This window comes from Enhydra lutris, unplaced genomic scaffold (assembly GCF_002288905.1).
Source record: "Enhydra lutris kenyoni isolate GAN:26980312 unplaced genomic scaffold, ASM228890v2 scaffoldscaffold21, whole genome shotgun sequence".
Classification (NCBI taxonomy): Eukaryota; Metazoa; Chordata; class Mammalia; order Carnivora; family Mustelidae; genus Enhydra; species Enhydra lutris.
This window is the reverse complement of record NW_019154105.1, coordinates 6653153-6790502: the sequence shown is the minus strand read 5'-3', so window position 1 is coordinate 6790502 and position 137350 is coordinate 6653153. Positions and strand designations below refer to the sequence as shown.

The following is a 137350-nucleotide window of genomic DNA, read 5'->3' as shown; positions in this document are numbered from 1 at the left end:
AACTTTGACTTCAAATACTATCATCCAACAATCTCATCATCTTTCGTTGATATATAAACACTTTGTATTTCTGTAAACATGATTGTTTACCAAGTTTTTCACATATGGTCCCTGACTTAAATCTCATATTAATTGACAAAAATAGACAGTAGTGAAGGAATGTATATGCTAAGTAAGCAAGGAAAAAATGAGATTATACACTATATTACTCTTTTCCCCAGGGTATTGTGGTAGTTGAATAGTGACTGGTTTAGGCATGGGCTTTGGTAACTGGCACTTGTTTAAATTTTGCAGTGTTTCAAAAAGGATTTAAGTCTGGGGCGCCTGGGGGGCTCAGTCATTAGGCATCTGCCTTTGGCTCAGGTCATGATCCCAGTGTCCTGGGATTGAGCCCTGCATTGGGCTCTCTGCTGGGCAGGAAGCCTGCTTCTCCCTCTCCCACTCCCCCTGCTTGTGTTCCCTCTCTCGCTGTGCATCTCTCTGTCAAATAAATAAATAAAATCTTTAAAAAAATTTTTTAAAAAGAGGATTTAAGTCTACCTTGAAAGATAAGAGAAAAACTACTTAAAATCTAGACTTAGGTGTTACGGACTCAATGTGCTTTTTAAAAAACGTTGTCTGCACACTCCCCCCCTCCACCAATCTGGCTTATTTATATTTGTTTATTTATTTATTTATTTGGAAGGTTTTATTTATTTGTCAGAGAGAGAGGGAGAGAGATCACAAGCAGGGGGAGTGGGAGAGGGAGAAGCAGGCTCCCTGCTAAGCAAGGAGCCCAATGTGGGACTCAGTCGCGGGGTCCTGGCACCATGACCTGAGCTGAAGGTGGACGCTTAACTGACTGAGCCGCCCGGGAATTCCTACTTATATTTATTTTAAAATTTTTTAATTGAATATAGTTTACACGCAATATAATATTGGTTTCCGATATACAAAGTGACTTAAGAATTCTGTATGTTATGAAATGTTGACCACAGTAAGTGCAGTTACCAGCTGTCATTATACAAAGTTATTACAGTAGAATTGATGATATTGCCTATGCTTTATTTTTCATCCCTGTGGCTTACTGTTTTATAACTGTTCGCACCTCTTAATCCCCTTCATCCATTTGCCCATCCCTGTACCTCTCTGGCAAGCTCCAATTCTCTATATTTATGGGTCTGTTTCTGTGTTTTGTTTGTTCATTATTTCTTTAAGATAGGACCTATAAATGAAATCATATGGTATTTGTCTTTCCCTGTCTGAATTAATTAGCAAAATACCCTCTAGTTAATGTCATCACAGAGGACAAGATTTCCTTCTCCTTATGGCTGAGTGATATTCCACTGGATATATACCACAAATTCTTTGTCCATTCGTTTTTAGTGGACACTGGGTTGCTCCATATCTTGGCTATTATAAATTATTCTTCAGTGAACTTGGGATACATATGTTTTTTTGAGTTAGTGTTTTGGTTTTCTTTGGCTAAATATCTAGTAGTGGAAATACTGGATTATGTAATATTTCTATTTTTAATTTTTTGAGGAACCTCCATTCCATTTTCTGTATGGGCTTCACCAATTTACATTCCCATCAGCAATGCCCCAGTGTTCCCTTTTCTCTGCATTCTCACCAACACTTGTTAGTTCTTGTCTCTCTGGTACTAGACATTCTGACTGGTGTGAGGTGATACCTCACTGTTGTTCTGGTTTGCATTTCCCTAATGATTAGTAATGGTGAGCAGCTCTTCATGTGTCTGTTGGTATTCTGTAGGTCTTCTTTGTAAAAATTCATATTTGGATCTTCTGCCCATGTTTATTTTTTTGATTAGTTGTGTGAATTCTTTATATTTTTTAGATATCATCCCTTTATGAGATACATAATTTGCAAATATGTTCTCCTATTTCCATAGGGTTGCCTTTTTGTTTTGTTGATGGTCCTCTGCTGTGCAAAAAGCCTTTCATTTAATATATTCCCAGGTATTTATTTTTGCTTTTTTTCCCTGTCTGAGGGGACAGATCCAGGAAAATATTTCTGGGGCCAATATCCGTAAGTTTATTACCTCTATGTTTTCTTTTAGGAGTTTTATGGTTTCAGGTCTCACATTTAGTTCTTTAATTCATTTTGAGTTTATTTTTTTGTGTGTGGTATAAGAAAGTGATCAAATTTCATTCTTTTGCATGTAGCTATCCAGTTTTCCCGGCACCATTTATCAAAGAGACTGTCTTTTCCATGTTGTATATTCTTCCTTCTTTATCATAGATTAATTCACCATATAAATATGGGTTTATTTCTGGCCTCTCCAGTCTGTTCAGTTGATCCGTGTGTCTTTTTCTGTGTTGGTACCATACTGTTTAGAACACGACAGGTTTATAGTATAGTTTGAATAAAGCAGCATGATACCTCCAGCTTTGTTCTTTCTCAAGACTGCTGTCAATTTGGTGTCTTTTGTGGTTCCATACAAATTATAGCATTATTCATTCTAGTTCTATGAAAAATACTATTGGCATTTTATAGGGATTGTACTGGCTCTGTGGATTGCTTTGGTTGGCTGGACATTTTAACATTCTTCTTCCAGTTCATTAGCACAGAATGTCTTTCCGTTCATCTGTGTCATCTTTAGGTTCTTTCATCGGTAATCTTAATCATTCCAGAATACAGGTCTTCTGCCTCCTTTTACATTTATTCCTAGATATTTTGTTCTTTGTGAGGTCATTGTACATGGGATTGTTAATTTCTCTTTCTGGTAGTTACTAGTATATAGAAACACAACAGATTCTATATACTAATTTTTTATCCTGCATCTTTACTAAGTCATTTATTAGTTCTGGTAGTTTTTTGGTGGAGTCTTTAGGGTTTTCTATATAATAGTGTAATGTCACCTGCAAATAGTGACAGTTTCATTTCTTCTTTACCAATTTGAATGCCTTTTATTTCCTTTTCTTGTCTGATTGCCAAGGCTAGGATGTCCAGTACTATGTTGAGTAAACGTGGTGAGGGTGGACATCCTTGTTTTGTTCCTGATCTTAGAAGAAAAGCTTTCAGCTTTTCACCACTGAGTATGTTAGCTGTAGGCTTGTCATATATGGCCTGTTATTACATTGAGGTACGGTTCCTCTCTACCAACCCTGTTGAGAATTTTTATCATAAATGGATATTGAATTCTGTCATGTGTTTTTTCCTACATCTATTGAAATGATCATATAATTTTTATGCTTAATTTTGTTAATGTGATACATCATGTTGATTTATTTGTAGACATTGAACTGTCCTTGCATCCCTGAAATAAATTCCACTGGGTAGTGGTGAATGATCCTTTTATTAATGTATTGTTGAATTTAGTTTGTGAATATTTTTTGGAGAATTTTTGCATCTATGTTCATCGGGATATTGATCTGTAATTTTTTTTTTTTTGTAGTTCCTCTCTCTGGGTTTGGTATCAGAACGGTGCTGTTCTTGGCAGAATGAATTTGGAAGCATTCTTTCCTATTCTACTTTTTGAAATAGCTTGAGAAGGATAGGTATTAGCTCTTCTTTAAATGTTGGCTAGAGGACACCCAGGTGGCTCAGACAGTGCAGGTGTCTTCAGCTCGGGTCATGGTCCCCAGGGTCCTGAGATCGAGTCCTGCATCGGACTCCTTGCTAAGCGGGGAGCTTGCTTCTCCCTCTGCCTACTGTTCCCTCTGCTGTGAGCTTTCTCTCACTCTGACAAATGAATGGATAAAATCTTTTAAAAAAATAAATATTGGGTAGAAATTATCTGTGAAGCTATCTGGTCCTAGACTTTTGATGTTAGGAGTTTTTTGATTACTGATTCAATTTTGTTACCAGTAATTGGTCTGTTCAGTTTTTCTCTTTCTTCCTGATGCAATCTTGGAAGATTGTATGTTTCTGGAAATGTATATATTTCTTCTACATTGTCTAATTTGTTGACATGCATTTTTCATAGTCGTCTCTTGTCTTTTATAATCCTTTGGTGTCTGCTGTAACTTTTCTTTTATTTCTGATTTGTTTGGGTCCTCTTTTTTCTTGATGAGTTTGGTTTAAGATTTACCAGTTTTGTTTATCTTTTCAAGAAACAGCATAGTTTCATTAATCACTTTTATATATATTTTTTAGTCTGTATGTTATTTATTTCTGCTCTGATCTTTTTTTTTTAAGATTTTATTTATTTATTTGACAGAGAAAGAGATCACAAGTAGGCAGAGAGGCAGGCAGAGAGGGGGAAGCAGGCTTCACGCTGAGCAGAGAGCCCGACGCAGGGCTCAATCCCAGGACCCTGAGACCATGACCTGAGCCGAAAGCAGAGGCTTAACTCACTGAGCCCCCCAGGCGCCCCATCTGCTCTGATCTTTATTATAATTTTCCTTCCTCCTACTAACCTTGAGCTTTGTTGTTTTTCCGGTTCCTTTAGGTATAAGATTAGATTGTGTAAAGTTTTTGTTTCTTGATAAATAGGTTTAGTGCTACTGACATTCCTCTTAGGACTTCTTTTGCTACACCCCAAAGATTTTGAACCATTGTGTTGCCATTTTCATTTGTCTTGAGGTATTTTTTTCATTTTTCTTTTTGATTTCTTTCTTGACCCATTGTTTATTGAATAGGATGTTGTTTAGTCTTCATGTGGTTGTGTTTTTTCAAGTTTTTTCTTGTAAGAGAGCTCTGGTTTCATAATGTTATGGTTGGAAAAGATCCTTAATATGATTTCACTTTAAATTTATTGAGATTTGTTTTGTGACCTAACATGATATTTTATGGAAAATGTTCCTTGTGCACTTGAAAAGAATGTATATTCTGTTGTGGGATGGAATATTCTGTATATATCTGTTAAAACCATCTGGTCACAATGTCCTTACTCATTTTCTGTCTAGATTACCTGTTGATGTAAGTGGGGTCTACTATTAATTGTATCAGGGCTAGTTTCTCCCTTTAGGTCAGTTAATATTTACTTCATATATTAGGTGCTCGTATGTTGGGTAATTATTTGTAATCGTTATATCCTCTTGTTGGATTGATCCCTTTATCATTTTTTAATACCCTTATCCCTTGTTATAGTCTTCATTTTATCTACTTACTTATTTTTAATCATTTTTTTTTCATTATGATAAGTGCACTCTTTAATCCCAATCCCTTATTTGTCCCTCCCCTCACCCACCTCCTCTCTGGTACCCTCAGTTTGTTCTCTGTAGTTGAGTCTGTTTCTTGGTTTGTCTCTCTCTCTCTCTCTTTTTAAGATTTTATTTATTTATGACAGAGAAAGAGCATGAGCAGAGAGGAATCAGGCAGAGGGAGAAGCGGACTCCTCGCTGAACAGGGAGCCCAGTGCAGGACTTGATCTCAGGATGCTGGGATCATGACCTGAGCTGAAGAAGGCACATGCTTAACCAACCGAGCCACCCAAGTGCTCTCTCTCTCTCTCTTTTTTTTTAATTTCCTTTGCTCGTTTGTTTTGTTTCTTAAATTCCACATGTGAGTGAGGTCATAAAGCATTTGTCTTTCTCTGAGTGACTTATTTTCCTTAGCATTATACTCTCTAGATGCATCCATGTTGTTGCAAATGACAAGATTTAGTTCTTACGGCTGAATAATACTCCACTGTTCTGTACACCACCTCATCTTTATCTGGTCATGTATAGATGGGCGTTTAGGCTGTTCCATAATTTGGCCATTGTAAATAATGCTGCAATAAACATAGGGGTGGACATATCCCTTTGAATTAGTGTTTTTGTATTCTTTAGGTAGATACCCAGTAGTGCAATTCCTAGGTCATAGGGTAGTTCTATTTTTAATTTTTTGAGAACTCTCCATACTATTACAGTGGCTGTGCCAATTTGCATTTCCACCAACAGTACAAGAGGGTTCCTTTTTCTCCACATCTTAACTGACTCTTGTTTCTTGTGCTTTTTATTTTAGCCCTTCTGAGGAGTGAGGCGATACCACATTGTGGTTTTGGTTTGCATGTCTCTGATGTTGAGTGATGTTGAATATCCTTTCCTGTGTCTGTTGATGATCTGGATGTTCTTTGGAGAAATGTCTGTTCATATTCTTCTGCCCGTTTTTAAATCAGATTATTTGTTTTTTGGGTATTGAGTTGGATCAGTTGTTTATATGTTTTGGATACCATTTATCGGTTATGTCATTTGCAAATATCTTCTCCCATTCAGTAAGTTCGCTTTCAGTTTTGATCGTTTCCTTTGCTGTGTGGAAGTTTTTTATTTTGATGAATTTCCAGTAATTTATATTTGCTTTTATTTCCCTTGCCTCAGGAGACATGCCTAGAGGAATGTTGCTACGGCTGATACTAGAGAAATTATTGTCTGTGCTCCCTTCAGGGGGTTTTATTTCAGGTCTCACATTTAGGTCTTTAATCCATTTTGAGTTTATTTTGTGTGTGGGGAAAGAAAGTGGTCTAGTTTCATTGTTTTGCTTGTTGCTGTCCAGTCTTCTCAGCACCATTTGCTGAGGAGACTGTCTCTTTCCCGTATTCATTCCTCCTTTGATGACGATTGACTACATAATTGTGGATTTCTGGAGTTTCTGTTCTTTTCCATTGATCTGTGTGTCTGTTTTTATGCCATACCGTTTTAGTTACTACTGCTTTGTAACATAACTTGAAATCGGGGAAATATGATACTTCCAGGTTTGTTTTTCTTTTTCAGGATTTCTTTGGCTGTTCAGGATCTTTTGTAGTTCCATGCAAATTTTAGGATTGTTCTAGCTCTGTGAAAAATGCTGTTGGTATTTTGACAGGAATTACATTAAATCTGTAGATTGCTTTGGGTAGTTATAGGCATTTTAGCAGTATTTGTTTTTTTCCAACCCATGAGCATGGAATGTTTTTCATTTCTTTGCATCATCTTGAATTTCTTTCATCAGTGTTTTACAGTTTTTAGAGTACAGATCTCTTATCTCTTTGTTTTTTTCCTAGATATTTTGTTTTTGGTGCAAATGCAAATGGGATTGTTTTCTTTTACTTTTAAAAGATTTATTTATTTGAGAGAGAGACAGCACAAGCAGGAGGAGGAGCAGAAGGGGAGGGACAGCAGACTCCCCACCAAATGTGGAGCCCAATTCGGGGCTTAATCCCAGGACCCTGGGATCATGACCTGAGCAGAAGGCAGATGCTTAACTGACTGACCCACCCAGGCTCAGTTTTCTTAATTTCACTTTCTGATGCTTCATTATTAGTGTATAAGAAGGCAACAACAGACTTCTGTATATTGATTTTGTATCCTGCAACTTTACTTAATTCATTTATCAGTTCTAGTAGTTTTTTGATGGAATCTTTAGGGTTTTCTGTCTATAGTATCATGTCATTTGCAAATAGAGTTTGGCTTCTTCTTGCCGGTTTGGATGCCTTTTATTTCTTTTTTGTTGTGTGATTGTTGCCACTAGGACTTCCAGTACTACGTTGAATAAAATTGGGGAGAGTATATGTCCTTGTTTTGTTCCTAACCATAGGGGGAAAGCTCTCCTATTTTCACTGTTGGATATGATGTTGGGTTTTTCATATCAGGCCTTCATTATGTTGAGACATGTTGCCTTTAGACCATTACCTCTAGACCTACTCTGTTGAGGGTTTTTATTGTGAGTGGATGTTGTACTTTGTCACTTGCTGTTTCTGCAGCTATTGGAGTGATTGTACATTTTTTATCCTTTCTCCTTTTGATACGATGTGTCATATTGATTGTTTCGTGAACACTGAACCACCCTTACATCTAGGGCTAAATCTGATCTGATTGTGCTGTATGACTTTTTAATGTATCGTTGGATTCAGCTTGCTAATGTTTTGTTGAGGATTTTTGCATCTGTATTTATGAAAGGTATTGCTCTGTAGTTCTCTTTTTTTGTAGTGTCTCTATCTGGTTTTGCTATCAGGGTGCTACCAGCCTCATAGGATGAATTTGGAAGTTTTCCTCCTTCTTCTGTTTTTTTTGGAATAGTTTGAGAAGAATGGGTACTAACTCTTCTTTAAATGTTTGCTAGGCTTCACCTGTGAAGCCATCTGTCCTGGACTTTTATTCTGGGGGAGTTTTTTGATGACTGATTCAGTTTCACTGTGGTAATTGGTCTGTTCAAATTCTCTATTTCTTTCTGCTTTAGTTTTGATAGGTTATATATTTCTAGGAATTTATCCATTTCTTCTGAGTTATCCAATCTCTTGGGATGTATGTTTTCATAATATTCTCTTATAAATGTTTGTATTTCTATAGTCCTGGTTATTATTTCTCCTTTTTCATTAGTGAATTCGTTTCTTTGGATTCTCTCTCTCTTTTTTTCTTTTCTTTTCTTTTTTTTTTTTTTTTTTTTGAGTCTTGTTAGAGGTTTATCCATTTTGTTGATCCTTTCAAAGAATAAGCTTCCTGTTTTCATTGATCTGGTGTTTTTTTGTTTTTGTTTTGTGTTTTTAGTTTTTGTGTAATTCATTTCTGCCCTTTATTATTTACTTCCTTTTGCTGAGTCGGGGTTTTGTTTATTGTTGTTTTTCTAGCTCCTTTAGGTATAAGATGAGGTTGTTTACTTTAGATTTTTCTGGTTTCTCGGTGTAGGTTTCTGTTGCTATGAACTTCTCTCTGAGAACCACTTTTGTTGCATCCCAAAGATTTTTGGACTGTTGTGTTCTCATATCTGTTTGTTTTCATGTAATTTTTAACTTCTGCTTTGTATTCTTAGTTGACTCATTCATTGTTTAATAGCATGTTATTTAACCTCCATGTATTTGTGGTCCCAGATTTTTTTCTTGCAGTTAATTTCTAGTTTCATAGTGGTATGGTCAGAGAAGATGTATGGTGTGGCTTTTTTTTTTTTTTTTAAGTGGTTGAAGCTTGCTTTGTGGCCTAAAATGTAATCTTTTCTGGAGAATATTCCATGTGCACTTGCAAAGAATGTGTATTCTCCTGTTTTAAGATGGAATGCTCTGAATATGGATGTTAAGTCCATCTGGTCCAGTGTGTCATTCAAAGCGATTGTTTCCTTGATGATTTTCTGTTTGGATGATCTGTCCACCCATGTAAGTGGGGTGTGTTGGTGTCCCCTACTATTACTATACTACTACTAAGTATTTCTTTTATGTTACTGTTTTATATATTGGGGTGCTCCCATGTTGGTTGCATAAATATTTAATTATTATATCCTTTTACTGGGTTGTCCCTTCTATTATTATATAGTATACTTGTCTTCTGTTACAGTCTTTGTTTTAAAGTCTATTTTGTCCAGTGTAAGTATTGTTACTCTGGCTTTCTCGCAGTGTCCCTTTGCATGATGTTTCTCTATCTCTTCACTTTCTATTTTTAAAAAAGATTTTATTTAATTATTTGAGACAGAGCGAGCATGAGTGGGGTGAGGGGTAGAGAGAGAAGCAGAGTCCCTACTGAGCAGGGAGCCCAATGCAGGGCTCGATCCCAGGACCCTGAGATCATGACCTGAGCTAAGCCCAAGGCAGATGCTTAACCAACTGAGCCACCCAGGTGCCTCCTCACTTTATTTTTTTGAAATTTATTTTTATTTGAGAGAGAGAGAGAGAACATGAGTGGGGGGAAGGGTGGAGGAAGATGCACTCCCCGCTGAGCAGAGAGCCTGACTTGGGGCTCAATCCCAGGATCCTGGGATCGTGACATGAGCCAAAAGGCAGAGGCTTAACTGCACCACCCAGAGGCCCCCCCATCCTCTCACTTTCAGTCTGTGGGTGTCTTTTGGTCTGAAATGAGTCTCTTGTAGGCAGCGTATAGGTGGGTCTTTTTTTTATCTACTCTGTCACCTTGTGTCCTCTTTTTTTTAAAGATTTATTTACCCATTTTAGACAGCACGTGCATGCACGGGGAGGGGCAGAAGGAGAGGGAGAGGAGACTCCCCACTGAGTGTGGAGCCCAACGAGGGGCTCAGTCCTATGACCCTGAGATCATGACCCAAGTTGAAACCAAAACAGACACCCAACAGAGCCACCCAGGTGCCCTACACCCTGTGTCTTTCGATGGAAATGTTTAGTCCATTTACATTCACAATAATTACTGATAGATATGTATTTATTGCCATTTTGTTACTTGCTTTGTGGTGGTTTCTATAAATTTCCTCTAATTATTTTCTAGCTTTTATGGTTTTTGGTTTTCTTTAGTGATATACTTGGATTCCTTTCTCTTTATTCTTTGCATATCTTTATTCTCTTTATTCTTCGCATACTGGTTTTTAATGTGTGGTTTCTATTAGGTTTGTATATAATTTTTTTTGCACAGAGCAGTCTATATTAAGTTGATGGTCACTAAAGTTTAAACCCATTCTCTACTCCTCCCCTCCCCGTGTTTACCTCCTTTTACCTTACAAATCCCTTGACTAATTTTTACAGAAATATTTATTTTTATTGCTTTTGTGTTTTTTATTTTTCATACTCTGACTTAATGGTTTTTCTACTCAGAATTCCCCTTTAGTATTTCTTGTAGGGCTGGTTAAGTGATTGTGAACTCCTTAGTTTTTGTTGAGGAAACTGTTTATCTCTCCTTCTAGTTTGAATGACAGTCCTGCTGGATAGAGTATTCTTGGTTGCAGATTTTTCCCTTTTCGGCACTTTGAATGTATCATTTCACTCTCTTCTGTCCTGCAAAGTTTCTGCTGAAAAGCCTCTGATAGTCTTAGGGGGTTTCCCCTTGCATATAACTGTCTTTTCTCTTGCTTTTAAAATTTTGTCTTTATCACTACTTTTTGACATTTTAATTCCTATGTCTTGGTTTGGACCTCCTTTGATTAAATTTGGGGTGGGGGGGGGGAATCTCTGTGCCTCCTGGATCTGGGTATCTCTTTCCTTCCCCAGATTAGGAAAGTTTGGAGCTATTATTTCTTCTAAATAAATTTTCTTCCCCTTTCTCTCTCTCTTCTTCTGAGATCCCTGTAGTGTGGATGTTATTACACTTGATGGAGTCACTGAGTTCCTAAGACTATCCTCAGCTTGCCTAATTTTGTCTTTTTCTCAGCTTAGTTTACTCTTCATTACTGCGCTTTCCAGGTGATTAATTTGTTCCTCCACTTTACCTAGCCTGCTGTTTATTCTGTCAGGTGTATTCTAGTGTCATTGATTGTGTTCCTGTCTGATTGGTTTTTTTATCTCTGTGTTAAGGGTCTCACTGATGTCCTCCACTCTTTTCTCCAGACCAGTGAGTATCTTATGATCATTAGTTTAATTCTCTTCTGGGCATGTTATTTATATCCTTTTCACTTGGTCTCTTGCTGGGGTTTGGTCCTTGTTCTTTCATTTGGGAGATGTTTCTCTGTCTCATTTTGTCTGACTTTCTGTACCTGTTTTAGGTTAGGAAAGTCAGCTACTTCTTTTGCTCTTAACAATAATAACGTTGTGAAGGAGCGGTCCTGTAGTGCCCTGCAGTGCAGCGACCCCTGGTCCCCAGTGCCTAGTGTGTCTCCTGTGTGTGTCACGTGTGCTCTGCTGTTGAGTCTTTGTCTCTTTTTTTCCTTCGGTCCAGTTTCTGCAGAGGCTCTTTGTTGTAGGCAGCACGGTGTGCAGTGGTCTGCCTGCAAAATGAGACCTACCCCCCCGCCAGAGGAACTGAGGTCCTGTAAAATGGCTGGGTCAGGGGAGGTGGTGCGCGCAGGGTTTGCAGAGGTCTTCTCGGGGAGGGGCCCACGGAGCCAGGACTCAGGCCGGTCTGACTGGGAAGGGCGGATCCGCTGAGGCAAGGACTTGGTGCCGGCCAGGTCGGGAAGGAGTTTGAGCACCACATTACTTTTCATAGGTGGCCGTGGTTTATGCTGGGGCTTGGAGGAGGAAAATGGTGCCTACCAGCTCCTTTGTTCCTGGAGGGTTTCCCTGTGATGCCCGTCCGTGGGCTGCGTTCTGAGCCGAGGAAATCATTATCCCTCCCATCTGCCCCTGGGGGGGTTCAAACTGCTCGCTCTAAGCTGTATTTGTGGGTTGTTTGTTGTGCTTTCTCTTCATGGCGGAGACTCCACTTCAAATGCTGTCCAGGCTGAGCCGAACCCGCTAATTTTTAAAATTCTGGGCTTTAAGTCCTGCTGGTTTTAAGAACTTAAAGTAATCAGCGCCTCTCACTTTCAAAGGCAAGTATTACGGAGATTTGTCTTTGCCATCTGTGGACTGACTCCCTCCTGTGAAAGTCCGTTTTCTGCCCTTCTCTGCACAGCAGCCCCTCCCCACCGTGGACGCCGTGCTCTGATTGGCCCTTCCTGCCTTCTTCCCTGTGGCCTCTTCTAGCCTTTAGCTGTGAAGTGTGTCCTGCCAGTCTTCGCGTTGTTTTCCAGGCTATTTACACTGACGTGGGTGTTGTCTAGTTGTAGCCATGGGACTGGGTGAGCTTAGGGCCCTCTTACTCCCCCATCCTCCCAGCCAGCCGGTTTCCGTTTAGAAGTCTGCTGCGCCTGACATCTGTATCACTGCCTTGGCTTTTTTTTTTTTTTTTTTTTCCTGGCCTCATTTTGCATGGAGTATCTTTTTCCTTTCACTTTCAGTCTGTGTTGTCTTTAGGTTTGAAGGGAGTATCTGGTAGGCAACATACAGATGGGTCGTGGTTTTTTTTTTAATCCATTCAGTCACCTTTTGTCTTTTGATTGGAACATTTAGTCTCTTTACATTTAAAGTAATTGTTGATAGGCATGTCCTTATGCCATTTTATTGTTTCCTGGTTGTTTAATGTAGTTTCCTGGTTTGGTTTTGTTGTTTTCTGTACTCCACTAGGTGTGGAGCCTGATGTGGGGCTCAGTCTCACAACCTGAGATAATGACCTAAGCCAAAATTAAGAGTCGTATGCTCAAGTGACTGAGCCACCCATCCTTTTTTCTTATCTTGCTTTCTTTCCTTGTGATTTGATGACATCCTTTAGTGTTAGGCTTGAATTCTTCTTTATTGTTTGTGTATCACTTACAGGTTTTTGGTTTGTGGTTACCATGATGTTCCTATATAACATCCTGTGTGTGTGTGTGTGTAATGTGTAGATGATATGTTAGTCTGTAGTAAGATGATGGTCATTTAAGTTCAAACACATTCTAAAACCACATTTTCTATGTGCCTTGTCCATATTTTATGTATATGATGTCATATTTTACATGGTTGTGTATCCTTTAGTTATTGTAGATATAATTGATTTTACTACTTTTGTGTCTGAACCTACATACTAGCTTTATAAGTGATCTTGTACTTTTACTATATTTTGCTTTCACCAGTGAAATTTTTCTTTCATGGTTTTATTCGTTACGGCCTTTTCTGCTTAAAGAAGTCTCTTTAACATTTCTTATAAGGCTGATTTAGTAGTGGAACTTTTTAAAATTTTGCTGGGAAACTCTGTATCTCTCTTTCAATTCTGAATAACTTTGCTGGGTAGAATATTCTTGGTTTTAGTTTTTTTTTCCTTTCAGCACTTTCACCACTCGCATCTGGCCTGCAGTTTCTGGTGAGCGGTTAGCTCATAGTCTTATGGGGTTCCCCTTGTATGGAACTAGTTGCTTTTCTCTTGAAGCTTTTAAGATTTTATCTTTGATTTGACATTTTAATTAGTATGTGTCTCGGTGTAGACCTTCTTGGATTCAATTGTTTGGGGGTTCCCAGACCTGGATGCCCATTTCCTTCCGCAGAGTTTTCTGCCTCTCTCTTCTCTTGGGATCCCTCTAAAACAAATGTTGGTACAGTTGATACTGCAGAGTTCCCTAGCCTTCTTTTTAAAATTTTTTTTTGCTCCACTTCAGAGGTTTCCACTACCCCGTCTTCTGGTTTGGTGAGCTGTTCTTCTGCGCCATCTGACATGCTCTTGGTTCTCTAGCGTAACTTTCATTTCGGTTATTTTTCCGCTCTCACTGGCTCTTGTCCGCTAGAGTTCTCAGTGTATCCACTCTGGTCGCAAGTCTGAGCATCTTTATGACCATTGCTTGGAAATTTTATCAAGTAAATTGCTTGTCTTTCGCTTAGCCCTTTTCCTGAGGTTTGTCTTCTTTCGTTGTCTCATTTTGTCTGTTTCTATGTATTGGGTAGGTCGGTTACATCTCCTAGTCTTGAAAGTAGTGGCCTTATGTAGAAGTCATCCTGTGGGGCCCAGTAGCGTAGTCCCTTTCGTCACCAAGACCCAGCACTCCAGGGGGTCACGTGTGGGCTGCACACACCCTCCTGTTGTGACTGGGCCATGACTGCTAAGGATGCACTGGTGGGTAGAGCCGGCCCCCGGCACAGGAGAGAGACTTGGCTGCCGCGGCTGCGCGCACACTGGTGGGCAGGGCTGGCTGCAGTGACTGGTCACGACCGCTGCGGACGACCGCTGCGGGCGCCCGGTGTGCGGGGCTTGTTCCCTGCACGGCCGGCTGCCAGGCATGGCTGCACTGCTCTGGGTGTGCTGACCGGGGGCGCGGTTAGTGCCTCTGCAGGTGCTGGGAGGCCTCGCTGCAACTGTTGTGTGTGTGCAGGAGGGCAGGGCGTGGTCCCTCTCCCCCGCTCCCTGGGGCAGGATTTGTTTTGGGAGGGGTGGGGGGTGCTAGGAAGAGGTTGCCTGCTGGGCCTAGCGTGGCGGGAGCTGCTCTGGAGGGGAGCCTGCTGGGACAGGTCCACAGGGGAACACCAGGGCTGGATGAGGGGTGATAGCAAGGTAGACAGAGTGTCAGTGGTTTCCTGCCAGCTCTGGCCAGTGAAGCTCGAGGAGGGAGGTCAAGAACAACTGTGTACACCAGCATGTCTTTCCGTGGAGCATCGACAGATCATACTCCTCCAGCACTTACCCTTATAATTAGTCAATAAATCTTCCCATCTAAGCCAGACACTGAACTGCTGCCTTCGTGCTGGTTCTTGAACCCAGTTATATAGGGTTCTGGCCCTTTAAGAGTGGAGTCTCTGTTTCCTGTTGCCCTCCAAGTCTCCCAGTGAGAAGTCCTGTTGATTTGCAAGCCAGAGGTTATTGTGGCTCATCTCCTCTGTGACCTCCAGGGTCGGGAGTGCCCTATTTGGGATCTGACCCCCTCCTTCGGGAAGCCCTCCATGCCTGTGTATCCCTCTTCCTCCGGGGTGACCACCACGCTAGCTAATTCTCAGCTGCATCTTTGCGGCCCCTGCCCTTCTCAGTGTGTTTCTGTCTGTAGCTGTGGGAGAGCTGGGCTGTTAGCGCTGAGGTCATTTTCAGAGTTGGCTGCATCTTCAGTGTCTCTGTGGCGGGAGGAGAGCCCAGCACCCTCCCATGCCACCATCTTCCCTGCAGTCTCGGTGCGCTGCAGTGCTGCTCTTCTCTCCTCGCGTTCAGAATCTTGAGAGGACTTGTCTATTAGAACTTCTAGAAACTGTGCTGGAGAACACAACTTAGTCCTCAGGCCAAAATGGGTCCTTGCCCCTCCTACCCCGCACACAAGAATCTGTCCTGTACTTGCTCTGACCGCACCTCTACTGAGTCCCGTTCTCCGAAAGGCCACAGGAACAGAGGATAGACCCGCCTGCACACATGCGGTCCGTGGGCTTGAAACTTACGAGGCCGGCTGGGCCGGTCTTTAAAAGGCAGATCCTGGGGACGCCTGGGTGGCTCAGTTGGTTGGGCAGCTGCCTTCGGCTCAGGTCATGATCCCAGCGTCCTAGGATCGAGTCCCACATCGGGCTCCTTGCTCTGCGGGGAGCCTGCTTCTCCCTCTGCCTCTGCCTGCCATTCTGTCTGCCTGTGCTCGCTCTCTCTCCCTCTCTCTCTGACAAATAAATAAATAAAATCTTTAAAAAAAAAAAAAAAAAAAGGCAGATCCTGGGCCCTGCCTAGGAGTATTTATCTTGTGAAAATATCAGCCCAAGAACATCAGAGCACGAAAAATGAAAGGCTAGAGAAGTGAACATGGCATGCGTGATTAGCAGTCTGTGCACTAGCATTTACGGCTCAATGAGTAAAACTGCTCGTTGGTTAGATCAAGTCCTAATACGAGGGTGTCTAGGACAAATTCCTCCTATACTCTGCTACATGGAAGAGAAGAGTGAGATTGGCTGTTTTCTGGGCCAAGGAGAAAACACAAAGGAAGAGAAATTCCTCTTCCAGCACAATTGAAATGGCAACGAATTGATCAGGAAGGTGTGACGGAAGAGGGTATGACAAACTTTTAGCAGCGAACTTAGAATCAGAATCATATTTAAAAATTACCAGTCTCCTGGTTTGCAACTGGACAAATTTGTTCAGTGGGATCTGAAAGGATGACCTCTGGATATTTACCACTCCTCACCTTCCCTGTCAACACAGCGCCAAGATTCATGGGCCCGCTTCTCAAAACACTTCTCGTTACAAGCCAGTGCGAAGTTAGAGCATTGCAAGAGCATTACAACAAAAGGTAGAGCATTACAACCTGGTCAACAGGCCAGGCTGAAGTCTGTAATCAGAAATTGTTCAAAATTATCAGACTTAAAAAATCACTTTCACATGATGTCTAATTCAGATTTTCCAATGTTTTCAAATACTAACGATAGGGAATTCTTTACCATAGATGACACCTGAAATAAGTTTTATCTGCCATAACCTTGTCAAAATATCTCAGCATTGATACATTTTCTTTAGGTGGGAAAAATCAGACTCAAGGAAAGACTGAAATTCTTGAATTGTGAGGATGATTTAATACTTGTGAAGACATGGTTACTCTCCCATAGCCAAATAAAGCATCAGACTGAATTACATAAAAGTAATGACAATCAAGAATTTATTTCCGTTTTCATCTTTAGAAATAAAAAGGCCTAAAAAGAAAATGTTGCAAAAACGATAAAATGTAATTTTGCTATATCCTAATCACTTAAATGTGTTCTGTAAATTTCAAATAAGTAAAATAATATAAAAATATATTTTCAAATCTTTATAGAATGAAAAGAAAACCACATTAATCATTAAATACTCTTCGATTTCCTTTACTCCTCCCACAGATGAATTCACAAATATAAAAGCAGATGTACACTGACATTCTGAAGTACGAAGCTCCAACAGCCAAGTGGCCATGTAGTTTATGTTGTTATGTGCGAAGCAGGTGTTTCGTATCTACTTGCTATGGAAAGCAGAGTAAAGGCTCAATGGAAAATACTTAAACACTGATTAGTTTTAAGAACAATGCTGTTGTCAAAATGTACAATAGTACATATTTTTAGTAATCACGTACTTCTCTTCTATAGTGGAGAACAGCTTTCAGGCGTAAATCTGCCAGAGGCTCCCTCTGAAGGGCTGTGAAGCGGATGTCCTTTCAGATCTGGTGAAAAGTAAATCGTCAGTAACCTCCTCAAAAGCCCGGAGAGGACTGTTTCCCTTTTTTCCCCTCCGTGTGGTCAGTCTCCTTCCTAAGGGAGGTCTGATGTACAGAGGACAGTCTGACAAGCCGCCAGCGGAGGTCGGTGCGGTGTCAGCTGAAGCCCCCGCCTCTGACGTGGATGGTTTCGTTCAGTCCGTGTTCTACCAACTTGATGTCTTCCAAGTCATCCTTTATGATGCTGATCAGGTGGCTGAGGCCCTCCTGTTGTTGTTTCAAATGCTAGAAGAAATTTAAAAATAGATTATAGTCATCTATCAAGCTGCAAATTGCCCACAGGAATAAGGACTTTTTTTCACTCTTTTACTGGCAATACAGCCCTAAAACCGCCGCTCTCCAGGGCACGTGCGCACCACACAGCCGCACTCCGTCTTTTGCGACCACACTTCTATGACCCAGAATAACGCGCCGTGAAAAACAAGCTCACATGACTCTCTGCAACAGAAATTTTACAGAAGACGCAGATTTTATATTAAAATAGAATGCAAGAAGGTACCCGAATACTGATGACCAGCACAATCCTCGCTCTGTAAACGGAGTTTTCCGGTTTTGAGTACAAGTATGCGACGGTAGTGGTGGTAACCACAGCTGCTGACCATTTCAAGTATCCAGGTGTTAAGGCAGTTTTTAGAGCCTCAAGGTTACTAAATAAGTTACTTAACATTCTTTTAGGCACCCTGTGGTGCTGCAGCGAAAACAACTGAGATGCAGGTACGAAACCTGGTCAACTTCCTACACTAGGTGAGGAGATGTGATTCGATCCCAAAACAAACACCGCGTTTTGCTGGTGTGGTAGGTGCTTCTGTTACTCCAGATTACTGCATCAACTCTAATCCAGCTCTTTACCTCAACAGCCTGAAGTCATTCTCAGCTCATTTTACTGTAGGTACTTACCATGGGATATAATCAAGTGTCTATGTACCCAAGTTCCCAAGAACCCAGGACTGCGATGCTGGCCTTTAGCTGTGTAAAATGACAATATTCATTCCAAAGCACATAATAAAACTGGATTTGTGGCTGACAATTTTAACCATCTAAAATCCTCAGGGCCCTGCCAACAGTCCCACCCACAATGTTCTATAAAATTTACCATTTTTCTATCTTTAGGTATAATTTGATTTAATGAAAAATAACCACAGACTGTATTTATACTGGAGAAAATAAAGCTAGAGCAGTACTTCCCCAAAATTTTCAAACCAGATGAGCCTAAAAATGGAGCGGCTGTGGCTACCCCAGCCTCCACCTAGGTCCCCTGAGGGCTGAGGGGATCCGTAACTGGACCTAGTCACAATTTCTGTGGCGTACAAGCTGGGAATACAGGACACAGAGCACTTACTTGTCAGACTTTAATGTACATCCAGATCACCAACCGTAAATGAAGTGTGGATGAGGCAGGTACAGAGTAAGGACTGACATGATGCAGCTCTAATGTCTTCTCAAGTGCTGGGGCCGCCGCCACTACCGCCTATCGCTGAAATACCAGGGACTAGGGACTTTCTGCCTCTACTAACTGAGTTCATCTTTTATTATAAAATATAAAAAACATGGAAATATCCATTTTAACCATTCTTCAAAGTGTACAGTTCAGCAGCATTAAGTATATGCACATTATATAAAACTCTACCTTTACAACTTTCATCTTCCCAAGTAAATCTGTACCTCATAAATGTATGTTCCTCACTCCCCTCCCCTCCGGCCCCTGGCGACTGCCTTCTACTGTGAGCTGCACTCGGTATCCTGCAATGTGTCCTTTGAAACTGGCTTATTTCACTTGCCCTAACATTTTCAGGATTCATCCATGTTGCAGGGGTGTGAGAATTTCCTTTGCTTTTAAGGCTGAATGATAATCCTACAAGGTACATACGCCGTATCTGGTTTATTCATCGGTCTGTGGACACCTGGTCCCTTCCACATTGTGGCTACTGGGAGTACTGCCAGGAACACAGGAGCGCAGCATCGCAGTCCCGGCTCTCGGTTCCTCCAGGGGCACATCCAGAAGCAGAACTGCAGGATCATATGGTCCGCAGAGGCTTAATTTTTGAAAAACTTCCACAGCAGCCACACCATTTTACATCACCACCAGCGATGCGCAAGGATTGTATTTTAATCACATCTTTGTCAACACTTCTGTTTCTCTTTTGGGCAGCAGCAAGCCTAATGGATGTGAAGTGACTTCCCTTTCTAAAAGGCGCTGGTGCACTTACCTGCTTGATTTCTCGTAACAGATCTGCATCTATGTAGTATCTCTCCTCAGATTTGACTGCTCCAAAATGATTCTGCATCCTGATTTGGGACATCAGTTCATTTAGTCGGCCCTAAACATAAGACCACGTCAAATTACAACTGCTAACAACAGGTTTTGTTGTTGGTTTTAAGATCTCTTTATTTGAGAGTGTGTGTGTGCCCATGTGTTGGGGGGAGGTTGCAGAAGGAGAGGAGAGAATGTCAAGGAGACTCCCCGCACCCCCCCCCAGCAGGGAGCCTGCCCTGGAGCTCAATCTCACGACCCTGAGATCATGAGCGGAAAATCCAGAGGTGGACATTTGACTGACTGAGTCACCCAGGCAGCCCAAGAGAATCTTCTTTTCTGAAAAGGATGGTACTACTCTGGTAAGTTGTCTCTTTCTCCCTCTGTTACTAACACGATTACGTTAACACTAACACAGGCCAAAACCAACATTAAGAATCTACTTTAGTAAGGAAGTTTTGACTAAAGATGACAAAATATTTTAATAATTACCAGTATATAAAATTCCTCTTTTTGAAGACTAAGTTCTAGCTTTATGGGCTCACAAATGCCTACCTTAAACTGGGTAGGTGCGTTCAGTTCACACTGAATTGTGTCCAGCTGAACTCGCAACTGCTCCTCGTCCGCCTGGATGGCGTACCCACTCTTCCTCTGGATTTCCTGTTTGATCAGGACCTGGGTGAAGAAAAGCCACCAGCAATACCAACAGTTCTCTTTAGGCACGCAAGTAATTTTACTGCAGTCAGTTGCTGAAAGAAACCAGCTCAACGATACACTCAAAATATAGCGGGAATCTTAACAGCAAGATTTGAATCAGGTTTGCGCGTTTTTACTTGGCGGTCTGCAGTACTATACTGATACGTGCCTCTAATTTGTTGTTAATGCCTGCATAATTTTTCATGCATTAGTGACCAATAATTTATTTAGTTATTCCTCTTATTGAGAGGTATATATGTTGTCTCTAGTTTTCATATTATAAATACTGTAATACATATTTTTCTATCTCTAGATTCGCTTATATAGAGGTCCCCCCCACCCCCAAGAATGAAACTGCTGGGTTTAAAAGCATGTTTTAAAATCGATTGTGGCAATGTTGCACAGACTAAATATACTAAAACCCACTAAACTGTATACTTTAAAAGGGTGTATTGTATGGCTGGTGAATTTTATCTCAAAGTTATTTTAAAAAATGAGGAGATGGTCTATATATTTTTCCTACAACTTTGGAATTAGCGCTTTAGTGGTTAGAGTTCAGCAATCTATCTGGCCTTGGTATTTTTCCATGGTTGATATTTAGTAAGTTTCTCAATTGTTTCTACAGGCTATTTAAGATGTTTGCGTCTCTGTTGATGAGTTTTTAGCAAAATTGCAATCAGCAAAATTTAGCGATTTTCTCTAGCTCCCAAATTTGTTGCCATGAATTACATGTAGTATCTTCTCATTCTGTTCTGTGTTATCTATAGTAATGTTTCTTTTCTCACTGCTAATTCTTCTTTTCCTTCTTCAGACTCATAAAATATTTAGCTATTTTAAAAGATCTTTTCAAAGATAAAGCTTTCAATTTATTTTATGTACTATGATTAATTTTCTGGTTTCACTCATTTCACATCTTTGTTTCTCTCTTACTGACCTCTCTTGATGGACTAACTTTGTGAGTACTAGGTTCCTTATTTTTGCGTTTGAATTTTAAAACGAAGGCTTAAAGGCTATAAATTTTATTCTGCCTACAGTTCTTCCTGTATTCCATTGATTCTGGTAGGTAATGTTTCTCTCTTCATGATAGTTTACAATTCCAATTTTTGTTGTTGTTCATGCTTTTATTCCCTTTTGTTAATTTTGAAGTTCTATTGTTTTCATCCTGTTTTTTCATTAATGGTTATACTCCCCTTTCTAGCACTGAAAATCAAGTGTTTTTTTTTCCTACTACTTTTATGAAAACATTAATGATCTGATACAGGCTTTCTTTGCACCAAGATGATTTATTTCTTCACTGGTTCTACCCTCTCAATAAAATGTGAATTTTAGAATATATTTACTTTCTTCACCCACTCCTGTGAGACCTCTCCTCCATTGCCTAAGTTTTACTGAGAAAAGATCAGTACTTTCATTTTCAAATTACTATTACTTCCTTTCACTATGTTTTATTCTCTATTCCAAAAAAATTCTCTATTAAGCACGGTCTCACATACAGTCTTAAAAATGTTCAAAAAAAATTTGCGAAGTACTACCTGTAAGGTTCTGTGGGAAAGGTCCATGAGTTTCCTCTTATATTGTGCAATTTTGGCCATAGTTGTAGTTTGATTCTTCTGTAATTCACTGATATCTTCAGATATGATCTATTTTTTAAAAAAGTTTTGAAGGTAAGTAGAGACATCACAAATATCAGGGTTATCTATATGCAAAACCTAATTCTAAAATGAGACAGTCATCTCTCAAAATATAAACTCTTTAAATCTGCTTTATATTTCTTCCCCTTTGTGCATCTGAAAATTAAAAAGTACCATTCAAAGGTTTCTTAAGAGCTCTAGGAAAGTTAGTGATGAGACAAAGCCTACAGAAAAATAAAACATATACTTCAGAAATAAGGAATTTGTAATAATATTAACAACCAGCCCATGAATGGAAAAAGTTAACAGCTATAAAGTGACATCCAGGAGTGGCCTTAATAGACCATTAAATTTCCACTAACTCTGGAAGGTATAGTATAGTCCAGTCTTAGCTGTTACAAAATACTTAAGAGGGAGTGATCAAGCGTAAGGGAAAAGGAAAGATCTTAATCACACAACCAAATACACTTTTAGGCCTCTGTGTCTTGGATTTGCTCTTTGCCTGGCTTGAAATCATACTGTTCTGCCTTATGAAGTCTTAACCTTACAGATGGGAGCTAAATCTGATTTCATTAAAGCTACCCAACCTGAATTAATCCATAACTGTTCCTATCATAATCAATCATTCTATGTCATTGGCTTATATTAAGAGGTTTTAAGAAAGAGGTAAGAAGATTGTGCAAGACATATTTTAGTACGTACACCTGGACAGGTCACCTTTTAAGGAAACTTTCCAGTGATAGGTCATGCTGAAGGAACAAAAGTAGGTAGCCACGTTTTATACTATGTATTTTAGGCACTTCCCCCACCCCAGTTTTGAAAAGGTGGCGGCTTCCAGACACAAAAGAATATAGTGGTTTTCTCAACCAGCAATAACTAAGAAAAAATAGAAATGTTACCATTCAGTATTTATTCACAAACACTAAAACAATCTAGGAATTAATCCTAGAAAGAATGTACAAGGTTTTTAAAGAAAGTACTTAAAACTGTTTCAATGGACGGTACCTCAGTGAGTAAAGAAACGTAACATGTTCATGATGGAATAATTTATTAAGATTCAATTCTCTACAAACAACATGTTTAATGCAATTCCAACCAAAACGCTAGCATTTCGACAAACTGATTCCAAGACTATTATAGAACAGTAAAGATCCATAAAGATGCAACAACTCTGAAACAAAGAAAAAATCAGAGGTTCACTCTACAACACAATGAAATACACTACTAAAGCCAGAGTAAAAAAAAAAAAAAAAAAAAAAAAGTGAAACTAATTAAAGAACAGAATACATCACACACACACACTTACATATTTACATATGGTGACCTGACTGGTTAAATGCTTTGATAAATCACTGGGGGAAAATAACACTGGATGTTCTTTACGGAGGACACTGGAACATCTGACCCATTTGAGAAAAATAAACTTGGGTTCATACTACTTATTGTGTAAACTTGAAACCCATGACAAAAGACCCAAATGTGGAAGGTTAAGCTCTAAAATATTACGAAAAAAAAAATGTAGGAGACTCTTAGCTCTTGGGGTAAAGAATGATTCCTTGAGCAGATTCCCAAGAAAACAGGGCAAGATACTAGTGAGTATTATTGCACTAAAGTTTCCTGTTCAACTCAGGACACTGCAGAGTTGGAAGAGTTGAGAAAGTAGGAGATACCTCAATAGAATCAGACTAAAGATTAAAATCCAGAGTAATGGTGAACTCCTGAAATTCAGTAAAGAAAAGTTAAATGCAACAGAGAAACTAGCAAAAGATAGGAATTAATTTTGATTTTGGACAAGATGGACTCAAGTATATGGCACTCTGTCTCTCCTATGGAACATGGTTTTAAAACTTGAACAGAATGCACAGGCGACGATTAGAGGACTCTGAGAAGAAAGAGTGGCAAGAGGCCTGGGGAAGAAGACATGGATCTGAGGTACCACTGACCTGGTAGTGAGTTACCACGGGCCCCCACCTCTGGCATACCCCACTCTGGTTACAACAAAGCCCAAAACTGAGAAGCGAGCATCATGCTGACAGCTCCAAGAAAAGCCTATATTAGCACTGATGCGGGCGATACACTGTATTACCTGAGAAGGTTTCCTCAACTCCAGTACTGTGGCAGCCCTTCCTCGTCCCTGAGGGTTATGTTTTTACAACCCCCCAATGGATGCCTGAAACCATGGAGAGTACCAAGCCCTATATATTTACTATGTTTTTTCCTACACGTACAGACATACATATGATAGAACATCATTTATAAATCAGGCACATTAAGAAATTAATAAACTAGGACAATTATACTGTAGTAAAAGTTACACGAATGTGGTCTCTCAAAATACTTATTGTGCTGTACTCACTGCTGTTCTTATGAGGATGTGAGGTGATAAAATGCCTACCCGGTAAGATGAAGTGAGTGACAGAGACATTGTGACACAGCATTAGGCTACTGTCAGAAGGGCCATCTGCTTCCAGAGCGTGGTTGACCGCAAGTAACTGAAACCACGGAGAGTGAAACCGTGCATCAGGGGGAACTACTGCATTAATCTGGGCCAGACAACTGTTGCAGAGGCACAGTTCCGTACACACCAGGATGTGTATCAGCATCCTTGCCTCTACTCAACAGACACCTGTAGCACTCTCCCAGCTCTAACAACCAAACAAGTCCCTAGACGGTGCCAAATGTGCCCTGGGGACGAAACACCACCCCGACACCTGCTGAGAGATGCCCTCCGGCCATCAAAACGAAACTGTTGAAAGGACAGTAAATTAAAACAGATGCTAAAAAGTGTCCAAAAAACCCAAATGAAGGCAGAAAAGAGGAAACAGCATATTGTCAGAATACATGAAGCAAAAACTGACAGAATTGAAAGAAGAAAAACAGAAATCCACAACGGTAGCTGGAGACTCGCAATTCTCTCAAAATAGAACTAGTAAACAGAAAAACCAACAAAAATCAAGACCTGGAACAATCTACCAACCAGTTCTCACTAATAGAAAACTCCAGCCAAGAACATCATTATCTACATTCTTTTCAAAGGGATGTGGGTTAAAAACCTTAAAACAACTGAAATCATACAAAGTTCTCTGACCATAAAAGAACTAGACTAGAAATCAACAAAAGTAAAAGGAAAATCTCCAAACATGTGGAAATGAAACAATCTATTAGTCAAAAAAACTAACATAGCACTCTCAAGTGAAATTAGGAAATATTTTTAATGTATCAGAGATGAAAATATGACATTATCAGATTTTGTGGGATTTAAAGCAGTGCTGAGAAGGAAATTATTAGCATTAAATGCTACACTAGGAAAAAAGTCTCAAATTAATAACCTAAACTGCTATCTAAAGGAACCAGAAAAAGAGAAAAATAAACCCAAAGCAAGCAGAAGAAAATGGTTAAAAAGAGAAATGAAATAATAAAAGAGAATACTAGAGAAAAATTAATGAAACCAAAAACTTGGTTCTCTGATGAGATCAACAAAATTGACAAACCTCTACTAAGACGAAAAACCAGAGGGACCAGCTTCTTTGGTCTTCCTTTGAAGGACTGTGGTCATGCCAATTTATAGTACCGTGGCAACTCATTTAAAAAATGATGCTGATAAACCCAATGTGTCCAGCCCAAAGATAATGAAGGCTCTGGAAATCATGTCACATAAAAAGCCATGCTTAAGTTTATAGCCAGAGAAGAGAATAATAAAAAGGAAGAAATGATCACAACGTTCAAATACGTGTAGGGCTACCACAGGAAGCACAGTGACTACCTACAAATCAGTGCCAGAGAGAACGGGTGTAAATTATACCAAAGCAGACACTGGGTCCATGTAAGCAAGAGAACTTTTTTTTTTTTTTTTTAAGATTTTATTTATTTGACACAGAGAAAGATCACAAGTAGGCAGAGAAGCAGGCAGAGGCGGAGAGGGAAGCGGGCTCCCTGCTGAGCAGAGAGCCCAATGCAGGGCTCAATCCCAGGACCCTGAGATCATGACCTGAGCTGAAGGCAGAGGCTGAACCTGCTGTGCCCCAGGCGCCCCCGCAAGAGAACCTCTATCAGCTGACCGTGAAATGCGCTGCTTCGTAAAGCGGTGTGCTTTTCACTCTTCTGTCTGAATGAGTATGTTATCAGGAACTCCACATAAGAGAGTTGGAGGTAACCGCTAAGAACCTGTAAGTATTTGATTAGAAAGTCTACTTAGTAAGATATTAGCTAGATTTCAGCACTCAGTAATTCAAGTGCTTCATTAATCTACCATTCTCTGCCAACCAAAAGAATCACAACTGGGAGGAGAGGCCAGATGGCATAGGAGCAGGAGACCCTATTTCAACCGGTTCCCCGAACGGAGCTAGGTACCTACCAGCGCACTCGGAACACCTTGACATCAGCCTGACACGAAGATCACACACTTCCGGATCTCTACAGGCCAGAGGACTATCGGCGAGAGCAACAGAGCAGCTGGAAGTGCGCAGACAGCTACCGGAGGGTACACAGAAGCGGGAGGGAGCCGCCAGAGAAGCGAGCCACTGGGAAGTAAGACCCCAGTGTGGAAATGCCCGCGCTTGGGGACCAGCAATAACTTGGGAGACTGGTGGCCGCAAGTGGGAAGGGCCTGATAACAACGCTCACACAGAATGTCAGGGATTTCAGGGACAACTGTTGAGACGGGGCAGCCGCACACACAGACAGAAGCCCAAGGTCACAGGACAGCCGCAGCCGCGTCTGCCCGCACTGGAGCCAGCTGGCCCAGGCTCCAGTCGATGGTCCCTGGGGTTGGCGGCTGCCACGACCATCACAGCCACCTCCGCTGCCTCCACCATTGCCAGGGCTGAGTGCATTTGGCATGGGCTTGAGTCAGCGGTCCTGGGAACTGGCAGCCACCGGGACTGGCTCACCCGGACCAGTACCGCTCGCGGTTTTGGTGGCATGTGAGTACAGAGACAAGGGGGTCCTCGGGCGACCGATGAGACGGTGGCTGGGGGTGTGCGCCGCCTGTGGGAGGCTGCGGTGTTGAATGGAGTTTGCAGAGAGGGGGCATCTGTGTTCTGGACCATTCAGAGAGGAGCACACTGTGGCTTCTCTCTGAGGTGGAGGTCTGGGTGCAGACAGTTTTTACTTTGCTCTCACCCTCTGAAAAGGCAGAAAAACTGCCAGAGAACAAAAACCCCCAGAGAGCAAAAGCCTGAAAAACCGGTTTCCACAGAGCCCGGCCCCTTGATGGGCAGGGCAACTCCGCCCAAGCAAGACTGACTGAAAAACAACACACCAGGCGTTGCTCCTGGCCTAGAGGCAGAGAAGACACCCCCAAGATCAACAGGACAGAAAGACCTCCAGACATGTGATCATGAAGTTCGTGAATCATAAATTTAGAGAAATTGTCTAAGGGCAGCTAGGGGAAGAGATTCTTTATGTACAGTGGAAGGAACATCAGAATTACATCAGACCTGTCCACAGAGACCTGGCAAGTCAGAAAGGGCCGGCAAGACATACTCAGTACACTACATGAGAAGAACATGCAGCCTAGAATACTTTATCCGGCAAGGCTGACGTTCAGGATGGAAGGAGAGAGAAAGAGCTTCCAAGACCAGCAAAGACCAAAAGATTATGTGACCACCAAGCCGGCACTACCAGAAATACTAAGGCGGGGGGGTCTATAAAAGAACAAAGACCCCAAGAGTGATATAGAACAGAAATTCACAGAGACAATCTATAGAAACAAGATCCAGGATGACAATAAAACATATCTTTCAATAATCATTCCCAACATGAATGGCCTAAATGGGCCCATAAAACGGCACAGGTTGCGGATAATGAAACAGGACCCGTCCATATGCTGTCTACAAGAGAAGCATTCTGGACCTAAGCATACATCCAGACTAAAGTGAAGGGGTGGAGAAGCATCTTTCATGCCAACGGGCCTGAAAAGAAAGCTGGGGTAGCAATCCTCATATCAGACAAGTTAGATTTTAAGCTAAAGACTGTAAACAAAGATACAGAAGGACACATCATTCTTAAATCCACCAAGATCCACCAAGATCTAACAACTGTAATTATTTATGCCCCAACATGGGAGCGGCCAATTACATAAGCCAACTGTTAAGTAAAAAGACATACTGATAAGAAGACGTTAAATGTAGGGGATCTTAACACGCTACTCTCAGCAATAGACAGACCATGTAAGCAGAAAAATCAACAAAGAAACGAGCTTTGAAGGACACATTGGATCAGATGGACCTCATATATATAGAGAATATTAATATTCCACCCTAAAACAACAGAATACTCATTTTTCTCGAGCACACATAGAACTTTCTCCAGAATAGACCACATACTGGGTCACAAATCAGGTCTCAACCGACACCAAAAGACTGAGATTATTCCCTGCATATTCTCAGACCACAATGCTTTGAAACTGGAACTTAATCTCAAGAAAAAGTTTGCAAGAAATTCAAAAACTTAGAAGCTAAAGACTATCCTGCTCAAGAATGTGTGGCTTAACCAGGAAATCAAAGAAGAACTTAAACAATGCATGGAAACCAATGGGAATGAGGACACATTGGTCCAAAACCTATGGGATGTGGCAAAGGTGGTCCTAAGGGGGGAAATACATAGCCATCCAAGGCTCACTCAAAAAAAAAAAAAAAAGAAAGAAAGAAAAAGAAAAAAGAAAAATCCCGAATACACAAACTCTCTTTACACCTTAAAGAACTGGAGAATCAACAACAAATTAAGCCTACCCCACGCACAAGAAGGGAAATAATAAAGATTAAAGCAGAGATCAATGAATTAGAAACCATAGATATAGTAGAACACATCAACACAACTAGAATCTGGTTTTCTGAAAGAATAAGATTGATAAACCACTGGCCAGACTAATCCAAAAGAAGAGAGAAAGGACCCAAACCAATAAAATTATGAATGAAAGGGGAGAGATCATGACTAACACCAAGGAAATAGAAACAATCATCAGCAATTATCAACAGTTATATGCTAATAAGTTAAGCAACCTAGAAGAAATGGATACATTCCTGGAAACCTATAAACTTCCAAAACTGAAACAGAAGAAACGGACAACCTGAATAGACCAATATCTAGTAATGAGACTGAAGCAGTGATCAAAAACCTCCCAAAAAACAAGAACCCAGGACCTGATGGATTGCCTGGGGAATTCTACCGAACATTGAAAGGAGAGTACCTATTCTCCTGTAGCGGTTTCAAAAAATAGAAAGAGAAGGAAAACTTCCAAACTCTTTCTATGAAGCCAGCATTACCTTGATCTCCAAACCAGGCAGAGACCTCATCAAAAAGAATTTCAGACCAAGATCCCTGAGGAATACGGATGGCAAGATTCTCAACAAGATCCTAGCTAATAGGATCCAACAGTACATTAAAATGATTATCCACCATGACCAGGTAGGATTTATCCCTGGGATGCAAGGTTAGTTCAACATTCGCAAATCAATCAAGGTGACAGAACAAATCACTAAGAGAAGAGAGAAGAACCACATGGTCCTCTCAACTGATGCAGAAAAGGCATGTGACAAAGTACAGCATCTTTTCCTGATTAAAACTCTTCAGGGTATAGGGAACATTCTTCAACTTCACCAAATTCATTTATGAAAAACCGACAGTGAATGTCATTATCAATGGGGAAAAGCTGACAGTCTTTCCAGTGAGATCAGGAACACGACAAGGATACCCACTCTCGCCACTCTTGTTCAACACAGTACTGGAAGTCCTAGCAACAGCAATCAGACAACAAAAAGAAACAAAAGGTAAGTCAAACTCTCTCTCTTTGCAGATGACATGACACTTTATGTGGAAAACCCATAAGTCTCCACCCCCAAATTACTAGAACTCACACAGCAATTCAGTAACGTGGCAGGGTATAAAAATCAAGGGACAGAAATCAGCTGCTTATACACTAACAATGAAACTGTAGAAAGGGAAATTAGAGAATTGATTCTGGTTACAACAGCACCAAAAACCTAACTGAAGAGGTAAAGGATCTATACTCGAGGAACTGCAGAACATTCATGAAAGAAACTGAAGAAGACAAAAAGAGATGGGAAGACAGTCCATGCTCATGGAAGAATAAACATTGTTAAATGTCTGCACTGCCCAGAGCCACCTATACGTGCAATGCCATCCCAGCCCAAATACCACTGGCATTTTTCAAAGTGCCAGAACAAACAATCCTAAATTTGTATGGAGCCAGAAAACACCGCGAATAGCCAAGGAAATGCTGAAAAAGAAAAACAAAGTTAGGACTTAGCCTGATTTCAACCTTTATTACAAAGTTATGATCACCAAGACAGCATGGTACTGGCACAAAAACAGACACATAGACCAGTGGAACTGAGTAGAGTCCAGATATGGACCCGCAACCCTACGGTCAAATAATCTTTGACAAAGCAGGTAAAAATATCCAGTGGAAAAAAGTTTCTTCAATAACTGATACTGGGAAAACTGGACAGCTATGTGTAGAAGAATGAAACTCAACTATTCTCTTACACCACACACAAAGATAAACTCAAAATGGATGAAAGACCTCAATATGAGATAGGAATCCATCAAAATTCTAGAGGGGAACATAGGCAGTAACCTCTTTGACATCGGCCACAGCAACTTCTTACAAAGACACATCTCCAAAGACAAAGGAAACAAGCGAAAATGAACTTTTGGGACTTCATCAAGATAAAAAGCTTCTGCACAGCAAAGGAAACAGTCAATAAAACAAAGAGGAGGCGCGCCTGGGTGGCTCAGTGGGTTAAGCCTCTGCCTTCAGCTCAGGTCATGATCCCAGGGTCCTGGGATCGAGCCCCACATTGGGCTCTCCGCTCCGCGGGGAGCCTGCTTCCTCCTCTCTCTCTGCCTACTTGTGATCTCTGCCTGTCAAATAAATAAAATCTTTAAAAAACAAACAAACAAACAAAGAGAAAACCCACGGAATGGGAGAAGATATTCACAAATGACATTACAGACAAAGGGCTGATACCCAAGAACTTCTCAAACTCAACACCCAAAAAACAGATAATCAAGTCAAAAAATGGGCAGAAGACATGAACAGACACTTCTCCAATGAAGACATACAGATGGCTTGCAGACACATGAAAAAATGTTCTTCATCATTAGCCATCAGGGAAATACAATTAAAAACCATATTGAGATACCACCTTACACCAGTTAGAACGGCAAAAATTAACAAGGCAAGAAACAATAAATGTTGGAGAGGATGTGGAGAAAAGGGAACCCTCTTACACTGTTGGTGGGAATCAAGCTGGTGCAGCCACTTTGGAAAACAGTGTAGAGTGTCCACAAAAAATTAAATATAGAGCTACTCTATGACCCAGCAATTGCACTACTGGATATTTACCCCAAATATACAGATGTAGTGAAAAGAAGGGCTATATGTACCCCAATGTTCATAGCAGCAATGTCCACAATCACCAAATTGTGGAAAGCCAAGATGCCCTTCAACAGACGAATGGATAAAGAAGATATGGTCCATATATACAATGGAATATTACTCAGCAGTCATCAACACGGATAGGACTGGAGGAGATTATGCTGAATGAAGTAAGTCAAGCAGAGAGAGTCAATTATCATATGGTTTCACTTGTGGAACATAAGGAATAACATGGAAGACATTAGAAGGAAAGGAAAAGTGAAGGGGGGAAATTGGAGGGGGAGATGAACCACAAGAGAGAATGGACTCCGAGAAACAAACTGAGGGTTTTAGAGGGGAGGGGGGTGGGGGGATGGGTGAGTGTGGTAGCAGGTAATAAGGAGGGCACGCATTCCATCGAGCACTGGGTGTTATGCTTAAACAATGAATCTTGAACACTGTATCAAAAACTAATGATGTATTGTATGGTGACTAACACAATTAAAAAAAAAAAGATCACAACTTTAGTCTTTGTTTTGGTAAGACCTTATAAATAAGTGTTTAATTAAGAAAATAATATGCAAGAGGCTGCTGGGAAGATGGCAGAGTAGGAGGACCCAGGGCTCACCCCTAGAGAACACCCACATCGGCATAAATAACCCAGAAAGCAACCTGAAAACTGGCAGGACAGACTCCACAGCCCAACACAGACAAAAGGCCAGGCGAAGGAGATCCACCACACAGTGTCACAAGCCTGGCAGTGTGCACGTGCCCAGACAAGGGCTGGCATCACTCCAGAGTGAGTCCTGCTCCAGGGAGAGGGGAAGATAACCACATACCAGTCTGGCTATGAGTCCAGCAGTGGGCTAGGGCAGACAGCTGGTCTGACTGCAGGCCCCAGCCACCAACAAAAGCTTCTCAGGGGACAACACAGGGAAAGTGTCTGCAGTTTGGTGCTACTTCATCTCTGGCAAACACCTGCTCTGACTCAACTCAAGCCCAAGGCAACCCTGGACTGGCCCACCAACACCACAGGCACCAGACTCTGCCCACAACAGGCACAGAGCCATTGCAAGCTGTACCAAAGGCAAACACAGCTTGTCATGTTAGGACACCCCTGTAGCAAAACACGTAGGAGACACACTTGATGCACCATTTTCTGGTGGAGACACTGCACTGCAGGACCCCTTCATAAAGTCACTACCTTCAAGTGCAGGAGACATAGCTGACTTTCCTAACATAGAAACAGACACAATAATAGACAAAATGAGGAGACAGAGGAATATGTCTCAAATCAAAGAGTAGAACAAAATCAGAGCAAGAGACCTAAACGAAATGCAGATAAGTAATCTGATAGCAAGTTTAAATGTTATTTATTTATTTGACAGAGAGAGATCACAAGTAGACGGAGAGGCAGGCAGAGAGAGAGAGGGAAGCAGGCTTCCTGCCGAGCAGAGAGCCCGATGTGGGACTCGATCCCAGGACCCCAAGATCACGACCTGAGCCAAAGGCAGCAGCTTAACCCACTGAGCCACCCAGGCGCCCCTGATAGCAAGTTTAAAGTAATGCTCATAAAGACATGTGCTAAAATTGAGAAAAGAGTGCACGACTTCCCTGAGACCTTCCACCAAGAGATGAGACATAAAAAAGAACCAATTACTGATAATGAACTCACTAGATGAAGTTAAAAACAGACAACCTGGAATAAACATCAAGAGGAAGCAGAAGAACACATCAGCCACCTGGAAGACAGAGTAATGAAAAGTAATCAAGCTGAGCAGATGAGAGGGGGGAAAAAAAAAACCCAAAATGGGAATAGACCCAGGGAACTCAGCAACACTATCAAGCATGGCAGTTGCATGATAGGGATCCCAGAAGGAGAAGAGCAAGAAAAGGGGGCAGATTTGTCTGAAGGAATAAGAGCTGAAAAAAATCCTGAATCTAGGGAAGGAAAGAGAAATCCAGATCCAGGAGGCACAGAGAGCCCCCCACAAAACCAACACAAAGAGGTCTGCACCCAGACACAAAGTAAATAAGATGGCCAAACGTAGTAATAGAGAATTTTAAAAGCAGCAAGAGAAAGGAAAGCAGTTACATACAAGGGAAACCCCATATGGCTATCAGTGGGTTTTTCAGCAGAAACTTTGCAGGCCATAAGAGAGCAGCATGATAAATTCCAAGTGCTAAAAGGAAAAAATCTGGAGCCAAGAACTCTCTATCCAGCAAGGCTTTCATACAGAATAGAAAGAGAGACAGAGTTTCCCAGAAAAACAAAAGTTAACGGCAAACCATCCACATCTCCATCACACATGGATGCCATTGGCCTGTGAGCCCCAAATCCATAGTCCAGCTGCCCTCCTGCCTAAGTCAGCATGCACAGCCTGCCGCCTGCTCAATGCCAAGTTAACATGCCTTCACCTCAGACTGCCAGGGACTCAAACTGACACTGTTCTCCTCAAATTCCAGCCCCTGTGCTCAAGTCTGTGCACGAAAGTGGGCAAAATTTTAGCAACAGAATGAAGCAACCCAAATAGTGACACTAAGTCTGTTGAATATATACGGGATAAAAGGAGTGTCATAGGCTAAGAACATCTCCAACAAGCACATCAAAGGACAATATATACAGCATGATTCTGGTTAGTGAAAGAAACAAACCCAGGAAAAATAAAGTAAGATGAAAACAGAGAGGGAGACAAACCATAAGAGACTCTTAACTACAGGGAACAAACTGTTTCTGGAGGGGTGGTGCATGGGGGGATGGGGTAACTGGGTGATGAGCATTAAGAAGGGCACGTGATGTTACACGCAACTGATGAATCGCTGAACTCTACCTCTGAAACTAATAATATATGTTAACTAATTGAATTTAAATTTAAAAAGTCCCCTCCCACCCAAAAATAATAATAATATGCATTCCCTGGCTGCAAAAGGATATAACAGCCTAATAGCAATGGTAAGCCAACAATTCTAAATTCTTTGTTAAAATATACCAAATCAGATTTACATGATTTTGGAGGCTCTCTACTAAGCAACTGCACAAAATTATAATTGTTAATTTTACAGCATACTCCATATTATTTAACTCTAAGACATAATAGTAATCCACACAGTAAAAAGTGTCTATAATCTCTTTTACTATTGCCAGAGGCAGAGAATGAAGCTAAATGCTTACATCTAATCTGGTCTGATGCTGCTTAGTCATCTGGTCTTGAACCTTCAGTCTTCGAAGAAGTTCTTTGAAACCCACCATGGGTACAGGAATTAACCTGAAGAAATCCAAGTGGTCAATTATCAGATCTTAAGCCTTTTACTATTATTACAAAGTACCAGAAATTAGAGTTTTTGTAATAACATTCATGTAATTTCACAATAAATTTCTAGGGTTCAAAGACAGATCAATGACTATGAAATCAACAATGTTAAATCACAGATTTTTTTCAACCTTCTTATTTTACGAATAAAGAAATAAAGTTCAGTCAAAATTTATACTTTTAAAGGCAAAATTAGGGGAATGATACTCAGATTTCAAGGTTTTCACCATACTGTACAGCTTTGTCAGTCAACAAGTAGGCTCCCAGCCCAACGTGGGACTTGAATTTACAATCCCGAGACCACGAGTTCCTTGCTCTACCAACTGAACCAGCCAGGCGTCAACATTCTTCAGCAAATATTAGTCCTTATATGGAAATATGATGAAGGTGTACTCACTTTTCTGAATCAGGGTTGTCCACCTTGGCTTGTTCCCAGATAATAGGATCAACACCTACAAAAAGGAGAAATACTTTTTCTGAAAGAAACTATTCTCTGTTTTTATAGTATTTGTATGGGAAAGGCCTTCCTAAAATAAGATTTTTTAAAAATCCAGAAGCTGTAATGAAAAATGATTATTCAATGACAATTACAAAAATGAAAATTTTTGTTAGGATACAGCTTTGAAAGAAATTGTAGACTGAAAGGAAGTATCTACAACCTATAGGATAATAGATTAACCTTCAGAAAAACAGAAAAAGCTCCTATAAATCAGAAAGGAAAACAAAAATATCTAATAGAAAATGGGCAAAGGACATGAAATGTTAATTCACAAAAGATAGAACCACAGGTAATAAACATATTTAAAGATGCTCAAATGATTAGAAATCAGGAAATGCTAATGAAAGTAAGTGATTTTTGCAATCAGAATGGCAAAATTAAAAAAGAGTGATAATCTCATTGCTGGCAAAAATAGAGCAAAATGAGAAAATATTTAAAAAGAAAAATACAAGAAAAAGAACACATTCCTGTCACAGTGTGTATACGACTTTCTTTGGAGAGCAACCTGGCAGTATCTAACAATACATAAAATATACATAATCTCGACTCAAATTTCATTACCAGAGAGCTATTCTAAAAGAATTTACAAGGCTGTTTAATTGTTGCATAGTTTATAATGATGAAAAGGTGGAAATGACATAGAAATGAAGTGATGTAAGGTACATCCATGGTATTCCATGTAGATTTTCAAAAAGAATATTTACCAGTGTGTACTGGTATGGGATCGGAAGGGCTACGAAATACTACAACTGAAAAGGCAAGTCGCAGTAGATGTACAGTGCAGAATCCTTTTTTTTTTTTTTAAAGGATTTACATGTACATATGCTATATTAAAATCACAGGTAAAGGACTAATAAATTATTAGTAGTAGCTATTTCTGTGGGAAGGAGATTAACTGAATCTGTAATTCAGTCAATCTAGTTATGCCGTCTACATCATATTTTTTGGTGAGAACACTTACTTAGGTTTTACTCGAATTCTCAGCACAAGTTAGAAGAAAATAAAAATATTAAAAGTAAATTACCTAGGGGTAGCTGGATTATGGATTTTTTCTCTTTAGTTTGTCATTTCCCAACATTTCTAACAAGCATATTAACTATAAAATATAAAAGCTAAATGAATTAATACAATGAAAACATTTAAAACTTTGTCCCGAATTAGAAGACATGATAGACACTGGTTTTATTAATAACCAACTAATACCTACCAAAATAGAGGAAGCATTTTTATCTCTAAATCTTTCATTTCCTCAAATCTGTGACTACAAACGTACCAGCAGGAGGATTCTGTAAGAGTTGTTTGATTTGCGCAGGAGAAAGTTCAGTTCTAGTCATAGAAAGGGTTACTCCAAGTTGCTGCAACTGTGTTTTTATATTCGTTTGTTCAAAATGGGCATACAGTGTTGTAGCTGGAACTCTTCTTGAAGTACCATTCGGAGAACGTTCAACAACATAAATGACAACTTCTGTCCTGGGAGACAAATAACCAAGTTACGAAACAGCACAAAACTCATAGCTACAACTCAGTATCAATGTAGCTTGTGATTTTCAAAAGGTGCTAGCTGAATTCAGAAAACGTTTTAGAAGAGAAAATAGTATTTTCTTAAATCTTGGAAAATAAGGAACCCTTACTTAATGTTATGTTCACTTGTATATCAACTTAAATGATAGTTAAAATGAGACATAGGATACTTATAAAAGGTTTGCTTCACTGCAAAGTCCTATGTAAATGTTACTATCTTTTCCAGAATTGGGAAGTACTTTGGAGATTATGTTGAAGTTATCTGATCTCAGGTATTATATATTTCACTAATTCTTCTAGGGGCGCCTGGGTGGCCCAGTGGGTTAAGCCTCTGCCTTAAGCTCAGGTCATGATCTCAGGGTTCTGGGATCAAGCCCCGCATTGAGCTCTCTGCTCAGCAGGGAGCCTGCGTCCCCCTCTCTCTCTGCCTGCCTGCCTACTTGTGATTTTTGTCAAATAAATAAATAAAATCTTTTTTAAAAAATAATAATTCTTCTAACCCAACATATCCCAAAGTAAATGTTTTTACCACTAAGTATGAAAATTATACAGAAGACATAAGAAGTAAATGAGTCATATTTCTCCATGAATGAGTATGCACAGTTATCAGTTAAAACTTTCTAATAAGGGGTGCCTGGGTGGCTCAGTGGGTTAAGCCGCTGCCTTCGGCTCAGGTCATGATCCCAGGTCCTGGGTTCGAGCCCCACATCGGGCTTTCTGCTCAGTGGGGAGCCTGCTTCCTCCTCTCTCTCTGCATGCCTCTCTGCCTACTTGTGATTTCTCTCTGTCAAATAAATAAAAAAAATCTTAAAAAAAAAAAAAAAAAAAAAACTTTCTAATAACATCTTTGTGGCCTTTGATTTGCACACACAGCCATGATTAACGTTTCTTCCTGTTTCTGAACGAAAAATCTAAGGAATCATTAGTATCCGGTAAGTTAAGAACTCCAAGATTAAGGGACACCTGGGTGGCTCAGTTGGTTTAAATGTCCAACTCCTGATTTCAGTTCAGGTCATGATCTCAGGGTTGTGAGATCACTTGGCCTCTGCACTGGGTGTAAAGCCTACAAGATTCTCCCCACCCACCCCACCCTGCTCCTCCCACCTCTGATAGACAGATAGATACATAAATATATATAAAATAAAAGTAACTCCCGGGGCACCTGGGTGGCTCAGTTGGTTAAGCGGCTGCCTTCGGCTCAGGTCATGGTCCCAGAGTCTTGGGATCGAGCCCCACATCAGGCTACCTCCTGCTTCTCCCTCTTCCTCTGCCTGCTGCTCTGCCTACTTGTGGTCTCTATCTCTCTAATAAGTAAATAAAATCTTAAAATAAAAAAGTAACTCCCAAGATTAAGCAAAAAAGCTTTTAAACAAATGTTGTTATAAATACTGAATAATAACTAGCTGAGTAATAATATTCTGCTCAAAGATTTAATTTGTGCTTTATCAACAAAAACGCTGTTGGCTCACTCTCTTTGGACCAAGGCGCACAGAAATAAGTAGTACATTTAATGTATACTTACTGATCATCTGGCAATGTTTTAATACCCTCTACATTTACAGTAAGGGTCTGGTTTCCTCCCAAAACTTTATGCAATGATTCTACCAACTGCTGTTGTTGGCTTCGAATATCTGTTTCTTTTTTGTTGAAAACTAAAACCACCAGCCCATCTTCATCTTTATTATTGGGCATACAACTATATCCTACTGCCTGTAGAATGACAAAACAAACAATATCAAAACTACGAACAGATTTTACATCAGATGTTTAATATTAATACATTAAGTATCTGCTAAAAAAGGGAAAATGGTTTAATGCCTGCTAATGAAGGAAATAATTATTCTTGCCACCACTCTGTGCCCTAGGTCATCACACAAGGATAAAGAGAAACTATTTTACCCAAGAATAATATAAACTTAGAGTGAAATTAGAATTTCCTCTTCAATAGAGTAACCAAATAGCCTTCCCTTCCAAAAAAGTTTGATAGTCATTACTGTTGGGTGTTTCTGAACTCTGAGGAAACAATTCTGCATGTCATTATAAAAAGGACCACAAAATGGGGCGCCTGGGTGGCTCAGTGGGTTAAGCCTCTGCCTTCAGCTCAGGTCATGATCTCAGGGTCCTAGGATCGAGTCCCGCATTGGGCTCTCTGCTCAGCGGAGACCCTGCTTCCTCCTCTATCTCTCTCTCTCTGCCTACTTGTGATCTCTCTCTGTGAAATAAATAAATAAAATCTTAAAAAAAAAAAAAAAAAAAAAAAAGGACCACAAAAGTCATGGACCCAAGACCTAATTTATTTTACTATATTGACTTACGGAATCCTAAACTAAGTTTTAGAGATAGCGAAGATATGATTACTGTAGTTTTTTCTAAATATAAATACTTTTAAAGTAGAATAACACCGTCAAACATAAAACACTATAAAGAATATCTACGTCGTTTTATGGGTTCATGTAATACAAAACTATATTATGGGGTACATTTCTAGCATTACTTTTTAACATACAAAATATGATAAATTTTTACTTTTTAACATACAAAATATGATAAATTATACCTAAGGAATTACCCTTTTAGATAGCAGCCTTTTCTTTTGTCACCACTTATAATGCAACTTTTTAAAAAAGATTTGTGGGGGAGGGGTAAGGAGAGAGGGACAGAGAGACTCTCCAGCAGACTCCCTGCTGCGTGAAGAGCCCTCTGCAGGGCTATATCCCGTGACTCTAAGACCATGAACTGAGCCAAAATCAAGAGGCAGATACTTAACTAACTGAGCTACCCAAGACCCGCATAATCCAACTTCTAAAAAAAGAATTTAAATTCATTCTAGGCTAGTTCTCATTTTACCATATGTACGTTATATATCAACTTAAAAAAAAGTTATATCCAATCTATGTCCACTATATAGCTCTTAGTCACTACACAAAAGTATTAAAATTCCAACTATATACACTTAAAAATTCCTTTTGTTAGAGTGATAACAGATGTTTTAGTAAGAGAAGCTGGTCACTTTCTGTCGTTCAACCACGTTGAGAAGGGTCCGACCCTCAGCCTCCCAGCCCCACACATAGGCTTACATATGTACTGATTAGAGACAGACACAGGCAATAAAAACTGGTTTGGTTTTGTTTTCTTTTTGTGCCACTGAAAAGTGGCTGGGGTGCCCAGGTGGCTTAGTCGATTAAGCGCCTGACTCTTGGTTTAGGCTCAGGTCAGGATCTTAGGGTCATGGGATCAAGCCCCAGTCAGGCTCCACAGTCCTCTGAATCTGCTTGGGATTCTCTTGAAGAATTCAAGATTCAGATTCTCTTGAAATCTCCTTGGGATTCTCTCTCTCTCTGTCTACCCCTTACCCCACACACACGCGCGCTCTCTACAAAAACCTGTAAACGCGTCTTTCTAAAAAACTGGCTGGAGTACAAACTGGATTGCAATACATTATTTATGAAAAAGATGCCATCAAGTTGACCTAAATACTCTCACTGGCTGACGAAACAATCTCTGAGAAGTCGAATTCAAAGGAGAAGGTTGTCGGGTAGGCATGGAATCAGAAGGAAAAGATTATACTGTTTTAATGGCTTTAGCATCCAGCTATAATTGTGACAACAGAATGATCCCTGCCAAATAGAACATACAACCTGTCTAGCCAGTACTCTGCTGGTTAGAGTACACATTCCTGGAGAATGTTAGATGATTCTCACTAAATTCTAGTTTTGGGTCTCTACTTCACGATGCCAAGCAGACCACCCTGCTTCTAACATGTTTTCCTCAATTTTAAATTACATTCTGATCATCCCTTCCCCTTCATTCATACTCTGGTCACCTTCAATCCCATGTACGTAAGAAAGCACTTCACCTTAATAACTTCTGTATCCTTAAAACAAAAGTGTAATTGTACCGTATTCAAAAAGTACTAAAGACAAAGCAACTGTTTTCTTCATATTATTTTAATCCAAATATCACATTCTCTCTTACACACACTCTTCAAGTGAGGATCAAAAGAAATACTAATACCTTAAATCGGCAAAAGGGATTTTCTTGTGTGAACTCCACTGGTGGAATGTTATTGTTGAAATATCCTTTTCCTGTTCCCCAAAAGGCCTGCAGTTGATTCCATTTTGCTAAAATAGCATCCCTCTCATCTCCTAATAGCGTTGGAGCAGAAAGAGCACTTGCAGTATTTATCAGTTGGTTGGACTGTGTAGGAGCTTGTGTGGGCTGACTGAAGAGACCACCTAATGCTAGAAATGTACCCCATAATTAGTATTTAAAAAAAAAAACAACAAAAAAACCAATCAATCAATTCAGACCCTAGGTATAGTAGGCAGAATAATGCCCCTTCCCCCCAATGTCCACATCCTAAACCCCGGAACCTGTAAATATGTTACTTTACACAGCAGAAGAAACTCTGTAGATATGATGAAATTAGGAGACTGAGTTCAGACTATCCTGGATTAGCACTTAGTGGGCTCAACACGATCATAAAGGTCCTGAAGAGGGAAGAGGGAGGTCAAAGTGAAACGTGACGATGAAGGAAGGGGCTACAAGCCAGAAAATGCGAAGAGAGCCTAAAAGCTGGGTAAGGCCAGGGAACGGATTCTCCCTTAGAGCCTCAAGAAGTAACAGCCCTGCCAACATCCTGATGTCAACCCAGGGAAACCCATTTCGGAATTTCTGATCTCCAGAACTGTAAGATAATAAATCTGTATTGTCTTAATACATACACTAAGTCTGTGATACTTGGTTATGGCAACACTAGAAAACTAATATACTAGGACAATCCTTATAATGATTATCTTCTTAATACAAGCAATTCCACTACCAGTACATCAGCTGGGTTCATATCAGACCCACATCAAAAAAAGCACATACGGATATGTGTAAAGTGTGTGAAGCTGCAGAATGGGTTTTTAAGCCTTTATTGCTAATGCACATGCCCAACAGTTCTCTTTTCATGATCTGATGATGAATTTTAGAAGTCTCAGCTTGGCGCTAGTCCACCCTTAACGACTCGCACCTGTCTTATTCCACATTTTACCAAGGGAAAGAACAAGGCTCAGAGCTTGAGGCAAAAGTATTAGCTGGAATCTACCAGCACTATGACATTTTCTGTGTACTCGGATTTCAGTTATCCTGTCTTTATGGCAAATGATACTGGTTTTCCATTTATAGCAGGAGTACAAATCTTCCTTTTAAAATAAATATGTAAAGTTAAAAAGTAAAGTGACTTAAAGTTCTTAGTAATACAAATGGTACAGAGAGAACAGAAAAACCATGAATACCAAAATGCTCTGAGTTAAGGGCCGCTATATGAGCCGCTATTTAAGTATTCTTTCAGGTTGACAGGTTCTAAGTACCACAGGGTCACTGGGGCTGCTACAGGGCTAGAGAGGGTCTCTTGTCACCCTCCAGAGAGATAATATTAATTTCCAAATGGGCACATGTAAAAATTGTAAAGAACTGGACTAGAAGCCAGAAGATGTGAATCCTGCTTACTGTAAGCTCTATAAGCTATTTACTGCAGGGGCGCCTGGGTGGCTCAGTGGGTTAAGCCTCTGCCTTCGCGGCTTAGGTCATGATCTCAGGGTCCTCGAATCAAGCCCCACAGGAAGCCTGCTTCCCCCTCTCTCTCTCTGCCTGCCTCTCTGCCTACTTGTGATTTCTCTCTCTGTCAAATAAATAAATAAAATCTTAAAAAAAAAATACTTCAGCAATCAAAAAAAAAGGGGGGCGAAGAGAGAAGGAGATGATTAGTGTGGCAAATTCTGACTTTTGCTAAATCTATTCAGTAGACTCGGGGTCATTTTACTCTTATTTTTGTGTTAAATTTCTCATTTAAGTAAAGAACAGTACATATTCATTGGGTCTGAGAGGACTAATGATCTTAACTATGTGAATACAGAAAACAGAATCCGGATCAGTGCGGGAGAGGTAGGAGAAGACAACAGATAGAGATCTCCCTTTTCCTATTTCACGTTTATGAAGAGAAGAGAAGAGCAACTGAAATGTGACTGTGAGATTAAAGTTGTTTTGTTTTGTGGCCACTGTTTTAAGAAAAAAAGAAACTTCAGGTTGTTTAAATATGGGTAAGAAGGATCCTTGGGGAAAGAAGCTGAAGACCGCGTTGGGGAGAGGAGTGTTGCTAGAAGAATCCATAGTCCGAGTGCCCCTGGGAAGAAAGAGATCCACAGCACAAGGGAAGGTTAAAGGAGGAGTATGGAGGGAGGCAGATGAGCAGATCTGGCAGTGGGAGACTGAGGAACTGCAGTGCAATAAGGGATTTTATCTTCTCTTTGAAGTGGAGGTCAAGGCCATCTGCTGAAAGAAAGAGCAGAGAAATCTGAGATCTGAAGAGAATAAAGGTCTGTCACAGAAGGTGGGAGAATAAATTAAATAAACTTCCAAGGATTACCAGGCAATGCTGAGGCCCCGACTTACGTCAGTGATTAAGAATTTAGAGGTACTATTCAATCTTTTGTACTGTGTGATTTTCTCAAGCTGCACCTAGAGAGACAATTGGGCTTCACCGAGCTTGGGATTTTTTTAAACCCTCAGGCACAGGATACAATGACAAGAAGTTTAGGGTATGGGCAACCAGTGACTAATTAGCTAATTAGGAAGGGCAGTGAAGATAAGGAGGAGCTGATGGAAGAACAGAAAATGGTCTAAATGGTCTAATGGTCTAACGGTCTAAATGAAAATGTCACCGGTTAAAGACCTAATGAGGTCTAGGAACAGCTATATTTGAAGTATTTAAAAAGGCAGGCTAAAAAAAACAATAGATTATGGGATGTTCACATTAGTGATTTTGAAATTAGAACATTTTCAGATGTTGCCAAGGTCCGGAGTAAGAATGGTTTAAGAGAAATGGAAGAGGTCTCTGGAGTAACAGGTAGATGGCAGGGCTGTTTGAATATACAGCCATGTGATGTTTAACCCAGAAAGAGAGAAGCTGAAAAGAAAAGGAGGACTAACAGCCAGTTGCCAAAGTTTTCAACGGATAAGAGGTACCATCCAGAAGTCAGCAGCTAACTGAGATCAGGCAACGCACAGAAGGCACAGCAAGAGAACGTGCATCTCGTTCAAGCAGGGGTTTTAAGAGTAATGCAACAGCTCTGTCGTCTTTGCAGATTAAAGTCGAAACTCCTTACAGCAGCAGCTCCCAAACTCGTCATGCTATGCCGTGCAAGGGTGCGTCTGTCAGTTCTTCCCTCCACTTGGAATTCCCCTTTCTGACTCTATCCAACTAATTCAAGATTCAACTCTTCGTATTCCACAGCACCTTCTAGGGACGCATTTTAGTGCGTTCACATTATGTATGTATTTTGTATAAGTGGATGTTTATTATTCTAATTAGACATTCGTTATTGTCTCCTTGTAGGCTATACGCAGAACTGTGGCTTTTCAACCTTAATACCTAATCCCTGACGTACGATATACAGTCAGAAGTGGCTACTATGTAACTGAGTAAGTCCCTTTATTCTGCAAACGAATAAAACCAAATTCAAAGTCCCATTTTTCCTAATGAAAGTGTAATTATAGTAACAGAGTTGGGGAGACTTTCAGGAAACAAAGAAAAAAATTCACTTTCTCCTTCTCCTAAAGTACTCAGATTTCCAACAAATTCTGTATTTTTGCAGGATAACAGAAAAAAGAAATGACTAAAATACTAGAAAGAAGAACTGAGACTACTATTCTATTTTCTTTGTCCTACTGGCTAGATAGTTCTTGAAATTCATGTTTAATAAACTAATAATCTTCAATAATTGAGTAGGATGAATTTTAGCCAATCAATCAAGTTACCTAAGAACAATGAAATGGAAGTGATTTAAGAGGTAGCAGACTGGAATAGTGAAAACAGCTTTACACTGGAAGTCAAAGAACTTGAATTTATGTTTCTATTCTACATCTTGGGAGGTCTATGGAAGAGTCACAATCTCTGTTTTCTCTCTTCACCTATGAAATGGAGATAACAAGAGTACTCTTTCACAGGATTCTTGTGAGAATTACATGAATTAATCCATAAAGATAGCCCTGGAACATATGCCGTACCAGCTGGGAAGGGAAGCTATCAAAGACTAATTCTAAGCTTGTACCAAAGGACTCGAGGCCAACCTGAAGAGGCTTGTATCTCAGGCCAAAGATGGAACAATTTAAGTATCAATAACTGCAACAGATTAAAAAATACCAAAGAGTTGAAATACTTAAGTTGCTAATATTAAGTAAAAATTAACTGGTCTCCTTTGGAGAATCATAGGGAACCAACTCTTTATTTTTGAAAACTAATTATAAATATGGAAAGAATCAACCAAATAGTAAATTAAAAAATATTAAAAAGTATTGCAGTACACGGAGAAAAGAAGTCACGAGGTTGGAGTACCACTTTGCAACCCCTGAGAAATTGATGGATCTAAGTAATCATCGCCCACGGCTGCTGCCAGCGCAACCGAAAACAGACACAACCGACCTCACATATACCTCCTGATAAAGGATGCGGTACCACCTGCAGTCTTGCAACCCCACAAAAACTGAACTATCCACGTAAGTAAGTGCCTAGATCCAGCCCAATTCACAAGAAACACAGAAGACAACAAAGTATGTTAAACTACACCGCAGGAATGCAATACAGTAAGTCCTGACTTGAAAAATCCTACAGGATAAGGATCGCATTTCTTTAACAAACTGGACAAACAAAAAAGGAGGGCTAACAGGGGAGCTTACAAAGGTTTAAGACACATAAAACTCAACAATAATGCTTACAAACTTAATGACAAAACTATACAGTAAAGAACAGGTGACCACGACAGACAGGACTACAGTTCCTCTGACAGGGAGGGGACTGCACGGGCAATGTGGGGGCTGCTCAAGTGGCTGGCCAGAGGCCGCCTGCTGACACAGGCAGTGGTTACAAGGGTGTTCACCTTATACACAACTCATTAAGCTGTACTCCTGTGCAGTTCTCTTTTTTGGGTTACTTTTAGCAACAACGTAAACGGAACGCTATCTGTCACACACACAGGCTTCATAATCCCGACCATACCAGTCTGTCTCCGCAACTGCTATCATCACATAGAAACATGAGAAGTCGCTTTCGGAGTCTTGTGGAACATAATACTGATAAATCTTCACAAAAAGATATCTGTTAAAGTGTTCTCAACAGTGCACTCAATGTTGGCTATATGTTACAGTTTTATATTTGAAGAAAGATGAAGACCTCTCATACTTACTGGTCTGCTGTGGCTGCTGCTGTGTATTAAATCCTCCAAATCCCAGTCCAGTTCCCAAACCAGTACCTAAACCAGTACTACTTCCAGTTGCTGTGCCAAAACCAGTACCAAAGCCAAAACCTTTGTTCTGAGTACCACCAAAGAGTCCTTTGAAGGAAAAATTTAAATTGCATAAGTTAAAAAAAAAAAATCTGATCTCTAGCTCATTTACATCTACAAATGCCTTCAGATATCCTCTTACCAGTAGTGCCTGTGTTAGCTGGAGCAGAAAAGCTGAATGCAGAGCCTGCTGTTGTAGTTGTTGTCCCAAATCCTCCAAACCCACCTAATTTAAAAAGGATAAATGAAACAGAGAGGAAAAATCTTTTGCATACGTAGTAATTTTTTCCAAATTATTTTACATCATTGCCACGTAAAAAGAAAATATTTTGATCTAATTTTTCCTTTCTCTACTTTCAACTTCAATTTTTTAAAAACTGTACTACTAATCAAGTCAGAATGTTGCAAGAAATAAGTAAATATTTCAAACAGACATACCACAATGCAATACATACCCTTCGACAAAAGGGCTGATTTAACACTTACAGCTGAGAAAACATGTTAGGCCTATTACCATGCTTAACAAACTCGAAAATGACTATGCATGTACTTTCAGGGCACGTGTTGCAAATTCAAATGCCTACAAGATTTAGGCTGAGAATAGTAATGAGTGAGAAGGACTGGGTGTTTACTGACTGGTAGAACTGTTCCATGTGAACAATTTTTTTAAAGTGGCAGCAGTTTCTAAATTCCAGCAGATTACTGCTGTGGGAGAATGGTAGTTTAGTAGTGTTGTATACTCCCATTTTTCCCAAGAGAAACACAAGATCTAGATTTTCTATGTGAAATTTACAGAATTTTAAACCCTAATTTAGTTTTTTTTCTGGCAAGAAATTCAAATATTTTTAAAATAGTGTGTCCAACACATCATACTGGCAGACGGTGGTGCCAGTTTGCAACTTTGGCTTTGGTGAATGAACTCCTATGCTCACTTAGCTTATGTTTCCACTTAGTCTTCATGAAAACTTAGGAACTTCCCAAAGGAAACATACTCACCTCCTTACAAGAACATGTTTCTTGAAGGAAGAGATAAGGGGGAAAAACCTCTGCAAGTGGAAGGCAGTGGGAAGGAAAGAGCAGAACTAGCACAGCTCTCTGCCCCAGACTGGCAACTGACAGATACACAAATTTCGTTCTTAGGTAAGTTTAGAAATGAAACTCATCTTAACCATATGTAACTTGACATATGAATGGGATGGAATACAAACAATCTAATATTGTTTTGTTTTTTTCTTATTGTCAGTTTTTACCCGATTACCAATATGGTGCCAAAAAATCTTAAGAGAAAGGTTTGAACCATTAGTGCGGAGTTATGCCACAGTTTTTTGCAATTCTAACTTTTAATCTCATATATCGTTAGTATAAGAGACAGATTCATGTTACATAAAACGTATAAGGAGGGAAAAAACCCCAACCCTCTGATATTCATCATATAATTTTGATTTAGAAAATTACTTAAAAATACAGTGTATGTTGTAGTCATAACCTAATACTCTTATTTTCTTGTAGGTTTTTTTTGCAGTATTGGAAACCATAAACATTTTGATTTAAAAAATATCACCTAGAAGTATAGAACAGTGTTCTCAATCTTTTTCATTATTCCTCCCTTCTATAGAAAAACTATTCTATATTCTGAATTGACTACACAATATTAGTATCTTATCATGCTTCCTAATACTAAAAATGTTTATTAGTAATAGTGGATCTGCAAAGACACAAAATAAACCAGAATTTCTATCATCCCTTTGCTGAAGGCTCAGTTAATGAACATCTATAAAAGTGGTTAAAATACAGTTATTATTATCACAACTCAATAATTAACAGTGATAACTCCAAATGAACATGAAATCGAGCAAATACCGTAAGTTTATTTATTGTTGCTGAATTACAAGCTGGGTGGCTTTGTTCGGAAACACAAATTTCAAAATAATGTCGTTTCACCCAGTGCCAATTTTAAGCAAACGGGGAAAAATAAAGATACCAATGACAGTGATACATGATCACTTTAAATATACCTTAACATTAATGGACAGTTTTATCCTTGGAATCCAAGGTTTCAAGTATTCTTCAAAACGTTTCAAATCAGATGCCAAGGTGATATTCGCACTGCAGTAACAAACACTGCACAAACACCCAAATAAATCTTAGGGAATACTGTTTACAAAATGCATATAATTGGCATGGGCGTAAGTGGCATAATGTAAGAGAATACGGACAATAAATTCATATACGAGCAGCAGAGGAACAAGACTTTTCCATAGGATACTGTATGTAAAGTACACAGACGTATTTTAAATTTATATACACATATATACACATTACAGTTTGTTTTGCAAATTTCCAATGAGCTTCAATCCATACAGATACTACAATCTTCATTATTATTTTTTTTATGCAAAGTGTCTAGCCTACCTACTAGAACTCAACGCTCTGTGACAATAAATTAAATCGCTCTGCTCATTTCTCAAAAAATCCAGTGAAAACCTGGGGGCTCTTTCTATAATTATGTATCTTATAGAAACGTATCCTAATCCGCTGAGTGAATCAAGGAACACATTACGGTTGCTACACACCTTAAAACAACAAGATGGGGTACTGCTGTTCGTATAAGACTTGTTTCTCTCGGGAAACACAAGGACAATCAAATGAAATTCCAATGAAAGATGCAAGAAAAATGGAAAAAAGTGAAAAAAGTGACTGCAGGAGTCCAAGAATCCCAGAGAAGTGGGCCTGACTGCCGGGCTTCTGTTTTGGAAGAGATCGTAACAATTTGGAAAAGACTTTCTACTCAGAATCACCCATTCCAAATCCTTATCACTTGGAAGGTACATTCTGTTCCATTGAATGGAAGTTTAACAAAGGAACATTATACCTTGAGAGACTTCTCAAACCCAAATCTTTTAAGACCGTCAAAACTGGATACAAATGCTTTGGATTCGACCCCAGGACACGAATTTCCCTCCCTCGTCAGACAGGTCGTGTTCCTTCCCAACCCAGGAATCGCAGAATATTCTTGGACTCCGGCGCCCGACGCTCGTCACACAGACGACCCGCAGTATCTACCTGCGCTTGCCAGGCTGTTACCAAAATTGAACGGAGTCGCCGAGGTCGTCGGAACACCGAAGTTCCCAATATTAAAGTTCACTGCGGGATTAGCAGTTAATCCGAAACCCCCAAAATTAAACCCACTGGCGGTGGAGTTGGCAGTCTCAAGCCCACCAAATCCTGACAGGCGCGGAGGCAGAGAAACGAACAGAAATGTAGAACGGGGGAGGGAGAAGGAAGAGAAAGAAGAGAAAGCGAGATCAGGGTTAGCGGAGGCAGCAGGCGCTCCGGGGGGACGAAGACAAACCCGGCCCGGGCTCTAGGCGGGTGAGGAAGGCGGAGGCGGGGACCGGACAGAGGAGCGCGAGCGCGACGTCCCGCCGCAGGGACCCCAGCGCCGCACGCAGCGCGCGGCCCCCCGGCCCGCATCTCCCCGAGCCCGGCAGCGAGGGCCGAGCGGGGGCCCCGCGGCTGAGGGGCGGAGGACAGGGCGGGTCTCCCGCGGCGGGAAAGAGGAGCCGCCCCCAGTGTCTCCCAGGAGGGCTCCCCGGCGGCCGGAAGCGAGCCGTGGGAGGACAGAGCCCTGCGGGGACCCACGCGCAACGCCAGAGCCCCAGGCTGCGCCTCGAAGCCCCCCGCGGCCCCCTCAGGAGTCGCCTGGGCCCGCTCTGCCGCCGCCTGCCCTTTCCCGAAGCACGAAACCCCCCGAGCGGCCGAAGACTCCCCCTCCCCCTCGATCCGCCACCCGGAGAATCTCGGACCGAGAGGGTGGACCGGAGGCCTCTCCTCCTCTCCCGGAGAAGGTCCGAGAGGATCACTCACCCGCGGGCGCCGCAGTGGCTGCAGCGGTGCCGGAGGTGCCCGCAGGAGCCCCAAAGTTGAAAGCCATGTCGCGGGAGCAGGGGACCGAGACTCTGCTCCCGCGACACCGGTGCACTCCGCTTTTCAGTCCCGCGGGGAAACCGCCCTTGGACTAGGGAGTTCCGCCTCTTTTCGGGCCCAGCCTACGAGGCCGGAACGCCGGAAGGGCGCACGCAGCGGGGGTGGGGGCGGGAACGCCCCGCCGGCTTCCGGGGGCTTTGGGGCTCCACGTGGCCGGGGGCGTCTCAGTCGCCGGCAAGTGCTGGGACTCCGCGGGACGTGCGGTGCGAAAGCCCCTAAATGCTGCCGTAGGGAGGCCCCGTGGGAAGGATGTGCGGGAGGTTGAGTAGGAGTGTGATGAGGACCCGAGAGGAAGGCCGCGGCCTCATCTCCGTGGCGGAGAGTAGATGGAGGATGCTAAAACTCACGCAAGTTCACGGAGCAGCCTGTTACCCAGTCAGGGGGGTAAATGGGAAAAAAAGGGTTAATAGAGATGCGTTTGAGGATGGTATCTTTAGGTTCCTTTTTTTTTTTTAAATATAACAAACCTTATAGAATTATTTGATTCTTAAATCTATGTGCTCGTATACTTTAGTAAAAATAAAAGTAACAACAAAAAAACCCCACATTGTGTTTATCAAAATGACAAATCCTTGGACCCATCTACTTTTAGGAATTCATCTTACAAATGGGCAAAATTTTGTACGACAAGTTTGTTGGTTAGAGCATTGCATATAGTAAGTGACTGGAAACACACGGGTTTGCTTAAACAGTTGTATTCGTACAAAGGAGTACTATTCAGACATGGAATGGGAACAGTAAAGCTCTTTATGTGCTTAAAAGAAAAAGATCTCAAAGATGTATTAAAGGGGCGCCTGGGTGGCACTGTGGGTTAAAGCCTCTGCCTTCAGCTCAGGTAATGATCTCAGGGTCCTGGGAAAGAGCCCCGCATAGGTCTCTCTGCTCGGCAGGGAGCCTGCTTCCCCCCACCCCCCTCTCTCTGCCTGCCTCTCTGCCTACTTGTGATCTCTCTGTCAAATAAATAAATAAATAAATAATCTTAAAAAAAAAAAGTATTACATAAAAGACAATTAGAAAACCTTCTCTGGTATGCTACGATTTTGCTGATGGAAAAGGGGGCTAGAATATGCAAATACACATTCTTGTATAAAATATTCTTGGAAAGATAGATATAAAAAAGTGAGTGACATTAGTTAACCCTTGGGAAGATGAACTGTGTGTCTGGGAGATGGTGGAAGACTTTTCACCATAAACCCCTTTTATGCTTTTTGAAAATGTAAATGGTTTACCTACTCAAAAAATTAAATCACGCCAACAGTGGTAATCGCAGGAGTCCCAGTGAGAGTGCTGACGAAGGGAAGAGGACAGCAGGAAGGGAGTCAGGAGCAGATGGACTTGATTGACAGGATGTGGAGGGAAGGGGAAGAAGGAGTCTAGCAAGAGTCCCTGTTTTCTGGCTTGTAGGACTGGGTGGATTGCGGTGCCATTCCCCAGTAATGGGAATTTGAAATGAAGACAAGAAAAATGAATTCCTCTTTTTTTTTTTTTTTTTTTTTTTTTGCTTTCTGGATTTGAGGACGATCTGGCGGAGGATATCCAGCAGGTGTTGGCATGTGCGGCTGAGGTTGAACGACCTGTATGTCGACTGTAACTGTTCAGGTTGTAATGGAAGTCAGGGAGTCAATGGAATGGTCAGGAAGAGTTAAGCCAGAAGAGGTTGCAGCTGATCGCAGGTATTGAGAAGAAAGGAAACGGCCCCCAAGGGAGCCAGAGAGGGCATGGTCAGAGAGCTAGGAGAGCTGGCAGAGTGCAATCACAGAAATGATGGAGGGAAGGGGAGAAGGATCGGGGATGAAAAAGAACGGGTGAGTCTCCCATAGGAAGCCTTCCCTGACTACCCTTTCTAAAATAGCGCGTTCCAGTCCTGTCACTGTGGCTTCTTAAATATTCCTAGTACTCACCATCACCACCTGTTTATTGCTTCCTGCATTTAATATAAGCTCCACCAGGGCAGGAACTTTTTTTTTTTTTTTTAACACTGGTTTTATCCCTACTGCGAGCAGAGGGCCTACCCCTGTAACAGACCTTATTCAATACTGTGGAATGATGAATGAGTCCTGTGACATGTCCCTCTCCCTTGCCTTTCCCATATTCATCTCCAAGTCCCACATATTTTATCTTTTAAACATTTCTAAAATGCTTCATCTCCCCTGCCATCTCCCTGATTCCAATTACCGTTATCTTTCGCCTAGACCAGGGATTAGCAAACGATGGCCAAATGTGGACTGTTGTCTATTTGGGTAAAGACAGTTTTACTGGCACACAGACACGCTCGTTTGTTTACCTGCTGCCTAGGACTGCTTTTATGATCCAAGAGCAGATTGAATAGTTGTGACAGGAGAGGTCTGCAAAGCCAAAACTTTTTCATCTGGCCCTTTACAGAAAAGGTTTGCCAGCCCCGACCATGACATTGCAGGAGCCCTTGTAGTGCGGAGAGCAGGACAGTCAGATGGTGACCTCATTCTGGGTTGCCCAGAGAACCAGCTAACTGTGGCTGGGAGGTCCCCCCTCTGCTGGGAGAAGGGGCTGCAGCCAAGCTCAGGTCCCATGGAACCAGGGGCTTCTTTTCCCCGGTGATGGAGACTGTAACACTCCACTGGCAGCTGGCTCTCCCGATTTCTATACAGCATTCACCCCAATCCAAACTGCCTGTTGCTCAACGGCTTGTACATTCCTTCATGGACAAGACCGCTTCTTCACGCTTGTCCCTTCAAAAGGGGGACTCGAAGGCAGATCTGTGCTCTTTAGTGAGACCAAACAGTACTCTGGCCCTTGGCTGGCCTCTCCGTGGGATGACAGGAGGTTGGAGGGTCTGTGCCTTCTATCTTGCTGTTCCGGCCCTATACATTTTTATTTTCCCCAATAAAACCAATTACTTAACCCCTGCTACGCAGCTCTGTGGAGTTCTCCTTGGGGTCTGATGCATGACACCCATCTCACATGCCAACGCAGACCCCAAAGGGACCCACCCAACATGGCAGCCTCCTCACTGACCTCCCTGTATCCACGTAGACTCTTCAGTTTGCTCACCTCGTAGCCAGAGCAGGCCTCGCTAAACAAACCTGCCATGTGCTATTTTCTGTCACTTGTAAACATGTTCCTTCCTGCTCCTGCCCCCTTTGGTTAAGGGCCGATATGTCGGCCTACTGACCCCCAGTGCTGCTAAGGGGCTTCCGGCCTCTAGAGAAAGCCGTGGGCAGAGAAACTCGGTGTGCACCCGCTTCAGACGGGTCAGGCTCTCTGAAACCGTCCGCCAGAGCTGAGCAGAACTCACAGGTGGCCCAACAGGTGAGACTCGGGCCTGCATCTCTCACGAGGACAAAGAACATCTTTCAAATGAAACTCCAGAGACAACAGTCATCTGATGACGTCACATACGATTTCCAGTGCAATTTCATAGAAACAGTTTTATTAGTGAAATACTTCATTGCGTTACGGGTAGAAATAAGTCTAGAATCACATGAAATGAACCAATTATTTCAGCTACAGGAAGAGCATTCTGGTCAGTATTCTGTTTGATGGCCACGAGCAATTACTTCCAGAAATAATGCCCAGACGGCAAGCGTGAAGGTCACCCTTTGCAGAACTTGTGTCTCAAGCAATTTAAATAAAAAAAAAACAAAAACCAACCTCCCTTCAGTAAAAACCCCAATAGGGGCTAGTCCTATAGTACTCACTGCACTTGACCATTAGTGATCTTTCCAGAACATAAAGAAATTAAGTCCATTAGGAAAAGCCTTGAGCTACCAGTGGCAAAGCCCATTCCCTGTCCTGTGTTAACTCTCAGATTTCCCTGAGAGAGGCGAAGTCACCTCCCTCTGTTTGGTTTCTCCCTAAACTGAGTCTCATAGTACAGGACACACATATTTTGTGGTAACAACAATCACAAAGACTTTGGAGGCCTTTCCAGGATAAGGGCTCCGAGAGAATCAGTGCGAGGAAGTCTGTCATGTTCAACCTAAAGCCCGACAGGCACGTTTGTTCTTCTTAACTGATAACCCTGACTGCGGTGTATGGGCTTGCCACAGATTTTTCAGAGACATAATATCACATGGGATGTTAAGCCAAATAACTATTAAGAATTGCAAGGCGGTAATGTGTTTTGGTCTCCCCGCCTGTGTGGGAGTCAGTCTGAAAGCGTACATGGGCTGTTATCATTCATAGTATTTAGAAATTTCCTCCTCACAGATGACTATACCCTGATAATAGGATGAACCAGTAAACATGCACTGGTTCATCAGTTTTATTCGTGTGGATAAGTGGATAAACAAAAGATTATCGTTAAATATCGAAAAATTAAAAAATCTAGATATTTGGCATTATTGAAGATAAAATATTTTCAATTTAGTTTTCCCCCTTTTGGTGATTTGGGATATCTGTAAGTTCTATCTTCATTCACGGAGAAGTTGAGAGTTTAACGAATTAGCCCCTTCAAGAAGGGAACACGTCATATATTGTGTTGTTACTGTAGAGAGAAAGAAATGAGGGCAAATAATGGGATTATCACCTCCACACAGGGATCAGAAGCTGTATTTGTGACATTCATGGCCTTCTCTCTTCATTTGCTACACTGAAATCCAGCTTCAGACAGAAAATCCTGTAAGATGATTCAGCTGTTAAGAAATTCTCTGTGCACTTTGCTGGATAACGATACAGTTTTCTTGATCAAAAATGAATAGTGACCTTTGAGAACCAAGAAAATGCCTTTAAATATGCTTGAATTTGTGTCACGTGGTGGTTCCTAATCCTCTGATTTAGGTTCACTGAGAGCCAAGGGGTCTTCTGAAAAGAGGTGGCCCTGCCTCCTGGGTCCCTAGGGACCTTTCTTTAAAGCCTTTTCTGTGCAATATTTTAAAACACCATCATTGTGTCAGCAAGATGATTGTCACAGGATGTGTAGGGCACATTTTTCTCTCTTCATGAGTGACAGTGAACCACAGAACACTGGAAGGGGCCAAATCTGGGGACAGAAAGCCAACTTACAAAAACAATTTCAAAGTTCCCATGAAGACTGTCCCGGAAGAAATACCCTGTGAGCGCCGTCAGACTTCCTGAAGTGTGTGTGTAACTCGGGCTGTGAGTGGATGGATTTCCCATATTCGTAAATAATTTTACAAAGAATCATTCAATAATATTGTAATTAATAGAGTATCATATTTGGCGCGGATGACTGGGGGAAAAATCACTTACTGGTGACACCTCTCCGAAGCACCTTTCCACACCAAGATTATTTTGACTAAAAACAAAACAAAAAACAAAAAAACCTCCCAAACTACCCACAAATGTCATAACTAGCATTTACTTCTACTCCACATGAAACATCTGTACCTGTCCACCAACATTATCTGTACATCCTTTCAATTCACAAAAGTACAAGCAAAAATGCCTCAGGTGCTTAATCACAATCAACTCACAGGGTTCACCCCCACTGCACAGCCCCTACACCCCTTCCCCACTGGGCTTGCAAGGAGTCAAAAGACCTAATTATTTTCCTGGAGGAATTATGAACTGAAGATTAGCATGAAATACAATATATCACTTTTTAAAAAGAGGAAATTAGATGCTTTTTAAGGATGTATTTATGAGGCTACCATTTTACCCTGGGTTCCGAACTCTTCCTTCCTTCTGTTTTGGGGTGAAATACAACAGAAAATACAACAGAAAATCGTCTTTATATATTTCAAGCACAAAGTTGGTGACTGAAACACACTGAAGAAGGTTAGACGGAGGGACGTTAACAAGCCACGCGGACACATTTTAACCACGACAGTGGTCACACAGTTCTGGAGCTACCAGCACCCAATTTAAAAAAAAAAAAAAAATCACTATAGAAGAGTTTATTAAATACCTGCCAGACACATGGAAAACAAACAATTTTATAAAGCCTGACGGCCAACCGAGTCAGTCAGTCGTTTAACCTCCCGCCGGGACGCTCTCCTCACTCGCCAGCGCGGGGTCTCCTCCCTCCTCTCTGGGACAGGCCACATGCCCTGTAGACGCGGATGGTCCGGGTCAGGACAGCTCACAGGGCTCCTCCGCCCAGCTCGGGCCACGGTTAGGTTCGTATGAGGGGTGCCCTTTCGTCTGCGGTTCCCTGAGACTCAGAAGAGAGGGGACAGCGGCGTCAGGTGGTCCCTTCAGAAAGTTCTCCCAGGAGGGGAAACGCTGGGGGACAGGGCGGTGGGGGAAGATGGGAGGAGAGACTGACAGGAGGGCGGCTGTCACTCAGCCCGCTGCTGCCCTGCCCTTGGGCCCTCAGCCTGGCTCTTGATTCTGCAGCAACGCCCTCCCCTGCACCCCTGGGGCCCATAACCCTCATGGGCACACTCCATGGACTTGCTCCTTCCTGGTTCAAAACCTACCAGGGAACTATGCCTCAGAGGCGGTGGGTGCCCAGCGGTCCCTTGCTGGCTGACTACACGCAGATGGTTAATGGCAGGAGTAGTGAGAGCATTTACCTGGGCTTTCACCTGCGCTTATGAAAATCTCAGTGACTGTGCGACGTCAGACCGGAAGGGAGGCCCAGACACAGGAATGGCGAGATAATTACCTCAGACACAGGAATGGCGAGATAATCACCTCACACTTGAGTCACGCTGCCCTGATGGGCACAGCGGAAGAGAAAAGGGAAAGGGAAAGCCTTTGGTGCAGAAAGGGACACTGCTGAGAATTTAAGAAGGGCTCCCACAGGGAAGGCTCATCCATGGTCATGGGTGGGCCAGCTGGTCACTCAGGCCAACAGAACCCTGTTTATCCCAACCATTTGTGTGTGTGGGGGGGTGTCCCTTCTCTGCAGGAACGTTACTGGTCCCCTGCGCCAGTCATTTCGTACGCAGTGATGACTCAGTGGGACGCATCTTCCGGCATCCTCTGATCCCTTCCAAGCAGGTCTCTGCTTGTCGTGACTTTATAATCTTTGAATTGCTTCATCCCACAACTCATGCTTATCGAGCTCCTATGAAATGCTAACACCAGGGCCAAGTGCTTTCTGTTCCCTATACCCTCTAATCCTCATGAAAAACCTCTTCAAGCAGGTTCTCTCATGATCCCACTTTACAGACGAAGAACTGAGGCCCATTTTAGTGCCACGCCACTATTAAGAGGCGGAACTGGGATTTGAACCAATCTGACACCAAAGTCCAGACGTTTGTTTAGCTGTTAAATATTCTCCCTCTCCTTTCAGGCTATTTTCCTAAATATGAAGCTCACTCCCAGGGATTCCAGGCCTACCAAGACAGCCCCCCATCCTAGACAGCATCACTGCATTCCTCCTCCCTCTCTGACACACTTGCTTTGCCTCCTTTGGTTCAGTAGTAACATGGCCAGGAAATCACCGCGCCCAGCACAAACCCCCAGAATCCACCTGGGGGTTCCGGTGATGGAGCCATTGACAGCCCTGCAGTGGAGCACAGCGGACCTCGTCGGGTAAAGTCACCCAGTGAGGGAGACGTTCCTCCAGCCACTGCTCACCTCGTCCATGGACCCCTGTCCTCTGCACGCAAGCCAGGTGAAGATCAAACCAAAGAACACGCCCAGCGCCATGACGATGTAGGGTATGTTGGTGACGATCAAAGTGGTGTTAATCATAGACTTCAGTCGACTTGCAGTCTCTTTATCAATGAGAACACTCTGGAAGGCAAGAAAATAGTATTCCCCTGATTACTAAATACGCAGGGTGTAGAGTTTTCTGCTCTATCTTTCCTCCAAATCATTAACCATAATTTGGGTAAGTCTTCCCATTAGCAAACTGAAGAGACTAAAAATTCATTTATAAATTAGAGTAACCAGAAGGGGCATTTATTCATTAACATCTTTTTTTGTTTTCCTGAAAACATGTCTTCCTTTCAAATTAAGTTGGAAGTAGGAGGGAAAGAGTAATAAAAAATAACAAAATAATACCATCATTTGTATCAGACAACTCCAACTCATCCTTTAATATCTAATTCAGCATAACCTCCAACCAGAAGTTTTCTCTGGCCAACTCAGGCCTGTTAAAAGTCCCTTTACTAAGCTTCTGTACCAGTCCCTAAAACCCCCCATCACTGCGCACTCTGTGCGGTAACTGTCTGTTGATCTGTAGGTCTCCTTGTGACTGTGAGGTTTCCAAAGGCAAGACTTATATCTTAATCACCTCAATGTCAGAAATAGTACTCTACACACAGTAGGTGCTGAATTAATGCCAGTTGACTGACTGAATGAAATATTCCAAAAATAATATGTGGAAAGTATAATTACTGTCTTGGTTAAATCTCTAGTAATGGAGACCAGGGGTCTTGGGACCCTGGCTGGCTCCGTCCGTAGAGTGTACAACTTTTGGTCTCTGAGTGGTGAATTCGAGCCCCATGTTAGGTGTGGAGATTACTTCAACGTAAAATCTTTAAAAAAAAAGTTTCTTAAAAATAAAAGTTTCCTAAAAAGACCAGAGGTCTCAACAGGTTGTCTAAAGAAGTCCTGAGGCTCACTAGAATTCCAGAGGGTATTGATAACCAAGAAAATGTTCTAGAATAACACTTTCTGGATGCAGAACACACATCTTATCTCTTTAAATTGTAATGGGTGAGGTGTCTGGAGAGCTTAATTTCATAAAAATTATGAGCAACAAATGGAACTTTGGGCTTAATTTAGGCTGAACCTACACCAGACTGAGGCAGAGGATGGGTTTCTAGGACTGGAGCTTCCAGTAACTGGCCAAGATCCAAAAAGGAGGTGGGAGAGCAGTATCCAAGGTCATATCAAGGTCTAATGTTTCCTTTTTCGAGAGTAAAGTCAAGTCCTTTCTAGGAGGTACAATTCCCTGGACTCAATATAGTCTTCAACAAAAAAGCAAAGGGATCGTTGAGTTGGAGGGGACTTCAAACGTGGACACAACTAGGAACACAAGCCGGCAGAGCAGGGTCCTTCCCCATTTTCAAAAAGCCCTGCTTCCGGGTCCTTCTCTGCAAATAGCAACAATGACGACTCAAGAGCAACTGCAAACAGATCCTAGAAATTGGTGAATATTGCCTGCATTTTCCTAGGAAACAATGAAAGTCTTGTCTTAGAACTGCAATCACAAACCCTTCAAAGGTTTATAAATGTGGCTACCAAAGTAATGCCAGATGAAAAAAGAAGGTTATAAAACCGTATTTATGGAATGGTCTCAACTATCTAATATCTCAACCAGAAAAATGCTAAGAGGCAACATGAGCCATGTCAGCTGCACTTGTCTCTGAAGGGCAGGTTATCAGTGATTTGCCTTTCAAATATTTTTTAAAAATTTTAATTGAGGTATAATTGACATAAACAGATTAGTTTTGGGTATACAATATAATGATTCAATATTTGTTTGGTGATTCACTTCTAAAGTATAAATTTTATAATTTTCCAAGAGCTTTATAAACAGCTCATGTTAGTCTGACAAAGTGTAAGACATTAAATTATTTTTTACAAAGTTATTATTGGAAACACTTTAACAACACGCTGTTGAGTAAAATAAGCAAGTTAAGAATAATATCAATCTCGCCCAGGTTTTGTGAAAGTTATTTTAGCTTTCCTTTTTCTTGCCAATCACTGTTACTGAATTTTCTATACAGAGCAAGGTTTTTATTTATTGATTGATTTATTTATTTATTAGGGAACAGAGAAAAATAACAAAAACTTTTAAAAATGGTGCTGTTAACATCAGAAGCAAGCCAATCAAGAATTTATTAGAGAGGAAAAACCCCTACATGTTCCCCTCCAAACTGGGTGGGAGAAAGAGGGAACTTGAGGAGATTTGTACAGTAAATGCATGTGATTCAGAAAAGAATTTATCACAGGTGTCTGAGATAGCAGGTGTCTTCTGAGCTTTCTGAAAATGTTTTTACTTGCAAAACTTTAATTTATACCTAATATTTTGGGATAAAATTTCTATGGGTATAGTGTGAAAGAAAGAAGTATTTCATTAGGGAAATACTTTTTGTTTGAACTATGACAGGTCTTTGTCCTATAATTCATGATATATGTTTGTTTATCAGGAAGTTAAAAAAAAACCCTGTAGGCTATGATAAAGGATAAGGCAACCATGTATCACTAAAATGTCCACAGTGTTTGACATTGCTTCATTTAGCTCTGCATTTTGTTTGACATAACCAGCTGCCCAGAAAGAGAGTTTCCTCCAAAATACGTTCTTGAGGAAGGAAATTTTTTCAAATCTCAAACATATTTTCAAATCTCAAACACAGTCAGCCTCATGTAAACATATAAACAGAAAATTTTCTGAAGACAAACAAGTTTTTAAAAATCACTTTCCCCCTTTCTCACATCTTACATCACGCATTACAATAGCAGACGTCATAAGGGAAGTGTCCCACACTTTCACAAGTGAAATATGCCCGTGGCTCCCTCCCACGACTTACCTCATTGATATACATCACTGGGAAAACCAGGGTTCTAATGTTTCCCGTTTCACTATAAAGAGAAAAGGTGACAAATCAAGACCACCAATGAGATATCACCTCATACCTGTTAGAGGGGTTAGCATCAAAAGGCAAAAAGGAGTGCGTGTTGCTGAGGATGTGGATGAAGGGAATCCTTATAACCTGTTGGTGGGAAGATAATTGGTGCAGCCGGTCTGGAAAAGAGCATCCTTGAAAAATTAAAAACAGAACTACTGTATAATGGCGTACGGTACCATATAATGTAGAGAAGTACCATACAGCATTTCCACTTCTGGATATTTAGCCAAAGAAAACGGAAACACTAACTCAAAAAGATACATGCACCCCTAGGTTCATTGCAGTACTTTTTCTAATAACCAAGATATGGAAACAACCAAAGTGTCCATCAATGGATGAATCAATAAAGGAAACTTGATATATATTCACACTGGAATACTACTGAGCCATAAAAAAGAACGCAATCCTGCCATTGGTGACAACCTGAATGGCCCCTGAGGGCGCTACACTAAGCGAATCAGACCGAGAGGGACAAATACTATATATTCTCCCTTATACGAGGAATCTAAAACAAACAAAGCAAACAAACCGAGCCCACGGACACAGAGAACGGATGGGTGGCTGCCAGAGTTGGGGGCTGGGGGTAGGCAAAATGGGTGGAGGGAGTCAAAGGGTAAAAATTTCCAGTTACGAAACAAGTCAGTCCTGGGGATGTAATGTACAACACGGCAAGTATAGCGAATAATATTGTAACCACAGTGAGAGCTGCTAAGAGAGTAGATCTGAAAAGCGTCATCACAAGAAATCTGTACCTAGTGTGGTGATGGGTAACTAGACTGACTGTGCTGATCCTTCTGTAATACATATAAATGTCGATTCATTATACTGTCAACCTGAAGCTAATATAATGGATGTCCACCGTGCCTCAATAAAAAAAGACAATGTCTGAGATTATTTTATAGACATCCTCATTATGATAGCACACTGGCCTGGAGAGGCAAGTTGTGGGAGCAGGGCTCCCCACTGAGTGCTGAGCCCAGTATATGGCTGCATTTCACAACCTGAAGATCAAGACCCTAGTTGAGATCAAAAGTCGGATGCTTAATCGACTGAGCCACCAGGCACCCCTCCTCAGAATGTTTTATGACCAGGCCCCTAAGTATTGTCTTCGCTCGAGCCCGTTACCAAGAACCATCCCTGCACCTGCTGTTTTTGGGACCTGATCTCATTTAATTCTCTCACTAGTCTCCTGCGGTAAGTACCACTGTCCCAGGGATTACGGCTCAGATTCATTTGCCCAGGACCAACAGGACTGTAATTTCACTTTGATTCTAAGGCTCTAGGTCTTAACTACTAATTTATACTGCCTCAGGAAAATACACAGGGGTGGCAAAATGCATTCTTGCAAACCACATTTATTTTCTAGAAAGATCCATGACATGTGGGGTTAAATCTGCAAATCTGATGGGGAAGCCAAGTGCTGTGATAGATAGATGGGTAGACAGACAGAAACAAAGAATAGATACATACTATTATGTACAGTTTTACAATTTGTTTTTTCATTAAGTCATAAGCATGTTCTCATACCCCTAAAATTTCCATTGAAAAGTCTCAGCAGGAGATTGTGCTGAGTAATCCTAGTTAAGCGGTGGCTTTTAGATGGAGTGTTGGGAGGAGAGGCTGGACTCAGGAGCGTATGTTAACTGCCCATTAACTGGGAGCCTGTGGCCCTGGGTGGGAGCAGTGGGAAGACAGGAAGGGAGGCGACCAGAGTCATGGCAAGGACAACGCCGCATGGCATGGGGAGGCGTGGACTCTGTAGCCTTGAGTCACCTCTCTGTGCCTTGGTTTCTTCATCCGTAAAATGGGGCTAACACAGCGTAACCGTGAGGAATACATGAGTTCCTGTGTGTAAAATACTTGGAACAATGTGTGATCCACAGAGAGCAGGCTGTACATGTTTGGTTAAATAAAGTAAGTAAATTCCAAGACCAATACAGCCTCTGTGGGTGCTGATGATGCCTCATCCCTGAAGGGCAGGAGGGGGCGGACTTAGGGATCCGTCTCCTGACACCGACCCACCGGAGAGTCAGTGCAGCAAAACGACCCACTGCCCCCGACGAAAGAGGTAAAACTTACGCAAAGTCTTCTAACTTCTTGACGTAAACGTTGATCTGGAACCTCTTCGCGGCTCTTAGAATAATACCAGTCAACTGCAGATCAGAGGAGTGGGAAGAAAATATGACGGCTGTTAAAACCACGAACAGCTCCTCTCGGCCGAGCACCAGCTCCACGCGATGCTCACAAGCAGCGTGGCCGCTGCCACGTCCGCGAGGACGGGAGGGACAAGGGAACACGGACCCCGGGGCAGAGGCAGACCTGCGGCTGTGGTCGGGCGCCTGGTGGACCGGTGCCTCCCAAACTTTACGGCGCGTGCGAGCTCTGGGGCCTTGTGGCCGTGCAGACCGAGATGCAGCAGGGCTAGAGCGAAGCCTGACATGGGTGCTGCTGGCGAGCACCCAGGATGCTCCCCTCTGGATGGCGAAGCCCTGGGCAACCCTGCCAGGAGGGGGCTCTAGCCAGAGCGGTCCCGGGATGGTCGGGGCGCCCACAAAGCCGGGAAGGCTGTCTGCCCCTGGCCGCTTCGTCTCTGAACTGGGGTTAAGGGACTGCCCCGGCCCTCGGGGACAAGCACCTGCCCACCTTTCTGCTGAGGAAGAGGAACTGATTGAAGGTGAAGAGAAAAGGCAGGGGAGGGGGGTAAGGGGGAAAAACACTGGATCTTTTTCACAAAAAGATAAAACCATTGATTTCTCAGACACAAGAGCAAAGTGCCTATAAATTGCGGAGCTGAAAGATTGTTCTTACTTTTTCTTTACTGTTCCCCGTGCTCAAAATCCCCAAAATGAAGATACCTGACCTCTAACTCAGTTCCAACACTGAGAGGCTCTCACGTCATAAAACGATATTCCTTTCCTTTTAACGTGGTTTTTAGATTATCTCCTCTTTGAAAATAGGACCAAAGTACATGTATATCTAATGCCTTTTAAGTTAATATCATACAATAAACTCTCAACAGTGCCTGCAGAATGAGCCTTGCTAGAAGTAACTGAGGCTCGGGGAGCCTGAGTGGCTCAGTCATTGAGTGTCTGCCTTCTGCTCAGGTCCTGATCCCAGAGTCCTGGGATCGAGCCCTGCATGGGGCTCCCTGATCCGCGGGGAGCTTGCTTCTCCCTCTCCCACTCTCCCCGTTTGTGTTCCCTCTCTCGCTGAGTCTCTGTCAAGTAAGTAAATAAAATCTTAAAAAAAAAAACAACCCATATATTTAAATTTCAACCAAAATATTCCCAGCAGTGAGCAAAAAAAGAATGTGTCTTCGACCCTGCTGATCTGTCTGCCAGTGGGAGAATGTGTACACGTTCAAGTCCAAGGCTGACAGCAGAGCACTGGCCAGGTTTTACGGGTCCAATCTTGGTTATTCCAGCGATGCAATGTTTACATGTGCTTTTTCGTGAGGTTTGCCGCTATTTCTGCCTGTCAGGGCCACACAGTTCAGCCTGTTAGGCCATGAGACTAGGTATCACGTGCACAGAGCTGAGTCTTTTTCCCTTGAATACGTATATGCGAGGCGACAGTAATGTTAACAGGCTCCGGACTAAGCCAATAAACACTGCGTTGGACAGAATAAAATGCAAGCTTTTAACAGGAAGACGTGTGCACTCACAGGATTTATGTCCACAAATGTCTCATGATCGTCCTTATTGGGATGCATGCCGTCTATGGCGGAAACGAACTGCTGGTCCGCTTCGTAGAAGTGTGGGAAAGATATAATAATAGGTGCACCTGCATTTTAAGGAAAACAGAAATGAATGATGTGGTTCTTGAATGTCCAAGATGAATGGGACGTTCCTGCCCACAAACCTGGTTCCTACGGAGGGGGAAGTTCTATCCATAAGTAACCTCGGGTGGGGGAGGGGGCAGGTTAAATTCCATCCGACACCTTCTAGTTTGGGATTTATACCCATTTGCTGACATCTCATTGATCCTAACATTACTTTATTCTACCATATATACTGAAGTCATGGCTAAATTACATATTCTTCAGTATTTCTTGCACCTATGAAATATAAAGGTTTACACACATTATTTTAATTAACATTCCCAGGAGCCCTATTAAGTTAAACCTATTAACTTCATTTTGCATTTGAGGACACTGAAGTTCAGAGGAGTTGGAACAAAACAGGTCCAGGGGCATCCAGCTGTCAGGTGATGAAGACAGAATTCTAACTGAATGACAGACATCTCATCTGAAAGCACTTGTTTCAACAGCAAATCTCTACCAGTAAAAGGACTTTTTTTTTTTTTGCCTGCTTTTCTGTTTTTCTGCTTTTCCTGGTTTACCTAAGACAGGCTTTCTTCTCCTGAATATGTTGATACAGAATTTTTTAAGACTTTGCCTGGTCATGCTATCTGCCCAGCATTTGACTAGCTCAGGGTTTGCCCACATGATCTGCTGTTTTTTCTTTTATTTTCTTCCCTATTCATTTTAAAACTCAAATAGAGACTGTCCATAATAGCCAAGACAATCCACATTGCAATCAATGCAAACCCATCAAAATACCCATAACATTTTTCACAGCACTGGTACAAATAATCCTAAAATTTGTAAGAACCTACAAAGACCCCGAATAGGCCAAAGCAATCTTGAGAAATTAGAACAAAGCTGAAGGCATCACAGTTTCAGATTTCAAGATATGCTACAAAGCTTTATTAATCAAGTGTATGGTCAGTTAATCTATGACAAAGGAGGCAAGAACATACAACGAGGGAAAGGCAATATCTTCAATAAAATCGTGTTGGGGAAACTGGCCAGCTACATGTAAAAAAATGAAACGGGACCACTTTCTTACACCATATACAAAAATAAACTCAAAACAGATTAAAGACCCAACTATGAGCCCTGAAACCATAAGACTCCTAGGGAAAAAAAAAAAAAAAAAAAAAAAAAACCCGGCAATAATCTCTTGGACATTGGGCTTAACAACATATTTATAGATATGTCTCCTCTGGCAAGGGAAACAAAAGCAAGAGTAAACTATCAGGACCACACCAAAATAAAATCCTTTGGCACAGCAAAGAAAACCATCAACAAAAGAAAAAGGCAAACTACTGAATGGGAGAAGATAAGGGGTTCATATTCAATATATATAAAGAACTTATACAACTCAACACTGAAAAAACAAATAATTTGTTATAAAGTGGACAGAGGACCTGAACAGACATTTCTCCAAAGAAGACATCCAGTTAGCTGACAGACACATGAAAAAATACTCAACATCACACATCATCAGAGAAAAGCAAACTGAAATAACAAGGAGCTAGCACTTCACACCTGTTGTTCCGGCTAGTATCAAAAAGAGAAGATTAGAATAACAAGTGTTGATGAGAACATGGAGAAAAAGTAACCCTTGCGTACTGTTGGTGGGTAAACTAGTACCACCACAGTGGAAAATAGTGTAGGTTTCTTCCAAAAATTAAAAAAATAGAAATACCATATGACCTGATAATTCTATCACTGAGTATTTGCCCAAAGAGAATGAAAATACTAATTTGAAAAGAAACACACAGCCCTATGTTCACTGAAGCATTACTCACAATAGTGTCAACACATGAATGGATAAAGAAGATGTGGCGTCTATGCACGACAGAATGTTACTGAGGCGTAAAAGAAGAGTGAGGTCTTGCCATTTGTGACAACACAGATGGACCTAGAGGGTATTACGCTAAGTGAAAGACCTCAGACAAAGACAAATACCATGTTCCTTGTAGTAACTAAAATCAAAACAAACGAACAACAGAAACAGACCTATAAATACAGAAATCAATGTGGTGGTTGCTAGAAGGTAGGTGACTGGGGGAGTTGGGTGAAATAAATGGAGGGGATTAAGAAGTACAAACTTCCAGCTATAAAATAAGAAAGTCACACAGACATGAATAGCATAGCATAGCGAATACAGTCAATAATTGTAATAATGTTTTATGGTGACAGATGTGACTGCACTTATTATGGTGAATGTTAATATACGGAATCGTCAAATCACTATGCTGCGAGGCTTACAGAACACTGTATTGTCAAATATACTTTAATAAGATTTTTTTAGGAAAGGAACAAATAGGGAAACAAGTTATTAAAAGAAACCTATTCTAGATCGTGCTATTGAAGAGGAGAGAGGGATCCAGCAATTGCTGGAGAAATTTGCTGATTGCCAAATAATTTAGATTTGCTTATATATCTACCAGCCATGCTCAAGACACATACCATCTGTCATGCCCGTGTGTTTTGTTTAGGAAGAAACTATTCACTAAACAGTTTCACAAAGCCATAATTTCCTTATTTGAGATCTACAGTGATCTTTAAAATGTATTTTTAAAGATTTATTGCGAACTTAATAAGGGCCAGATATTGTCTTGAGTCTTTTATATACATAATCTCTCACCTTCACACAATATTTCAAGGAAGTTATCATCAACTCCCATATTACAGATGAGAAAACTGAGGTCTACCTCCGTTTCTTTTCTTTTTGTTTTTTAAGATTTTTTTTATTCAACACCAAGAAACACAGCAAGAGAGGGAACACAAGCAGTGGGACACGGAGAGGGAGAAGCAGACTCCCCACTGAGCAGGGAGCCCGATGCGGGGCTCGATCCCAGGACCTTGGGATCATGACCTGAGCCGAAGGCAGATACTTAATGACTGAGCCACCCAGGCACCCCTGAGGTTTTTACCTCCTTCATCAACTTGGCTAATGTGCTAACAGACAGAATATGAATCAAATCCAGATCTGCCTGACTCTAAAACACTCTCTCATCCCACTATCCAAAATGTTCTCCAGGGAAATTCAAAACACCTGAGGATAATTCCAGAGAGACCAACTTTTTGGTCCACATCTGGGAGTACATAAGAGGCAAGGGGAAAAGGACTGTAGCAAGATGGTGATTTGCCAGAGAGAATCTTTGTTGATCTTGACATCAACTTTTTGAGGAAGCAGAATGTTAGCAAAACAATGAGAAAAAAATATGTCCACATTTGTGCCTTGAGCCAGAAGCACATGGACTGAGTGGGCAAGGCACTATTTCAGGACCATCCACCTAGTAAGGAAGCAGGAGAGGTCAGAAGCAGGCACTTGTTCCCATCTACTTTGGTCTTATCTCCAGGTCTTATCTGCCATGTCCCCAGGCACAGTGGTTTCCAAATAGTACGCACCACCTTCATGAGAATCACCTGGAGCTCATGTTAAAAATACAGGTTCTGGGGCTCTGGGACATCTATTTTTAATGACTCTTCAGATATTTCCCATGCAAGGCCAGATTTAGGAGCCAGTGCCATGAGAGAAGGAACAGGGAGGTATACTGCTGACTTGAGACTTACCCCAAAAGGAGATTTTTTTTTTTTTTCAAGCAAATTAGATAAGAGGGCAAAAGTTAGCACATTACTTTATTTAGGAAAGAGGGGTTACAAAATTTCTCAAAAGAAACTTTAAAGAGGAATTGTGGCCTAAGAAGTACCACAGCATGGACAGGAGAAGACCCTACGTTCTAGCAGGGATTTGCTCAGAGACAAAAAAAATTTTTTTTTTTTAAATTGAGGCAGGAATTTTATGGCATTTACAATCTCACAGGTTGTTGTTTTTTTTTTTTTTTAACATTTTATTTATTTATTTGACAGAGAGAGATCACAAGTAGGCAGAGAGGCAGGCAGAGAGAGAGGAGGAAGCAGGCTCTCCACGGAGCAGAGAGCCCGATGCGGGGCTTGATCCCAGGACCCTGGGATCATGACCTGAGCCGAAGGCAGAGGCTTTAACCCACTGAGCCACCCAGGCGCCCCCAGAGACAAAAATTTTATAAAAATCATTTTACCTCTCTGAGCCTTGCTCTCCATGATTATAAAAAGAGGCCTCTGGATGCCTATCTAGTAAGAACACTGTGACTAATTTTGCAACATACGATTGTTAAAGCTAGTTCTCAAGATGAAGAAAATGCTTTGTCAGTTGTACAAGCAATAATTTTGCCTCATTCATGGAAAGGAGCAGAAAAGCTCAGACATTCAGAGACACTGAGAAATTTGTAGTCAGATATGCTAAGCAAAATAAGTCAATCAGAGAAAGACAATTACCATATGATCTCTCTGATATGAGGAATTTGAGAGGCAGGGCGGGGGGTTTTGTGGGGAAGGGAGGGAAAAATCAAACAGGATGGGACCGGGGAGGGAGACAAATCATAAGAGACTCTTAATCTCAGGAAACAAACTGAGGGTTGCTGGGGAGTGGTGAGGAGGGTTAGGGTGGTTGGGTTATGGACATTGGGGAAGGTATATGCTATGGTGAGTGCTGTGAAATGTGTTAGACTCATGATTCACAGACCTGTACCCCTGAAACAAATAATACATTATATGTTAATAAAAAAAAAAAACCCTCTGTTTTGAAATCATCATAAAATTTTTTTAATTTATTATTTTAATTAACATATAATGCATTATTTGCTTCAGGGGTACAGGTCTGTGATTCGTCAGTCTTACACACTTCACAGCACTCACCATATCACATACCCTCCCCAATGCTGAAATCATCATAAATTTTTAACAAGATATGTGCTTTCTCATTACCAAGTTCTCCACTTTCTCATTTAGCATTGTTATGAACATGAAATCAGTTAATTTCCACATATTAACTACATGTGTATACATAAACCATTTAGAACAATGACTAGCTGAATAATGACTACTATAAGTGCTTGGTAAACATGAACTATTATTACTATTAAGACTTCTAAACTACCACCCAGAAAGAACACAACATGACATTCTAGGAATAAGAAGCATTACACAAGAGAAGGAAGAAAGGAGCAGAGGAATTACAAAACTGCCAGAAAACAATGAACACAATGGCAATAAGTTTATAGTTATCAATAATTACTTTATTTATTTTTTAAAGATTTACTTATTCTAGAGACAGTGAGCGTGTGTGTGCAGAGGTGGGGCAGAAGGAGAGCAAAACCTCAAGGAGACTCTGTACTGTGCCCAGAGCCTGACAAGGGGACCAATCTCACATTCTTGAGGTCATGACCCAAGCCGAAACCAAGAATTGGATGCTAAACTGACTGTACCACCGAGGTGCCCCTCAATAATGACTTTGAATGTAAATGGACTAAATTCTCCAATCAAATGCAGAGCGGTCAAATGGATAAAAATACAAGACCCATATGCTGCCTAAAGAGATTCACTTCAGACGTAAAGACACATAGAGACTGAAAGTACATGGAAGGAAAAATGTTCCATGTAATTGGAAATCAAAAGAAAGCTGGGGTAGCTTTAGTTACATCAGACAAAAAAGACTTTAAAACAAACACTGTAAAAAGAGACAAAGGAGAGCATTATATAATGATAAAAGAATCAGTCCAAAAAGAGGATATAACATTTTTTTAAAGATTTTGTTTATTTATTTGAAAGAGAGAGATCACAAGTAGGCAGAGCAGCAGGCAGAGAGAGAGAGGAGGAAGCAGGCTCCCTGCAGAGCAAAGAGCCCGATGTGGGGCTCGATCCCAGGACCCTGAGATCATGACCCGAGCTGAAGGCAGACGCCTTACCGACTGAGCCATCCAGGTGTCCCAAGGATATAACATTTTTTTAAAATTTTTTTTTAAAGATTTTTTTTTTAATTTATTTGACAGAGACACAGCGAGAGAGGGAACACAAACAGGGGGAGTGAGAGAGGGAGAAGCAGGCTCTGCACCAAGTAGAGAGCCCGATGTGGGGCTCAATCCCAGGACCCTGGGATCATGACCCAAGCCGAAGGCAGACGCTCAACAACTGAGCCACCTGGGCGCCCCGGATATAACATTTTTTAAAAAAGATTTTATTTATTTATTTGACAGAGAGAGACATAACAAGAGAGGGAACACAAACAGGGGGAGTGGGAGGAGAAGCAGGCTTTCCGCTGATCAGGGAGCCCATGTGAGTCTCAATCCCAGGACCCTGGGATCATGACCTGAGCTGAAGGCAGATGCTTAACGACTGAGCCACCCAGGCGTCCAGGATATAACATTTGTACATATTTATGCACCCAACATAGGGGGCACCTAAATATATAAATATTAACAGACCTAAAAGGAGAAATAGATAGCCAAACAATAACGGCAGGAGATTGTAACACAGACAGACAGGTCATCCAGACAGAAAATCAAAAAGGAAACATTGGCCTTAAATGACACATGAGACCAGATAAACTTAGATACATAAAAAACATTCTATATAAAAGCACCAGAATACACATTCTTCTCAAGTGCACATGAAACATTTTCCACGACAGATTATATGTTAGGACAAGTCTTAAAAATTTAAAAAGACTGACATCACATCAAGCATTTTTTTCTATCCACAATGGTATAAAACTAGAAATCAATTATAGTAAGAAAACTGGAAAATTCACACATATGAGGAAACTATAAAACATGATCTCGAGCAACCAATGAGTCAAAAAAGAAGTCAAAGCAGAAATCAAAGAATGCCTTGAAATGAATGAAAGTGAAAATACAACATATCAAAATTTATGGAATGTAGCAAAAGGAATTCTAAGGCAGAAATTCACAGTGGTAAGTAACCCATCTCAAGAAACATGAAATTGTCAAATAAGCTAAGTTATTTGAAAAAGAAGAAAAAATGAAGCCCAAAGTTAGAAGAAGCAGGGAATAACAAAGATCAGAATGGAAATAAATGAAATAGAGACTAAAAAGATAATAGGAAAGATCGATGAAGCAAGGAACTGGTTCTTTGAAAAGATAAAATTGACAAACTCTTGCTAAGACTCCTCAAGAAAAAAGAGAGCTCAAATTAATACATCAGAAATGAAGGAAGTGATGGTACAACTAATACCACAGAAATACAAAGGATCATGGGAGACTACTATGAACAATTATATGCCAACAAACCGCCTAAACGAAATGTATAAATTCCCAGAAACATAACCTTCCAAGACTGAATCTTGAAGAAACAGAAAATCTGAATTGATCAATTATTAGTAAGGAGATTGAGTTAGTAATCAAAAGCTTCTTACCAAACAAAAGTCCAGGATCAGATGGCTTCAGTGGTGAATTCTACCAAATACTCAAAGAAGAATTAATACCAATCCTTCAAAGTATTCTAAAACCTAGAAGGGCAGGGAACATGTCCAAGCTCATTTTTACAAGGCCTGCATTACCCTGATACCAAAACCAGACAAGGACACCACAAGAAAAGAAAATTATAGGCCAATATCCCTTAGGAACATAAATGCAACAATCCTCAACAAAATATTAGCAAGCTGAATTCAACAATACTTTACAAGGATTGTACACCATAATGAAGTGGGATTTACTTCAGGGATGCAAGGATGATGCAATATTTGCAAAGCAAACAACAGGGTATACCACATTAACAAAGTGAAGGATAAAAATCAGTGATCACTTCAACAGATGCAGAAAAAAGAATATGACAAAATTCAATATCCATTATGATAAAAACTCATGATAAAGCAGGTATAGAGGGAACATCTCTCAACCTAATAAAGGTCATATACAACAAGCCCACAGCTAACATCATACTCAACAGTGAAAAGCTTAAAGCTATTCCTCTAGAATCAGAAACAAGGGATGGTTACCTATCTTTGCCACTTTTATTCAACGTAGTATTGGAAGTCCTAGCCAGAGTAATTACTCTGGCAAGATAAAGAAATAAAAGGCATCCAAATTGGTAAAGAAGAAGTAAAACTGTCACTAATAGCAGATGACATGATATCATATGTAGAAAACCCCAAAGACTCATGGCACGTGGGTGGCTCAGTGGGTTAAGCCTTTGCCTTCGGCTCAGGTCATGATCTCAGGGTCCTGAGACTGAGCCCCACATCAGGCTCTCTGCTCAGTGGGGAGCCTGCTTCCCCTTCTCTCTGCCTGCCTCTCTGCCTACTCGTGATCTGTCAATAAATAAATAAAATCTTAAAAAAAAAAAAAAAGAAAAAGAAAACCCCAAAGACTCTTATAAAAAAACTGCTGGAACTAAAAAACAAATTCAGTAAAGTTGCAAGATTAAAAAAAGAATCAATATATAAAAATCAGTTGTGTTACTATAACACTAATAATGAATTCTCAGTAAGAGAAATTAAGAAAATAATCCCAGGGATTCCTGGGTGGCTTAGTCGGTTAAGTATCTGCCTTCCGCTCAGATCACGATCCCAGAGTCCTGGGATTGAGCCCCGCATTGGGCTCTCTGCTCAGCTGGGAATCTGCTTCTCCCTCTACCCCTCCCCCTACTTAGGTTCTCTCTCTCTCTCTCTCTCTCCCTCTCCTCTCTCTCTCTCCCCTCCTCTCTGACAAATAAATAAAATATCAGAAAAAATAAAGAGAAAACAATCCCAGTCACAATAACATCAAAAGGAATTAAATACCTTGGAATAAATCTAAGCAAGGAGGTAAAAGACCTGTACACTGAAAATTGTAACAGGAAAGAAATTTAAGAAGACACAAATAAATGGAAAAGATATTCCATGTTCATGGATTGGAAAAACTAATATTGTTAAAATGCCCATACTATCCAAAGCAATTTACAAATTCAATGCAATTGTTATCAAAATTCCAAAGGCATTTTTCACAGAAATAGAATAAACAATCCTAAAAACTGTGTGGAAACACAAAAGACCCCCAAGTAGCCAAAGCAATCTTAACAAAGAAGAACAAAGCTGGAAATATCACACTCTCTGATTTCAAACTATATTACAAAGCTATAGTAATCAAAAGAGTACCGTATTGGCATAAAATAGAAATGTACATCATTAGAACAGAATAGAGAACCCAAAAATACAACCCATGCACATGTGGCCAATTAATTTATCACAAAGAAGCCAAGAACATACGATGGGGAGAAAACAGAGTCTTCAATAAATGTCAGGAAAACTGGACAACCACATGCAGAAGAATGACACTGGACCACTATCTTACACCACACACAAAAATTCACTCAAAATGGATTAAGGTCTTGAATGTGAGACCAAAACCATAAAACTCCTAGAAGGAAACATAGGCAGTAAGCTCCATGACATAAGACTTGGTGATGGCTTTTTGGATCTGACTCCAAAAGCAAAGGCAACAAAAGCAAAAATAAACAAATGGGACTACATCAAGCTAAAAAACTTTTACACAGCAAAGGAAACCACCAATAAAATGAAAAGGCAACCTACTGAATGGGAGAAAATACTTGCAAATCGTGTACCTGTAAAGGGTTAACATCCATCCAAAATATATAAAGAACTCATGCAATTCAAGAGCAAGAAAATCTAAACAATCCAATTTTAAAAATGGGCAGAAGATCCGAATAGACTTTTTTCCCAAAGAAGATACACAAATGGCATGAAAAGGTGCTCAACATCATTAATCATCAGGGAAATGCAAACCAAAACCACAATGAGGTATCCCCTCTCAGCTGTCAGAATGGCTAAAATCAACAACACAAGAAACCACTGATGTTGGTGAGGATGCGGAGAAAAGGGGATCCTTGTGCACGGCTGGTGGCAATGTAAATTGGTGTGGCCACAATATATAGAAAATATATATAGAAAATGATATAAGGGTCCTCAAAAAATTAAAAATAGGGGCACCTGGGTGGCTTAGTTGGTTAAGAGTCAGACTCTCGATTTCGGCTAAGGTCATGATCTCAGGATCATGAGATCAAGCTCCGTGTGAGGTACCACGCTCAGCGCAGAGTGTGCTTGAGATTCTCCCTCTCCTTCCCCCCTGCCCTCCTACTTGCATGTACACGCTCCCTCTCTCTGTCTAATAAATAAATAAAAATAAAATCTTAAAAGAATTAAAAACAGAACTACCATACAATCCAGCAATTCCATTTCTGGGTATTTACCCAAAGAAAATAAAAACGAATTTGAAAAGATATATGCACCCTATGTTCATTGCAGAATTATTTTCAATAGCCAAGATATGGAAATAAACTAACTGTCCATCAATGGGTGAATGAATAAATACGTTGTGGTGTACACACACACACACACACACACACACAGTGGAATACTATTCAGCCACAAAAGGAATGAAATCTTGTCATGTGGAACAACGTGGATGGAACTTGGGGGCATGATGCTAAGTGAAATGAATCAGACAAGGACAAGTATCTACGATCTCACTTCCATGTGGAATTTAAAAACAGCAGCAACAACAAACCAAGCTCATAGAAACAGAAAACAGATCAGAGGTTGTCAGAGACGGTGGGGTTGGGGGAAAGGGGGTCAACAGATGCAAATTCCCAGTTACAAAATAAAGGTCTCGGGGATGTAGTACACGACATAGTGACTACAGTTAATTGTACTGCATGTTTACAGCTTGCTAAGAGGATAGGTCTCACGAGTCTTTGTCACAAGAAAAACATTTGTCTTTGTAACTATGTGTAGTGTTGGATGTTAACCGTACTCATCGCAGTGATCATTTTACAATATGTACAAATCATGCATGGTTAGATTGTATACCAGAAACTAATGCAATGTTATATATCAATTATACCTTATATATATATATTTAAAAACAAGCAATGCAGAAAAGCCAGTTGTTTACCATTCTACAGCCATATTATGAAATATTATTCTGGAAAGGTCGGAATCACTCTTTCATGTGGGCTGACCACATTCTTTGCTGAGGAGCACCAATCCTGCGTCCGAGGCGCACAGGATCACATCCCTCCCCCGGGCCCTTACCGTTCTTGCAGATGCTGATGTTCAGAACTCCCGAGCCCAGGCAGTTTCCTTTGGGCACACAGAAGCCGGCATTGTCCGAGCTGTTGGCTAGTATCTCTCCAGGCACCTTATAGCGGAAGGCAGGCAGTCCCCGCACACTCTCGAAGTCACTGAAAGTTATGTACACTGATCTGGTAGGAGGGAAGGAGGAAAGAGCCAGCGAGTTAACAACTGTTCTCAGGCACAACGTGGCTCAAGTCCACGGGGTACAGGCGGGCAGTGAAGATGCAAAAGAAAGCTTGAAAGGAACTCAAGCCACTTGGTATAGAAGAGGAATTATCAGGAAAGAAGTTTAAGAGGCAGCAACTGTAGTAACAGCCACACCAGGCCAAGGGGGGGGAGAAGGAGCGGTAGAAAATGAAGAGGACATTCAGGACGGAGTCTCACACAGAAAGAAATCGAAGCGTCGTCCAGACCAGCACGGACACGAGTCAGTGTGGACGAAGCAGAGCAAGCGGGAGGCAGGGACAAAGCGAAAGATGAAAAGGTAGCAAAGGGCCCTGGGACCATGGCCAGACCGAAGGCAGGTGCTGAACCGACCAAGCCATGCAGGCGCCCCTGTGTAACAGCGACTCCAGGGTAACAGTCCCGACTCCAGGGTAACAGTCCCGACTCCAGGGTAACAGTCCCGACTCCAGCGTAACAGTCCCGACTCCAGGGTAACAGTCCCGACTCCAGCGTAACAGTCCCGACTCCAGCGTAACAGTCCCGACTCCAGCGTAACAGTCCCGACTCCAGCGTAACAGTCCCGACTCCAGCGTAACAGTCCCGACTCCAGCGTAACAGTCCCCACTCCAGGGTAACAGTCCCCACTCCAGGGTAACAGTCCCGACTCCAGGGTAACAGTCCCCACTCCAGCGTAACAGTCCCGACTCCACTATAACACTCCCAATTCCAGTGTAACACTCCTGGTTCCAATGCCTCCCTGCGTCCTCAGCGGTAACTGCTATCCTGAACCTGGGGTCTATCCTCCCCTTTGCAGGTCTTAATCCTTTCACAAACGTGCACATTCATAAATAATGTGCGGCACGGTCTGCTCTACTGAAGTGTTATATGAACAGCACGCCGCATTCTCTTCCTGTAATTTGCTTCTTCATTCAATATTATATTATTAAGATTTATATTTTAAATATAAGATATATTGTATTTTAAATCTTTCTGGTATCCCATCATACGGCTACACCACAATTTATGTTCTCCTTTTTAGAGTGCCTTAGATTGCTTCCGATTTTCCACTCCTAAAACCACACTGTGATGAACTTACCCGTGCACGTCTCCTTACAGGTCTGCACAGGCCCTGTCCCGGCCAGGGAGATGACGCAGAGCAGTGGGGCACCATGGCGTCTGCGTGTCCTCAGCTTTACTAACATTGTCAAATGGCCCATCAAAAGTGGTCGTGTTGGGGGTGCCTGGGTAGCTCAGTTGTTCAGTGTCTGCCTTCAGCTCAGGTCATGGTCTCAGGGTCCTGGGATCGAGCCCCGCATTAGGCTCTCTGCTCAGTGGGGAGCCTGCTTCTCTCTCTCCAGCTCCCCCTGCTTGTGTTCCTGCTCTCGCTCGCTCTATCATAAATAAATTTTTAAAAATCTTAAAAAAAAAAAAAGTGGTCGTGTCAGATAAGAACATGTTTCCTCTGCACCAAGTCTTTTAAAAAGCCTCCTACGGGGGCGCCTGAGTGGCTCAGTGGTTAAGCCTCTACCTTCAGCTCAGGTCATGATCTCAGGGTCCTGGGATCGAGCCCTGCATCGGGCTCTCTGCTCCACGGGGAGCCTGCTTCCCTTCCTCTCTGCCTGCTTGTGGTCTCTGTCAAATAAATGAATAAAAGCTAAAAAAAAAAAAAAAAGCCTCCTATGGCACTTCTAGGTTGCCTCATTGCACTCACTGCGTTCCACGGCATTTCTGACCCTTCTGTCCTTCCACAGACACGTATGATCAAGGGCAGGCAGCCAGAGGCGGACTGTGGTGTCCTGTGGGGCAGCCGGAAAGGCCGGGAATGAGGTATGGGCAGCAGGGACGGAGCGGTGGGGGCCGATGCCAGAACTCTTTCTGGGGAGACATCACAGTGGACACAGGAGGGGGGAGATTTATGATGCCACCGCTGTCCCCAGCAGGACTGGCCAGCCAGGCCTGCAATCATGTGAGCCACGGAACCCCAGAACAGCCATTCTTCAGAGCACTGGACCAACAGTGTCAAATGAGACTAAACCCCTTGGGATTTTGAGGAGCCCCATGAACGGGCTTTCGGGGTAAGTGGGGAGGATGCGGAGGCGGGGCAAGTCAGCCGTTCGTTCAGGCAGTTTGGGGTGACGGGGGCAGAAAGGGCAGGGGCTGATGGGGGACAGGAATCCGGATGGAGAGCAGGATGCCTTCCTCCCAGAGAGGAGCCAGAATCATGAAGGAGCAGGGGGGAGAGAGGGAGACCTTACAGGGCAAGTGGGAGCGGGTACTATCTAAGGGTAGTGACAGCTCAGCAAATGCCTGCAAACTTGAACTAGACACAACGGTTTGAGTGATCTCCTGCGTAGTTGACCGCTGACCGGTATCACGCTGGACAGCGCCTGTCGTAGTCCCTAAGAGCCGCCTCTGGACACGGACACGGTCCGGCGGGCCCCGGGAGAAGCGCTTCACTGACAGTGACGCATCTGTGCCGAGGACAACTCCCGAGCACGCAGCTGCTTTTATCTTTGTTTTACAAGTGAGGAAAGTGAGGCACAGGGTGGCTGGACGACCTTCCCAAGGTCACACAGCTGTAGGAGTTGGAGCTGGCGTTCAAATCCACCGGCGCAGCCGGGCTCTGGAGCCTGTACCGTGAACCGCAACGCCAACCATCTCTCAACACGCCGCCAGCATTTGTCAGGAATTTTTTTTTTAAGATTTTGTTTATTTGACACAGAGAGAGAGAGAGAGACATGAGGGGGAGCAGCAGAGGGAGAGGGAGAAACAGGCTTCCCGCTGAGCGGGGAGCCCAACGCAGGGCTCGATCCCAGGACCCTGAGATCATGACCTGAGCCGAAGGCAGAGGCTTAACCCACTGAGCCACCCAGGCGCCCCAGCACTTGTCACTGATTAAGCAGAAGTGTCCAGGCCTACAGAGGGTAGCTGCCTATATTCCTCACCCTTTTGGTGGTCCTACAGTCAAATAACTTATCTGGAAAGTTCTTACCTGCAAAATTCAGATGGGAAGACATAAAGAATTTCCTCTTTGTCTATCAAGGGGTGAAAAGAATCTCCATCCGTTCCATTGATCATATTACATCTGTCTGTTGTCCACCAGTCAAGGGACCTGTGATTGAAGAGCACAAGGAAGAGGAGACTATCACATTCTATTTTAGATCTTTACAGATGGTCGGGACTTTTCAAGCCTTAATTGGGAGCCAACTACCCACAGAAGCTTATTTATATGCAGACACAAGGGGGACTCTGGTTAGGGATTGGATCAGGAGGGTAGGCACCTGATCCCCGAATCAATTCTGATAGAGGCAACGTCTAAAAATCCCTCTTTCCTTCCTGCAAAAAAGAATATCCTATGTAGCGGTTTAGAAATACTCATTTTCTTAAAATAGTGATTCAGTTTAGCATTCACGATAGCCTTGTTCAGAGCTAGTCCACTCACAGCAGGGTTTGAGATAGGTATGATCGGCTCTTGAGGATGGACTTAAGAAGGCAGAGTAGAAGGAGGACCTTATGCTTGCCCTGTCTCTCAAACACAGTTAGCTAAACAGCAAATCACTCAGAACACAAGGAAACCAATCTGAGGACTGAGAGAACAAACTGCACAACTAGAGGGAGAAAAGGGGCCACGTCATGGAAGGTAGGAGATGTGGGGATGTGATTTGGGGAGAAAAGAATCGCCAGTGCTGAGGGGAGGGGGAGCCCCTGATCATAGAGAGAGAGAGAGACAGAAAAGGGGCACAGGCTGCAGGTTATCACACAAGAAAAACACTTCCCCAAAACCACTGACGGGGAAAACGAGAGGGACTGATAATCACAAGTTTTTACATCTAAAGTTTTAGAATTCTGCACCATTGCTGGGGTGAAGCCTCGCGGGCTTAGCGGTGCTCCTGTGGAGAAGGAGGGCGGAGGCCCAGGAGCAGACAGTGTGGTCGGAGGATCCCCTGGGTGGCACAAGGAGAGATGGTTCCCCTTCTTGGAGTGCACTTGGGAGAAGTGGCATTGCCTCTCTAGAAACAAAGGAGCCAGCAGGTGCCAATGTGCTGTCCCATTCATCAGCACAGGAGCAGAGACACCTGCTGCGGGCCACTAACCCAGCAGCAGGCTTTTTACTGTGCTTTACTGTAAACTCGAAGCCCCTGCATGTGCGTGTGACTGCCCTTCTGGGACATACTGGCACCAGCCGCAGTATGGCAAGACCCTACCCCAGAGGATCAGTGCCCGTCTGTGCCATGCTGGGTCCCTAAAATTTGGAGTTTTGAAATCCAGCTGGCGGTCCTGAAACAAAAGCCACAGTGCCCCTGGGTGGGCAAATGGCTCAGACACTGACAAGGTGAAGGCAGGGACATGAGGGAAGTCTGGGACAAAAGAGGGGAGAGTGTTTGCTCTTCTTGGAGGCTTCCTGAACAATGGTGGGCACGCATGCCCCTCTTTGGGGATGAGAGAGCAGGCTGCCGCCAGTTTTCTCCCCTGTACATCAGCACAGACAGACTTCAGTGAGCGGCACCACACCCACAGTGAAGGCTCGAACTGCTTACACCAAGTCCCCCTACACTCTACAAGTGCTTCTGAACCAGGGCAGGGGTGCCTGAGAGTCAGAGCAGCAGGATGTCGGCCCCCCAGAGGACCAGCACAAACCCCCCCATGCCCACCAAGTCTACTGACCACAGAGCACTGCAAAGCTTCAGCTCTAGGGAAAACAGGATCTAATCTCTCCTAACAGGCAGAACAAAACACACCTAGTTAAGCTCACCGCACGCTGGACAGGGTCCGAAGAGTCCCCACTGTGAGCAAGGGGACACCCTACGGAGGCCTGACCTGATGAAAAGAGCAGCCGAAACACAACAGCAGAGTGTGCAAAGCACGTGACAGAGACACCTCCTGAAGCTCCAGTCCCTGGACAGTATAGGACCTCCTCTTAATATAGCCATTATCTCAGAAGCAAGAAACATAACAGGCTTTCATAACAAAGAAGACAGAGACCTAGACAAAATGCCAAGATGGAAGAATTTATCCTCAATAAAAGAGTGAGAAGAGTTCACAGTGAGGGAGCTAATCAACACAGATATAAATAATATGCCTGAGCCAGAATTTAAAACAATAATCATAAGGATACTAGCTGGGCTAGAGAAAAGCATAGAAGACATCAGGGAGTCCCCTAGCCCAGACATAAAAGACCTAAAAACTAGTCAGGGCAAAATTAAAAATGCCATAACCAAGATGCAAAACCAGCTGGATTTAATGATCACAAGAACAGAAGAATCAGAGGGGCAAACACGTGATGTAGAAGATAAAATTATGGAAAACAATGAAGTTGGAAAGAAAAAATATTGGTTAGGGAACTCAGTGACTCCATAAAGTGTAATAATACGTATATCTTAAGAGTTCCAGAAGAAGAGAGGGAAAAAGGGGTAGAAGGTTTATTTGAGCAAATTATAGCTGAAAACTTCCCTAATCTGGGGGAGGAAAGAGACATCTAAATCAAGAGGGCAAAGAGAACTCCCACCAAAATCAACAAAAGTTGTCCAACACCAAGACATGTCATAGTAAAATTTGCAAAATGCAGAGATAAGGAAAAAAAAATCCTGAAAGCAGTAAGGAAAAAAAAAACCCCTAACCTACAAAGGTAGACACATGAAGTTCCCTGAAGATCTGTCCACAGAAACTTGAAAGGCCAGAGAGAGTGGCATGATATATTCAATGTGCTAAAAAGGAAAAATATGCAGCCAAGAATACCTTATCCCGCAGGGCTGTCATTCAGAATAGAAGGAGAGATAAAGAGTGTCCCAGACATACAAAACTAAAGGAGTTCAGGACCACTAAACCAGCCCTGCAAGAAAGATTAAAGGGGACTCTGAGTGGGAAAGAAAGCCCAAAAGCAACAAAGACTAGAAAGGAACAGAGAAAATCTCCAGAAACACTGACTTTACAGGTAATACAACAGCACTAAATTTGTATCACCAACAATCACTCTGAATGTAAATGGACTAAATGTGCCAATCGAAAGACACAGGGTATCAGAATGGATGAAAAAAATAAGACCCATCAATATGCTGCCTGCAAGAGACTCTTTATTTTACTTTCTTTTTTCTGTGCATGTGACATTTATTTATCTATTTATTTCCTCTGTAGTTGTTTATTTATATTTATTTATTTATTTATTATTTTTAAAAATTAACATATAATGTATTGTTGGTTTCAGAGGTAGAGGTCAGTGATTCATCTGTCTCATGTAATACTCAGTGCTCATCACGTCACGCGCCCCCCCCACTTAATGTCCATCACCCAGTTACCCCATCCCTCCACCCTCTTCCCCTCCAGCAACCGTCAATTTGGTTCCTATGATTAAGAGTAAGAGACTCATTTTAGACCTAAAGACACGTGCAGATTGAAAGTGAGGGGATAGAGAACCATTTGTCATGCTAATGGATATCAAAAGAAAGCTGGAGTAGTCACACTTATATGAGACAAACTAGATTTTAAACCAAAGAGTGTAGCAAGAGATGAGTAAGGGCACTATATCATAATAAAAGGGGCCTATCCAACAAGACATAACAATTATAAATATCTATGCCCCCTATGTGGGAGCACCCAATTAAACAAATCAATTAATAACCAACATAAACTCATTGATAACAATACAGTAATAGTAGGGGACTTTAACACCTCATTTACAGCAATGGACGGATCATCTAAGCAGAAAATCAACAAGGAAACAATGGCTTTGAATGACACACTGGACCAGACGGACTTAATATATAGAGAGAGAAAAGAATAGGGAATATATAGAGAATATATTATGATTCTATATTATATATTATACATTAGATATATATCAGATATACGATATCTATTAGATATTATCTATCTATATATCTATATAATTAGATAAATAATATCTAACATATTATATGTCTAATATATATCATATATATTTTTTCACCCTAAAGCAGCAGAATATATATTTTTTTTAGTGCAGTTAAGAAATGGGCAGAAGACATGAGTTTTTCCAAAGAAGGCATGCAGATGGCTAAGAGACACATGAAAAGATGGTCCACATCACTCAGCATCGGGGAAATACAAATCAAAACCACGATGAGCTACCACCTCACACCTGTCAGAACGGCTAAAATTAACCACACAGGAAACAGCAGATATTGGTGAGGATGTGAAGAAAGGGAAATCTTTTACACTGTTGGTGGGAATGCAAACTGGTACAACCACTTTGGAAAACGGTACGGAGTTGAAAATAGAACTACTCGACCACCCAGGATCTGCACTACCAGGTATTTACCCAAAGGATAAAAAAATACAGATTCAAAAGGACACAGGCCCCCCAGGATTTACAGCAGCATTACCAACAAGAGCCAAGTTAAGGAAAGAGTCCAAATGTCCACCAACTGATGAACGGATAAAGAGGAGGTGGTACACGTATATATAATGGAATATGACTCAGCCATGAAGGGAATGAAATCTTGCCATCTGCAATGATGTGGATGGAGCTAGAGTGCATTACGCTAAGCAAAATAAGTCAGAGAAAGACAGATACCGTATGATTTCACTCGTCTGTGGAATTTAAGAAAACAAAACAGTGAATATAGATGAAGGGAAAAATAAAGCAGAGGGAGGCAGACCAGAGGAGACTCTTAACTATGGAGAACAAACAGGGCTGCCGGAGGGATGGGCTAGATGGGGGATGGGCATTAAGGAGGGCACCTGTGATGAGCACTGGGTGTCGTATGTTGAAGTGCTGAATCACTATATTGTACACCTGAAACTAATGTTGCATAGTAGGTTAACTAACTAGAATTTCAGTAAAATTGCCCAGAAAATTAAAAAAGGAAATTTAATAAAACAGGTTTATTAATTATTTACTATAAACATAATAAACATTTTACTTATATTTGGCTTACAAAGAATGTGAAATAGCATGGAAGATAGGTGTAATATGTTACAAAATTGGTAGTTAGTGTTCTGTTTGGGAGAAGAGACAAATAGCTTTCAATTTTGTCAGAAAAATATTGTTAAATATGAACCATAAAAATCTGAGGGTAGAACAGACATAAATCAGAAAAAAAGTCCAATATACCAAACACTGTATCATTATATTATAACTGTATCAGTAATTGTGATACACATTTAAAAGGATAATACTGTGCTATTAAAAGATTAGAAAGAAAATAACAGATTGAGTCTAAAACAAAAGCCACTTTTAGTAAATCTCCCTGGGGCCAGTGCCCTGGCCATCCACGTTTCCCCCTCCAGGGGCAACACTATTACCAGCTTCTCACATATTCTTTAAGGGATCTGACCTATTCTGAAGTGTGTATACACAAATGTATGTTTATGTACACAGACATGGGTGCTTTTTAAAATTTAAATAAACTTTTTATTTAAAAATGGTTTCAGATTTACAGAAAAGTTGCAAAGGTAGTACAGAGAGGTTCCCTTATATTCCACACCAGGTTTTTTTGCCCATATTTCTGGGAAGCTTAGATGTAAATTTAATGTTCAAGAACAGAGTTCCTCTTACTTCTGTCCTTGAAGAATTACCCTCCTTTTCTCTCCAAGGTTTCTAATTCCTCTGATTTAAAGTATCTTGGCTTATACGTAGCTTTATTGCAAGTTGTCTCAGCAACTTTTTGGAAGTAGTTTAAGTTATAAATGTTAAATTATATTTCTGGAATACCATGATGGTGAACTCACATGTATTTTTACCCTTAAAGAAAAACACGTGAACAATCCACAATCACTAAATTAAAAAGAGAAACTCTTCCCTCTCCCCCCAAAACAAGTGGTTTTAAAGTATTTGTGCTGTAGCTACACATCATTCAATGACCACGTGGAAAGTGAAAGTTTTCCCTGCTTGTAACGCATGCCTCGCCGTGAGCAGTCTACAAAACACTGATACTTAATTTATAAAGTGTGTTGCCCCAATCTTGATTTATACAATAGTAATTACAAAGATATTTTACATATTTATAGAGTTTTCATGCAAAAAATGACAGTGATAATATTTTTTGAAATAATATATAAATGGACATTCAATTTAAACAGAAATTTAAAAAATAATTACACTAGTAAACTGTTACACTTACGTTTTTCCATTCCATTCCACAATCTTTGAAAAGTTAAGGTAATTGTCTTCTCCGGTTAGAAAAACATAGTCTCCATCATTAGTCCCATTTTTCTGAAAATAAGTGAATAGGATCATTTTAAGAAACCATGATTGTTAATTTTATGTTAACTTGGTAGAATATGGTGCCCAGTTGCCTGGTCACTCACTAGTCTAGATAGTGTTGTATTTTGTAGATATGATTAATATTAAAATCATTTGACTTCAAGTAAATTACCACTGGTAATGTGGGCGGACTCATCCAATCAGTTGAAGGGTTTAAAAACAGAATCTGAAGTTTGCTGGACAAAAGGAATTCCCAATTATGCAATTTAGAAGTCCTGCCTGAGTTTCTAGTCTGCCAGCCTGTCTTATGGATTTCAGACCGGCCACCAGCTGCCCCCACCACTGCATAAGCCAATTCCTTAATACATATAAATCTCTTAGATAGATACTACAGATACAGGTAGTAGATCTAGATCTCCTACTGATTCTGTTTTTCCGGAGAACCCTGACGATACAGTAACTGAGAAACTCAAGCTTCACGAAACCATCCTATTTGGATGTAATTGTTACATAAGACTGAACCAGGAATACGGTGACTATTTGACTAAATACCATATGAATCATATTATTACATATGGTTTTAAAAAGTACGAGCCCAATTAAATAATGGACAAAGGATTTGAAGAGACATTTCTCCAAAATATTTGAATGGCCAACAAGTACATGAGAAGATGCTCAACACCATCAGTCTTCAGGGAAATGCAAATCAGAGCCACAACACTATTTCACACCCACCAGGACGGCGATGAAAGAAAAAAGGGAAAACGGGGCTCCTCAGTGGTGCAGCCAGAAAAGCATCCAACTCTTGGTTTCAGCTCAGGCCGTGATCTCGGGTCGTGAGATCGAGCCCCGTGTCAGGCTCCGCTCTCATTGTGGAGTCTGCTTGAGATCCTCTCTCCCTCTCTCTCTGCCTCTCCCATTCATGCTCTCTCTCTAAAATAAATAAATCTTAAGGAAAATAACAAACATTGGTGAGGATCTGGAGAAACGGGAGCCTTCACACACTGCTGGTGGGAATGGAAAACGGTGTAGCTGCTGCGGAAAACAATTTGGTGGTTCCTCAAAAAGTCAAACAGAATTAGCATAGGACCCCAAATCCTACTTCTCCCCGTATACCCAAGAGAATTCCATTCCAAGGTAGATAGTCAACGTCCCTACAAAGCTTGTGCACAAATGTTCAGAGCAGCATTATTCTTAAGAGCCCAAATGTAGAAAGAACCCAAACACCCAACAACTGATGAGCAGATAAGCAAAGTATGGTCTATGCGTAAAACAGAATAGAACTCAGCCATAAAAGGAATTAAGGGCTGATACCTGCTACAACGTGGATGAACCTGGTAAACATGATGTTAAATAAAAGAAGTCGGACACAAAGTTGGGATATTGTATGATTCCATTTACAGGAATGTCCAACTTGCATATGAATGTCCAACTGCCAGAGATGGGTCCATCAGAGGCAGTGCCTCTTGGCCCCATCTGGAGAGCGGGCATGTATGTTGAGTTTTTTTAATATTGTTTTTTGCCCAAAAAAACCAAGCTCCATTCCCAAACTCCCTTCCTTCTGGCTCTGAAGAAGCTCCCACACAGAGCCCTGACTCTTCTCCTCTCTCAGCTGGGGCCAGCCTGGCCACTCCTGTCTAGCACCAGCGGTCCCAGCACCCCCAGAGGGGCAGGAGAGAGGTTGCGCACATGTGTGGGGGGATTTCTTGTGTTCTGTCTCAAACAAAAAGCATGATCTTACTTTTCTTTGCAGAAGCAAAAAGAAAACCAGAAAAGACACAATCCTTTTAACTATTAAAAAATGTCTATAGATTTGCAGGCAAATCCATAGAGACAGAAAGTAGATCAGTGGAACGGGAGAAATGGAAGTGACTACTGATTATGGGGTTTTGGGGGGGGGGAGGATGACAAAAATACTCTAAAATTACCTAGTGGTGGTGGTTGCACGATCTTGTGACTATACTAAAAACTGCTAAATTGTCCACTCTAAAATAGTGAATTTATGATAAGTGAATTATATCTTTTTTTAAAATATTTCATTTATTTATTTGACAGATAGAGATCACAAGTAGATGGAGAGGCAGGCAAAGAGAGAGAGGAGGAAGCAGGCTCCCTGCTGAGCAGAGAGGCTGATGTGGGGCTCGATCCCAGGACCCTGGGAACATGACCTGAGCCGAAGGCAAAGGCTTTAACCCACTGAGCCACCCAGGCACCCCCCGCCACACACACTTTTTTACTTAACATATTTCCCCTATTACCAGAAGTTCTTCAGGGGTATAATTTAATGACTCCACAACATTATGTAGAAATAATTAATTATTCTCTTATTATTGGATATTTAATTTTGAATTTTTTTGCTACTACAAATAATATTGTATGAATATCTTTATGCATAAAAGCACTGTCAGTACTTTTGTTTTCTACATAGACCCATAGAAATAAAATCACTAGAGAAAAGAACACCAACATGTTTAAGCCTTTTGATACATTTTATCAAGTTGTTCAAGGTCAGCCCGCTAGAAGGTGGTAGAAATAGCAGAGTCAATCAGTTTACATTCCCCAGGTTGCTTTTGTTAAGCTCTGCTAATTAGATGAACCCAAAATGAACAAGGTTTCTTATCTCTTTTTGCATTTCTCTATTCCCTGAGGTTGAACCCTTTTCTCACATCATTCAGCTCTGCCTTAAAAAAATTCAGACTCTTTGTGAATTCTCTTCTCATGTGTTTTGCCTACTTTGGTTCTTGTTTCCATCACTTAACATAATTGCACCAACTATGTCAATATATCAACTCGGTCCACTTCCATAATGGTCACATCGTATTCCCCACATGAAGCTTCAAATGACTTTAAGATATGAGAAAAAGGACATTTTAGGGAGAGCACAGTGAACATTATACCAACTTAGAGAAAATTCAAATACTTCACTTAAAAAAATGCCGAACCACCAATTTTATAAAAAATTGAACGGATGCTGATTCCTAAAGTCCTCCACTTAACTCAGATAGGGGCTAAGCAAAGTAGAAAAGCATTTAAATATTTCACAGAAATTCAGAAAGGGTTCTCCCCAGCTGTTTTCTGCTCCAGAATCAGACACTGCATGAGAATGCTTGTCTCTTGCTGGAACGTTTGTTCTTTGAGGACAAGCAGGAATAAAGAGGTTTTATGTTGTCCTGGCACGGTTGTGCACTGGGTTCAAGGAACATATTACTGCGGGAGATGGAGTGGGGCCCTGAGCTAGGACCACCACAGTCCTACCACGACCGTAACGGAAGCTTGACCCCCACCCCTACCCCCGAAGGATGGGCTGACCTCTCAAAGGCACTTTCTGACAACTAGAATTTTATACACCCCAGAACCCACCTCCAGTGGGAGGTGCGCGCGTGCTCTAATGCCAAGACCAGAGATGCCCTAAAATCAATGGGTAAAACCATGCTGATTGGCCCTGCAAAACGCAATGTGAGCATCTGGCATTTAACCTGGTCCTTCTTCTCGGAAGCTCTGTGCCAATGTCTGCATCACTTATCCTGCTTGTCCTCGCACCCGGTCCCTCCCCAGTAATCGTCTGGCTATCTTGTCACTAGAGTCTTTGGAGGAAGAGCGCTCAATGGCCTGGTCCGTCCAAGGGGGAGGCTCCCACAAGCCCACCAGGAGTCAGGAAAGATTTCGGCCAGGCTCAGGCAGGGGCAAAAGAGTGGGTGCCGAGGGCGGCGTGCCTCCCCCCACGCAGCCTGTTCCGGTCTTCGGATGGATGGCGGCGCAGGTGTGAACTCCCGTGCTATTGGCTGAAGAATCAGTATTTGACCAGAGCAGATGACAACCCGGCAAGAGACACCGCCTCTTCCCCAACACCACCTCAGGTAGTGTGTCTGGAGCCCAAATGGAAAGATTCACGAGTCACTCACACGAACTCAGGGTCCTCTCTGGAGCCGGGCATGGGGGGAAAGGATTGCGACTCCTGAAATGCATACCGTGATTTGTAGTTTTGGAAGCATTTTATGGACTTCTCCCTTAGCCTTGCAAAACAGCTTTGGAACCGTGGACACTTTTAGCCTTAAGTCACACATGATGAAACCAAGATTCAGAAATAGCCCCACAGTTATGAAGTGAAAAAGTCAGAACGTCAATCCAGGCCCTCTGTTTGCAGGTCTTATGCTCTGTTCCTGGCTGTGGGAGACCCACACCACATACAAATCTACTGAGCAATGGGACAGGGCTTTTCTCTAGCGGGGCCCTGTGAGGATATGGTGGTGTCTGCAAGGAGGGGCAAAGGGCAAGGACAGAGAAAGGAAGAAAGAAAGAAATACATAAAACAACACATCCTTGCCTCGGGAAAGCAAAAAATGCCAATTTCTTAACGAGTCCATAAACGTGGGTTACATTTTAAAGAGATACAGAAGGATCTTAGTTATAAGTCTGATGAAGTCAATGATATAAAAACAAAAAAAGGAGGCTATACAATGGAAAGTTGCCAAAAAAAATACTGAGGTCTTAGGGACAGGATCTACCTGGCAGGTGGACAGAAGTCACTGGGACCCGAAGGGCCTTAAGGAAAGCTTTGTTGGGCCACGTGGGTGGCTCAGTCAGCTAAGCCCCTGTCTCTTGATTTGGGGTCAGGTCGTGATATCAGGTTGTGAGCTCTGAGCCCTGAGTCGGGCTCTGTGCTGGGCATGGAGACTGCTTGCGTTTCTCTCTCCTTGGAAGTTTTTTCAAGTATTTTCAAGAAGGGAGGTCCAGCCACAGTTTAACAAGAAATTGGTGCTTCCTCTGGTCTTACGGAAGCTGGGCTCCTATCAGATGGGATCTTCTAGGGAGCATTTATCAAACTCACCCAGAGTGAAGGATTCAGGCTCAGCCCAGCCCTAGTCCCAGGACCTCCAACTCTTACATAAATCATGTTAAAAACTTTTTTACTATTTTGTTTGGATGGTGTCCAAGGTTTGTATACCCTTGACGGCACAGGGGCAGTATTATCAGCCTTTGCCACAGACATGGAGGAACATACCAGAAAATGACAGGATGAGAGTGAGGTTCTTGAGTAGTGAGAACCAGGGAATAACCACAAACTTAAAGATGAGGAAATGCGTCACAGTCTCAGACCTCGCCCTCCACCTAACACTTCTTAAGTTCGTCATTACCAACCTCTCACCGTCCGTTTCACACGGGTTTTTATTTTTGATTTTTATTTATTTATTTATTTATTTATTTATTTATTTTGGTGGAGGGAAGACGGATTTTCAAAATTCCTTTGAACTAAAATGCATTTGAAACTCAGGCAGCAATAACATATGCTTTGAACAGTAATTACCTGAAACCTGAAATTTTTTTTTTTTTATTTCAAGTCAAAGTGAATAAAATCTGCCAGGAACCACACAAAATTCCACTTACGAGCATAAGAAATCACAGATGAGCGACACAGTTTCAGATCATCCAGACTCTTTGGTGAACGGCACATCTGAAAATGGAGCATGGAGCCACCACCCCTTGTGGATTACATGTGCCTGTTTCGTTTATTTGTCCCTGTCAGGTGACGCATGGGCTCGGTGGAGACTTGGCCTTGATCACTAAAATTTATGACGCTTGGAAAGATCCCACCCTGATGAGTGGCACAGTCACTCTATGTATTTTTCATAACTGCTCTCGTTCAGAGTCGGTGCTGGTAGCATGTTGGAATTGTGGGAGAAGCACTTTTTTTCCCCTAAAAATTAAATACTTTCTTATTTTTCACAAACTCTACAAGACCTCTAGAATGCCAGGTCTTCTGGTAGAAGCCCAAAGCGAAGACGGAATCTGGCGCGCAGTGCCCCTCCCCCGCCCCACCAGCTTAATAAAGAGGTTCTGAAAAGAAACATCAACTTACCCCATAGTACAGGCCAAAATAGGGCGAGATCTCGGGCTTGAAGACGTTGATGAGGGACAAGATCTCGTCTTTGTAGCCCCAGAGCAGCTCGTGCACGGTGTGGGTCACGAAGAGCGTCTGCTGGTAGGCCTTCAGCAGGGCCTCGATGAGCTCCCGGAGGAAGCGGAGCTGCGCCCACTCCATGGCGGTCTGAGGGGCACAGGCAGGTTCAGGGGACAGAGCCCCCGCCCCGCCCCTCCACCCCTCCCCCCGCGCTCCTACGGCCCCTCCCTCCGGCAAAGAGGGCTGGAAGCGTAACAGTCGATGCTGAGACCGAACAGCCGCAAAGTCAGGCAGAAAGAGCCTCCCTGGCTGCGTGTGCAAGAACAAGACCCTTCAGGTCCTGTCCCTTCTGGGCCCTGTGGATTTTAAGTGTGAGCTCGGCACGCCCGCCCGCAGGCGGCTCGGGTCCCCTCCGCACGCCGGGGGACGGAGAGAGGCTCGTAACCGCGCTGGCATCTCCGGCCACGAGGTGGCGCCGCCGTCGCTCTGAGCCTGACCCCGCCGCCAAGGCAGCGGGGGCGGGGGGGGGGGGTCAAATCCAGGCTCTGGTCACGTCTGGGTCCTGGGTCCGCCCTGAGCGTCCAGCGGCATGGGTCGCTGCCACCCAGGACTCAGAGTGGGAGCCTCAGAGGGGGCTGCTGTAGGCGAACAGGGAAGTTGTCCCCTGGGTCTCCTACATCTTTGTCAGATAGGCTGGTCCTTGTAACTGAGCCCAGGGAAATCCTGCTGGGCTGCGCTCAGCCCCGTCTTTGCTGTTTATTAAGGGGCGGGGGGTGGGGTGTCAGTATATATTTTGGGAATTTAAAAAATCTAAGATGGAAACCTAAACTAAGAAGTGGCATGCCAATTCTGTTGCTGGACCTTCTGAACCAAAACAAGGGGCACATAAATCTTTAAAAAATTATTCACTCTCCGCCCTCCCCCCCTCCAAAATCCCTATTTTAAAAAATCCATATTTATCTGCACAAGAGCTGATCCTGAACACACAGCAAGAAACTGGGCACGGGGAGTCCTAAAATTTGCACTATGTCACCATTTGAAAAGATCTTGTCTTTGGAGCATTGAAAACATCTTTGAGATTATGTCACCATTTGAAAAAGTCTGGAAAAAGTCTCAGATGAACTCTAAGGAAGGGAAGTGTAAAAATGTATTTATATTTTTATAGACGTTTATTTTTAACATAACTTCATAACTCTTAAATGTAAAAACGTAACAGCCTTAACTGAGCTTTTTCCTTGCTTCTCAAAGCCACAATAACGATACCGAAAATGCCTACTTACCACCGCGGGAATATTTAACGTTCTAATTAAGTCAACTTTAGGGTCTCCAACAGATTGATTTCGTTCAAAAACGTAGGCCTTGTTGCTAACGGCAGAAATCGTTGTTCCATTATCTCCAAATTGAATATCTGCTTTGTTTCTAAGTTCCCTAAAAGAAAGAGGATTCTGTTTGAAACCGGTACCACTGTAAAAAGCAATTTTTGACCTTTCTTTTAATATCAAAGTTTTTTCCAACACAACATTCCCACTATAATCATTACGGAGAGAGCCTGCAGATAAGTACCCCGTAAAGGCTGGAGAATAAGTGGAATGTGGGGAATGTGGGAAGGAAATGAGGCCTCGGACAGTCTTCTCAAAACACTGTCCTTTTCATTCTTTTCCCCTACAAGGGGGGAGGCCGGGGCACAATGGTCCAGGGTCCCCTTGACCAGGAAATCAAGGCCGATGAACTCTCTCCTGTGTTATAGTTTGTGCCCGAAAAATTTTTCAAAATTTTCAGTTCACAGATTCAGTCTGAATTTCAACTTATTTTCCAAAGTTTTTTTTATTCCTAACTTGAATTCAGTTGAAAATTCATTGAACAAAATAAATGCCCAAGGCTTACTTAAATTAGAGGAGATGGCTCCTGCTTTTGGTAAATAGCTCAGTTTGGTTCAAGTTCATGCCCCAGATGGAGTATTAGGAAGTTCACAGGAAGTGCCTGGAGCCAGCACCTCACTAGGGCTGGGTGTGTGTGTGTGTGTGTGTGTGTGTGTGTGTGTGGCACTTGCTCTGCATGCAAAATATAACAGTCACCAGAACACAACACTACAATATGAAGGTAAATCATATTGTAATGCATTTTTTTAAAAATCCAAATTAATGCAAAAACATTCATGATGAGCAAAATATCAAAATTCCAAATAAAAACAGGATCCTATAAATTTGTTCGTCCAGTGAATGAATGCTAGTCCTGGCCCTGCTTGGTCCACAGCCGGTGCTCACTGCATTCCAGTCTCTGCTGCTTCTCTCCCTCTGCTGCTTCTCTCCCTCTGCTGCTTCTCTCCCTCTGCTGCTTGCCTCGTCTTATTCTGGTTCCATCTAGGGCTGAGCTGTCTGACCCCATAGCCACGGGTCTCCTAAGCTGTTGAACTGTGGCTAATCTGAACTGAGACGTGTTGTGAGGGTAAAAGACACACCAGATTTCAAAAACATCACCAAAATAGGAGAGTAAAATCTCTCCTGAATTGTTTTATATTGATTACCTGCTTTGAAATGATACTCCTTTAAATACAGTGGGTAAAATAAAAATATATTGTTCCTATTAATTGCACCTGTTTCTTTTTGCTTTGTTTTCAGATGTAGCTACGGGAAAAATCTTAAATTAAGTATGTGGCTCACATTATATTTCTATTGGACACAGCTAATCAATAAGAGTTTATAATTCTGACAAAGGTACAAAGGCTACCCCCCACCTCCTCCCAGGCTTTCCTGACCACAGCCACACCCCTGAACGCTGCGGAGCGGAAGGGACCACGTCTTCGGCACTAAACTGTTTAGTGACATCGTCTAGATTGTGGCGCGATTCATCTTGATGCCTCAGGTAGACTAACGTACCTTGTATATCTCAATTCCTAGAATTTAAGATAAAAATAGACAAGAAGCGAATAACAAACGTAAATACAGAGATGCATTAAAATAGATGTCTTTGCTCTTTATCATAAAGCACCAAGCTATGCACAATAAATAAATATCAGACCCTGCACGGCTTCTCCAAGGGTTTAACCACACGATTTCATCTGATTTTATTCAGCCCTTATGACAAGACTGTGGCCCAGACGGAGCTAAGCGGCTTTGTCCCACTGTTACAGACGGGGACACAGGGCACAGACAGGCATTAGGGGAGTCCGACCTTGAACCCAAGTCTTCTAACTCACACGCGGGGCTCTTCCTGCCACATCATGTGGCCTCCTTTGTAAGTGTCTGCCGGCTGAAACCCACGAATGCCTCCAACAAATGCCGAACGGGAGAAATTACACGCCCTTGCAGGTACGAGGAAAGAGTAGAGACCCTGGCAGAGGCTGTATGTGGCAGCGAGCCTCGTGCTGTGGGTCAGCAGTGGCCACAGACCCGCCGGCTGACGCCCACTCATTTCCGTCCCTTCCGCTCAGAGCCCTGTTCCCCTTCCTCTCCTGCACTTGGCCGTGGTGAGGGACCCGAGCTCGACCAGTTCCATTCCCTCGGCCTCCGATTCTGAGCACAGAGCCTCGAAATGGAAACCCCAGTGGCCCAGAGCCTCCTTCAGGGAGGTGAGGGGGGACAGCCTTCTCTAGGGACAGTTCTTTGCACTTGCAGTCCGGACTCCACGGTGGCCTCCCTGACTGCTAAGGAAAACAGGAAAAGTAACCCCAGGATGAACACCAGCTTGCCCTCAGAGAAAGCCGGGCCGGGAGCCGACCCCCCGAGGCGCAGAAGCCCAGGGACGAACTCTGCCAAGTTTTCGGATGAATGATGAAAACTGATAATCTCGCAAAAGCTTTTAACATTTTTTTCACTGAACCCAGATGTCACGAAATTAGAGGCCAGAATAATTCCAAGCCTGGAGCCTGCTTCGTGGATGTTTGTTTATATTCACTGACTCTGAAGATGGCTTTTTGAATGTTTTCTTTACTGTTTACTCTATAAGAACCTAACACTTTAACGATTTTATTTATTTATTTATTTGACAGACAAAGACCACAAGTAGGCAGAGAGGCAGGCAGAGGGAGAGGGGGAAGCAGGCTCCCTGCTGAGCAGAGAGCCCGATGCGGGGCTTGATCCCAGGACCCTGGGATCATGACCTGAGCCGAAGGCAGCGGCTTAACCCACTGAGCTACCCAGGCGCCCCAGAACCTAACATTTTAAAGGGAAATTGAGCATAGAGGTTCCAATCACTTTAGGCCCTCGGTAACTTGACGGTTTCTCAATACATTTCAAAAGGTCAAAGCCAAGGGTTCCCAGACCACAGAGATACTTAATTCCCTTGGCAGGCATGGAGGGACCATGTCAGGTCACTCACAGTGAACCACATGACTTCCCCAGCCACCAGCCTCCCTGAGGCATGACTGACATGTGGCCTGTGTTGTAACTGGAGAGGACAGCGCTCATTAGCGGTCAGAAGGGGCCTCGCACCCTGCAGAGGCCGGGCGAGGGATGGTGAGGGGCCTCGCTCTCTTAGAACAGCAACTGGTGGAGGAAATCCAAAATGTTTCCCCTCCCAAGCCTCTTATCTGGCACCTTGGGAGTCTGCTGTGGAAGGAGGGGAATTTTAACAATATTAGCAACAAGTCTGGTTACCCGTTCTCGCCCACAGCTCCTCCACAACAGTCCGCCACCAGCAGGGCAGTCTCCTGGGGAACAGCAGACCGAGAGCAAGAAGGGAGAGATTACCGCTCTACAGATCCAAGAACACTAAAGAAACTTCCAGAAATAGAGACAAGAGTTAAAAAAAAAAAAAAAAGGCAAAGCAAATCTTATACTTACACAATTAATTAAGGATCTGTACTTGAAGTGCCTCATACTTAGTAGATGCTAATAAATCTCTCACTGAGGTCCAGGACATCACAGGCTCAGATTATGTCTCACTGTTTTGTTTTTTAAAGATTTTATTTATTTCTTTATTTGACAGAGAGAGAGAGAGAGAGAGAGAGAGCGCACAAGAAGGGAGAAGCGGCAGAGGGAGAAAGAGAAGAAGGTTCCTCAATGAGCAGAGAGCCTGATGTGGGGCGGGGCTCGATCCCAGGACCCTGGGATCATGACCTGAGTGGAAGGTAGACTATTAAGGGACTGAGCCACTCAGGCGCCCCTGGCTTACTGTTTTTTAGTCACAGTGATGACCCTGGACATTAATAAAAGGTTGAGTTATACACCATGAACTACTTCATCAGGCAGGTAAATACGAGACTGATTTCAGAGATAGTTAATTTAAAATCATTTTTGGTTAAAACAGAGTTCTTACTTTACGGGGTACCTGGGTGGCTCAGTTGTTAAGAGTCTGCCTTCGGCTCGGGTAGTGATCTCAGGGTCCTGGGATCAAGCCCCACGTCAGCCTCCCTGCTCAGCAGGAAGCCTGCTTCTCCCTCTCCCATTCCCCCTGCTTATGTTTCCTCTCTCACTGTGTCTATCTCTGCCAAATAAATAAATAAAATCTTAAAAACAAACAAACAAAACAAAACAAAACAGAGTCCAACTTTTAAAACAAAAAAGTTTTTAAACTCCTGAATGATTAAACAAAATCACCATCATGGAAGGCGAACAATAGCTGAGATAAGGAAACCAGAAGGAATAACTTTAAGTAGCTAGAAAATGAACATCAGAGCAATCTCTAATTCCTCTGAGATGCTGGATAAATCAGCTCCAGGCAGGACTACGTAACCCTCATCTTTCGCCATTAGGTTCTCCACTCGTCCGCGCGCTCTGCTGAGAATTAGTGGAAAGTCACGAGCTCGCTGGGTGCGGCGTGGGTGGGGAGCTGCCTGCCAGGCCTGCATTTGACCCTGGCTTCCTCAGTTACGAGCTCTGTGACTCAGAAATTACTTCTTGGGTGCCTGGGTGGCTCAGTGGGTTAAGCCTCTGCCTTTGGCTCAGGTCATGATCTCAGGGTCCTGGGATTGAGTCCCGCATCGGGCTCTCTGCTAGGCAGGGAGCCTGCTTCCTCCTCTCTCTCTCTCTCTCTCTGCCTGCCTCTCTGCCTACTTGTGATCTCTCTCTGTCAAATGAATAAATAAATTCTTTAAAAAAAAAAAAAGAAATTACTTCTTGATTCTGTGCCTCAGTTTCCTCATCTGTAAAATGGAGATGATAACATGCCTTCCTTGGACGGCTGCTGTGAGCATGAAATCCATGGAAGTCTGTAATCCAGTTCGAATGTGTCTAGCACATCCTAAGTGTTTAGGACGCGCTAGTTACCAGTATCACGCGCAAGCAGGCTTGAGCAGAGCTCTCGAGATGGAGAGACGCAAAGATCTTGTTCCTGTTTGCAAGAATCCCACAGCATAGCATGCGAGGACAGCCACTCCAACACCATTTTGCCTGTGGAAAGTGCTCTGATGCTGACTCAAGGTGCTAGGCAGCTACCCGGAGGAGGGAGGGATGGCCGCTGGCATGGGAGTCCTGAGGTCAGCATCTTGCAGGAGCAGGTTCTGGAAGGGGGAGGCTTCTCCCAGGTGGGAGAGGAGGGGGCTTCCAATTCGAGGCAGAGAGAGGGCGAGGGCAGGCAGCACAGCGTGAAGGAGGATGTGTTTCCTACATGGAGCTGGGAGAAAACTGTGGTCCTAAGGAGGAGGACACTTTAAGAGAAGCTTTAAGAAGAGCCTGCAGCTCTGGGCCAGCCGGGCTGAACAGCCACGTCAGAGAAGAAGTCAAGTCACAGAGTAGACGGGATGCCAAGGAAGAGAGGGCAGAGCCAGGGAAACGGCCCGAAGGCAAGGCGGGGTGCTGTAGGGGTTCAGAACGAACTGCCTCCAGACGTGCCACTTGGGCATATCGATTATTTGCACTGAAAACAATCAAGGCCCAATCCACTCAGGAAGAAACTCTGACCTCCCGCTAACTGCCTAAACGAATTTAGAGAGAGGACCTGCTCCAGAAGACAGCCATCACCACAAATTCACTAGAATATGAACTAGGCAGGGTAGACAGGGAGAAATCGAGCAAGGCCTGTTTGATCAAAGTTTCTATATCCCGTTGTTTCTCAGTGGCCGTGTAAACCTTCCACCAAAAATTCACTCTTCTTCATCTTTCTGCGAATTGTTTTCCTTCCTTTGGAAGGCCCAGACTCCCACCCTCTTCTTAGTTCAGGATGACATACGTACCTCACTTTGCCTCACTGTCTTTGGAATCTCATGCTTACATGGATTTCTCATGGGCATATAATTAAATTTGATTTTCTCCTGTTAATCTCTGTCTCATGTCAATTTAATTCTTAGACCAGCTAGAAGAACCTTGAAGAGCAGAAGAATACTGTCTATCCCCAACAATGTGGAGTAGCACCTGTATTTAACTTTCTGTTATCACTGCCCAGTCAACGAAGGGAAAGACTGAAAAACCTAGAGCCCAAAGCAGAATGCTGAGGAAAACCTGGGGAGGGGGGCCGTCGGCAGGGAGAACACCGCCTGCATTTGTTGGGGGTGTGCAAGAAACAGCTTCACTCCTGAAGATGGAAGTGGTCCCCCATCCTTGAAGTATTCCCCTGACCCAACTGTCTCCTACCGGTTAAGTCAGCCAGGACTGCCATGTGCCTTCAAAAAACCGACAAGTACCGGCCACCACCTTTTGTACATGATAAGAAAGAGGAGGGGCGCAGGAGGGATCACTTCCTATTTTGCTTACTTTCAAGCAGTTAAAAATTTAAAAAAAAAAAAACTAATTTATCTAAAGCCACTTCTGTTTCTATCCTGAGGAGGGGGGAATATAATATCAGAGAAGAGTCTGAGTCAGGTTTAGAGAAAGAGATAAGTATTCTCTTATAACGAGCAATAACTATGTCATTTCTAAATTTTCTATCATCTCTTTGGCATTAAAAAAAAAAGTGTATACAGCTGGCCTTGGAGATGAGTAAAGGACCAAAGGGCTAACAGGACAGAATTCAAAAGTTTAAACAAAGTTCCTACCTTTGCTAAATTGTAAGGAGATAATTAGATCCCTAAGAACTTAAATGTAAAACAACAGAACTACAAGAAAATACACTTGAATCTCAAATCTTTGAAGGGAATAGGACTTTTAAACTCAGAAATGGGGAGAATGGTCATTTTGTGTCATAACCAAATAATGAAATGACAGTTGATCTACATGACCAAGAAGGGAATGGTTAAGTAAAGCGCTATAATATATTGCCCCTAGCTCCGGAAGATCATCCACATGAAAATGTATCTGTATAAAGACTGAACCCAACATGTTGAGTCAACACGTGCTTGACTATTCTACCCTAAGGAAACGCCAGTCAACCAGACTGATTTAGGAGGTTGTTTTGCAGAAGCTGAATCGTTACCAGTAAGAATAGTGAAGACTGACTGGAACAAATGGGGAAGAATTCTTGTAGCTGGGCAGAAAGGACCGGGAGTGAACGAAAGTAAACTCTGGGATGACACATCCTGAGATCCCTCTCCCTGCCCCACTTATCATGCTTCTGCTGTCATTTAATGAACATGTAGCCCAAGAAGAGACATGATTCCTGAATGCACACACATGCTGAGAAAGGAGGACACCTCTCTTCTCCCCATATCCAATCAGCATATTCCACTCAATGTATACACCTCACGACATTCTGACCCCTTATCCTTAAATACGTGCAACCCAAGCCCTTTGGGGAGGCAGATTTGAGGCCTGGCCTCTCCTTGTCTCTTCATTTGGATGCCTCTCCGATAAACGCTTTCCTTGCACATTCCTTGTCTGGGTGACTGGCTTTCCTGCATGCTGGGCATATGAACTTGGGTTCAGTTACACGACAAAGACATAACATGGAGAAACACCTATAATGTAATACTAAGTGAACAGAATATACATATTATGTATATGTACGTGCATATCATATATAGATATATAGTTGGATAACCACATAAAAGTCGAACTCACCCACGGAAAAATGACTGAGAAGATACCCACTAAAATGTTAGCATTGGTTATCTCTGAGACAGTGGAACCATGGATAGTAGCAATTTGTCTTATCTTCCTTTATTCCATTTTCAAGTTTATCTTTACTGCTTATATATGTTATTTTTAGAATAATGTGAAACCCAATGAAAGAACCCTCATTTAAAATAAAGCCAGGAGGCCAGAAGGGGGAGCTCTCACACCTTACCAACTTGTACTCAGGTGCAGACCACAACCCAAACAGTTTCTCCTTGCCCTTGGACAAGCTCAGCTAGTAAGAAAGAACATTTTCTCCTTGTCCGGGAACAAGCTCAGCTAGATGACTAGAGGATCACAACTCAGCCAACAAGAAACCCTGAATTCTCATTTTTCCCACAGCCCCTCCCAACTTCCTCCTTTTCTCTGTAAAGTAAGGTTCTTCTCTTCTGATCTCCAGACTCGCCTAAGGTTCCCTACGGCTAGCAGGTCCTGAACCGTAATTCCTCTGCTATTCCTGAGTAAAACCATTTTGTGGTAAAATAACTGACTGTTCTACTTTTATGGTCAACAATATAAAATACAGTTTGTACCTTTTAAAGGTAATGCTACACATGATATTATATATGTTGGTTATTTCATAATCCAGTACTGCTTAATGGTCAATGAATAATAAAATGAATGAAATAATAAATGAATGAATAATAATGAAAAATAAAAATGCACATATATTTGTCCCTCACGTCTTTCCCTTTCCTATCAAAGCAGTAACATGAGCCTAAAAAAGAAATTAATCCAAACCACAAAACTAGGAAACTCAAATGGGAGATATTTTAACGGGGTATTGTAAATTTAGCAAATATGTCTAGAAATATGACCGTCAGTTAGCTGAAAGAGTCCTTGGACAAATGGATTTTTCTCTTTAATTCTTGATATGCTAATAGTTGCCCAAAAAGAAAAAAAAATCTGACAAAATGGAAAAAATCTCAAGAAGCTCGCAGAAGCCAATGAAGATATCATAAATTGGATACACGTTTTAGGCAAATGTATCAGTAAGCGACAGGACCATGAGGCCAGTTTGGTTTGGGCTAACAGGCCCGTCCAGGACTGCTCAACCCACAGCTCCATACACATGTAAATAATGCCCTACATTCCTTAAACCTGACTGACTGATTTTTAGGGTGGAACTCCCATCATCTTTTTCCAAAAACAGGAATATCCTGAACTTAGCAGTATGTGAAAGTTTGAGGAAACGTGCCACGATAAATCGTTTGTCAAATTAATCAGGCCCCCTGCAGCTCAGCGTGGGGTGGCCTTTCCCCTTTCTCAGAGATTTCCCACCACCAAGACCAACCCACACCGACCTGCAGGCCCTCCCCTTCCCTTGCCCCAGGCCCCTAGGGACCCAATCAAGTCAGCTGACTCAGCTGGGAGGGAGCCCATGGAACGCCTAAGTACTGGCGCAGGAGGTACTGGAATGTTCTGTTTGTGGAAACAATAGCATAATTAAAACACAAGTGATCCACTAGATCAGATCCACTAGATGACTGCAGAGGGCTCACTAGAAGGGCTGCAAGTGTTGCTAAAAAGGCACGTTTTTCTACAAACTCCAGCTCACGACCCACTCGCCCCTGCCAGGAACGCTGGGCGGTCCGCACTGTGCATGTGAGCGGCTCCTCTGAACAAATGCATTCATTTTTAAGACCCTGCTCCTCTCCTGAACCCATGCTTGGCCCCGGGCTTCCCTAAGTCCCGTAGTTCCAGCCGTGCTACCCGAGTTCTGTGGATTTCAACCACTCCTTCTCCTGTGTCCCTGTGCATTTAAGCCACCGCTGAGGATGTTTCATTCACTTGTTTCAAAGTATTTACCAGCCACTGGATATTCCAGGATGAAAGACTTGACTTCTGCCCCTCCTAGAGCTTTCCATGTATGGGGAAGAAAGATACGTAACCAACGGTTAAAATGCCTCTAGTCCGTTTGTAACAGACACACATAGCAGGGAGAGCTCGTCCAAAGTCAGGGAAAGTTTCAGGAAGAGGCACCATTTGAGCTGAGAAAGGCAGTGGTGAGTTCATTCTTTTTTTCTTTTTTTTAAGATTTTATTTATTTATTTGTCAGAGAGAGCACAGGTGCACGCCCAAGGTGGGGAGCAGCAGGCAGAGAGGGGAAGTAGGCTTCCCTCTGAGCAGGGAGCCGGATGCCAGCGGGACTCGATCCCAGAACCCTGGCATCAAGACCTGGCTGAAGGCAGACACAACGGACTGAGCCACCCAGGCGTCCTGGTGAATTCATTCTTGACTGAGGGACCAGCACGTAAGGGCAGAGTCCTGCGTCTGAGGACCAACAACCCACGGGAACACAGCTGAACTGCGCGGTCCGACACGGCAGCCACCAGCCCCATGTGGCTGCGTCACACACTTGAAACCTGGCTGGTCCAGAATGAGATGTGCTATGGATTTCAAAGATTTAGTATTAAAAAAATAAAAGGATGTAAAGTACTTCATTAATAATTCTGGATATTGATTACATGTCAAAAGGGCATTCTTTGGGATGGTATTGGGGTAAATAAAATATTAAAATTAATTTCACCTTTTTAAAATGGGACACCTAGAACATTTTCAACTACATATGTGGCTTATAGTAAATTTCTGTTGGATAGCTCTGGTCAGAGTATAAAAGCCTAGGTTGAGAGTGCCAAAAAAATAAATTGAAATTAAAATAAAACAAAGAAGCTAGACATAGGAAAGGAGCCAGATTGCTCAGGCTTGGAATATCACAGAGGAAGAGTCACTAGAGCCCTGAGCAGGGAAGGGAAGGAAATGTCAGATCTCCCTTTGGGAAATCATTTTGGCAGCGGAACAGAAGAGAAACCAAGGCAGGGAGAAAAACCAGAGGAAGGAAATACGAGGCAATCACTGAGGGACTGACCTGCTTTCCAAAGGACTGGATCTGCTCTCAGGTCTTTAATCTGTGCCACTGGCCATTGCCCACCACCCCCCACCCCCCACCCCCCCACCCCCGGGGCAGTCCCCTTTCTCAGATAAAGTTTTAACATACAGAGACTAAAATACTCAGGACTACAAAGAAAACCGATTACCAAAATACAGGTATCATTTACAAAAATCTGTGATATGGTAATATACATGCTTCCGTACTGACATTTAAATTAGATATAGTCATAAGTCTAAATATTACTGTAATTTTGAAGTATTTCTGAGAATGCACAGTATCTTGAGCAATAGCTATCACGAGACACACAGTATCTGTTTCCACTGATGATGAAGCCATGGGTCCGGCTCACATCATTGTGGTTTGCTGCCTACATTTATACTCAAAGGACATTCTAAATTTTAGTGAGTGGTTATTGAAGATAAATCATAATTTTTTCCCCACCTAAGTCACAGACCACTTTCTTTTTTAAGATTTTTATTTATTTATTTGACAGATAGAGATCACAAGTAGGCAGAGAGGCAGGCAGAGAGAGAGACGGGGGAAGCTGAGCAGAGAGCCTGATACGAGGCTCCATCCCAGGACCCTGAGATCATGACCTGAGCCGAAGGCAGAGGCTTTAACCCACGCACCCCACAGACCACTTTCAGTTCTAACCATGGACCCCTTAGGGACCTGTGGATCCTGAGTTAACAACCCCTAGCAAGATGTTCCCGGGCTTTTGTCAGGAGTAAGTCTTGGCCCGTCTAAAACGGGAAATGGTGGGAGTTGAGTAACAGACACTGCTTTACTTCTAGGACTTATCTCTCCCCGTGACCACATCTACAACAGCACATTAAATGAGCAGACACAACGGCCTGGAAGGCATTTTAATGGAATATTGGTATTTTTCTGGGTTATGATTGGAGCACATCTCTTTTTCTCAGATGAAGATATGGACCATAGGAACAGTTCCCGGAGCCCCCAAGGGCAAATATTTTCCTTAGTTCTCAGGTGACTTCATTATTACATGGAGGCAGTCTCGCTCTGCCCAAAAAAATTTAGTGAAAAAACAAAAACAGCAAAAAGACAAATATTGTACGGTTCCATTCATGCAAGGTACCTAAGGCAGTCCAACGCACAGAAACAGAGTAGAGTAGTGGCTACTGGGAGCTAGGGGGCGGGGGAGGGGAGTCTCTTAATGGTTACAGTTTCAGAGGTTGCAGGACGAAAAAGTTCTAGAGATTTCTTGCACAACAATGTAAAAACATACTTAACACTACTGACCTGTACACTTAAAAATGGTTACGCATTTTATATTGTTTTCTTTTAATCGCAATAGAAAATGGTTAAAATTGCAAAATGAGAAAACAGATAAACAGGGCATTCAGATCCTAATTCTAGTTCAACTTCTAATTATCCCTCAACAGGGCAGCCACAAACACAGACCAGCTCTACCTAGTGCATAGTTTCTGGAGGCATTAAACCCATACAGAACTTTGCTTTTAGGAGTGAAGACCCAAGTATTTATTTAAAATTCCCTTATATAGGGGTGCCTGGGTGGCTCAGTGGGTTAAAGCCTCTGCCTTCGGCTCAGGTCATGATCCCAGGGTCCTGGGATCGAGCCCCGCATCGGGCTCTCTGCTCAGCAGGGAGCCTGCTTCTTCCTCTCTCTATGCCTGCCTCTCTGCCTACTTGTGATCTCTCTCTGTGTGTCAAATAAATAAATAAAATCTTTAAAAAAAATAATAAAATTCCCTTATATGACAGCAGGGTTCATCTTTACAAATCTGGATATTGGTTTATACAGACTAAAACGGTCCGCTAAAATGAGTAATAATACCGAACACTTAATTAGCACTAAGTATGTGCTAGGCATTAATCTAAGCACTTTTGAAATACTGACTCGTTGGCTCATTTAATCCCTATAACAATCCTGTCCTATTATTATCTCCAGGTAAGGAAACAGAGGCACAAAAAAATAGTTAGTGGTTGAAGTAAGATTCAAAACAGGTAATTCAACTCCAGAGCTAGACCGTGAACACCTGAGGCAGGGACAGGGATTCTCTTTCTTTTTTTTCTTTATGTATGTATTTATTCGCGAGAGAGTGTGGGCGCACATACATATATGGCAGGAAGAGGCAGAGGGGGAGGGAAAGGATCTTCCCGCTGAGCACTGACCTTGACCCGGGGCTTAATCTCACCACCCTGAGCCCATGACCTAAGCTGAAACCAAGAGTTGGGCTGCTTAACTGAATGAGCCACCCAGGTGCCCCATGGGACCAAGATTTTTATCTCTGAATTCTTGCAAGGGAACAATGCTAATTTATAATGTGCATTAGTCAGCAACCGTTTATTGAGCAATAGATTATAACAGAATTCTGAGGCATTTTTGCCATTTAGCAGTTCTGTACCCCCCCCCCAAAAAAAAAATTCTTGCTGTGTGCTTCTTCTAACGTTGTTGGTTTTTTTTTTTTAGTTTATTTATTTATTTTTTTTAACTAATCACTACACCCAACTTGGAGCTTGAACTCATAACCCTGAGATCAGGAGTTGCACTTTCCTCCAACGGAGCCAGCCAGGCTCCCTGCCTCTAATTTTTCTTAAACTTGGTAAGGAGAAATTTTGTTGGAAAGGTTATTGGGGGTGGGGGTGGGGGGCTGGGTATGGCAACCATCGGGAAAGTGCTCTGACCAGAAGACTCCCCGAGCACTTCCCTCTACTAATCTTCTAGAAAATGATTAAAGTGATTCTCCTACCTCCCCCATGTTCAGAATTGGTCATCCCTGCCAGAGGCTCTAACCTACCCTGCCACTTGGTTATCTCTCATGCCCAGGAGGGGTGGGGAAAGGAGTGAGTAGGAGACAGAAAGGCCTGTCTGTAGACAACAAATCCCAGGACCTGGTCTAAAATGGTATGTGGGGGACGGAAAGAGAGCAAGGCCTTAAAAGTCATCAAAGAGAATCAAGGGGTAACCTTAAAAGGGTTGCGGGCAGGGAATAGCTCCTCATGGCTCAATAACCACTTTCTCAGCGAACTCGGGAGGAGGCAGCTGCATTCCTAAACCTAACAGGTTGAGACTGGCCCTAGTTCACAAAGCCTTTCTCTTTCACGGTGCCACAGGCATGTGCCCAACACCAGCGACACTTCACACAGACGTCACCAAACCTGTGCTCCCCGTGCGGCACACAAAGGACGCTCGAGGGAAGAGAAGTGGACTCCACCCCCAGTGGGTCACTCCGTATTTCCGGCTGGTGCGGCAGGGGTGTGGTCAGGACTCACCTGTAGGTATACGGACCCACTTCTTCTAACCGAGGGATCTCCCCTCTGAGGATCTCCTCTGGATTGGTGACATTGAAGAAATAGAACTGGGCATACACAGGCAGAGGGGGCTTCTTCCAGGAGTCAAAAGTCTCGGAACCATTCCTTAACACAATATTCTAGGGGAGAAAACCAAAAGGAGATTGTGTGAGGCAGTTGGCTTTGAACAAAGAGTCAGAGAGAGGGACACTCCCTGCTCTGACCTCCTGGCTCACTTACTGTTCCCACAGGCATTCAACTGCGGTCTTTTGGGAGGTAGGCCGTGCCTCGGGTCAACAGGAAGCCCACAGCCCTATTAAGCCATAAAAGGTCTTCAATAACTACTTGTAGTAAAGGAAAGATGGTAGCCATAGCTCATGGGTACAAATGGTGTTACCAAAACCAAGGTCATAGATTGAATACCCAAAAGGCCCTATTGACTTTGTCATGAAGATTCCACGGGTGGTACAGCTGCAGAGGAAAGTAGGCCATTCAGAGAAGCACTGCATACTCCTAGCTTGCCCGCATGGTAGAACAACAAGGTGATGGGCCCAAGATGGCTGGATTTGGTCCTTCCGTGAGAGGTAGAACCACACCCATTCCTAGCACCTCCACCAGCAGGGGGTTCACAGGAATTTTTTCATTCAGTCCCTAATAAAACCATAGAAATCCCTATCCCTGTTTTAAAAGATGAGGAAGCTGAGCCTTACTGATGTTAAGTGCCTGGGGTCCTTTATCTACAATCCTTCCTTCATTTCCCATCTTTACTATGTGTTATGGGTACCCTCCCAAACTCATATCTTGAAACCCTAATGCCTAGTACTTCAGAATATGACCGTATTTGTGACCTCAGAAGACATCCACCTTGATGAAACCCTTATCTCAAGACTTTCAGTATCCAAAACCATGAGACAATGAACTTCCTTCCTTCAAGTCTGTGGTATTTGTTACAGCAGCCCTAACAAACCCACACATCTTGGTCCCCCATGGGAGGAGTATTCTCCACCCTACTGACTTCAGGCTTGGCCAAGTGACTTGATCGGACCAATGAAATGTGGGTGGGATGACGATGCCCCAATCTGGGGCTCAGGCCTTAGAAAGCATGGCTGGTTTCCACCAATCAGCCTTCGACAAGAGAAGAGCATACTTCAGGTGGCTGTGGATCCTTCAGCCAAGGCCCTAAAATGGTGATGTGTGGACCAGACATGAAGCCTGGAGTCCAGCCCAGCTCAGCTGAGCCAGCCAAGCTCAATGTGCAGCCACCTGCACACCATGAGTGCGAAACAAATGCCACTGTTACAAGACGCTGAGACCTGGAGATTGTGTGTTATGCAGCATTGCAATGGAAGCCTGACTAACACAGCACTCCAGGTTAAAGACCAAAACTTACTATGTAGTAGTCCCAACCGTCCTCAACTTGTTAGTGGGGAAAAATCTTCATTTTTTAGGGTATTGAAGTGCACAAGAAAGATAAAGAGACAGACTGAAAATAAACAACCCAAAGTATGAACAGTCATTAACTCTTGAGTATTGGGAATCTGGACCATTGTTATTTCCTCCTTGGTGAATTTCAGTATTCTCCAACTTTTTTACATTGAAAACATTTTCAGAAGAAAATCTAAAGAGGAAAACAATTTTAAAAAGAAAATCAAAAGAGGAAAATGGGATTGACTGGTACAGACAAGGCAAGGCCAGTGGTGAAACAGTGAGACTAGATGGTAAGAGAAGCATGCACTGAGGTCACCTGCAGTCGTGAGGCTCCGAGTGACAACAGACAACGGGACCAGCCTCAAGACATGTCCGATACCACGATACCACATGCTACCATGTACTGTGACACAGCACAGGACAGAATGTCCCATTTTAACAGTCTAGGCCTCCGACTTACTAGAAGGAATGATACGGCTCTATTATTAAATAGAGAATCTTTGCAGGGAAGAACAAAGTGGCTCTGGGATGGGCAGATGCAGAGAACCCAAGCTCGTTGAAGTCAAGCCAGTGGTCTGGGGGGCTGGACGTAAACTTATATCCCTGAGTTGGCCGTGCCCTAGAACTGGGGATTATCTGTGGTTTGGCATCCGCTCAGAATGTCCAATGGTCAGATTTCTCTTCAAACAACACATCATTGAAATATTTTGGTTTTTACTATCAGTAGTGATTTCTCAGATGAGATCAGCTCTACAAGACAGAAAAATTTAAAGACAAACCATGAAACTCCTTTCCTCCAACTTTCCGCATTCAGCTCAGCCTTTCCCGGGTGAAGTCCTCCCCCCCTGCCCAGCATGCCTGGGTCTTCCTCTGCCCAGCCCCTGAGCAGCTGAATCACTAACTTGAGGCGGTTTTTTTTTTTTTAGAAGCTTGCGCTCTTTTATCTCATCTCCTATCTCAGTTATCTGAAGAGGAGCTGGAGAGAGAGTCACGCTGAGAGAGCGAGAGAACAGCAGAACTGCAAAGGTCCTGAGGTTGACAAGATGGAACTCCCGGGCTCCAGAAGGGTAAGGGGGTGTGGGTGAAGGTTGGCGCTGGGGCTGGAATCCTGTGCGGCTCTTCTTTACCCTCTGACCCTATTTCTGCATATTACAGTTTTAAAAAATGGGTACAAAAATACTGCACTTTTTTTTTTTACTTTTTAAAACTTTATTTCAACATAACTATGCTTGCAGAAATGCACTCATACTGATAATACATAACTCATAATAGAATGCAATTTAAGTTTAACTTATCCTACACGATTTAGACCAAAAACTTGGTACATGGTTTAAATTATACTATACATCTTAGTGGTACAAGTTGTATGGTAGAGTTTCTCCACCAAAGTATATACATGTTAGCCTCCAGAAATACCTTAGTAACATGAACTTAACCTACCTAAAACTGATATGTTAACTATGAGAAATATAATACATAAATTATAATTCATCTTCTAGAGGACTTTGAAGGTCCAAAGATATTTTTTAAGTTGTCTGACTTCATTAAAATAAGGAGCTCTTTTTCTTGTCCATAAATTTCCAGAATAGGGCAAGGCAATGACATCCTCTCCTCCATGAACGCCTTGGGTATCCCCCTTTCACTGGATGTATCACGCCTTCTTTTGAACCCAATAACACATTACATTGGGATTTCTTGGGGAAAAAGTGGTCAGGCCCAAAAACATCTTCTAAAAATCAAAGTTAATGGGGATCAACATGAAGCAGCCCAAATCTGCAACCAAAAATGAGAACAGTGCGTCTACTCAGTATGGAATTGAATGAGGTTAACCACTGGCTTTTTCAAAAAGAAGGTGCTAAGCCAAAAGACCCAAAGAAAGGGTCTTTTTTTTTCTTTGATCTTCCCCATAGTGTCTAGAACGATGCAGTTCTTGGACAAATATCTATTCCATCAACAAAACAGAGTACTGGAATACTTGGTCACAGGATGCCTGGGGGGCTCAGTTTAAGCGTCTGCCTTCGGCTCAGCTCCTGATCCCTGGGTCCTGGGATGGAGCCCCCGTCAGGCTGCCTGCTCAGCGGGGAGTCTGCTTCTCTGTCTCCCTTTGCCCCTCCTCCTGCTTGTGCCCTCTCCGGCCCTCTGACAAATAAATAAAGAAAATCTTTAAAAAGAGAGAGAGAGAGAATAATTAAACACTAGCTTCCACCGACTTTGCTTATAAGATGCTAGGCAAGAAGAGCTTCTTTCTTTTTCTTTCTTTCTTTCTTTCAGAGAGAGAGAGCAAGCATGAGAGTGCCAGGCTTTACACCCAGCGTGGAGCCCAACACAGGGGCCAATCCCACCACCCTGAGATCATGACATGAGCTGAAATCAAGAGGCAACCACTTCCACCACTGGGCCACTACGGCGCCATGAGGAGTAAGTTGACAGGAGGCCGTCAGAGAGGTGCCAAAGAAAGGCATGGATGGTCACATGAGAAGTCACAGCGCCAGATCTTACAAGAGCAGATCCCAAGCCACAAAGCCAAGGGAGCTTCAAAGTGTACCCAGAGCAGGTGTCTGCTCCCTGGACATTTCAGTTACGTTCAGATACGGGAAAGTAATACCTTCATTATAACCACATAAACCTGGGAAATCTAGCACCTGTCGGTTTGTGCATCTTATCAGTAAACCAGAACCCTAAAGACCTAAGAGCAGCAGTTCCTTTCATGGGTGGGAAAAAAAATCCATGCCCTGACCCCTCTTCCTAACAACTATCTGAAGCAGTGCTATACCCTTGGTTTTCTTGCAAAATATAAAACTATGAATGCAAATCATCAAAACACTGCGTACTTGCTAGGCATTATCAGATATAACCCATTCCAAAAGCACGCCCCCTACTTAGGGGAATACTGACCCACACAGGCAAGTAATTCCACAATATAAGGTAGTATGTGATAGCTGGTCAATGAGGATGCCAGAAAACGGTCTCGACAGTGCTAAGAGAAGAGACTCTAAGAACTGAGATGGAGAACAGCAGTCCTTACAGTGGGCCAGGGAGAATGAATAAAAATTTAGCAAACAGAGGAAGGTCACGAGGGTGGACACCTTACGGACAGCCAGGGTTGGTTCCACTATCCTCTCTGTCCTGGCAGAGTGGGCCCTTCCTGCCTGCCTGTTCCGTGTCCATCTCTCCCGGAACCCTCAGCTTAATTGGAAAGATAGTGGTGTAGAGAAGGAGACAATAAAACATACAGAGATGGGACAGCAGTGGGTGTGACTGCGCATCATACCAAGTAGGGACATTCACTTACAGAGAGAGGTTCGGGTCACAGGAGCCTAAGTTTCATCTGACAGGAAGTGGGGAGCCATGGGAGGTTTTGGAGCTGCAGAGTTTTATCAAGCACCAGGCACTACACTGCCCTTTATCCCAGGTAATTCCCTGAATGGCCTAAAAAGGTGCAGTCAGCCTCCCACCCAGGACTCACTCCAAACTTGAGCTCCTGGCAATGCCGAATTTTACCAGAGCCCCACATTCCTGGAAAACGGTAAACGGTTCAGGAACCCCCCCCCTTCTGTGTTCCAGGAAATGGCTTACTGCAAAAAAAACATTCCCCCTATAACTGAGATAAGGTTCCCCCCATTGTTTATCCCTCCTTTACCTGACCAGGCCAGATGCAGACCCTCCACACTCCCATTTTTTTTTGCCTCCTAACTAATTAGTTGAACCATATATTCCCACTGATCGACGGAAACAAGATGTCTGTTAATGTACAACATGGTGACTATAGTTAATAACTCTTTCTGGTATACCTGAAATTTGCTGAGAGAATAGATCTTAGGTGTTCTCACCCCCCACCCCCAACACACACACACACACACACACACACACACACACACACACACAGGCAACTATGGAGGAGATGGATATGTTAATTAGTATGATTATAATAATCAGGTTGTACACCTTAAATGTATACAGTTTAAAAACATGTTTTAATTTAAGTATAGTTGATATACAACGTTACAATTACTTTCAGGTATACAACATAGTGATTCAGTAAATTGTACATAATACTGTGCTCGCTACAAGTGTGGCTACCATCTGCCACCCTCCAGTATTAGTATAATACCACTGACTAGATTCCCTATCTTGTGCCTTTTGTTTCCTGACTTACTCATTCCATAACAGGAAGCCTGTATTTCCCACTCCCCTTCGCTGACTTTGTTTTCCAGGACCATACATGAGAGTGAACTCAAAATGGATGAAAGACCTTAAATGTGAGACCTAACACCATAAAAATCCTAGAAGAGAGAACAGGCAGTAATTTCTCTGACATTAGCCAAAGCAACATTTTTCTCAGTAAGTCTCCTCGGGCAACGGGAACAGAAGCAAAAATAAACTACTGGGACGACACCAAAATAAAAAGCTTCTGCACAGCGAAGGAAACCACCAATAAAACAAAAAAAGGCAACCTCCTGAAGAGGAGAAAATATTTGCAAATGATGTATCTGATAGGGGGTTACTATCCAAAATACACAAAGAACTTACACAGCTCAACACCAAGTATGTATAATTTGTATTTGTCAATCATACCTCAACAAGGGGGAAAAAAAATGCTCATTAGCCAAACTCTGGTTAAGTTTCTCTCCTTCCCAGCCTTGTTTACTCTCCTTCCTTGCCAGCAAAATTGGCTCCAGCAGATCACTCTGTCAGTGTTCTCCCTACTGTACGTTCCCTGCTTCCTACTGCATTAGTCCTTTCAAATGGTCTCTCCTCACCTAGGTTGAATTTTTTTACTTGAAGCTCCTAACTTTTGTGCCACGTTGCCTATTTTGAGTCGGCACAGGCAGGCGAGAGGTGTTTTAAAAGGTTAAGTGGGTCCAAGTGGGAAGGAGGGGTTGGCTAGGAGATCGGAAGGATGAAATGAGGTTTCAGCAGAGTGCTTATCTCAGGCCACGCCCAAAACGCTCAATGAATGGTAACTGTGATCTTGATTACTGCCACCTTCAGGGTGGGGATCAAAGTTCTCGGTTTAAACGAAAGAAGGAATCATGTCCTTGCACTGTAGACAGTCCAGCAAATGTTAAACGATAAAAGACAAAAGAAACCACACAGGAAGTCTTTAGTCATGATCCTTTCTTATAGCTCTGTCTGTAATTCAGTTTAGGTTGAGACAACGAGGAATTAGCATAAAATCAGAAATAACCAAAATGTCAAACGGAAAAGAATGATTTAGTAAATATGATAACTCACAGGCTGGAGGAGAAAGCAACCATTAAAATGATAAAGGCTACACAGAAATAAGGAACGTGCTCATGATCTATGTCAAATGGAGAAAGACCGTGTAGAATATGTATGCATGTGCACAAGACTGGCAGATAAAATGCAAACATGAAAATATGGAGGGGGGGTAAAATCCAGATAATTGAAAAATGTCGATGTTTGAGTTGACATCAACATCTCTAAGCCTCTACGCTAACCATTTAATAACACGCATCTCTATGGGACAGGACCAGGAGGGGTCTTCCATTCTCCCTCTTAGTTTTCTGCATAGTTAGGATTTTTTTTTTTACAGCAGAAATAAGTTTCTTCTGGAAGCTGAAAAAATAATCATCCCCTTATTTTTTTAAGTGAAAATAAAAGACAGAAACTTTGTAATGTCATTAACAGGGCCTGAGGGAGAGGAGAGGGAGTGGACCCACAGAGAACCAACTTCATCTGGGCTTTTACTCTGTCCTCGCAAAACAAAGGCGAGGCTGATGCCCCGCCAGCTGGCCAGCTGCGGTTGCTCTCCCACAAAAGCTCCAGGAGCCGCCATCCCCCACCCCGGGTTTCGGCTCCCCAGTATTTCTTTCCCCATCACTGCCTGGAAAGCGGACTGAGCGCGCTGCCTTCCTTGCTAACTCCTCCGGACAAGCAGCCCAGTCTGCGAAGACTTTCAGAGTCAGAAAGGACCTGCAGTTTCACTTACCTATTAAACGAAAGAAAATCGCCTCAGAATTACGAACCTCGAAAGAGCCAGCAAGTGTGAGTGCACAGATGGGTTAATGGCTCGAGGTGATTTCCTCTGGTTTGCGTCCGGCTCTTAGGCCACGAACATCCAAAGACAAGGAGAAGCGTTTCCACAAAGGAGGGCTAAATCTTCCCGGAAGGGAGGGTGAAGCTGGCTGGTTTTACAAAAGTCTGATGTGAACTTGTTCCTCTGGATCTCAAGGCGACCAGGGCAGTTTGGGGATAGAAACGAACATGGAGCGTCCTTAACTGAACAGAGCAAATGCACAGCCGGACGGACGTGATCCTTGACAGACCGCCAGAACCACACGGGGAACGGGTTCTGGTACAACCTGGGGCTCTCCTCGCCATCTGCCTCCGGCCTCCACCCCCATCGCCATCCCCCCTCCCCGCCCCGGCAACCACTCTCAGTGGAGTCAACAGCCACACACGTCTCACTCCTTCTTCCATCCAAGTCTTGCCCTCTCGAGTGTTGGCCTTTCCTGCACCTTTAATGTGTCTCCTCTCCTCCACGCCACGATGCTCAGTGTTTGTCGAGTCCCAGAGCAGACCGCATGTCGGGTGTGTACACACAGCAAGTGCAGATGGAGAAAGGGAATGAAAGAACAGAGGGAAGCTCATAAATACAGTGACCTCCTTATTTTTTTTAAGATTTTATTATTTTTATTTATTTATTATTTTATTTATTTATTTGACAGAGATCACAAGTAAGCAGAGAGGCAAGAAGAGAGAGGGGGGAAGCAGGCTCCCCGCTGAGCAGAGAGCCCGATGTGGGGCTCGATCCCAGGACCCTGAGATCATGACCTGAGCTGAAGGCAGAGGATTTAACCAACTGAGCCACCCAGGTGTCCCCGACCTCCTTATTTTTATCTCCTTCCTTTGACATTCACCAAGGGCACCCTGACTACCAGGGTCAGCTCCTACTTCCAAAGTCTCTAGGCAACAGGGGTTGGGCTAGGGCATTGGGCCATCTCCAAACCCGAGGCGGACCTAAAAATTCCTATTTTTCAGATAAGGAAATGGTGGGGTGCTGGTGTTCCCAAGGTCACACAGCCAGGAAGTCAAATCGAATCTGACCCAGTCCAGGTCTGTGGGTTTGCATAAACCCCATGCTTGGCCCCTCTAGCAGCTGCCCCGAGACCAAATCCCCCAGGGGAAGAGCTGCCAGATCTAGCACCCCAGCTGCACCCCGAATACTGCACAGAGTGTGTCACAAAGTACTTTCATTCTTAGGTGATGCATGCTTGCAGGATTCAGGGCCAAAAATTGGGTATCTGCACCTTATACTCAAATAATTCCAGAAAAAGGCTGTCGGAGAGAGATGAAGTAAATATGGCAGATGATAACCACCAATAAACTGAAGTGAATCAAAATTTTGCAAGAGACGTACCCACTCAAATACTATGCCCTGCTTATCTGGAATCCAGATGTGACTAGGCATCCTGCGTTTTATCCGGCAGCCCCACACCCCCGGGACACTGTAAACCTATGCAGAAACCCTGGCATAGACGCAGCGCTTCCTGGGGAGTCAGGCCTTACCTCTGACGGGAAGGAAACCAGGGCAGCTGTGTGGAGTCATGGCCAACTCCCAGGATGGGACAGACAGTGAGGGGCGGACCGAAGAGAAGCCTGGTAGCTTCTCTGCCCCGTCATGCTAATGAGCCCAAAGAAAGCATCTCAACCACCTGTCAGAGGATGGTCCAGAAGAGGGCTTCATTTTGACCAGGAACTTCGAATTTCTACCCCCAGATCCTCTGAGCATTCGACTGTACACTCCCAGGGGCTTGCTCCACAAAGGATGGATTCAGAAACGAACAAGTAATATAACCTCAAGCCCGGAAAATGTCTGGCACAAGAAGTCATTAATTCTGCCCAAGACAACAAACCAGTTCCCTTGGCCACAGGGAGCCCTTTGCACAATTTAAACATGAAAATGTGGCTTGGGAATAACTATCTTTCTTACGGAGGATTCTGGGGTTGGTGGCGACTGTTACCACTCAAACCCTGTCATCAACCGAGTTTTCCAGTTACACGAAATTAAATCTCAGGGCAAGGTCCTAAATCAGTTTTACAATGTGACGTGGATATTGCTTATAAATTGTACCCGAGTAGAACAGGATGGATTTTTCCAGGCGTAATACTGTAGTACTACTACCACAAGAGAGATTAGGAAGGTTATTGAGTCATGTGGTGAATCTACAGTGTCAACAACCAAATTAATCATTTAAACCGAAAAACTTGTTTTTAGCTAATTAGCCAGTATGTACAGATTGAGAGATTTCTATGTGCCCAACAGACATGGGCCCTGTTCTGACGAAGAAATTTAGCTAAGGACACAAAACTGCCATGCGTGAAGTAGCCCGTGAACACTGATGTGCGAGGCCCAGTAATTCAGCCCAAAGAAAGTAATAATTATTTGGATCCTCTCAGTTGTATGGACCCATCCTAAAATCCCCATCTGGACATCCCACAGTGTGACCAAAAATGGACCTACGATTTTTCTCCCCTAATTAATCCTAAACCCTGTCCTCCTCTTCTCCATCTCAACTTCTGATCCCAGAGGTGGCCTAGGCGGCAGCAATACTATAAACAGTCTCTTCTCCGGGCTCCTTTCAAATCCATTCTCCACCTCAGCCTCCAGAAAGTTCTATCAAAAGTGTCTATGGGAGCAGACACTCTCACCAGTGCTCACAGGATAAAGCCCGAGGTCCTTCCCCTGCCTCACTCAGGGGACGCAGGAGGTCACCTGCCATCATCTGTCATTCCCTCCTAGGCACTTTTTTGCATCAGCGACACTCAACCACCCTCTGCTCCCAGGGTAGAAGCTGGATCAGGGGCTTGGTGTGGGAGCTGCGCGGACATGACACAGCCTCAAGACACAACACATCCAAGCCAGCGCGACAGAGATCTCTCGGGAAGGCAGCACTAGGAGGGTTGCTGAAGCAGCTGTCCTGGTATAAGCCACTTGCAAATGACAAGAATAAGAATAAGAAAAAGATAAGAATAAGATAATGTATTAGGCTTAGACGGGAATAGGGAATACTTTTAAGGCAACTTCCAGGATTCAAGAGCGCTGCTGGTTGTTCTGTTAGCTCAACAGAGAGCCACTGTATAGTTACACACAACCTGACCATCCACGTCGCTGTCTACACGGTCTACATTCACCCGGAGATGACGCAGACCAACCCTGACAACCTGGCCTAATGGTGTGGGAATGGTTCTCACTAGACTCCCGGTTAATAAAACTCACCAAATACCAAAATGCCAGCTGGTATGCTTTGTTTTTTAAAAATTTCTCCCTGAGGGGCACCTGGGTGGCTCCCAGGGTTGAGCACAGGCCTTGGGCTCAGGTCAGGAGGGATCCAGCCCCGCCTCTGGATGCCTGCTCAGCGGGGAGCCTGCTGCTCCTGCCTCTGCCCCTCCCCCATCCCTTGTGGTGAGCGCATGCGCATGCTCTCTCTCCCGCTTGGGTGCGCTTTCTCTCGCAAATAAATATCTTTAAAACTAAATAATTTCTTTTTCTCCTTGAAACGAAGCAGACCCAATGCAGACTCTCGGAGTAATGTAAGTCATTTGTACTGCTTACCTTTTTTTAAATTCTGCTGCGGGACAAGAAAGAAGCTGCCATCCGCATTCGACCCTAACTCTCCGACCTTATTTTCACTCAGGAGCAAATGCATTGGCATTTTTTAATGTCACTGTTGATGAGCCCATTTTGCTTTAACTGCAACTGTAATAATTTCAGCTAATGAGGTCTGACAGTTTATGTTCACACATTAGTTCATGCGGAAGCTGCTACACTGCCTATAAATGACAGAAGGGACCACGCGGGCAACAGCCGTCCCCAAAAGCTCTGGCTACAAAACAGCCGCTAGGTGACTTTTGTTTAAATTTAGGTTTTATTTATTTATCTGACAGAGAGATAGAGAGAGAGAGAACAAGCAGGGGGACCAGCAGGCGGAGGCAGAGGGAGAGGCAGGCTCTGAGCAGAGAGCCGGACGTGGGGCTCCATCCCAGCATGACCTGAGCCAGCCACCCAGGTGTCCACCCCCCAAGATGACTCTTTAAACGCTTCCATGTGATAATAAATGTGAAGCCAAGGCTGAGAACTGCCAGCCCAACGGGAGAGAAAGCAGCCACCAGATGGAACCTGGATCAAGGGTCAGGTGACCCCTGGATAAAGAGATGTGCATGCAGATGTGTGTGCAGAAGTGTGTGCGGAGGGAGTGGCTGAAGGAGCGGATGAGAAGGAGGATTTGTAAGACGTGACTCAAGAAGTGGCCCGTGAAAACAATGCCCGGGTTCCGTGCATAACCCGTAGAGCCACTCTTACTGTTTCACAACCTGTTGGGCTGTGATTACATCTCTCGGTCGATGGAAGTGATGCCTTCATCGCCTGTTACAATCACGGTCTCCTCTACCTTCCGTTACTGTTGATCATCAGAAGGACAGCGTCAAAAGCAACTCCCCTTAAAGTGGGACTTGCCAGAGCGGTAACCCTGCTCTAACGATGGCATTCTGCCTCTCCTTCTCTAGGAAGAGCGTAACACGCAGATGCTGAAGGGGCCAGGCGGGTGTGGGGAGTGGCGCGGCCGCGGGTTCGCCCATCTGCTTGGTGTCAAGCCCCGGGGACAATATTCACTTCTTCAGAGAACCGCGCCCTCTTCCATTTTTGTTAAACACACCACCCTCTCAGCCCCTTCCATTTCCCTTCTTTTGGTAAAGAGATTCAGATACAAACAGGTTATTTCTCTACTCTAAGAACAACAACAGAGCAGGCAGGATAACACAAAGGGCTCCTTCCCTGGGCCTCCGAGGTAGGGAGCCGGCAGGAACGTGAGGGACATGGGAACAAGGAGGAAGGTCCCCTCTGAAGGGCGGCCTCATTCTGCCCAGACAGCTGTCACATCGGATGGTGGCAAGGTTAGCACTCACAGCATCCACATGCTTCAGGAGAAGCTGGAAACCGGGACTATTGGGCAAAGTTTCGAGATTTTAAAGGTATAGTGAGGCAATGACCACTGGCCTACAGAGTATAACAAAACTGTGAAGATAAACAACATGAACCATAATAAACAAACAAGATCATCCCCAAGGATGTACGTCTTCATTTACTCATTCTTGCATTCACCAAGTAATACTTACGGACATCTGTTACGCACGACGTTGCACTTGATGGTATGGGAAGATGACACACAGCTATACATGACAGGGCCCCACCTTCAAAGGGAGCTTTCAAGCCAGCTTTAAGTACTAAAGTATGTCCTACGGATTGACATAAGGACTGACATCGTCATAGGCAGGGCTGAGGTTAGAGGCGATTTTTCAAATAATTCAATTATAGAGATGCGCATGGTCTTGTCTATTTCGATTAGCACACGGGGAAGACAAGAGAGTCACTGAAGCTATAGCACCGAGGACCCAAACTACGAACTTGACCCATGGGCTTGTGTGGAGACTGAAGGAAGGCATGTACAACCCACTAAAGAAAATCCTGGTGGCTTGATTAGTTACATAGTTTCTGAATTGTTCTTGCAGAAATGTAACAGAGATACTATGTTATTTTTTTAAGTTATTCTAAAAATCAGCATAATTAATTAAATGAAAACTAGAGTAGCAGCTCTCAAAGTGTGGTCTGAGGACCTCTGGGGATCCCCAAGACCCTCTCAGGGGGTCTACAAGGTCAAAACAATTTTCATAATAATATTAAGACATTATTTGCCCTTTTCACGCTCATTCTCTCATGACTGTAGACAGCAGTTTTCCAGAGGCCATAAGATATGTAACAATGTCATTGCTCTGACAGCTAATACGTGCTTGGGTACTCTTGTGCTATAAAAATTTATCAGTTTTAATTTCTCATATTGTAAATATTGATAGATACAACTCACAGAAACACAAGCCTTTTGGGTCTTCAATTTAAGTGTAAAGAGGTCTGCACCCCCAAAATTTGAATTAGGTTACAAATTCTGCAAGGGTAAGATTGTGTCTACTTTACTCTTGGATCCACAGCTGCTAGCACATTGCCTCACAAATGGTCCACACTTGGTAAATATTTGCTAAATCAATGAATGACTGCCAAAGTATATACGTAAAAATACTTTTAGATAGAGACAGCAACACCAAAAAGTGGCCTTATTTTCCTCTGTTGCTTTTGACTGGTTACCAGCGTTGACAAAAAATGGTCCCCGCATTTAGTACACCGTGTACATACAGACTATTTCCCGATGACACAGGCCATAAATGCCTAGTCGCTTGGCCAACATCCTACGTTTTCATTGATGGTCTTACAATCCCACCTGCTGATTCTTCCCCAGGACACAAGCAAATGTCTGGCAGAACAGATGGTCCCTTTGCTGCACCGACAGAGTGAAATCTTGCACTTTATTAAGAAAGCAAGAAACAAAAAAGAAAGCAAGCAAGAACAGTTCTCACAAGCAACACCCTTCCCCTTCCCCCACCCAAATCCTTCCTTTAATGTAAACTTGAAGAACAATAGTAACCACAAATAGTAACGTCTTCAGCTGGAATTGTCGTCTCTTTCATATACCCGCTATACCAGATGAAATTAAAAATAAATAAAAGTGGGGACAGAAGCACCCTGTTTTTGTAAAGTGTATTTGTTACTATATGTGCGTAAATAAAAATGTGGAATGATTAACACTATGTCAACAGTAGTTATCTTTGTTTTATTATTTTTTGTTGTATCTGACTTTGTAGAATGGCATGTATTTCTTATCAGAAAAATTAAAATAAAGAATAAAATACAAAGGTTAAAAAAGATAAGGAACCGCTATCTCGAGGAATAAAGATGTGGGCTGCCATAAGGACCATCCAAACCAGACAGGGTTAGCTTTTTTTTTTTTTTTTTTTTAAGGATTTTATTTATTCATTCGACAGAGAGAGATCACAAGTAGGCAGAGAGGCAGACAGATAGAGAGAGAGGAGGAAGCAGGCTCCCCACCAAGGAGAGAGCCCAATGCGGGGCTCGATCCCAGGACCCTGGGATCATGACCTGAGCCGAAGGCAGAGGCTTTAACCCTCTGAGCCACCCAGGCGCCCCAAGGGTTAGCTTTTTAACATGGGGGCCAGGGCTAAGGAGTCTGGCTCAGCAGGTCTGGCAGTATCTGCATTTTGAAACTCTCTAAGTGATTCTGATGTGGTTCCTAGAGTCTAGGGACTACACGGAGACCTACGGGTTTACTCCATTGCCTTGACCATTAATGAATGCACTCATGGTCGCTAAGAATTAGTAAGATATTGAAAGAAACATAGTACGATTTTGCTATCACAAGATCACGCTTCTAAAAGCCAGGGAGGAGACGGATAATTTTGCTCAGGAGCTAAGGCATCTTGCAAGGACACTGCCTCTGCTTAAGGGTCTATGACTTCTGCTTGTGCTGAGCCAATCACATTAGTCTGTTACACATTTGGAAAGGAGAAACCACGAGATAAAGCCTGCCCATGGGAGCTTCAGCAGCTGAAGCATCCCACAGGGCTGGGGCCCAGGAAGCCCCCAGTGACTAAACAGCCTGGGCGCAACGAGTCAACAGAGGAAACTATCTGGGAGGGGAAACCAGAGGAAGGAGTGGGAGATGCAGAGTGTGCCTGGGTCCTGCTGACTTTCCAGTTTCTACTGTCCTCTCACGAGGCCCTACTGTTCTATGGTTCTCCCACGAGCTTCCTCTTTCAGCTTTACAACAAAATCCCAATCATTCTGGATCCAGCTTGCACAGGCTGTAGCTCCTTGCTCTTCTTAATTACTAAGAATAGGAGGACAGTGCGGCATGTGAGGATAGAACTGGCTGTCCAAACCAGGGATCTTTCAAGAGGAAAGAAGGTGTCAGGCTGATGCTAGGACAGCAGGTATAAATAAACCAGGATTGTTTGGCAACAGGCTCTCTGGTCATCCTTGGGATGGGAAAAGTGATTTGGGAGACCCAGCTTGCACGCCTAACCCTACCCCTACCTCTCCATCTGGCCTCTGGCAAGTCAATTTTCTACCTTTCCTGCAGCACATTAATATAAAGACAATTTGGTACCTACCGCCATCTATTTTAAAGCTGATAGGGGCTCAGTTTCCTTGACTATAAATTAACAGATTCAGTGATGTTTCAGGTTTTTTTCTTACTCTAAGGTTCTAGTCTTCACAACTCTGAAAAGAGGTAATTCAAGGGATGAGGTAGACAGGCAAGAAGAAGTCTTTTAAGATTACATATAGTTGATCCTTTTTACATAAACAGACATGAAGATGTTTAACTAATTCGACTTTAAAAAAAGAAGACCCCCCACATATTCACCATTAATGTTATTTGGTTAAATCACCCACGATTAAATTTTATTTCTTGAGGCCTTAGCAGAATAGCTCCAAAGCTCTATGGCCCCTAAAAGAGGCCAGCTGCTCCTGCTTGCCCAGAGTCTCAGGTCCCAGCCAAGGATAAAGTATATTTGTCCCATTAGTCTCATCCCTGACATCCAATGCTGTCATCCTTCCTTGGCCGGCGAGTAGGAAACATGCAAACAGTCTCTTTCCTTCTCACTGGTTCCCTTGCCAGAACTTTTCTTTTCAGCCAGCCCGGACTCTGACCGGCTCTGCATTCCCATTTCTGGGAGATGTTCAAACCATCAGTGAATTAAATTTGTCTAAGGGCAAATTTAATATTCTGAGCTGCAAAGCCGCTCTGGAACAGAGCTCACGTGCCTATGTCACAGAGTCCTGGAAGTTTGCAACGAGAAGGAAACTTATCTACTACATAAGCTTCAACTCACAGATGATAAAATGAGAGCTACAAACAATAACAACTGTGAATATTTGGGCATTTTGCAAGGTGCTGCACTGGATGCTTTATGCCAATCCTTTCATTTCATTCCCGCAACCAGCCTAAGGCCAGTGTCCTTATTACTCCCATCTTCTACATGAGAAACCGAGCTTTTGAGGGATTCAGTATTTGCTCCTTGGCTGGCTCAGCTTAATCTCAGTATTTGTTAGCAACAGAGAAAAAGAATTTTAGCCAAGGTCTGCTGATTCCTAGAACACCGTTTTTTCGACTCTAATGACCGAAAGGGAGGCCACAGGCATTTATTGTGTACCCACCATGGACCAGGAACTGTGCTAGGTGCCAGGACAGCTGGTGGGCTTAGCAAGGGAGACATAGCATAAAATTCTGCCTTTCCTGGCTCTGGGGAGATGGAAAGGTTTCTGCAAAGCTCTGTCTTCAGGGAAGTCAAAATGCTTCAGGGATGCCGGGGTGGCTGTTAGCTGAGCCTCCGACTCTTGATTTCAGCTCAGGTCATGATCTCAGGGTCCTGGGATCAAGCCTGGTGTCAGTGTCCGGCTCCGGGCTCAGCACGGTGTCTGCTGCTCCCTCTTCCTCTGCTCCTCCCCCTACTTCCACTCTCTCTCTCTTTCAAATAAAAAAATAAATAAAATCTTAAAACAGGGGGTACCTGGGTGGCTCAGTGGGTTAAGCCTCTGCCTTCGGCTCAGGTCATGATCTCAGGGTCCTGGGATCAAGCCCCACATCAGGCTCTCTGCTCAGCACGGAGCCTACTTCTCTCTCTCTCTCTGTCTCTGCCTGCCTCTCTGCCAACTTGTGATCTGTCTGCCAAATAAATAAATAAAATCTAAAAAAAAAAATCTTAAAACCAAAAACAAACAAACAAACAAAAAAGAAAACCCCCAAAAGAACACTTGACAGAGAAGGTCCAGATAATGCTCAGAATATCCCTCAAGAAGTGGGTGTGGGCAAACATAGAGGGAGACATTGCTCGGCCTGTTTTGCAACTGAGAAAACTGAAGCAGAACCAATTGTTGGGACTCGCCCAATAGAGGCGGTCGGTAAACAAGGGAGGCCCAGAATGGAACCAAACTGTCTCGGTTCCTTCCAATCCATTCACCAGCCAAAATGTAAATCTCCCTTTAATCTTGACATCTCCCCGCAAATCATTCCAATAGAAATTATGTTACCACGCTTCTCAGAATGAGCTAAACCTCCTCTTCTGAACATCACCCTTTTCCTCTCTTCTCTTTTTGATATAGACAAGACAGGCCATGGATAATCTTCACATGAAAAAACAAAAAACAAAAAAAACTAAGAAGTGGGAGCATCAGAGTGGACTTCGTTACAACCCTACTAAGGTCAAGTTATGAAGGAATCGTTCTGTAATGACCCCTCTGGCCATGATGGTGGCAGCCATGACTGACCAGCTGTCCCCTGCTTGGACCGTCTGGGGGCCGTCCACATTAGCTCTCTCCGTCTCCCAGTGGCACACACAGGCAGGTCCAGGGTTCATGGGAAGCTTATACAACATGAGGAACCCTTTCTAAGCAAAAAAAAATTTTAGGATACAGAATCAGATACAGGGTGTTGGAAGGGCCTGTGCGAGGGCCTGCGGCGGGAGCTGAGTGTGCTCCACAGTAAACACACCACCGAGCTTGAAACAGCAAACACCCTCGCCTTCCCAAGTAATGAGACGGGGCTTGGGGAAGTTAAGTCACTTGCCCAGAATCAAAGCGCGTGCAAATGGTTAAGGTCAGGATTCAAACTCAGGGTGTCTGACTTCAAATCTCATGAATTTTGTCTGTATTCATACAGATTCTAACAAAAATAAAACTTCTTTACAAAGCACTAATTATATTCCATGAAAATTACCCATTTTCCCCTGATAATGTTTATAGCCTCTCTATTCTCCTGAGTTGTTATTATTCCCATTTGCAGACAGGGAAACCCAGAATCAAGGAAGGTTAAGCACCTGGCCCAAGGGCCCCCAGCTAGTTCCTGGTGGAGCCAGGGTCCGTGTGGAGGAGTGTGGACGGCAGAGTCCCACTCTCTGTCCCACTCTCCCATGTTTCCATACTACAGGTGACCCCGGAGAGGAGAACGGTAATGACGGTAATGCGTGACATCTGGCTGACTTGCGATATTCCTGCCCACTGAAACGAGCTCTGTCATTCGATTTCACATGCCACGCTGCTCCATGTTCCCTCACGGGGTGAGGGAATTCTGAAAATCCACGTCCCCTGTCCTATACTGAATTAGTCTGATCAGAGTCTATTCCTTACAGAGAAAACCACATACAAAAGCCGATCACCAAATATCAGTGCAAAGTCAAGGCCCAGGCAAGCTGCCTCAAGGCCACCTCCCTAGTGCCCATGAAAGGGGGACCCGCAGAGCATCCGAGGGCTGGTAACATCTGAGGCGGGGTGAGACCACTCACCTCCCGGAGCTCCCCTGAAACCACCTTTTAAAGCCACACAAGAAGATTCACAGACTGACTATAATTGGATTGCTTCTCACGCTGGTCACCCAAGCCAGAGATTATATCCTTCAACAATCTCGCCGTGGATCTGCAGGTAGCCAGGAATACAGAAGACGGTATTGGGTTTTCCCTTGACTGTGGGTGCTCAGGAACAACAGCGGTCTTCGGGAAGCTCAGACAGTGAGCTTCATCTTCCCACTATAACATGAACTTTAAAATTAAATTGGGTTTTACCATGACTTTTGCCTTTTAAAATTTGCCTCCAGCTGCCAGATTCCAAGTCATTGATGGCTTTTGGCAACCTCTGTTAAAGGAGTATGTCTGTTGTCACCTGAACGAGACAACTTGACTAACCGGGAGTTCAGGGATCAAACTGGCTTTTTAGTCCAGGTGACAGCAAGTGCAAACCAGTGGGACAGATGAAGCATGGGGCCACGGTTCTAACGAGGAAGGCTGATCCAGTGATTTTTTTCTTTCTTTCTTTCTTTTTTTTTTTTTTTAAGAAAAAGTGATCCCAGTAACTCTCTCTTGTTCCTCTTTCCTCTTTCCACACAGATTGGTGGATGTGGGTGAAAGGCAGAAGGAAGGAGCCCCAGGAAGGTCAAATGACTCAGAAGTCTTCCAAATGACCAGCTCTCCAGCCCACTCATCTAGGGTAAGAGACAGGCTCCGATTCTTTCAAGAATCTAACTGCGTCCTCGCCTGAAGCTTATGGTTATTTAAGAAAAGCACGAATCCGTGATGAGACAAAGCAACCCAGGCCCTCGCGATGAGATGCCACAGGCTCAGTCGGGGGAAACCAGCACAGACTCTGCGGGACTGAAATGTCACCCGGCCCGAGGCCTGGCCTCCCGCCCAGCAGCCGGGCCCAGCCCAGGCAGGCGCGAGCGCCGCGGACCGCAGGGCACCGCCGCTCCGCATCCCGGCCCCGCCGCTCCGAGGGCTGCAGCGCGCGGCGACAGACCCGCCCCGGCTCGGTTTTGTTTTCTCATGACGTGGGAGGAGAATGTGTTTGGGCCGGATAGAGACTGGGGCGTAGGCAGGGAGGACGCGGAGGGGGAGGCGAGCGGTAGAAGGTGAGGGAAAGCCTCTCGGAAAAGTCTAGATGCGCAGTTCCAGCTCATCCTCCCCATCCTTCTTTAACGCTTTCCCATCCGCCCAAGAACATAAGCCATAAAGGAGGAGGGCTGCGGCCCGGGGGTCTGCCGGGGAGGACGGTTCCCTGCACGAGGTCCAGCACGGGGGGGGGGGGGGGGGGGGGGGGGGGGGCTGAAGTGTCCCCCACCCGACCCGGGAGCGCGCACAGCTGCCCGCGCGCACACACACACACACACACACACACACACACTCACGCGCGCGCGCGCGCCCGCTTCACCTTCTCGATCGTCTGGTCCACGGCCTTCTGGAAGACCCGGGCCACCAGCAGCGTGACGCTGGTCACCAGCAGGAGCAGGGACAGCGTCCCGACGGTGTAGAAGCAGCACCTGCCCATCCCGCGCGCCGCTCCCGGGCCCGCCCGCCCGCGACCGCGCGGAACCAGGGAGGGGCCGCGGCTGCGGCGGCCTCGACACCCGCGACCCTGCGGCGCCCGCCGTCCCCGGCTCCGGGGCTGGGCTCCCGGCTCGCGTGCACCCGGCCGGCCGCCGGCGAGTGGGACGAGCCGCTTCGCTTTCGGTTTCCCCGGCTGGGGCAGTCGGGCGCCCGCCCCGCGCGGTCGGGAGGGAGAGAGGGAGCGCGCAGGGCGGTGACGCTGGCCGGCCCGGCTCGCCGCTGCAGGGGGAGGCGGCGGCGGGCGAGCAGCTGCGCGGGGAAGCGGGCGGGGCGGAGGCCGGGCCCGCAGTCATGTGCCCCGCGGCGGCCGCGGCGATTCGGCCCCCGCCCGCCGCGCGCGTCGCGGGCCGTCCCCGGGGCTCCCCGGCCGCAGCCCGGCCCAGCCGAGCCCCCGCCTCCGCGACGGGCGCCCCGGCCGCCCCGGAAAATGGCCTGTGCTCCCGGCGATGTGAGCTGCGGGCCTGCCGAGGGCCGGGCGCCGGGGATTCGGGGGGCACCAGCGTGGCCCGCTCCGGACCGGCGCTGCAGGGACAGCTCACAGCGGTTCTGCTTTCGTGGGGTGCGCGCTGAGATGTGGGCGCACAAGCCCGCTCTGTCCGGCGACCGAGGACCCCGCAACTGGACTAGATCTCGGAGGATGTGAAGGGCTTAGCCCGTGTGGGGTGTGTGCAGGCAGGGAGAGCCGTTTCAAAGGGAGGAAAAACGTGTGCGAAGACCCCGGGGGTAAAAGAGGTCGGATGGAAGGAGGAAAGGAGGACGTTGCGTCGAGGCTCAGGTGTGCAGGATCTAAGGTGGGGGGCGGTGTTGAAATGCGCTCTGAAAGGCTCTCAGCGTCCGGTAGAAGAGCTGGGACGTTACCCCTCAGCAGTGAGGCTCAGGAAGACGCGTCAAGCGGGTGGGGGTGACGTTGTCCCTATTGGCTTTGCTCACCGTCATGTCCCAGGCGGACAGGCTAAAGCTCGCACAGCCCGAACTCAGAGTTCGTGGGAAGAATGTCAACCGCGTGCCGGCCGTCGTGAGGGGCTTTCACGCAGCCATTTATTTAATACTGCCACGTCGTGACTTGGTGGCTGTCTGTCCCACTGCCCCCAAGAGCAGTGCCAGACAGGAACACTCTGCAAGAGACTGACACGCAGGAAGCCGGACCCGGGATGCAGCTGTGAGCTCTGTAGAGAAGCAAGGAAGGAGGGTTATGTGGAAGGACGCTTCTCATGCCCTGGGGCAGCTCTAAGAAAGTAAGAAAGTTCCGAGGGGGGTGGGGGTGGTGGTGTCCTCAAGCCCCACTGGCCTATCCCAGGAGTCCAGCATCTCCCAGGAGTAGATCTCTTGGACTTAGTCGTGGCTGGGAGCAGCGCCAGGTGGCCTCTGCACCGAGCCAGGGATGAGTATCAGAGGACAGATTTCCGATCTCGGGCTCTGGGACAGATGCACTGGTCGGTTATGCTCTGCATTGGAAGATCCGAAAGGTACATTTCCCTGGTCACCATAATGGTATGATTCCTGTTCGACAAGAAGAAACCGTGGCTCTGAACGGTAAGTAACCTAACAAGCTTGACCGGTTGCTGAATGTTGGAGCCTGTCTAGACAGGAAGGCAGGCCGGTGTCCTCCAAAGTCCCTGCTTTTTCTGCCCTGTGCATTGCTGCCTCCCAGCTGCCGTCCATGAGAATCTGCAGACAGGCCATTCAGCAGGGGGACTTGGTTAAGGACTCAGTGAGATGCATTGAAAATGGTGGCAGATTCTTCGACACTCCGTCTGTTGAGAGGTGGGATCTATACCTTGTGCCTTCGAATTTGGGCTGGATTTAGTGATTTCTTAAACCAATGTAATATGGAGAAGTCACATACTCTGGAACTTCTGAAGTCAGATCATAAATGCCTCGCAGTTTCTTTCTGCCTGGGGCGCCTGGAAACGGTTGCTTTTGGAGGCCCTGAGCCACCTGAAGGTCTAGCTACCCTGAGACCTTTATGCTGGAGAGAACACAGGAGAAGCCATTGGGAGATGGCCTGAGCCTGCAGGAAAAGAGATGCGCCCCCAGCCCCTTGCTGTCCCCAACCATTTGAGTCATGGGCCCCAGACATATGGAGCAGAGTGGTTCTTGCCTTGCCTTACCTGAAATGCAAAATAGAGGATTGCTGTTATTTTAATCCGCTAAGGCTTAGCCTAGTGTGTTACTCAGTTTTGGGTACGGGGAACAGATCGTAAGGGCAGGACTGAGCCGGGACATTGACAGTGACCGTGGTACCCACGCCCAGCTCTCCAGTGAGAGCCCCAAGGGGGCTGAAGGGGAGAGGTCTGGGGTAATTCAACCCTTCCAAGCCTCATGGCCACAGTGCCTCGGTGGTCCCAGTCTTCATGCGCCCACAATCAGCAGCCTTCCCCCCCACACACCTGCCACGGTAGTGCTCTATTCTGCCCCCCATCTCTGCTGTAGATTCCAGCCATCCGTCTCAGCTCTCCCTGTCCCCCGCTTCGCTTAAGAGACCACGTTACACCCCTAGCCCTTGCTCCTCCCCTGCCTGGGCAGTGGTTGGAGGCTCTGCAGTCTGTGTGTGTCCTCTCCCTCCCGAACTAGAAAAAAGATTCGGTAACCTTCCTTCCTGAGTGTTTGGCTCCTGGCTCCCAGCAGCTCATGCTCAAATTGAACCCTTCCTCCCCCATGTCTCAGACTAGATTTTCTGTTTGCTAGCTCTATCCTCGAGAGCAAACTCCATGGCTAACACCCACTCCAGGGCTGGGCCACCAATGCCGGGCCACTCTTCCTTTTCCTTGTCCACTGAGGTTCCTTTTGGCCTCTTATCTGGGCCAGTAGGGGAGTAACAGACCATGCGGACGGAGAGATGGGCCCAGACGTGAGAACTACATCTTGGTGTGGGGAGGGCTGCTGAACAAGGGTGTCCGACTCTGCTGCCCTCAGTTTACCTTCCCTTTGAGGCTCTCTGGCTCAGGCAACACCACTCCATTGTTTCCATCATGTCAGGCGGCTGGTAAGCTGCTTCCCCTTTAAAACTCTGGTCCAGACTAGACAAAAACCTCTTTCTTGGTTCCTCTTAGCATAGCTGACCAGACTAGCATCTAAAAAATGCACTAAACACTAACAAAAGGACCTAATTACAGAAAATATAAACAGCTTTAAAAACAAAAAATCCATGTTCCCCAAACAGCAGTCTGTAATCCCACAGCAATGGCTGTCGTACCGTAAAGAGATGACACGGCTTTTTAGTGCCTGGTCTGGCTGGCTTTCTGCTCAGTCCTCTCTTCTCCTCCACCCCATGGCGGCTACAGATAGAGACGATGCCCCCAAGCTCCCACATTCCACAAGCTTCCCAAAGCCCCTTAGAAATTCCTCCTTATTTCTGATCTATGGGACACTGCCACTGCTAATTGGCATGATTAAGTCTGTTTTTGTGCTCTAGAAGCATTTCCCTCTACAGGTGAGACTCATCTCTACATAGGAGGGGTGGTACACAGGCTACTATCCCCCTGATAACCACTCTCTTGAGGGGGAGAGGGCCTGGGAGATCACTGCCGCTACTGGTTAGATGCGGAGGCTGACGCCCTGCTGGGAGACAGTCAGGAATTTTCGACTCTATACCTAAAGTCAGGAGAACAGGAATTTGAGAAGGACAAGGGCCCTTATGATCACATACTGGGGCCTTCTGCAAAACTCACAGTCATTCAAGACTCAGAAAGAGAAAAAACTTCCTTCACAAACTCTAAGAAAGGCTCCAGGACAGCAGACTCTGAGACCAGAGAAGCAAGAAGGGCTCTTTGCCCCCCCGCCGAAATCTAGACCATTTATGTCTTCAACAGAGGTTATTGGGTAATCACTGTGTACTTTTATGTTAAAATTATTAATATGCTAAGTGTAAAATTTTATTTTTTTAAGATTTCATTTATTTACTTGGGAGAGAGAGAATGAGCACTCAAGAGAGAGAGAGAAAGAAAGCATGAGCAGGGGGAGAAGCAGAGGGAGAGGGAGAAGCAGACTCTCTGCTGAGCAGGGAGCCTAATGGGGACTCGATCCCAGAACCCTGGGATCATGACCTGAGCCAAAGGCCGACGCTGAACGGACTGAGTCACCCAGGTGGCACCCAAGTGTAACCATTTAAAGTACACCCAATTTTTACAGGTAGGACAGACAAACTCCAAACGTGACTGTGAACGACTCTTCCTTTGTAGGCTGCTGCCGCTCCTACAATCCGAGGTGGAGTCTCTCCCCATCCCTTAAATCCGGGCTGGCCTCGACCTGCTCCAGCCGGCAGATGTGGTGGAACTGACGACTGTGTGCCAGTTCCCAGTCTAGGCCTTAAAGGGCCTGGCAGCCCCTTCCTTTCCCTCATCGAGATCCAGCTCCCACGGTAGAAGCTCGGAGAGACCACTGGGTGATGAGAGGCCACGTGGAGCGAGACTCTGGAGAATGAATGAGAGGCCGTCAGGGATGTCATAGCCCATCCAAACCCCCACACACTAAGGGGAACAGAGATGACGGGCTGTCCCTGCAGAGCCCTACTGGAACTGCAGCATCGCGAGTGCATGAACGGCTGTGTGTTAAGCTGCTCAGTTTGGGGGTAGTTGGCTAGGCCATGGTAGACGAAGGAAACAATTTCTGTCTCCATCCTTCTGCTCTTACCGGTCACTGCAAACTCCTAATATATTTTTTTAAAGATTTTATTTATTTATTTGACAGACAGAGATCACAAGTAGGCAGAGAGGCAGGCAGAGAGAGGGGGAAGCAGGCTCCTCGCTGAGCAGAGAGCCCGATGCGGGGCTTGATCCCAGGACCCTGGGATCATGACCTGAGCCGAAGGCAGAAGCTTTAACCCACTGAGCCACCCAGGCGCCCCAAACTCCTAATATTTAAAGAATTCCTTTATGACACAACTGACAGCTCCTGGACTAGAGATTTTTTGTCCTTTATAGGTCATACTCTGAGCACGGCAGAGCAGATGGAATCTGAGGCTGTCCGTGGTCCCGTCTGCTACCTCTTCCAGCCACGAAACCCTGTGTCTTCCCCGTCACCGTCTTTGCAGCCCAAGCTAGGGCAATCTTTTCTAGTTTGTTTGGCTTTGGCTTTGGTTTTATTCCGCTTGGGGTTGTGGAGAAATAAGGAACCCCCCCCCCTTCAAATCTGTGTTTCTTTTCTTATTCCTCTAAGGATGTGGAGTTTTTGAAACATGGTAACTGGAAAGCCACAACCTATTTGCTTTGTTCTCATCCCTCCCCTGAAGCCACAAACATAGTCTCTTCTGAGAGAATGTGTGTGATGGTGGTGGTGGTGGTGGTGGGTTTGGCGGGGCAGAGGAGCGAGGGGGAGAAAAGAAACAGTGGGCAAAAATGGTTACTATGTCAACAGCATTTATCTGTGGCCAAGCGGGGTGCCAGACACTAGACCTGCATTACCTCTCTGAACACTGGCCATACCCTGTAAAGTAGACGTGGTGTCTCCATTTTAAAAATGAGGACACTGAGGCACAGGCAGTTTGACCAAGTAGTTCAAAGTCACGTGGCCAGTGAGAAACACAGCCGGTGCTGAACCCACGTCTACCAGACATTAAGCCTGGCTCTTTGCCATAACTCCTGGGTAGAACTTCCTGTCTGGGGTTTTCTGAGGGAGAAAGACTGCAGTGACGATTGATTTAAAAAAAAAAAAAAAAAGGGACGCCTGGGTGGCTCAGTTGGTTAAGCAGCTGCCTTCGGCTCAGGTCATGATCCCAGCGTCCTGGAATCGAGTCCCACATTGGGCTCCTTGCTCATCAGGGAGCCTGCTTCTTCCTCTCCCTCTGCCTGCCATTCTGTCTGCCTGTGCTTGCTCTATCTCCCTCTCTCTCTCTGACAAATAAATAAATAAAATCTTAAAAAAAAAAAAAAAAAGCTGTGACAGTACCAACATTCTCAGCAACGTGGGCAACCAGGAGGGGCGGTGGGGTTGGCATTAGCTGTTTGAGAGAGAGAACATCTCTGCCTGCCTGGACTTGGTGTTGGACGAGAAACACAATCCAGGAAGGAGCTGCAGGTTCCCCTCAGCCTCAGGGTAGCTACAAGTAAATTTCCAACGTATGCCCGGATGTGAAAAGTATTACAATCTGTTCTCATTTGAGGTTGTTTGATGGTACTTTCTAGAAGCAAATGAAGTTTGAGTTGCATTTGTTTTTCTTAATCCTTTTTTTTTAAAGATTTTATTTATTTATTAGTCAGAGAGAGAGAGAGAGTGAGCACAGGCAGACAGAGTGGCAGGCAGAGGCAGAGGGCGAAGCAGGCTCCCTGCCGAGCAAGGAGCCCGGTGTGGGACTTGATCCCAGGTCACCGGGATCATGACCTGAGCCGAAGGCAGCTGCTTAACCAACTGAGCCACCCAGGCGTCCCTTTTTAATCCTTTCTATTTACTTATTTGACTGAGAGAGAGAAAGGGAGCATGCCGGCATGCAGGGGCGGGGCGGGAGGGCGGGTGGAGGGAGAGGGAGACATCCTCAAGCGGACTCCTCCATGAGCACGGATCCCAACTTGGAGCTCTTTCCCAGGGCCCTGAGATCATGACCTGAGCAGAAACCAAGAGCCACACGCCCAACTGACTGAGCCACCCGGTGGCCCTTGGGTTGTGTTTGGACACTGCTCAGCTCTACGTGGCACCTGATGAAATACGAGGTCTGATTCCTGCACATTATGAAATCAGGGCTAAATAAGCAACATTAGAGTTTACGGTTATTGTTTTATAATTTATTCCATGGGTAGAAGTTGTTTTAGATGAAAAAGTCAGTTTTACTCAATATCTGTCTCTGGGTGGGGAGAGAGTCGGGGGAGCAATGGGGAGTGAAGAGGGCTCCGCCCGAGGATCGGAACAGTCCTTGGCAGCCCCGGGTGGTAGAAAGAAAATGTCTGGCTGACTGGAGAAGGGGCTGTGGAACGGGCTGCGGGTAGGGGTTAAGGTGCTAGATTCTGGAAAGTCTAAAAATAGGACCTGTCCCTCACCTGTAACCTAGAGCCACATCCCCCGAACCTCTTTGAAATTATCACCCAGAAGCCTCCTGTGTGAATACAACACCAAGAAAGATGGTTATTCAGTTAACTTTACGACTGGTTTAGAAACATTTCCAGTTCCTTGATAAATAACCAGATTCTCTCTTTTTAGCTTTAATGAAGGATGTTTTAGAATATTCATGACTAGTGACTGCTTCAGCTGCATTGCAATCTGTGGGGAGCAGTACTGTTTTCCTGCGTTTCTAATCAAGCCAGAGGAGATAAGGATACTAATCACACTTTTTTAAAAAGTTAAATATAGCCTTACCATATGTTCCAGCAACTCCACTCCTAATTTATACCAAAAGGACTAAAAACAGGTACTCAAATATTTGTACATAAATATTCATAGCAATACTATTCACAACAGCCCAAGGGGAAAACAACCTGAATGTTTTGGCCGATGAAAGGATAAACAAGATGTGTTACTTAAATACAGTGAAATATTACTCAGCCACTGTACTGATACATGCTACAGCACGGAAGGGTCTAGAAAATAGTGCTAAGTGGAAGAAGAGAGACACCAAGGTCATATATTGTGTGATTCCATTCGTGTGAAGCATCCAGAATAAGTAAATCCATAGAGATAGAAACGAGACTGGGAGCTGTCAGGGAGACAAAAGTAATGACTGCTTGGTGGGCACAGGGTTTTCTTTTGGGGCAATGGAGTTTTGGAACTAGATAGAGATGGTCATTGTACAACAATGTAATTATACTGATGTCACTGAATTGTGCACTTTGAAATGGTTGGTTTTATGTTATGTGAATTGCACTTCGGCAAAAGAATACAAATCACATTGGAATTTTATAAGAAGATGGGAGAGTTAAGAAAAAGATGTATCGATATCAAACACTCCCAGGGTGGTTTTTTTTTTCCCTTTTACTTTCTCATATACCATTTGATTTGAGGGATACTCACTCCTAGAAGATCTTTTGAAAATCCAGTAATTGTAAACAATTCTAGAAAGTTCTAGAATCTTTTATCTCCAAAGTGAAGATAAAAGGGATAACCAGTTATAAATACATTCTCTATTAATGTAAGGAGCAGGACTATCCAAGAATGTGTGTTCACCTGGGGTCAGCAGGGACCCCTCCAGGGTTTTTCTCTTTATAGGGGTTGATCCTAGGGTCTAGAAAATAGTGTGCTAAGTGTAAGAAGAGAGACACAAAGATCATATATTGTGTGATTGCATTGGTGTGAAGCATCCAGAATAAGTAAATCCATAGAGATAGAAACGAGCGTCAGGATCCCTACTCAGCGGGGAGCCTACTTCTCTCTCTCCCTGCCACTCCCCCTGTTTGTGTTCTCGCTCTCTGACAAATAAATAAAATCTTTTTTTTTTTAATTTATTTGACAGAGAGAGATCACAAGCAGGCAAAGAGGTAGGCAGAGAGAGAGAGGAGGAAGCAGGCTCCCCACTGAGCAGAGAGCCTGATGCGGGGCTCGATCCCAGTAACCTGGGATCATGACCTGAGCCGAAGGCAGAGGCTTTAACCCACTGAGCCACCCAGGCGCCCCCAAATAAATAAAATCTTAAAAAAAAAAAAAAGAATAAGGGTCCTTGGCTAGTATTAAAAAAAAACCCCAAAATTAAAAAGAAACAACAACAAACCAACCCAAAACCCCAGAAAAACAAGTGTTGGCGAGGATGTGGAGAAAAGGGAACCCTTGTGCACTGTCAGTGGGAATGTAAATTGGTGCAGCCAGTGTGGAAAACAGTATGGAAGCTCCTCAAAAAATTACAAAAAAAAAAAAGAAAGAAAGAAAGAATTATTGTATGGTCCAGGATTCCCATTCAGAAGAATTGAAATTAGGGTCTCGAAGAGATACACGCGCTCCCACGTTCATTGCAGCATTACTCACAACAGCCAAGACACGGAAGCAACGGAAATACCCATCCATGCCTGAATGGATAGAGAAATGTGTTATATTCACACAATGAATATTATGTTATTCAGCTTTAAGAAAGAAAAAAAAATCCTGACATTTGAGACGACGTGGGTGGACCTGGAGGGTATTACGCTAAATGAAATACACTAGTCACGGAAGGACAAATACTCCGCGGTACCACTTATATGAGGAACCTAAAATCGTCAACTCACATAAGCAAAGAGTAGAATGGTGGTTGCTGGGAGCTGTGGACAGCGGGCAACAGGGGAGGTATCACTCAAAGGCTACAAAGTTTCACTTAAGCAAGGTGAGTAAGTAGTAGAGATCGAGAGTATAACATAGTGCCTATGGGTGACAATACAGCATCCTTAAAATTTTGCTACAAGCATAGATCTTATGTTAAGTATTCTTTTTTTAAAAAAATGATTTTATTTATTTATTTTATTATTTATTTGTCAGAGAGAAAGAGAGCACAGGCAGGCAGAGTGGCACGCAGAGGCAGAGGGAAAAGCAGGCGCCCCACTGAGCAAGGACCCAGATGAGGAACTTGGTCCCTTGTGCTGGGATCATGATCTGAGCTGAAGGCAGCTGCTTAACTAACTGAGCCACCCTGGTGTCCCTCATGTTAAGTATTCTACCCTCCCTCCCTTCCTCCCTCTCTCTCACCAGATAATAATAATAAGAGGGTGTAAGAAAACTTTGGGGGAACACGGATATGTTTATGGTATGTGGTACCAGAACAGATCATGGTGATTGTGGGAATTGCTTCTCTCCAAACGCATCACGTTGTATATATTACATAGATAGAGCTTTTAGTGTCAATCATACCTCAATAAAATGGTTTTTATTTTATTTTTTATTTAATTTTATTTTTTTTAAAGGTTTCATTTATTTATTTGAGAGAAAGAGAGAGCATGTGCATGAGCGGGGCGATGGGCAGACTCCCCGCTGACTGTGGAGCCTGACGCAGGGCTCAACCTCTAGACCCTGAAATCGTGACCTGACCCAAAGACAGATGATTAACCGACTGAACCACTCAGGTGTCCCTAAAGTGGGTTTTAAATAAGTGAGGGCTCCAGCCAAATATAATATCAGAGTTCTACGTAGAAATTCCAGAGGCTGAGCAGGCCCAATACTTTGCCTAAAATAAAATCTTACTATTTGATGGTGCAAAATATCACTTTTTAAATTGAGCCTCCTGGGGGGGGGTTGGGGGGCTCAGTGGGTTAAGCAGCTGCCTTTGGCTCAGGTCATGATCCCAGGGTCCTGGGATTCAGCCCCCCCCCATTGGTCTCCCTGCTCAGCGGGGAGTCTGTTCTCCCTCTCCCTCTGCTGCTTCCTCCCTCCCCCGCTAATGCATGCTCTTTCTCTGTCAAATAAATAAAATCTTTTTTAAAAAATGGAGTCTCCTGTCTTTCTGAACAGCATCTACCTTGCAGCCCTGCAGGGATCGTCTCTCTAATCACAGTTTTTTCCTCCCCCTGCCCCTAACCCCAATGTTGTCTTATTGGGGCTTCTCAGGTCCTATGTAATCACCAGATTCTCTAGGGGGTCTACAATATAAACCTGTGCTTTTCTGGCTAATGTTGGAAGCCTCTTAAATTCTCCATTTACTTGGGGTGCCTGGCTGGGTCAGTCGGCAGGGTCTGCACAGCCCCAGACACATGAGGCTCCCTTGTCCCAGGGGTCTGCACTAGCCCTCCAGCTTAGGTCTCTTCTATCAGTAACTCCCTCGTAAGAAGCAGACACAGCTTCTGACAAAAATAACTCATTGGTAATTTCAGTAGGATTTTAAAGCAATATGACAATGATCGTGACCATAAAAATGCTGGGCGAAGGTAAAGCCCTTGCTAAGAAATGACACGTGTCCTTTAAGTGGGCCATGATTTCTGTAATAAAGGAGAGACAATGACAGAAACCTAGATAATTCTCATTGATGACGTAACAACTCTAATGAATGACCTTACCAATATTTGTTCCCTTCTTCCAGATAGTTCTCAAATTTTAATGAAGGTTTATTAAATTTGCCCCAAAGAACACTGTAAAAGTGATATGTCTTATTTGCCATCTATGGTAATTGAGAAAAAGAAGGGAAGACGTGGATACCAACGGTATCAGACACGTGAACTTACGACAAGAACGAGATGGAACTCCTTACTATATGTCCTGAAGTTTGCCCTCCTGGGACTTGAAAGCAGGTGTTATGCAGAAGAAGGCAGGGAACTTTCTACTTCCGTGCCTTACTCCTGTTACTGTATAAGAATGGAGAAACCGAGGCACAGAGAGACTCAACCATGAGATTATCTCTGCAGTGCTTAGAGGAGTTACCAGAACATACCAGGTTCAAATATTTGTTGAAAACTAAATGTCAAGACTTTGACTAAGGTGGGAGGAATTTAGGGGTGCTGGTTAAGGGAGGAGGAAGCTTTTTTGTCATGATCATCTCTGTACTTGATGTCAGTGTTTGAGGGCACTTTCTATCCAGCTGTCCTCATCCAATGTGCTTTCAATAAGCAATCCCGTACAGAGAGCCCTTGGGTAGAGTAAACTATCACCCAGACTCATCAGGCCAAGTTGAGAGAACTCATGGGATCCTCAAAGTTAACATTTCTTTTTTTTTTTTTTTAGATTATTTATTTATTTATTTATTTATTTATTTGACACGGAGAGCTCACAAGTAGACAGACAGGCAGGCAGAGAGAGAGAGAGAGGGAAGCAGGCTTCCTGCTGAGCAGAGAGCCCAATGTGGGGATCGATCCCAGGACCCTGAGATCATAACCTGAGCTAAAGGCAGAGGCTTTAACCCATTGAGCCA

General features: G+C 43.6%; 2 protein-coding genes across 6 annotated transcripts; both read right to left on the bottom strand.

Moving 5' to 3' along the window:
• Nucleotides 1-16539: 16539 nt before the first annotated feature.
• Nucleotides 16540-49882, bottom strand: LOC111149064 (nucleoporin 54). Of its 3 annotated transcripts, XM_022505968.1 has the most exons (13): nt 49699-49793; nt 48895-49056; nt 45974-46057; nt 45733-45879; nt 40520-40746; nt 38028-38215; nt 36258-36454; nt 34883-34937; nt 34347-34440; nt 21694-21801; nt 20021-20140; nt 19422-19532; nt 16540-17439 (listed from the first exon to the last, which is right to left on the bottom strand). In XM_022505968.1, exons 1-13 carry the CDS (start codon nt 49763-49765, stop codon nt 17311-17313), a joined length of 1689 nt encoding a protein of 562 aa, XP_022361676.1. In that variant the 5' UTR covers nt 49766-49793; the 3' UTR covers nt 16540-17310. The 3 variants fall into 3 exon arrangements, with proteins under 3 accessions (XP_022361676.1, XP_022361677.1, XP_022361678.1); XM_022505969.1 differs by lacking the exon at nt 48895-49056 and having other exon boundaries at nt 49699-49882; XM_022505970.1 differs by lacking the exons at nt 45733-45879; nt 48895-49056.
• A 3328-nt stretch (nt 49883-53210) lies between these two features.
• Nucleotides 53211-125744, bottom strand: LOC111149179 (scavenger receptor class B member 2). 3 transcript variants are annotated; one of them, XM_022506120.1, is made up of 12 exons: nt 125453-125742; nt 105379-105536; nt 91584-91731; nt 90262-90450; nt 84322-84413; nt 78216-78335; nt 75017-75186; nt 63958-64076; nt 62373-62446; nt 60195-60246; nt 57289-57447; nt 53211-55918 (listed from the first exon to the last, which is right to left on the bottom strand). In XM_022506120.1, the coding sequence occupies exons 1-12, from the start codon at nt 125567-125569 to the stop codon at nt 55874-55876; spliced, it is 1443 nt and encodes a 480-aa protein (XP_022361828.1). In that variant the 5' UTR covers nt 125570-125742; the 3' UTR covers nt 53211-55873. The 3 variants fall into 3 exon arrangements, with proteins under 3 accessions (XP_022361828.1, XP_022361826.1, XP_022361829.1); XM_022506118.1 differs by having other exon boundaries at nt 53211-55912; nt 125453-125740; XM_022506121.1 differs by lacking the exons at nt 84322-84413; nt 90262-90450; nt 91584-91731 and having other exon boundaries at nt 53211-55912; nt 125453-125744.
• Between the last annotated feature and the right edge of the window lie 11606 nt (nt 125745-137350).

Coding starts and splice junctions, on each gene's coding strand:
- LOC111149064 (XM_022505968.1), bottom strand. CDS start 49,765: ATGGCTTTCAACTTTGGGGCTCCTGCGGGCACCTCCGGCACCGCTGCA. Junction 46,058..48,894: donor TAACAGCCTGGCAAGCGCAG/GTAGATACTGCG, acceptor TTTTTAAATTAG/GTGGGTTTGGAGGATTTGGG. Junction 34,441..34,882: donor GACAACCCTGATTCAGAAAA/GTGAGTACACCT, acceptor GGATTTCTTCAG/GTTAATTCCTGTACCCATGG.
- LOC111149179 (XM_022506120.1), bottom strand. CDS start 125,569: ATGGGCAGGTGCTGCTTCTACACCGTCGGGACGCTGTCCCTGCTCCTG. Junction 90,451..91,583: donor CGTTAAATATTCCCGCGGTG/GTAAGTAGGCAT, acceptor TGTGCCCCTCAG/ACCGCCATGGAGTGGGCGCA. Junction 57,448..60,194: donor CAGTGATGTATATCAATGAG/GTAAGTCGTGGG, acceptor CTTGCCTTCCAG/AGTGTTCTCATTGATAAAGA.